Below are 144,179 nucleotides of genomic sequence, written 5' to 3' on the forward strand. Positions count from 1 at the left end.
AGATAGACCCCTGGGCAGCAAAAAGAGGGGTTAAATGCTTAAAATGTATTTTTATGAGCAAATATGTACTGTAAATGCTTCGATATAATCACTAGGGTAATTAGAGCATGATATAATAATGGTAATGAAAACAGGAAGTGCTCTCACTGGCTTCCACATTATCGAGGGCTGCAGCCACTCCATCGAGACCCATGAAGAAGTTGTAATCATACACTCCTTCACTGTCAGAGTCCAGACGGTTCTGGTGGGCAGTAATTTTCATCTGTGGGTTCATCTCTTGCACGGCTTTGGCTGCGACGTCCGATTTTGGTTTCTGTTAATGGAGAAGCGAGTAAATGTGTCTGGGAGATAATGTATGTGAGCAGTTTGGGTAAAACATTGCTGGTAATGGCAGATTAATGGATGAATAAAATGTTAAGTCATACAAACTTAATTTCCAGATTTGTTATTGGGTCTTCCCATGAAACTATTCCAAGAAATCAGAGTACTGTCAAGACACTATACTCTGAGTGTTTCACTGCTGTAATTTATATAACAGCGGAATCAGCACATTCCGAGGATTCTGAGCAGTCGAGGATTTTTTGTCAACATACCCTCTTAATTGCACTCAACTATGTGTTGCATAAGTTGTTTAGACCGGGGCAGTTGTTTACACAGACATGAGATATCAACCATCTGATAAACTCCGAAAGTACACTGCGAAGCAAAATATTCACAAATGATGGAACATGGCCGCTACATGTTATCTGATACAGGCTATCTCAGATTGTCACAATAACATTAAACCCCCCCCCCAACCCACCTGTCCCATTAGTAAAGCCCCTATGACCCTCTCACTTATCTAGGTCAAACAAAAACCAGTGAGGTATGATGGAACGTGGAGGTTATGCGTTTTCTCACCCCAATATCCTGCGACCTGAACAGAAACTGTCTGTTCAAATTGGATCTTTCTATGAAGTCCATGTCTGTTACGGTGATGTGGCCTTCCTCTCCAGCACCGAGCCCAATGAGGGCAAAGTTTTTAAGAAGCTCACAGCCAATAGCACCAGCTCCCACCTTGGAAAATGGCAGGAGAGACTGTGTCAGATGCATGTTAGCTCATGCAATGCAAGTGAATGTCATCAAGTTATATCTTACACATAAAAAAGGTCATTTGTCTTTTACAATGTTGCAGAAAATTATTGATCCGTTGTTGCACATGACTTGTTTCACCTCCTGACACCTTGCATGGAGTTCTTTTTTTTACAGTGGCAAAAGACACACAAGCATGCATTCTCTCCCACGAAAACAGACACGTACGGCCAGTAAACAACACCAAAAATAACACCTTTAAAGGAAACAGAGAAAGGGCTTGGCACTGCTCAACGGCCCCTGCGCACCAAGAGGTCAGCACTGGCAGGAAATGCCGCCTGGATCACAGCCGTTTCCTCCATGTGCCATCATTAACACCAGACAAGATCAAAGCAAAACACAGATGGAGCTCCTGCATTCCCGTGCAGTGTGTGCCCCCTGCTGGACAAACACCAATCCTGCCCTCACCAGGAAATACTTCTGCCTCTCAAGCTTCTCCTGGAACGCTGACCCGAACACGGCAATCTGGCCGACGTACCTTGTGTTGCTCTGTCAGAGAGGAAAACAAAAAACGGTGAATTTACATCCTGAGTCAAATTGAATGTTTCTGATTGGTATATGTGGCTTGTTTAAGGACCAGTGTGTGGGATTTAGGTGGATCTACTGAAGAAATTAAATATATCATCTTCAAATTTATGTCTTTATTAGTGTATAATCGTCTGAGACTAAAATCGTTGTGTTTTCGTTACCTCAGAATGAGCCCTTCATATATTTGTACCTTGGCCTTGGGAATTTTACATTACCTTAAGTTCACCGCAGATTGTCTAGACACTTAGGGATTGCAAACTACAAACTCAGTGCCAGATGCCACTAAATCCAACACACTGCTCCTTTAAATCTTTTAACGTACTGCTGAAAAGGAGCACTCTGCCAGCTGGTCCTCCTCTTCAGGGAGGCACTCCAGTGCATCGAAATATAGCCACTGCTGAAGAGGCGTAAATTTCCTACTACATGCCTGCAGGAATGTTATAAAGTGCACAGAGCAAAGTACAGTCAGCCATATACACCGCCAGCATCATGTAAGTGCTAAGTTATGTTTAATCTATATACACAATGTAACAATAGCGGTGTTATACTCTATGCAAAAACTGAGAGATGAAAGTTATGTTACAGGCATCGACCTTTGACCTCACCTTAATAACTTCTTGAGCTGCAACGCCTCCAATGAAGGCATTGATAGGAGCCAAGTCGCCCTGGGCTGTGTAGGACAGGTTCCTCACAGCAGCTTCATCCAGTTGTTCCAGCTGTGCGACTGTATTCAGCTCCTCCACTATGGCAAGCAGGGCGTCTGCATCTGACTGTATGGGGTTAATTATTTCAAGAAGTGAATATTAACTGCTTTAATGATCCTTCTACAACACCACACCCTGATTAACTTGTTTTACTCCTTTGATTTTTCACTCATCATGTAACTTGTTACGTAAAATTACTTGAATAGTGGCTGTGATGTCATGTAACCTTTACCGACCTGAGACCGAGGATGAGGTAGTCGCTGTTCTTTCTTCACAAAGCTGTGGAGCGCTTGGAAAGCCAAGTGCAGGGTCTCGTGCTGCTGTATTTTTCCATAATCATTCGTTTTCAGCAGCTTGCGATCCAACAGAGCCTCACTCAGTGGTTTCTGGAATTTATGTTGTAGTTATTTTATCAATAAAAGGTACTAGAATTACGGCCTTGTGCTTGTTTGCCTCTGCACACCAGTCAAGTTGTATTTACAGTTCACATCCTGTCTGTACAAACAAGGATGCTTCACACACATCTCCCCCCTGGCAGCAAAGATCTATACCAGTGGCTCCCAACTAGTGGGTCGTGGTCTAACAGTGGGTTGCGGGTCCATTCTAAATGGACTGCAAGGGACTCGTAAACTTGTCAAGTTTGTAAAAACACTCTTTATTTAAAGGTACAGTGAATTTCCAGCACAGAGCTTTTATTTTGAAGTGCCATTTCCTGCTGTAGAGTGAGTAAATAATGGACAGCTACTTTACAGAGACAGAAAACTAGCTCGACGACATGGCCAAAAACAAGTATGACGCTGAATGTATTAAACTGTCTGGACCTTGAACTAATCACTGAGGAGAAATCTGGACCTTGTGGCTGGACCAGTCGGGAACCACTGCTCTATACAAGCAGCACAGTTTCAAGGTGGACACCCAAGATTAGTGTCACCAATTCAGTATCTGACCAAATGTCTTCCCTTGTGTTCCCGAGATATGACGTTGAGTTATGGCCAGAAAAGTGCTTTTGCAGAGCATTTTGATGTCACAGTGAAGCTGACCTTTGACCTTTTGGATATAAAATGTCATCACTTCATCAGCTTATAGTATCAGACATATGTGTAAAAATGATGTCATAATAAGCTAAAGAATTTTTGAGTTACAACAAGTTTTTTGTGCGGTCACAGTGACCTTGACCTTTGGCCACCAAAATCTATTAAATTCATGGTTGAGTCCAAGCGGACATTTGTGCCAAATTTAAAGAAATTCCCTCAAGTGTTTGTGAGAGATTGCATTCACGAGAATGAGACAGAGGAGGTCACAGTAAACTTGTCTTTTGACCTGTGGCCACCAAAATCTAATTACTTACATCGTTGAGTCCAAGTGGACATTTGTGCCAAATCTGAAGTAATTCTCTCAAGGTGTTCTTGAGGTATTCATGAGAATGTGATGGACAGATGTACGTATGGATGGACAACCCAAACACATAAAGCCTCCGGCCACAGTTATTGTCATTGCAGAGGCATACAACTTAAGACATTAAAAACAAAATGTAGATACTCACAAAATTCAGAATGGAGGGCTGTTTAACCTCGGTCACTACTCCACCCCGTTCATACTTAGAAAAGGCTGAAGTGTCACAAATGCTGAAGGAGTACGGGCCTGGTGATAGAGGTGGCAGATGACACACAGATAGTAAAACAAAAAGGAATTCTCATCACAACTATTACGTTCTACTACGATGCTCCTGAAAGACTGAAAATGCTGAGTGCCATGCAGAGGGCTGAGTGTAGCTCATGAGTGCACTGTGAGATGACAGCTGAGCAGGGAAACTGTAAAGTCACACTGACCACTGACTTTGATCTCTACAGGGCCCATGGTGTTGAGCTCCATCATGCCCTGGACATCAGAGAAGATAACTTTGGAGCCATCTGAGAATTCATGCTTGCGGTCATCTGTGCAGAACACCACTCCAGGGTTTGCCTAAAATAAAGTCATGTTGACAACACTTTCCTCTCCCAGTCCAAAGACATGCAGGTTAGGTAAACTGGCAGCTCTAAGATACCCTCAGGTGTGAATGTTACCCAACACAACTCTTATCTGGATAATCAGGTTTTATTATGAATGGCTAAATGTGTAAGAGAGGCTTTTAATATTCCATTAACATAAAACAAATGGAGGATTTTACCTGAGAGACACTCTGTATCATCGCTGATGCCGGCATCTCTCCATCCCGGTCCAAGACCTCAAACTCCTTCCCAAAGTCACAGAACAACTGACTGCAAATGAACCATGACGTTTTCACTTCTTTCTTTCATGCATTATTAAGTATGTTCAGTCATTTTGTTTGTTTGTTTGTCTTACCCACAGAGGCCTTTGGTGTCTGCTACAATGAACTTGATTCCTTGCAAATGGCAGAGCTCATTAAAACGCTTCTGATCATCCAGTGAAGAGTCAGTGAGGACCACCACCTGGAAAATGACAAGGGACAAAGGGTAAAAAGTTTTACTAATAGATATCACCATGAAACTTACACTGAGAAGATTATTTTTTGTATGGCATGTTTTCTGAATTTTTCTTTGTTTAAATATACATTCAAATATGAGGCATTATGTGCTACTTTGCATTCAGTACAAATACATCCTTGATTCAGATCTAAGCTTCAAGTCCCACATTAACAAGACTTCCTGATACAGGTCTGACACGCTTTCACTCTTATGCTTTTACTTTCTGTTTACTCTTCAAGCTGCTGCAACTCTTTTAAAATCTGACTTGATTTTATGAATTATAGTTTTACAACTCTATGATTTTATGAATTTGTTCTGTTTTATGTTCATTGTATTTTCATGTAAAGCGCTCAGTGCTTATACTGCCGTTATTGTACTTTGTGCTGCATTTCTTGTATGAAAGGTGCTATATAATTAAAGTTTATTATTATTAATAGGGTAAAAAATCTAACTAATAAATAACACCATGTAACTTCCCCAGCTTTGCATAAATTTCCATGACAGAAATCTGAACTAAAATACTCAGTGTATATTTTTGACATTTTTTTATCACTAGTCTGAGGGGAGACATGTTTTGGAATTAAAGTTGCCAAAAATCGGAGGTTATTCACTGAGTGCTGATCTTTTATCTAGAGCACAAATTTCTTGTCTTTATCTGAACTGAATTCACTTATGCAGTGTTTTTCATCTTAAATTAGAGTTTGAGACGTTTAATTATGAGATGGATCTGGGGTGTCACAGCAAGTTTAGAAGCCAAATGTGGTCTAAAATGCAATTTAAACAAGTGTGACAACTTGAAACCTCCAGTGCACACATACACTGAGAGTAGCCGATACCTAGGCTAAAGTAGGATAAATCTTGTGTCCAGCAGCTAAACTTTGGAAATGAAAAGAACTTGCAGAGTCATAGATTTGGGGTTTTTCTATAAGGGAGAAGAAGTAGATGTATGTTTTAAGAATCTTAAATTAGGTAATCAGACTTTTTTGTGGGAAAATTTTTTTATGTACCTGGAATTGCAGAAGCAGGTCCTCGTCCAGAGGTCCAGTGTGGGCCGACACGCACACGTGTGGGTTTAAGGCAGACAGCTGTTGTAGGGAACATGTGGCTCGGTTCTGACCAAGATGGGACTCCTTCAGGAAAAACTAGTGGGAAAAGGAAATAAAAAGATTGTCAAAACAATCTCAGCTCAAGTTCCACAGTCTTCATCTGCAAACAGATGTCATTTATCAGCTGAGCACCTCTTGTATCTCATGTCAGCATCTGTTTTCAAGATCAAGAATGATCAGTAATCAGTGATCAAGAATTTTGTTTGATGGAGTCTCGTCTAAGCCTCAGCAGCTATGATCCTTAAATGGTAACACTGTACTGCATTGGGGTGGGAGGGGAATAAATTCACATAATAGTGAAAGTAAAAGTGACATGTTACAATTACCAACATACTCCATTCACAACTTTATGCTTTTATCAAATGTAAAACCTAAGATAATAACTTATGATAATAATAATTTATGATGGGCGATATGGTGCATTTAGACGATTATTTTATTACCTATGTAGAAGATAAAGGTAGGGTACCTGAGAGGACAGGTCGCTCCACACCGTCTCACCCTCATCCTGGACGGTGACAAACTTCACTCCGGACAGGATCACATTTTTGGCTATCTCTACCCCCAGACCACGCATGCCTGCAATCAGGACTCTGGCGGTGCCCATCCGGTGCATCGCGTCATGGCCCAGAACATACCTGTGCAGGTAAAAGAACAAGTGGATATTTGGACCATAACTGTGTAGAGTTAAAGGGGTCAAACATCAGTATGTGTCGGTGGTACTTACAGCTGTCTAGAGTAAAATCCTTCATCGATTTCCCCGATTTCTGACATGTTGCCCTCACAGCTCCTCAGGATGAGATGACAAGTTATAATGAAGGATCAGCTGGATCAGGTCCTGAAAGCAGCAACCGAGCAGGTCAAACTAGGAACTGAATGAAAAGAAATCATGAGCTCAAAGTTCAATGACAAGTATTTCACTTTCGTTTCTGGTTCTTTGAGTTTGCTGTTGCTGTTGTGCTGAGGTGTAAGTTTGTAGTCTGGCCACTAGAGGGCGGCGCAGGACTGTTTAAGGAGCTGTGAGGACTATATTGTACTATATTATACTATATTGTAAGGCGGGTTTCTCTCTCCTGTATTTTCTATAAACTTACTAGTTACTGAATTATCTATCAAAGGGCTGTGGGTCAAGTAAGAGCACGAGGACAGTGACTTCACTTCCACTACAGCTTCGGATTGGAATTTCTCGGTCCACCTTAAATGTCGCATAACACCTGTAGATGGCGGTATTGTGTCATTTTCAAGCTAACTCATGAACTGAAAAGTTGAACAAATATGGGGAAGATGAAGTGAGAATGATCAGTAGAGTGCAGTTGTCCTTATGACTGTTAACTAAATTCATTGAGATCATTAAGAAATGATCTCAATTAAGAAATGGTCCAGATCACAAACCACTATACTTAGACTAGTCAACTCTGGACTAGATTAACATGGAGAATCCAGACACTCCTTAAAACACAGTTTCTGACTTGTGAAACCTTTATTCTATTTGTGAAAATGTAAAAAAAAAAAAAAAAAAAAAAGGCGATTTCACTGTTTTTTTCCCATCCAGACCACATTAGACCAGGTCCCAGTACCGGAAGTCAACTGCAGCCTCGTGTAGGACAACTGAAAATCGACAACAAGCATGGCATCTCACATCTTACATATCACTCCGCCAAACTTCATCCCTATCTATCACCTGCACATAAATAGTTCCCAAATGTAATGTGAGGAGAAAAATAGAATATGTAAACAGTATATGATAGGCTATATGTAGTGAACATTAAATTATGTAGCCGCAAAATAACAAACAGATAAAAACAAGACAATCTACTTGATACATCCTCACAAAAATAAAGCTTCTCTTACATTATTAAACTGTAGGGTAAGACCGAGGAAGATGCATCCCTAAGAATAACGGCAATCTACTGTAAAATTAAAATGGATAAGATTTTAACGTGCATGGTGATGATGCATAAACCAACACACTGCTTGGCAAAATTTGTACAGAAACTAATGTTGCTACAGCACAAAATATGAAAATCTCATATGTGGCAAGAAGCCCCCGAACTCAAAACAAAACAAACTAAAATTCTTCTAACCCTGACCCATTAATTAATTAACTACAGGCCTTTTAGCCTTTCCTTCAGGCTAATTATTTTTATTTCAGTATGTCTTCCAACAGCAAGCAAACTAAAAATGTTTGCTAACTCTAGAGAGCTAGCAATGCTAATAATTACTAGCTAGCTAGCTAATAATGCTAGCAAGCTGTTGAAACTACAATACTTAACTACACTACATATGAACTATAAAGTCACATATGATTATACTAGATCATTTAACCCAGGAATCGGCAACCTTTACTAGCTGGAGACGCAAAACATATTTGAGCCTTATAATGAAGGTAACACAGCCTATTAAGTCCAAATTAGCATAACTGTTATCATTGCTAAGGTCCTAATGAGTGTTCATCAGTATGTTTTACCTCAGTTTGGCTACACTGCAGTGGGCTGTTTATAATTATTTGGAATTTTGACTTTGCAGAGTTGGTGGTGAAAGTAAATTAATCTGTCCATGCAGTTTTAAATTCTCTATTTTCATCCAAGACTTTTGCTTTTTTGGATTTAGAATCCATAGCCAGCCTAACAAGGGAGACTCAAGACCGGACATTGCTACAGAGCTTTGGCAAAAGTTGGAGGAAGCTGGGCTGGCTGTAGATCTATGATGCACATTTCAGTTATTTAAACATTTTTAAAATTTGGTGCATAGGTGCTTAAATTCCTTAGGCCTACAATGATAAATGAAAATGAAAATGTTAAAAAATTAACTGATATCCATTTTAGTATGATTTTTTCTTTCTCTGACAAAGCCACACTATCCACTAAAGGCAAGGCAAGTTTATTTGTACAGCACAATTCAACACAAGGTAATTCAAAGTGCTTTACAGAGACATTAAAAGCAACAAGACACAATTTAAAACAATAAAAACAGTCGATTAAAAAGGGAAATAGAAATTGAGAATGATATGATATTAATTATTAATATCAATGATATTGATAATAATAAAATACAGTAACATAAAATAAAAACAGGTACAATACATTGAACAGTCAGGATAAGAAAAGAAGTAGAATAATAAAAGGCATAAATCAGCAGTGTGTAGTTAAAAAGTACGGGCAGTAGAATACAGCAGGTAAGTATTTAATCTAAGAGTACGCTTCAGTAAACAATAGTGTTTTTAGCCCTGATTTAAAGGAGCTGACAGTTTGAGCAGACCTCAGATCTACAGGAAGTTTGTTCCACAGGTGAGGAGCATAATAACTGAATGCTGCCTCACCTTGCTTGGTTCTTGTTCTTGGAACACACAACAAACCTGTTCCAGATGACCTAAGGGGTCTGGATGCTTCGTAGGGAACCAGTAGATCAAGCATGTATTTTGGTCCGAGACCATTTAGGGCTTTGTAGACCAGCAGTAAGATTTTAAAATCTATTCTTTGACTCACAGGAAGCCAGTGTAGCGATTTAATGACCGGTGTAATATGGTCCAGTTTCCTGGTGTTTGTAAGGACTCTGGCGGCAGCGTTCTGAATCAGCTGCAGCTGTCTGATTGATTTTTTGTTAAGGCCTGTAAATAAGCCATTGCAATAATCCAACCTACTAAAAATGAATGCATGAATAAGTTTTTCCATGTCTTGTTTAGACAGAAACCTCTTAATTCTAGCTATATGTTTCAGGTGGTAATAGGCAGATTTAGTAATAAACTTTAAATGGCTGTTGAAGTTCAGGTCTGAGTCAATAATAACACCAAGATTTCTGGCTTGATTTGTAGCTGTCAATAACATAGAGCCAAGGTGGGCGCTGATCCTTGCCCTTTCATTTCTAGGGCCAAAAATTAATACCTCTGTCTTTTCTGGATTTAGCTGGAGAAAATTCTGGCACATCCAGTCATTGATTTGATGAATACAGTTACTCAATGAGAGTAAGGGACTGTAGTCGTGTGATGACACTGAGATATAGAGTTGTGTGTCGTCGGCATACGTAAAGAAGGGCTAAAGAGCTGCATATGGCTCCAGAGCCACAGGTTGCCTTGAGGCAGGTTTGTCACCTCCTTTCTAAGGGAGGCCTCTTGCCCATAAGGTCTAACTTAAAGGGAGGAAGTGGGGAGTAAAGGCAACAGTGGTGCCAGTAGTAATGGGAGCACTTGGGGCTTTGTCCCCCAAAGTGAGAGAGTGGTTCCAGCAGATTCCAGGTATAACATCTGAGGTCTCTGTCCAGAAGAGTACAGTCCTAGGAACAGCTAAGATACTGCACAGAAACTCCCAGGAAACCACTTTTTTTTTAGACATAAATAAGAATTGGTCTCATAAGCCTATAGTAGCTTCACTAGCATGTTTGACTGTACAGAATGACGAACAGAATTTCACACTGGACGCTGTTTTCACATTTACCTGCTAAAGAAGCTCCAGGGCCATAAGGCCGTATTCACCTATTTAACAGTGGGGGAAAGGACTATTTACAATCTACACCTTCTGTGACAGAATCCTTGAGGGAGATCTGGAGGGAATTTAGTTAAACAACTAAACATTTTAGAGCATTTTGAGGCAAAAATCTTAGCTCAGGGGTTGTCGAAGTGTTGATCACTGCGAGCCATTTTAGGGAGCTAGCTATGACTTTTTAATGACATACTATACTATGACTTTTGATGGCATTTTTTATGACATACTACATTGACAAAAACTATTGACTTTGATATAGCCTATGTAAAACTCATATTGCCTTCTAGTTTTACACTTTTCAATACATTCAAGAGTAATGAAATAGATACAGTACTCTGTTCGACATTGATTGTACCATCAAGAAATACCTTCTTTGGAGTACGGCACCACCATTTGCACAAACCACACACAGAACTTCAGTGCACTGTAATATTAATAGCATATTTTTGATTTTGATTACATTTGTTAATGATTATTTCAGAGGGTGAGGCATGATTGCCTGTCGTAGCATGGGATGGAGGGAGTCTCCCAGTCTTGTAATTACTGCCTAACTGTGCTCACCTTAGATCTGAGTTCAAGTCATGTATGCATGAGCAGGATTTGGACGTCACAACTTAGGAAGCCAAACATCGTCCAATATGCAACTTACACAAGAGTTATCTCTCATGCTACACTGAGGAGGGCATTTTTCAGTGAAGTAGGAGACACATTCTCTCCAGGAGCTGACCCTTTAAAACGAACACCATGTCTACATAGATTCTGGATTTTTCAATTAGGGAGATGGAGTAGATACAGTTTCCGGAAAATAATGTTGTTTTTGTTTTGTTTTGTTTTTGTGGAAAAACCATGTCAGATACAAATCATTACTCAAAGCAATGTTTTTATATGTCTCAAAACATGTCTGGAGGGAATATGTAACATCTCCATGGCGACAACAACAATAATACACCCTAGTATTGCTTAATGGCTTTGTCATCCATTTCAACAATCTCAGTCAGTGGAGAAAAAAGCGCTCCAGAAGAAAGTGCTGCGTGCTTAGGAGTGACGAAAAATGATTCATCATTATAGATCAAGTAGAGGCAGTGAGACGGCGGACCACTGCAAGCTCATTGTGGTTTCTGAATGAGGAACTTAAAGACAAATCAAATATCTAAAAAGGAACTTGCAGCCAGATTTAATATTCACATGGTGACTGAAATTACTATATGACATCATAAAACAGGCAGTTTCAAGATGAGCTGTTACGGTGCAAAGCTTGTGGGAAATAACCATTTTATGGCAGTTTATTTTAAACCCTCCTCTGGGAATGTGATCTCAGGCATTAATGTATCTCTGGAGAAACTCCTCTTTATAATAACACAAAATATTCCTAATATGGACTGAATCTAAATCTGAGCTTCATAGCTCACTGCAATGTATGTTTGTTTGGCCCCTGAGTCAGGCATTCAGTTACACAGGGACACATGCCAAGTCAAGGACTGGATGTGATGTTCTTAACGCTGTTGTTTTTGACAGTTTATTTGATTAGTCTGCATAAGAGAAAGAGTCCTTGTCGAGCTCAGATCAAAACAGCTTTCTCAGTGTCATGCAATTTTTTTTCCTCTGCAGTACCTGTCAAAGTTGTGATGCTGGATCTTTGTGGTTTGAGGGTTGGAGCCGTGACAGTGTGACGAGCGACGCTCTAAAGTGCACTTTTCCTTTGGAGGAATATGGCAACACAGACTCTTCAAACAGTCTGTGATTACTGAACTTTGGATTCAGTGGTAGATGTTTAACTTTTGGATCTATAATGTTTCATGATGCCAGTGAGAAGATTTCTATTCTGACATTGTATGATGTTGAATGGCCTTATGTTATATGTTACTGCCAGTATGACTCAATTTATTGCATTTCTCCTTTATGTCAATATTACTTTTTTATCTGTACACGTCGCATTGCTGAGCTCATATGAGTCTGTCTGCCTGGAGTGGAGAGACATTCCTCTCATAACTTCCTGGCTGGAGTGTTCTGTATTTGAAGAGTAACTTCATTCCATCATCTGGGAGCCATGCATTTTTTTTTAGAAGAAAACAAGACTATCTTTGGGACAGACTGTTTTCAAATGTTAAGAAAGTTTTTCCACAAATTTGACAACATGACGCATGCGTGAGTTACAGTCAGTGATGTGATATGACTCCTGGGAATGAAACCATGAGGATATTCTTGAGGTTGTCTGATTTCGCAACTCTTCATACTTCCTTGTTGCGGGTGCGGCTTCACAAGCCAGCTCCCAGTTGAGGAAAATCAGAGTCAAGTACGTCAGAATGACGTTTGCATTTCCGGTCTCCGACCTTCAAAATAAATCTCCTACTCCGGAACGTTTCCTGAGTGGGACTAACATCTAAAGAAGTAGATGTACAATTCGTGTAAAAGTAAAATAAATAGATAAATATAAAGAAAACAAACTTTTTGTTATGCAAATTAGGTCATACAATGACAGAGGACAGCAGTGGCGTAAGGCAGTTACAGCGGGCCCCAGTGCACGCTATTATGAGGGGCCCTATTATGCCCTAGTTACAAGTTATGAAGCACACACACATACACAGTTCTAGGTGTGTATATATTTTAGCAACAGTGTGTCTTACTGCCGCTTTTACGTTACATCCACTTGCAGATACTTGATATTGGACACATTAACATACATATTACACAGCAATCATCATTACATATCTGCATAAAACAAATCTACAAAATAAAATAGGAAATTATTAGTTTAACTTGATAGTTTTTTTATTGGTAAATTATAGTTTTTTAAATAGTTTATGTAGAATAAGTCTATAATTTGTTATAGACTGACACTGTTTTACAAAACCAGAAAACCATGATGGAGATGGGTTTGCCTTATTTAGGGCATGTATGGAACAGAGCGCCATTTTTGTTTTAATGTGAGTTCTTCTTTGAACACGGGCGTATTTCCAGGTGGCAGTCGGGCCCCTCCACCCCATGGGCCCCAGTGCAACCACACTGCCTGCACTGTCTATATTTACGCCCCTGGAGGACAGTCTGAAACCAGAAACCTATAATTCTCAGTTCTAGTCAAATTCAAGGATGTTTAAATTCAGCAACTTTTTTAAATGTTTTAATTTGACCCATATTTAACCAGGTAAGTCCCACTGAGATCAACAGTCTCTTTTACAAGGAAGACCTGGCAAAGACAGCAGCACACAAAAAGTTACAGCCAAACAACAACACATTAAAAAACATAAAAGATATACAGTAACACGTAGAAGTATGAGGACACCTACACAGACCGATTCATTCATCCTTGTACTTATGAGAGCTTTACAATCAGGCAGAGAGACCAGTTCACATAGTTTTAAATCTTTTTGGAGGTTATCTACAGTCAGATCTTTGTTCAATCAAACTACAATTGTACGAAGGGAGTGTACCTAGTATGGTTTAGTAAATGAACAAATACCAGTGACTGAGCCTACAAAAGGTCAAATATGGTCAACCAGCCCTGGAATAAAGCATAAAGCAGTGATCAGTGAGGGCTTTACAATTTGTGATCTGTGTTTTAAACTGTTACAGCATTAATATTACTGCTAATAGTCTTTGCAGTCTGCCTTTCTATGGTGTCTGCCTTTGCAAGGCAACACTGTTTGAATTGTTCTTACATTGTTTTGTTTTTTAATACTACTACACACCATGTGTGTATGTTATATCCAATGTGCAATTATCCTGTACAGCTGTCAATATATATATTGTCAGTATATTGTCAATATCATATAATATACATTTTATATATAATGTTTTTTCATATGTGCATAAGTGAAAAGTGTATAGTTGTGTCTTAATTTAGTACTTTATATTTTTCTAATTCTGATATATATCTTTTTGTATTTTATCTTTACTCAATGAGTATTCTATTGCCCTTCATGTTGCTTTTCTATCTTACCCCCACGTGGGATCAATAAAGTTTTGTCTTATCTTATCTTATCTTATCATAGTGCTATAACTTGCATAATTATCATATATCTATAATTTCATTGTAGAGGCTTGTAAAATCAGCTAATCATGTTTTATTTGTAATGCATATAATTTATAAAACGTTTGAATGTCCATCATTTCTTATTTTGTTTGATTTGTTACTTTAAATTCAATAAGTATAAATATATGAAAACATTTCCTCCCTCATTAGACTATTTTATGCGCTGCTGTTGTGTGAATTTAATCTCTGGGGATAAATGAAATGTTATGTTATCTTATTATTTTAATTGAATGAAATAAATCAGTAATAACCCATAACTTAAATAAGCGATGTCATAATAGACAACGCTTAAAATTCTTGCTGGAGGCAATAAAACCGAGTGATTAATCATCACAGTCCCTCTGTGGGGGATTCGACCTGGTGCGCTTTTATTTTGAAGGTGAGTGTCAGCTGCTGTGCTCCCTGCAGATTGTAATCCATCCTCACAGAGCGCTGATGTGGTTCAGTATCAGTGTGAAGTTTGTGCCAGTGGGACTCCGGTGCTGACAGGTGAGTTTACCGCTGCAAGTTAGTGAGTGGAGCTTCTTTATCACAGGAAGTTCATTCCGTTAAGGATTCACCTTTTGAGACTGTTGGACAAATCACAGCGACGTCCCCACCTTACAAAGCGAGGTAAGATGATTTTTTAAATGTATTGTTTTTATAGTGGATGTCCAGTGGAGCTATTAGTCCACGTTAATGAATGACTGTTCACATAATTCACATTTACCTGCACAGGAAATGTAGTTTTAGCAGTTATTATCAACACAAATAAACCTAATTATAGCCACTTTGACTTTAATGCTCAGTTTTGAAACTTTTAAAATAGTTTTAATTGTACAGTGTATTAAAATCATGCTGCAGGATAACTACTGAGTCATTTGCATGTATCTAATAATTCAGGTGTTTTTACTTTTTGACAAAATCAGGCTCAGTTATTAGTGTTTACTCTGTGTACAGCTCTGAGGGCCTGAACATTTCTATAGTTGCTTCACATGTTGCAGCAAGTCATGTCTCGCCCCCAGCAGATTTTATCTTGACTCTACCAACTTATTTTTCCACTTGCTTTATCAGCCTTCGATAAGTCTATCATCAAAGCTTGATAAGTCTCACAGCTGTGTCATATCTGTGCATGTCAAGTCTTATTTATCTCAAATGTTGGATGCTTCATTTCAAGAAAAAAGTATCTGCTTAATCACGGGGCTCTAAGAGCAGCTGATACTTTTTCCTCTTTCCTCAGTTCCTCATGCTGCATGTCGTAGTTTAAACAAGCTAAAGTGTTTACAGTATCCACCTCCACTACAAAAGCAGTGAATGTGGGAATCAAATGTTGCTGCTCTCTGTCTGTTAAATCTCAACATCTCTTTTGGTGTTTTCCCACACAGAGCTCCCGTCGGTTCTCCAGAATGTTCTCTTTGAGGAAAGTATTTTATAGGTAACACTCAATCACCGGGGACTGTGACGTGGAGATGGTCACTTGGGCCGCCTTGCTGACAGTATGCATATGGATACAAACACAGACAGCCTCGGGACAACACACGTGTGCTTCAAATCCACGCGGACTGGTGAATTTCAATGTAAAATACTCCCTCCCCCATTTCCAAACAGACAAACCTATACAGAACATAGCAGTGAACAGGGATGTGAACCCTCAAGAGGTGTATGTCGCAAGCCAGAATGTGATAGAGGCGGTGAACGATGCTATGGAAAAGATATGGGAGGTGAAAACTGGACCTGTTGGCAGTCCTGACTGTGAAACCTGTCAGGTGTGTGATGTAGAAATAGATCCGGAAGATCCGGTGGATACAGACAATGAGGTTCTGCTTTTGGATCCTGCTGGATTTCTCTTGCCTTACTTGTACATTTGTGGGAGTACGCAGCATGGGATCTGTCACTTCATAGATATTAGCACTCCACAGCCCCAGCCTCAGTGTTTATACAAAAAGCAACAAAACTCTCCAAGCAGCTGTCCAGACTGTCTGGCCAGCCCCCTTGGCACCAAAGTCACAATCGTCGAAGATGGAGTCACATCGTTCTTCTTTGTAGCAGCCTCTGTCAATGACAGAGTGACACAGAGGTATCCAAGGAGGTCGATATCAGTGGTGAGGCCGCTTTCAACCGAGGATGGCTTTCACATGGTCATGAACGCCCTGACAGTGCTCCCAAGTCTACGGGACTCTTACAAGATTGATTACATCTACAGTTTCTCCACCAAGGATTACGTCTACTTCCTGTCCCTGCAGCGAGAAAATCCATCCAAGAGTAATTCAGCTTTTCAGACTCGACTGGGACGACTGCCGATAATAATTCCAGAGGTGTGGATGTACAGGGAGTTGGTCCTGGAGTGCCGCTATGAGCCAAAGCGCAGGAGGAGAAGGAGAGATAGTTTCAGGGACATTGTATACAACGGGCTACAGGCGGCACACTTTGGGCGAGCGGGGAAAGACTTGGCATTGGAGCTGAGGGTGAGCGAGTCGGAGGACATTCTCTATGGGGTGTTTGCTGAGGTGAATGAGCAAGGTGAACCTCAAAAAAACTCTGCCCTGTGTGCCTTCCCTTTGACCCATGTGAACTATGAGATTGATAAAGGCGTGGACGCCTGCTGCAAGTCAGGTCCGGAGCAGCTGTCCAGAGGTCTTTGTCACTTCCAGCAATGTGAGAGCTGCCCACATGAAGTGAGTAACCTTTTTTTTTAATGCCCAACTGTTGTCACAGCCGAGGAACAGTGCAAAGGTCTCCCTGTGCCCAGACAGGAAGTGACCTATCCAGACAAACACTGTGTAATTAAGTCACCTCTAACCGGGAAAGTGTAGTTTATCATTAAACTTCCAGTTTCACACTGTCTTGAGCAATAAGGGATAGTGTAAAGTAAATTTTGACTACAGTATTCCGGTATATGCCTGTGGTAACTGATGAGGGTGTGTGAGAGAGCAGGGCCACATGAGAGCAGTGGGAGGGGTGGATGAGTCAGTAGTGTGACCTGCACATTACCACACCGTTTCTCTGCACTAAGTTTCAGTCTTTCTCTGTGAGAGGGTGGCAACTGTTAACAGTACAGAGCTTTGATATGAAAATGGTTTCATCAAGATAAAAGGCTCAGTGGTTAGCCTACACCACACTAAATCTTCCTGGCCAGAACCCTTATTTGATAAGTTACCAGAGGAGAAAAGTATTGGATTGTAAAGATGGCTTAGTGAGTTAAAGGAATACTTCACCCACAAAATTTTAATTTGTATATCAATTACTCACCCTGTGTTACGTTGAATTTTTGAAGAAAACATAGTTTTTCTCGCATGCCTCCACAGTGAACGAAGAATCCAAAAAATGCCAATATTCTTGATGTATTGAAGTCACTGGGGTCCACGTTTGACAACAGCAAAACTATATCATAACATTGGTTGCCAATTCTCACACAACTCGTGCATTATAATCCAAGTCTAATTTATCCAGTCGTATGCTCAGTACCTTCCCAAACACATGCATTTTGCTAAAACCTTACTATTTAAAACACTTCTACATACAAGTAGGCATGGGCAAATGTGTTCCTTTGATCTCTGCCTGTACATTACATTGAGTTGCCGAGGCTCACTACTTGTCTGTGCGCGAGACTGTTTACTCAGAAGTGTTTTAAATAGTTAGGTTTTAGCAAAAATGCCTGTGTTTGGGAAGTAGTGAGCATACAACTGGTTAAAAAACAAGACTTGCATTATACTACATGAGCTGTGTGAGAGTTTGTACATGGAAGTTTTGATATAGTTTTACTGTTGTTACAGGCAGACCCCTATCACTTTGATTCATTAAGAATGTTTGCAATATTTGGATTCTTTGTTAACTGTTGAGGCACACAAGAAAAACAAAGTTTTCCTCACAAATTCAAGTTAGCGGTCTTTGCAACCTAATTTTGTGTATGTGTTTTTTTTTTAATCCATCATCTAATAACAATCGTTACTTACCCTTCTGAGACCTGAACTTTTGTTTTTATATGCATTTTTAATTTTTCCTAGTTATTTGGGATTAGTAGGACCCAATAAATATAAAAAAACATTGTCAACCATAATTCAGTCCTAATGTCCTCAAACAAGACAGTAGCCTAAATCCCAATGTTATTGAACAAGATGACAATAAAGTCCCAATGTCTTCAAACGAGTACTTCCTAATATACAACATCTTAGCTTGTTACTGGTTGGTCAAATTTGTTGCCATATCAAACTACAAACATAATTAATCATAAATAAACAAGTTTCTATCATAAAATGTGATCAGGTTTGGACCTTGTCCATTTTTGTATCTGGATCGGCTGCAGACTGACTTGGCAGAGATGTCTGCCATCTTGTTTTTACACGGATTAGTGTATTGTGCTCTTACTACCACTAGATGACACAAAAAAGTGTCAACGAATGTGGACAAAGGGTCTAAGTTGAGTAGAATGAAGTATAAGGTCAAGTAAACCCAAAATGTGATGTCCTCATGTGAGGACACAGGGTCTCAGGAGGATATAGAAACCTTGCACACTTAATCTGATGCATTTTATCGTTAGTCTGTTTGTTGCAAGAATTCGCAATATGAGACAAAATGAAAAGACACGTCTGCTCCCTTGCTTCTCTCCACTGGAGTTACTGTCACACTCTCATCTTGCATTTTGCACCGCGGCTATCTGAAAGGGCTGACCTGTCCTCCCCCTCTGTCTCCACACTGTTGCTCTCTATTTCTCTGTCTGCATGAGGTCGTCTTCCTCTATTACATCCTCCTCTCCACCATAATCACCTCAGTTTTACTATCTAACCTGTTGAAAGAAGTTTATCTAAGTTATGAAATGATAATGTACACCCGTCTTCTCTCTTGTTGCGGATGTATGTGTTCTGCAGGTTATGGCACACTTTCCTCACTGCATCTTGGTCAAACAACTCTCTCTAGACTTTTTGAATATTTATTATTATTTGCATTTGTGTCTTATTCTGTATGTAAATGTGTCTGAAGTTTTTCTTTTTAACTGTATGCATCATTTGAGGATGACACATTTGCAATTCAGTCATGCTTGCCTAATAACAATAACGTTCTTAAACCTTGAATCTTTGACGGATGTGAAAAAACACAGAAAATCAAACCGGTCCCGAAAGCTTCAACGACAGATGACAGTTTCAGAGTCAGTGTGTAAACATTATGGACACATGAGCTCATATTAATTTTTAAACCTGCAACAATTTTGGACGAAAAACACGGACTTGACACGGGTTGAGTAACTGATACACAAATGTTCAATGTGTGGGTAAAGTATTCCTTTCAATCTAAACCTAGGATAACATGCAAGATTCCCCCTCCTTCACTGAAAAGAGATTTTGGCTGCGGCGCTCAACAAAATAATAAAGGTGTGGTCTTTTCCTTTTGTAGAGTTCAAACTGTGTCCTTTGAGCCCTCACAGCCATGTGTACACCTACAGCAATGCGTGCCAGCAAACACAAGTTATAAATCCTGCTGATAAAAAGGTGGAATTTCAAGGGGAGGGACAGTGTTAGACTGTGCCTGGCTTTTACGCATGTTATTTGAGTAGGAAATAGGTGGACTATTAAAGAGGTGAAGGGTAGGGAGGAAGGAATTACTCTTGTACTTAATCAGTAAACGACAGTTGAAACAAACATAACGCTGTTTTGAAGCTGATATGTCCAGTAAAATAATGTGGACATCATAAGTGTTCAAGCTTCAAATGCTGAAAAACAAAGCAACTGAAATGATGACGTGAATAAAGAGGATTCAAATATGGGAAGCAAACTGGGGCATGCTGGGGCAGGTCATCTAAATTGCCTTGCAGTGGAATGTTTACCATTAGTTAAACATATCCTCTCTTTTTGTTTTAAATCATCACTTTATTTAACCAAAGTAACTCATGCTCCGCCAACCATCCACACACATCTGTCATTGACTGTTTTATGTGTGTATGGAAAGTTCCAGTTTCAAGTAGTTGACAGTCTACAGTGAGAGACCGTCACAGAGTCAACATATGGAGCTGGAGTTACTGCTGTTTTATGACCTTGTTCCTCTCACAGCTTGTTACTCTGCCTGGAAGCGAAGCCAGAGTGCTTCCTTCCTTAAAGGATGAATTTAGATGGTCTCTCTTTGTATTTCTCTTCCTGCCACGCTCATGAGTACACATGTTATGCTATGTGCTTAGAGGAAGACCGATGCTGACAGAGGCAGAAACTTTTTCCACAAACGTGACTAAAACACCCTCGTTCTGTATGTTTGTCCTGCTTGTACAGAGCTCTGGAGGTAATGACACATGCACTGCCAAACCCACTCTGGTGTCAAAGCCATACTACAGATTAGACCTCTTCAACAGGCAGATGAGAGATGTCCTTTTCACCGCTGTCCTGGTCACCACCACTGGGAATCACACGCTGGGCCACTTTGGTACCTCAGACGGCCGGATACTGCAGGTAGAGATATCCTGAGGATAAGTCATCATGTAATGTGCCAGTCGGTGCCTCTGCAGTTTGAACATATTACACCAAATATATTCAAATGTCTAAACATTTAGATTTTTTTCTGCCTGTCAGTCAGAAGCAGATGTATATCAAGACTCCCAAAAATGATCATCCTTGTGACATTACCTCTCTGCGGGTTTAGGTGATTCTTACTCTGTACAGGCCTATTGTCTTCGCCAACTATTCTCTTGGAGAGACCGAAGTGTCCAGGACAGCAGCTGTGTACTCAGACGATTTACTTCTCTTCACAGTGGGAAATAAGGTACATTTTGTGATATTAACTGGAGGTATCATTTATCTTTTAGGGGGGAAAAAAGGGAACTGGAGCACATTGATTGAATTGCAGCCTTTATTAGTGCAAACAGAACGTTTCAACACCACTGTGTCTTCATCAGAGTCAAAATGGATGAAGTCATAAACACACACAGTATATAGTCATCTTAGAATGGATGTATATTTGTCATTGGATAATGGATCCAGTAGTGGGAGCTAACATAACCCATACACTCAAATCACACCCGTAACAAAAGAATGACATCCACGTCAAGATACATCTTAAAGTTAGGAAGGAAAAGTGCAGAAAATACAAGCACTGCATCAAGGCTTGGGGCATATCAAGACAGTGAGGTATACAGAAGTATTTAGATATCTTTAAGATATGATTTTTAGTACTGTCAAAAATACAGATGCTCCTTTTTCTAGTAAACTGATACGGAGATGCTGTATTGAGATGATGTAGTGCACAGCAGATGCCACCAGAGGTCAGTGTTTACTGGTGGAACAGGCAGCTGAGCTGAGAAAGATGGCAACTGCGAGTGGTAGGGATAACGTCACAGGAGTACTGAAAGGAAAACATGCCTCTGCTTCTGTTTTGGGAGAACGGACACATATAACTTGACCTTCAGATGACTTCAGTTTATTAGCTACATGATTTTATCCAGCTGGTATCTGCCACGTCACCATGAGTCATTGGGTCCATCGGAAAGAGGGGCGCTTATTTCCTGTCTATTCATTATTCTATGTGCAATATGTTTACCCTGGTTAAATGTCAGGAAGGTATGGAGATATGGAAAAATAGATACCACCCAAGCCTAACTGCATCCATCAAGTGTAATGAGGACACATGACGGATTCAGTTATTTTTAGGCCAAAAGGCTCAGCTGTGTTTTGGGTTGACCTGTAGCAGAGTGAGATATTTTTATACTGTTAGGCAATAGCATAATCCATGTTTTCCTGCTTATCTCTGTTACATCTGGCTCACCCCACCCTCTTCTGCCTCTATCCCTGATCAAGTTGTTCAAGGTGCCGTCTGCAGGACCAGGGTGTGCGCATTTTATGACATGCTCCATGTGTTTGATGGCTCCACACTTCATGAACTGCGGCTGGTGTTCAGGAATCTGTTCGAGGCAGAGCAAGTGTACCTCACAGTGGAACAAAGACTCGTGCGCACCTGTCATAACAGAGGTAGGTCTGCTGCATGAAGTTTAAACACCATCAGTCATAAGGTTACTCTAGTCACACTGATTGCTTTCGATGATAACACTTTTCTCTGCAGTTTTTCCCTAAAATGGTACCTGCTGGTGCTGAAACAGAGGTGACACTGTGCGGCTGGGATTTTCAGTCTCCTCTGCGACCTGCCATTATCAGTGGGAAAACCCACATCATCACAGTGGGCACTGGGACGTTGTGTACAGTCCTGCCTGGAAGGAGCAGTAGTGAAGTGTGAGTAGCACACGTGCACACCATACCAGACACACTTCATTCTCTAAACATTTACTGTCTGTGGGAAATACTGGGTGCTGCTAGTCACAAGCCAACAAGTGGAAGGGATACTTTACCAGTTGCAACCAGCTTTGTAACTCAAGATATTTTGTTACCAGCTGGCCGACATATTGTTTCCTGTGGCAAAACAGCCAAGCTCGCATTACGTCATTTACCAGTGGGAGTGTTTATCAGTCTGTCGTGGCACAGTGCATTCTGGTCATTGTAGGTTTTCTACCTCTTGAGTAAAATCAAATGCTGCAGTTTTTTTCCTATGTTTTCTCTGGTCATGTAGCACCAATTTCAAAAGTGTCTGAGCCTTTCTACTGCACAGACAGCCTAGTATTATGAAAAGAACAACTTTCCAGCAGTGAAATACTTATTTAATTTCGTAATTTGGGATATTTATTAGTTTAAATGTTGAAAATGGATTTAAAACAAGATGCATTGTAGATTTATTTTAATACTTCGTCTCGCAACGGTTGTAACGAGGTCCCAGAGCTGTCACATATTTCTTTAGTGATTAGATTTGGAGTGTTTTTCAAATTTGTCAAAATGTTTTCTAAGAGTGTAATGTGACTGGCTAGTCTTTGCATGACGTCTTTTTTTTTTTTTTTCAAATTGAACAAAATTGTTGAAGCATTTTTTTAAACTCTGTTGAAATATTTCTATCTCTTTGCTATTCATTTCTGTCTGACAAGCTGCTGGAATGTCTTCCTCTCCAGAATTAATAGGCAGGTTTTGTCCTTTAATACAGGCTAGTATGCAAGACACAGGAAAATACACCAAACCAGAACCTTACAATCACTCTGGAAGTTCACGAGGGAGAAGTGGAGGGCCGCTACTCAATTGATGGCACAGCTCAGATACCTGGCTTCTCTTTTGTGGTGAGAATGCACAAAAACTTCTATGCAGTTGAAACAGTTTTAAAATTAGTTCTGCATATGGTCTTTATTTGTGTAAATAATATGTGTAATGTATCATTGGTGAGTGATAAAATATTTCTCCTCTGTCTAGGAGCCTAGCATAACAGAAATCAGGCCTGACCATGGACCCTTGTTTGGAGGAACGATGGTTACACTGACAGGCAGATATCTTAATTCTGGGATACAGAGAGAGGTCTTCATCGCTGACAAAAAGTGCAACATTCAGAGGTGAGCAACACAGACGGACGACTTCTTCTTTTGGGAGCACCTGACTTTGGTCAACACATTTATTTGACTGTATTCAGATATTGAATTACATGTTTTAAGTGTTGTTCCCATTTAGTCAATGTAACCTCTTTTATTTTCAGTCCTCCTGAAGGAAGTGAGACCTCTTCAGTCGTCTGCTACACACCAGCTGCAGCAGGTGCTGGGAAGGTACCTGTGAAAATCATCATTGACAACTTTCAAGTGACAACCTCTAAGATGTTCTCCTACAAGAAAGACCCTGTTATAACCTCTGTGTATCCTCACTGCAGTTTCCAAAGGTATGACACTGACAGTCTGCTCTGGTATTAATAAAAGGTATCAAATGAAGTGATATTGCTCTAAAAATATTTTCCATTGTTGATTCATAAGATAAAGTGTTTGCACATAAAATAACTCACTGTTATTATTAACTTTCTCATTTATATTCTCCTATAGTGGCTCCAAGCTGGTGATAGTGGGTCAGAATCTTGACTCTGCTCACAAAACTGTGGTTCAGTACATTTCCAAAAATCGCAACCTGCCACCTCTAGAACGAGTAAGTAAACCTAATTATGCCAAACTGTTACAGCAGTTGTGAGTTCACGCAATAAACAATGTGCTTATTTCATTTCAGGTGTGCAGCGGCACAATGAATGCCACACATATGGAGTGCTGGGCTCCTGCTCTTCCAGAGGAAATGCCAGAAGAAAAGTCTGACACAGGAGGGATCTTTATTCACATGGATGGGAAGCGTAACCTCTATAAGAGACGTCTGGACTACCACCCCGATGCCACAATCATTCCCTTTGAAAATGATGACCATGAACTGCCTCTAAAGCCAGGAGAGACAGAAGTTTCACTGCATGTATGTTTACACACTTTTATACTAAAATGTTTTTCCTCCACAACTAATTTTGTTGTGTTGAAATCTCAATATCAACAGTACTTGCTCAGCAGTAACTATCATTAATACATGAGTATTGATCTCTTTTTTCCACATATGTAACAGCATAGCAATTTGAATACAGTGAGCACATGCATGAAGATCATAATGACAATCGGGGGTGTGAACTGCAATGCTCAGGTTCTGTTAAATGAGCTGACCTGCAGGATTCCTAAAGGCCTGGTTATTCCCAATGAGGGGCTGCCTGTCAAGGTGAGAGAGTCTGCTTTTCAGCCATCATTCTTAATCCGAATATCTCATGGGAAACTGATACTGAATTAAATGTTTTGTTCCACTGTAGGTGTCTGTGAATGGGGAAATTTACGATGTGGGCAGAGTCGTCAACGACGACAACAACAATAGCACCATGATTGCGGGCATTCTCCTGGGCATCATCGCTGCATTAGTGCTAGGTGCTGGCCTTGCATTAATGGTGATGATACATTTGAGGAAGAAAAAGAGAGGTGAGAGAATTCAGCTATTTCTTGAGTCTAGAATATGCATTGTCCAGTGATTTACAGTTATCATATTTTTCCTTTCAGCCAACATAGAGAATCGTTTATCAACAATGCTTTCACGGAGCCGCATGGTCAGCGGTGCTGATATATCCCCGACTGGTGACTACAGACGAGGTCAGAAGACCAAATTTGTTCATTTATTCATTCATTCATCAATCCATATTAATTGTTAATCAGTTCCTGTATTTATTTCCCTTCCTTTTCTACACTGTACATCATTTACACCTAACCCTTTAGTAGGTCCAGACAGTACAAACATTTACATACATATATATATATATATATATACATATATATATATATATGTATATATATATATATATATATTAATTAATAGATACAAAGACAGCTAAATAAATAAAAAGATAAATGTAAAAACACGATGGCACAAATTGGTTTAATTTCTGAAAGTCTGTCAACAAGTCAAGGGTAACAGAGTAAAGAACTATCTGACTAATAAAAGCTACAATATTCATAGTCATAATTTCAATGAAACTACAATAATTGTTTCCATCTCAGTATTAGATGGTCTTATGAGTTAGTGACGATTGCATGCATTTTACAGTCAACTTAAAGGGACAGTTCACCCCAAAATTAAACATACACATTTCCCTCTCACCTGTAGTGCTATTTATCAGTCTAGATGAGATGTCAGTCGTAGAGATGTTTGTCCTGTCTTGAATATAATGGAACTACAGATGGCAAAAAACATATGAAAATCTCTTTAGGACAAACTACACCCGCCAACGGTATCATTGCGCAGAAGGAGTAAAAGCTAACATTATAGCTCAGCGGAGGAGAACGCCATTCATGTTTTCTTCTTGCACTGTCACGAGCATGAGGCTCTTGTCCATGAGTAGATGCACGCTTCCTTCTGCGCAGTGATTCGATGGCAGTTGTAGTTTAGTAGTAAGAAAATACTCCCTACTTGAAATTGCTCACAACAAGGTCTGTGGATTATCTTGAGTAAACAGGTCATGCTGAGTTAAGAAAAAAATAAAAATAAAATAAAAAAAAGCACCACAAGGCGAGTGCCATCTAATTCCTTTATATCTAAGAAAAGGAAGACATCGTTATAGACAATATCTCCAACAATTCACAAAACAATCTAAATAAATAGCACTACAAGTAAGAGGGAAAATGTGTATTTGTGATGTGGGTGTGAACTGTACCTTTAAGTTAAATTAAAAAAAAAACACTTATCACATAGTCTATTGTAGTAATAAAAGTGTTTATGTTTCCCATTCTCTTGTGTGCTCCAGTGGATCTGTCCAATCAAACATCCGGTTCAGGAATGGCCTTCCAAGGTTTATTGTATGCTGCCAGCTACGATCATCTGGCCGTTCCTTTAATGCCACGGGACAATATCTCAATGGTCAGTCTGAGCTCTGATCTTCTTGAAGAGGTTAAAGATGTCCTGATCCCTGCTGAGATGCTGCGAATTGAGGATAGCCAGATTATCGGCAAAGGTAAGCCTCTTGTCTTTTATAATGTTTGTTTTGTTCTTTTCTTTGAATATTTTAGCACAAAATATTTAAATAACCACTTTCGTTTCTTATGCAGGCCACTTTGGGACAGTTTATCATGGTTTCTTGATAGACAGCAACAAGCAAGAGATCCACTGTGCTGTGAAGTCCCTGAACAGTATGTGTTTTATAGGTGACATCAGTTTTATATGAGCTCTTGGCTGTTGGATTAGTCTGTATAACAGCATGCGTTGTACTAACAGGGATCACAGATGTGGGAGAGGTGGATCAGTTCCTCAGAGAGGGCATCATCATGAAAGGTTTCCACCACCCCAACATCCTGTCTCTGCTGGGCATCATGCTGCCCAAAGAAGGGCTCCCTCTGGTGGTTCTACCGTACATGAAGCACGGGGATGTGCGTCATTTCATCCGCTCCGAGAAAAGGGTGAATTACGCAATGAAACTTTCTGGACCAGTAGGGTCATGAATATTTTCAATACTTCAGACCATGGGTGTTTGGGTTGGGTCAGCTCTTTTTAATACTGCTTTTTCCTCCACAGAACCCAACTGTGAAAGACCTGATAGGCTTTGGGCTTCAGGTTGCCAAGGGGATGCAGTATTTAGCCCAGAAGAAATTTGTCCACAGAGACCTGGCTGCACGTAACTGCATGTGAGTGTGAATCATATACTGATTACTGGCCTGTGACGTGTCAGTAGAGAAGCTTTGTCACACCTCAGGAGGTCATTTCACTGACTGTTGAGAAGAGGACGCGTCATCGAGGTGGTTTATCATAAAGGTTTATTTAAAGCTGTAGTTGGTCACTTTTATAGAAATAACTTTTTGTCATATTTGAAAGTGTCACTATATCCACACAGCAGTAAGAGAGAGATAATCTGTGAAAAAGTCACATACCTCTACCTCCTCTCAGTGCAAGAATGCACCGCACATGAGTGAAAACACCCAATCAGAGCTGAGGAGTCTCTAACGCAGCTGTCAATCATGTCAATCACTACTCCTTAACTGCGGTCAAACTAGGCAGCGCTGATATGAATCAAGATCCGGTTACTACATTGCCTATTTCTCTCCTCAAATATTTTCATAAACATATTTTAGTGTACTGTTTAGCTGTGAAATGAAAAAGGTTGTGACCCAGCTGGCATATTAAAAACAAGTCAAGCAAAAGCCAATTGCCTACAAGCTGGAGCACACTTTCTCAGCATACAGCTAAACAGTACACTAAAATATGTTTATGAAAGCTTTGAGACAAGCACTGCAGTAACAGAATCTTGATTCATATTTGATCAGCGCTGCCTAGTTTGACAGTTTGACCACAGTTCATGAGCAGTGATTGACATGATTGACAGCTGCGTCAGACTCCTCCGCTCTAGTTGGTTGTTTTCTGTCAGCTGCGGCTGGTTCTAGCAAATGCCATTAGAGGTACTGTGAGGAGGAGTAGTAGTAGTAGTTTTTTACATATCATCTGTCTCATGAACTTCTGTGTATATGTTGTCATTTTCATAATAGTCACCTACTGTAGGTTTGAATTATGCAATGTTGTTATTGATTTAATGTTAGCAACAATTACTGCAGTGTTGGCTGGTATGTTTTATGGTCAACTACCATAAAAGTAAGTTAGTAAATTAGTAACCCCCCAAAGGACAATATACTGATTACTGTTTAATCTTTTATTTTTCTTGAATATAATTTACCTTTTATTTTTCTAATATTGTCAGTTTTATTAGATAAAGACAAAACGCTTGCTCTATAGATCCCACCAAATAAAAAATATGGCAATATTTTTAAAGTTTAAGTTTTTTTAAAATGTGTAAAAGCCACATAGACGACCCTGTCCATCTTAAGGCCTCTTGGAATGACACATTTGAAACAGTGGTGGTGTAGTATTTCTGGTTTTTGAGATCTGTTTAGTCGCTAATACATATTAAAGGAACAATGCAACATTTTGGAAGACACACCTTTTTGCTTTCTTGGATAGAATTAGAAAATGTGATTGTTACCACTGTCGCTTTTTTCACTATTTCTGTATCCCACCTGTGCATGGCAAATCTCTAATGAGGCCATCACTGCTCATCAACACTGATTATTCCAACTGTTGTAAAATTAAAGTTCCCCTGGCTTCTCTTGAGCACACCTTGAGTCGAGAGATGTGTCATCTGAATGGGTACTAGCTAAGAGATGATGTTTTCTGAAGATGCCATCTCTTTTCAGGCTGGATGAAACCTTCACAGTAAAGGTGGCTGACTTCGGCATGGCAAGGGACATCTACGACAAGGAGTACTACAGCATTCAAGATCACAAACGGGTAAAGCTGCCAGTGAAGTGGATGGCCATCGAAAGCCTGCAAACGCAAAAGTTCACTACCAAGTCTGACGTGGTGAGCGCACTTTATCCAGTTTAATCAAATACACTTGTTACAACTATCGTATATCATCTACAACTTATTGCTTATCTCTTTCTCAGTGGTCATATGGGATTTTAATGTGGGAGCTGTTGACCAGAGGTGCTAGCCCATATCCAGATGTGGATCCATATGACATCACTCACTATTTGTTGAAGGGACGCCGGCTTCCTCAGCCACAGTTTTGCCCTGATGCTCTGTAAGAGTCACACACGCACCCCATAGATACCACATGTTGCGATGAGTTAACACAGTTGCTGCTGTATCTTATTTGAGTTTCATCAGGAGACGCAATTCTCTGTGACGATGTATCAGTTTTATCTAAGCTCACAATGGCATTCACTAGTTCACTTACCCAGTTACATATTTACTCAGACACTTACTCACTCACTTATTTACACATTTATTCATTCCACAGCTATTCCATCATGCTGACATGTTGGGACCCGGAGCCCGAGTGCAGACCTGACTTCAATAGCCTAGTTACAGAAGTACAACAAATCCTGTCCTTTCTGGAAGGAGAGCACTACATCAGTCTGAAGGTGAACTATGTCAACTTAGACCAGCCGAGGCCGTACCCGTCTCTGACTGGATCTGCAGATGAAGCTGAGGCCTCAGACCTGGACACAGACAGTCATGCTGCCAGCTGAGAGTGCGCAGTCCTGAAACTCTCTGATAGGAATGCAGGATCCGGGTTTCATTTGGACAGCATACAAGAAAAGGGAGAGGTTAGCCTGGATCCAGTCATGCGTCACATAAACTGCTGATCATGTCTGCAAACCTGAGCACATGGAAGGTTTGGCTACTGATTTAAAAGACACTGTAGGTACTATAAACTCTTAACGGAGCTGGGACAAATTTATGCTGGAAGTTCTCCATTCATGTTTTATTAGTTGCAAAATATGACAACGTGCATGGATTGATAACTGAATGGGCCTATGGGGCACAGGCCAAGGAGTCCCCCCCACTCACCCATGGGTTTTCGCCTGCAAACTGTCACTCATATTCACGCTGCAGACCAGGAAGAGACTCAGAATAACCACAAAGAAACAAAACGACTACAAAGAGACTCACAGCCGTTATAAAAAGATACAAAACATCCACAAAGAGACACAAAATGATTATAAAGAGACACAAAATGACCACAAAGAGAAACAAAATAAGTACGAGACACAAAGCAACTACAATCAGAAACAAAATGACAAAAAGAGGCTTAACAGCTATAAAGTCTGTGTGTCTTGCCCCTGTGTAGGAGAGGTGGCGGGGCCTTTTGCGTGTCTGTGCCCAGGGACTCATTATCTCATTATGTAGATGGAAGTTTTGAATATTTTGTTTCAAACATCTGAAGCACAAGTGTGACAAAATGAATGTAAAACGGGCTTTTGTTCTCAGACTAGAATAGGATGTGGGGCTACATGAGATCATGCGCTGTTATAGAAATGTGTGTCTTAAAGCTACTGTATTACACCGTAATACAGACAAAGGGTCCATAAATGCTGACATGTGCTCAAGGGTCAATGTTTTTAAGGTTTTGGACACAATTTTCTTGCTATATGGGGACATAACAAAGATTATATCCCTTTATATAGGATACAGAATGTAGACAATACAATGGGACGTGCACATGTGAAATCTGGATCTGCTCAGATTTAGAGCTATTGATACTCTGCCAAAAGCTCTGCACCTACTTAATTATACAGTGAGCTGTCAGCGCTGCTCTGGTATCAACTGAGGCTTTGAAACACATGGAGTACCTGTCATCATCACTAGAGGGCAACCGACGCCTCCTTCTGAAGCACACTTCAGTTGCTGCTGCAGTGACGTCTGCAACACAACAGCAGACAGCTCAACACAAGGATGTTACACAAACAGTGCAACTATATTCATCTGAAGCTCTGAACAAACTCAGCCTTTCAACTCGATCAGCAGATCGTAGCATTCTGTCCTTAAGGCACATTTTCTCCTGCATGTATTAAAATGATCATCACGGCAAATCAGACAATCCAAGGAATTTTATGCACTGATTGTTCAACTTTTACTGACAATGCAGTATTTGATTTAAAAAAGTTTATGTTGACCAGCAAGCTTTCTACTAGCTTTAATAGATTTGGTTCTGATGTACATGATTTTTGACATTGCTGCATTTTCTCTCCTTCCTACCAAGATTGAACTGGTGTTTCTTTTTCTCTAGGTTGCACTGTAAAGAGTGTTTTGTACAGACAAATGCTGGGTACTTGTTTGTAAAGCGTGTCAACAAATTAAATGTCTGCTTAGACTTGTTTTTCCCAGCCTCATCCTGAATCACCACGAAGAAAAAATCTCGACTGGCAAACAAGACAGTTCTACTTAAAAGAAACTCACTTGTATTTTATTGGTAATTGTTTTGGGTTTTTTTCTGGTAAAAGAAAAATGCAGATCAATACAGCAAGAGAAGGTACAGAAGTTCTCCCCGAAAGCGGATTATTAAAGCCAGTGACACAGGTCTGAGGCAACACAGCTCTTGTTCTCTGCCAGCTGGATGAGAGGAAAAACACACACCGTTAGAGGTCTGAATTATGTCCGCTCAACCAGAGTGAAAACTGCATGCTTCTGCCTAATCTGTGTATCTAGCATTTGTAATACTCTCTATGAATAATTTATGGATCTAAAAAAAGATTTTTATTTTATCCCTTGCCTCCAGGTACTGAAAAGGTGGCGGCAATAATGACAAGCTCTGGTTGTGTTCAGGTAGAGGTTCTGGGTTTGAAAATGAGAAAACGAGGTGATGTTTGCAGCAAGGGACCAAACAGAAAACCAAAATGATGGATTTTTTCCCCCCTTTTTAGCTGTGAACAACCATCGCCTCTGAGATTTGCTTTTTTTCAAGTAATGCAGAAGCAAACATGATGTAATTTGTTTTTGGTTATTGGTCAGTTACAAGGCTCCTAAGAAATATATAAAAAAATATGACTTCCGCCAACTTAATTAGCATTTATTGGCTGCATGTGATGAAGAAGAGGTGAGGAGAGAGAAAGTCAATACATAAACAGTATGAGCTATGTGTAAACCCACAGAGGGGAAAGGACACATTTTGTAGCTCAGCCTAGCAGGCAAACAAACCTGTTAAGGCTCCTCTGTCAGGTACTATAAAGGCTCCTAGATGCCATGAAATAAATTCTTTAAAGCAAGGCTCTGACTAGATTTCTGCACAGATTTGTCCTCTAACTCTTCGTAGTGATCTCTTAATTAACTTGCCAGTGAAGCCTTTGGGATGGTATGAAGCTGTTGGCATTTGAAATAAAAATTTGGCATGAAACAAGGACACTAAATGTAAAAAAGAAAGATTGGCATCAGCTTTGGGGAAAATGTAGTGAAGTGGCATCAAAACAATATTTTTGCTCAATTCAGACCATCTGTTTTTCTTAGGATTTAAATTATATTGATTAGTTTTGCTTTATTTCTTAGAGTGACAGTTTTTTTAAGTGTCAGTGTTTTCAGTTTCTATTCAGGATTTTATTTCAGTGCAGAAAATAAATGTTTTTCTGGGCAGCTACCAGGTTTGACCCTGTAAACAGACATACTGTAATACTGTCGATGTGTTTGTTATGGGGGAAAGTAGTCTCAGTCAACTATGGATAAACAAGTGTGGTGGTAGGTAGTAGAAAATCCTTAAGGTAGTTACTGGCCTCTTTAGGCTTTGCCCAACTTAAACGGTCCACAATTTATTTAGCATTGCACACATTGTCATCCACTCAGCTAGAATTGTGAGGGACAACTTAAAAAGGAATGGTCAAACCTGACGCAGCAAAAGCTGAAAATATCCTGACTTAATCTGCATCAAACTTAAAAAACACAGTATCATACACTTCCCATGATGCAACTTGAAAGAATCTCTCATTAGATCCTGCCCATGTATTTCCAACTCCACATCCCTGGTTTGTGACATTAAAAACTTGTAGTCCCTCATATCACATTAATGTTCAACACATTCTCACTCTCTTGTCACATATTAAAGTTTGGTCCTGGACTTTCCACGTCCACATATGATGTCCAAGGTACCCTGGGTGCATTGGTTGACGACGTTCTGGGACACCGTGTCAAGTTCTGCCTGTTACAGTACATTGTCTTCTTTCAAGATACACTTCCGTTTTCACAGGATAACAGGAATGTTATCATTTACAGACAGTCTCTTTCAAATGAATGCACTACATTGGTAAAACACCGCAAATTGATTTTTTTTCCCCCTTCATCAACAAAAACACGTGGTTAGGTTTAGGACAAAAATAGTCTGGCTATAGAATCTGACGGGACACAAACACCACTCTCGCGGGTGAAAGTCGGTGTTTGTTGGACCCATCCACCACCCCTCTCACCCACCCTAGTTGGACTTTGACCACCTTAACTTTCGTCCTTGTCCCACTGCATTTCCCCCTGACGCCACCGGGTGTCGTTAAACTATAAGGGCAACTGGCTGCGTATCATGCCTATGTCCAAGGATGCCTTTTCTCGTCGGTTTCTGACGCTGCAAGTCACTGCCCAAGCGCTGGATTTTGACGACTTCGGAGTGAGACCGGGCTCTAATGTTTTATTGCATGATGGCAAAGATTCCCAACTTCTGTATTTTTCAACCTGGACCCTATTGTCCCATATTTTTGTGTCTGTGTGACTAATGGAGACAAGTTTTTGAAATCTGTCCATTATTATAAGAGACTGTAACCAGCAAGGACGAAACAGGCTGCAATGTAAGCCCTGTGAGCAATTGAGCACTGTCAGTTTGCATCTTCTATAAATGCTTGTTTTTGTCACGGACAGGCTCAGATTATCATTCTGAGTGTCTGACAATGTGGGAAGGACCCTACAGAGGTCAGCCTTTTTGTTTTACCAGAAAAAGACCCGAAATCACCACCGCCAAAGCCACCAGACTTTAATTAAACAGTCATTTTGGGGTGTATAGAGCCAGCATATTTTCACATCTGACTGGGTGAATTAAAGGTTTATTTCAACCAAACCAGAGTGGGTGTGACGGCCGTTCCCACAGCCACACAAAAGGTTGAATGATGCCCATACTCACCAACACCATTACCACATGATCAGTTGCCTTAAATTTGCAGTCACTTAAAATACATACAACACTAGTTTGTTTAGTTTGAAATGTATCAGCACTTTGACAGCACACTGTTTTCTAGATGGAGCGTGCACATTTAGTTTCCATTGTTTTGTCTTTGAGTTACCTGAGGTCACTTCCTGGTTGGAGTTGGGCAAAAGATGGGGCTGTGGGCGGAGCCTGGTGTTATGCAGAAGGCCATCCCACGGACCAAACTAAGAGCAGTGACATCATGAGGCGCCTTAGGGGTTTATTTTTCGTTATTGTCTATGTAAGTTCGCTTCTATGTGTTTAATTTGGTCTGATCATCCAATATATGTTGCCCCAGTGTCTCATTCTGCTAAGTTGCTTTATTGAGTTAACGTCTGAACTATTTTAAGGGCCCTATCACTCCAGTTCTGTTATCTTAGTAATTTGCTTTGTAAAATGTATTTTTTGGGAAAATAAACCCATCTTTTTTTAACTTTAAACCTGTTTTTTTTGTGCTTTGACTGGTTGGGTCCACGACAGTTGGTGGTTGTTGAAACAGTAGAAAGACAAGTGTGTTTTACAATGTTAAAATTACTGTTTATTTAAACAGTAGGTTTGAGGAAATGATGGATGGTAGAGGATGATAGAAACTGTACGTACGGTAACTCCAAAATGACATGAATGTGATTGAAGTCCAAGTTGTTTCAACCCAGATGACATCAGCAAGGTTCCTTTCTCAGACTTCTCCAGAGTCACAGCAGACATTATGTAATTGTTCTCACAGGCTGAGTGAGTAGTAAGCTACAGTTGCACTCCCCATGAAGTGCAAATTGATCTCCATGGGTAAAATTCCTCGTTTAGGAAGTTTGTTGTTGCAGAGACAAATAATTCACTGAAGAATGACGAAACAAACAATCAATGAATCAATGAAAAGCCTGATTCTCACAGAAGAGTTCCCGCACACCAACACCATGTCTCAGCTGGTCTTTACTCAGAAGCACCAGATATGTTCCACCCCCACTTCTCACACACACACACACACACACACACAATCCAAACCCAGCAGAACAGTGAGGGGGAATAGCTGCACTGAAATGAGCTGAGAGCAGATCCCTTAAGTATCTGGTCTAAAATTCCTTTTGTTGTCTTCAAGTGTATATATTTATAAATATTTTACACTTTTATTTCACACTGCCCTGGTTTTGAAGCAGGGTTCGACTGAAATCTGCGAAGCTGCAAATATCATACAGCAGCTGTTGTGTGATCCATGACAAACTGGACAAGGAAAGAGAAACTGTGGATGGCTGTTTCCTGTCAAGACTTATGCAAATTTGTCCTTCACAGACCGAACGGGAGAACATGAGAAGAGGGTGATTAGGACAGCCAATTAGCACTCGCATTGAAGTTGCCAAAATTTAAATCTAACTAAATCATTGCTGCAGAGATGTTAGAAAAGTGGTCAGCTTCCATGCATACGCGTCACTTTTCTAGCCTGGAACTGCAGTGAGGAATAAGAGCCAATGTCATAAATGGACCACTGCTTTTAAAGTGCCAAACATGGCTGTTGCCAATTTGGGTTAGCTAATGATGAGCTGAGTGAGCTTTAACATTCTGGATGTGCATCATGAATCTCATTTAAAGCTAAAAATGTATGTGACAGCACCAGACATCAGATGCTCTGCACTGCACCAAGTGGTATAAAATGGCTTGAGGAAGGAGTAAGAAAAAAACAAAATAAACTTGCCTGATTCACTGTTGGTGAGCCTTTCCTCGCAGGTGTTTTTGAACTATGCATTCACAGTCTGGAGTTTTTCAACACTGCTTGAGGATCTCTCGGTTTTTTTCAAGATGCTGGTGAGAAAAAGTCTGCAGAGGAAGACAGGGAAAGAAAATGTGAGAATGCAACAAAAAATTGATTAGTCACAAATAAACATACACAGTGTAAAATCCTCAAGGTTTTATACTTTTCTCACTAATAAAGACAACGTGCATATGCAAAACATCTTCAAAATTTTAGCATTAAAATTGTTAATTACATTGTTTTGAAGAAAATCAAACCCAGAGCATAGGCTGTCATTTTGTGTTCTCACAAAAGAGTTTTAATCTCAGTTTTTCTTGAGAGATTCGCTGAATCTTTTCCATCTCAAAAGCCTCACTTCCTGTGCAAAATACCTCGCAAGTGGGTTTGTAGCCTCTCTCACACTTTTGTTCTCTGCATTCAATCTGCTATCCTTGAGCTTGTGTACCATCAGTAGATACCTGAATAGCGAGGCAATCTTCCTCCCTCTCCCTTGCTCTTCTCCATTGTTGCGCTGCATTCAGAGGGAGGATGAAGAGCTGGGAGGTCACAGATGGAGAGAAGTGTTATGTTTGTTCCTGTCCCTTCTCTCTGAGTGAACGTCTCCACAGATGGGATTATACTGAAAGGCAAACACAAATTTGCAGAGCAATGAAAGTGCTTTAGAGGCCCATGGCCACGTCGTGCACATAGCTAACTGTACTTGTTAAGAGGTTTTCACCATCCATCTTGTCGTCGGTATGTTAGGTTGTTTCATAGCTAAAAAATGGACACTTGGCTGCTGCAAAGATTCATGTTACACACACTTCATGGTGAATATGTTATTTAGATGACCACACAGATGCAAATGAAAGGTGATGCAGATGTCTTCAGACTATAGACTGAATATAAGCTGACCCTCTCATGCTGCATGTCATCACTGCGGTTTTTCATGTACTGACTTATCGAGTTACTTCTGCATTAATAATGAATCAGATTTCGTCAACACCCGTGCTTATTAATTTTTCACACTATGATGTGGTACCAGCTGCACATGTAACCACAAAAATGTGCATTCACAAAACTGTTAGAGACTGTGTGTTTATCATTTCCTGATGTGTAACACTGCTTAAACTGTCTACTGCTGCAGGACTCCAGACATATTCCTCATGTATGTAACCTGTTGACTCTAGCAGCAGAAGAGGAGGGATGAGGCGGGAGACACACCTTTAAAGGTGGGGTACCCCCAAAGGTGAACGTAGGGGTACAGAAACTGAGCATCAAACGTTCCACATATTGACTATTGAGGCCTTAGCGTGTCAGGTACTAACAACTCAAACAAATTTTGTGTCATCACAATACAATACTTTGCTACACATATTACTGCTGCATAATTGAAGCTGTTACATCTACATCATAAAAGACAAAGTAACCAGCCATGTTTTTATCCACACAGCGTTGTAGCGAAAACTACCTAAACTGAGAACAAGTCATGACCGAGACCAGAGTGTATCCAGACCGAGACCAGACCAAGACTTTGAGGGATTGTGACCAGACCAGTGCAAGTCCAACACTACATGACACACTTATGATAAAATGTGGAACATGCAGTACATAAGTGCTCCTCAAACTGATCCGAATGATCCACATTCCCATAAATTTACCCACAGAAAACAATAAGGATTCCCCTTCATTCACCTGTTTTATTGTCATATGATTGTGTGTGTATGTATAACTCGTCCAAGAGAAATGTGTTGGGCTATGTTCTACGTTGTTCTGTGTCTATGATCTATGTTTCTAAGTTCTGTCTTTGTTTTCTCTTGGCTTTTATTTGTAGAAATCTCATTTTGTGATTCATATTGCTTCCTTTAGAGCTGTTTTTATAACCAAAAACATTTTTTATTTTGCTATTTTGTCTGTCTGTAAGTTATGTTGCTGTCTGTCTTAGCCGGGACGCTCTTGAAAAAGAGATATTAAAACTCAATAGCTTTTTTCTGGTTAAATAAAGGCTTTAAAAAAATGAGCAAACAAGTACAGACAAACGCCACAGAGCTGAAATCAACTTCACTATCTTTATTCAACACATTTTTTTAGACAGGCAATTTAATCATACCCCCACAGTTGTGATCTTGACTGGTCTAGAAATAATAGCATTCTTTTTTGTCTGAGACTGAGACAAGGCTGAGTAAAAATGTGGTCAATTCCAAGACGAGGCCGAGACCTTCAAAAAGAGGTCTTAAGACTGATCATGAGCAACTCTGCCACACAGAGAAAAAACTAAAACTCTAATTTGGTTACAGAAAAACTGGCAAACTGCATGACCACTCCTTATTGTAATGTAATGTAATGCAAATTCATTGTTATATCTTGCTTTCATATTTGTAGTTAGAACACATTTTTTATGTATATATGTGATTCTTGAACCTAAAGGATGGAGATAAATGAGACTCAGTTTTCATACCTCTGTGTGAGGTACAACTGTGAGGCTGCAGATATTCTATGTTGGCAGAGACAAGAGCAGAAAATAAGCAATAGCTAAACTCTCTGTGCAGCAAATTAGTTTCATGCTCTGTATTGGAACTATATTAAAGTGCATCATCCCTATCAAGTAAAAAATTTAAATTCAAATTAAGTTGTACCACTTCAAAGTACTGTAGTTTACAGCACTTGAAAATACAGTTATTTCAGCAATTTCAGTTCTATTACACACAGAAAAGATAACACTAATGGAAAATTATGTCATCTCGACTCGTGTTTAGGCATAATCACTTTTGGATTACACAGTGGTTGGTTTGTAACTGTACCCATGAATGATTTTTTTCTGTGCATGATCCACCATGTGTTGGCTGTACAGGCTATTCTTTCTCCTCACCCATTCAGTTTGGTTGTTTATGGACACTGCTTCAGCCCATGGTATTTTTGGGTGACAGAATAAAACCCAGGTGACTCATACTCATGGCACACTGATGGCTTTTCCTTCCTATCAAGTCCCAGAAAGTCAAGTTGGTTATGTTAAATAAGGCAGCATTTGGTATTCACTGTCTGTGAGAGAGCCAATCAGACTGCCCTTAACAACCAGATGCAACTTATTACCTGAAGTTAGGAGGACGACAGCAGCGGCATGCATTCAATCACTGCTGTTGCTCATCAAATGTATGCAAATACACACTTGGCTGCCATTTGACAAATCAGCAGCTGTTAATACAGAAGTTCCCAAAATCCTGTAACTTCCTAGTTTTGTTTACTGTCATAAGTCTCTTCTTACTTCCTACATTGCAAGGTGTTGTTATCTCTAGATTTATTTATGTCCTCCTTGGTTAAGCCACCCAAGACTGCATATACAAGTGATGCATTAAAATAGCCAGTCAGCCAGTGTGTCAAATTCTTTTTAAAAAAAAATCTAATTTGGAGAGGAACTCTCTATATAAGTTAAAAAATAGTGTATCATCATGCATTTACATAGCATGTGTCCAGGGATGTGTAATTTGATTGGTCATATTAAAAGTTAGTTCAGGCAGGACACTATGTCAAGCTCAGCTCACATCCCACAGCTACATCAGCTGATCTCAAACAACCCAGTTAACTGATGGAGCAGCTGACTGATGAAAGGGAGTCAGCTGATAGATCACATGATTCCTTTCTATGCAACCAATTGGCAAATCTCATTCAGGGTGCCCTATTTAAACTGCTCTGGCCTGTCGACTGTTGCTGCTTCCTCTGCAAGCTGCTTTGCAACCTGCCTCCACCCCAACTCCTCCTTTTCATGCTGTGTCTGACTTATCAGTGTAATTTCTGTTTGTCATTGATGCTGCTCTGTTCTGTTCCCATGGGGTCTTTGCTGCTGCTCTCCCTGCTTTCTGTAGGAGCATGGAAGGGCAGGGAGGTTTGCTCCCTCTGCCTCATGCTTTCCTCGTTTGCGTGTGGAAGGGCAGAGAGATGTGCTCTCTCTACTTTAGGCTCTCTATGTACATGTGTGGAAGGGTAGAGAGTTGTGCTCTCTCTACCTTAGACTTTCTATGTATATGTGTGGAAGGGCAGAGGTGGGCTCTCTCTACCTTAGGCTTTCTGCGTTTGGCCTAGGAAAGGCAGAGAGGCCCCAGAACAGAGCCATACTGCTAAATATAATACTGCAAATGGAAATAAAGTTTTCTTTGACCAAAGTGGTCCTGACTGAAATGCTGTTGGGAATAAATTCAGCTAGTTATTCCATGAAAAAATTGAAAAGTAAAGGTGAAAGTGGGCAGTGTTGTGTGGTACCTCTAAATATGCCATTTAGTATGGACATAACTCTATACATACCACAACTAAACATCCCATCATATACACAGTACAAGTATGTGGTTTGTGCTGACCTACTGTTTAACCCACAGTATGGACTATATCTATGTCTATATTTTCTTCTTTACTTTAGCATGAACCTGCCCAATGATTAATTATTTACACACACCTTTAAATAGCCTGAGGTTAAATGAGCTGGCAAGACAAAACAGATTTCTTCAGCGAAGGACTGCATCGCCCCTCCTGCTGGAAACATGTAGTCTCTGAGGGGTTTCTTGTAATCATGCAGTGGAAATTAAAGCCTATCCTAGTCAGACCTTATAATGAAGTTTAATGAACAACTGTTATTAATGCATGGAGAAAAAGCCACACCCTTACTTTAATAGTATTAGGTGTTAGACTCACATTTATCTCAGGCCTGAATAAATGCAGTTATGATGAATTAACTTTTAATGACCACAAGTTTAACCAGCCAGAAGAAGAAAATGTTGGCTTTGTACGTTTCTGCAAGCCATGGCTATGTGTTTCATATGTATTATATCAACATTTCTATAATGACATAGTATATAAGCTGACTTTATCATCTGGAGGTGGGGGGTATGGTGAATGTTTTAATTTCCAACCTCTTGATATAGCCAAAGATTTCTTTTTCTTTTTTGTAGCTTTTGATTACTGGCCCCAAAAACAGACTTTTAACTGGTTTATCTGGACACTAGTACATTGATGAACAGTCTATACCAACTTGATATGCTTGAGGTGTTTCTTGGATGAGTTTTATATAGTTTTCTCTGGAAATTATCCCACGATTTTGAGAAGTTTTCATGAAAAAAAAACTGCTCTTGTTTTTTTGAATTCTCATAATTCTGAGATAATAATTTTGTTAATTCAGAAAAACTGAGTAGATTTTTTTTCTCACGTGAATACATAACACTTCCACAGGAAGGCAGTTTTGACACTGAGTGGATTATCCTGGTGAAATTAACTAAATTAATTTATAAATAATAATTAGCCCACTTTAGAGAGGAAAATGAAATGTGTAAAATGAACCGATGTGACAATGAATGGTAATCCACTCAGTGCTGAGAGAGAGGTTAATCTGGTGCGGGTGTACCTCATCGACCAGCTCACGCCTTCACTGCTTCTGACAAGTGCTCGAGTAATTACTCCTTTAGCAGCTTCCTCCTCAGTAACAATGATTTTGGCTCCGTCAGATTGTAAAAATCACACATACACATTTGCTGAAACTGTGTCAAGTTTTTAGTTTCACACTAGGTCCAAGCTTTGGAAGTGGCTCAACAGTGTGATGGCTTTAAGTACCTGGTGTACTGTACTGGACTGACAGAACATTCAGACACTTCCTGTCAGGGACATATCATGTAGCTTCAGGCTTCAGGCTGTTCTGCAACTGCTGTTTGATCCATCGCAGTTTAATTATGAACTTATTGATAGGGTTAAAGGAATTAGGGCTTTAAGTTGTCACTTGATATTCAGTTCTTTACATGCACATGCATATTTACAAATATTTTTAAGTTAAATGAGGCTTAATGATTCATTTTTATTCATTTAATAAGAGCTTAGGAAACTGTAGTGTACCTAGACATACACTATTTTGTATAATATAATATTATATTATATGGCAACACTGTTTTTATCTATTAAACCGGTGTAGAGAGGGTGTTTGACAAAATCATTGCTACACACCAGACATGTATGATGATTATGTGAGAGCCATTTCCAACAAAATTTGAACATACATTTTCAAACTTGAGGTGACTAAATGGTCATGATCTTTAAATATTAGTGGACTGCAGTATGTGTTCAATATGAGCAATACCTTCAATGAAAGTAGTTAAAGGGAGAGTTCACCACAATATCAAAAATAGATATATTTACTTTTTCCTGTGGTGCTATTAATGAATCTAGAACTACACCTGTCACCATATCAAAAAGCAGAGGGAAGCATGCATCAGTGGCAAGGTGAGGCAAAGCAGCTGTATTTTTATTGTACATTTCATACACAAGGGAAATTCAGAGTGCTTTACAGAGCAATAACACATAATAAAGGATACAGAAAAGACTAAAGAGAAAAAGATATAAAAGGTCAAATTATTCACTAAATTATTTACAATTTAAATAAGGTTGCAATCATTACAGGGTGGAGTAGGCTGTGTAAAAAAAGGTTTAGCTTTGACTTAAATGCGGTCAGAGTCGGGGCTTGTCTCACATCATCTGGGAGGTTATTCCAGGTTTGTGCTGCATGATAACAAAACACTGCTTCACCATGTTTTGTTCTAAGTCTTGGGTCGGTCAATAGGCTGGCCCCAGGAGTCCTGGAAGGTTCACACATCACAAGCATGTCAGAGATACATTTGGGCGCTGAGCCACAGAGTGTTTTCACTGGAATGAGCCTCTCGTCCATGAGTAGGTTCACGCTTCCTTCTGCATGGTGGTGTAGTTGGCGGGTGTATTTCGGTACAAAAAACATAGTTCCTGCATGAAACTGCTCAAAACAAGGGCTGTGGATTATCCTGAGTAACAGCGTCATGATTTCTGGGAAGAGACATTGCTGTTGAGTTTTTCAAATGGTTTGTTTTTTTGTGGGGGTTTTTGAGTGTCATCTAGTTCCATTATATATAGAGAGAAGGCAGACATCTCTACAGCTGTTATCTCCAACACTCAACAACTCACACCAAAACAATTTAGATCAATATATAGCACTACAGGTAAGAGGACACATTTGTATTTTTGATTTTGAGATGAACTGTCTCTTTAACATCAGACAAACTTGGGCTAAACATGGATGTTTGGGACAACGTGGCGGTGCTAGATGGAAAGTTGTATCAGAATGTTAAAACTAGACAACAGCATTTAACGTTTACTATATGACGTCATGTTCCTCAGCGTACATTTATTTTAGTTCAATATCCATTCGCCCTTCAGCTCTTGTGGTTCACCACCAACTCCTGAGAGAAATAATCTTTGTGTGTCTTTTGTAAGACACCTAAACTCATTCCTCTAACCTGCAGGCCTTTGAACTGTGGGACACCGGAGCACCCAGAGGACACCTATCAAGACACAAAGAGAGAGCATGCCAACTCCACACACAAAGGCCCCAGCTCTCCAGATTGGGTTTGAGTACAAGCCCGTCTTCAGGGGTTGCAAACCACGATCCACCACCACCATCCCTAATATGACACATAAAGCTATACTATTACTGTATATTTTTCCGTAACAACAAATCATTAAGTTGCCAGCGTTAACAGTCGCGTTGTTTTGTCTTGTAAATGAGAAAAGCAAAAATCCGTCACGTAAGCTTTGGTTAGTGGGGTTTAGACAGGTTTGTAGACAGAAAAGGTGGATAAGAGAGATTTTCTGTTATGCTGATCTGTATTTGTCTTCCAAAAGCCCTGTTGTGGCTTGTGAGCCTGTTGCTATGACAACCACCATTTGATACCAGTGGTGTGTAGGAAGGCATAGAGATATGGTTGAAAAATTAGCAAACTGCTTTATGCATGTTTTATAATCTATTCATAATTTTCACGTATGTGTGTTTGTGTCAGGGTAATGAATAAAATGAGTTTGGAAGAGCAACACACACATGCACACACACACACACACACACACACACGCATACACACACACTCCAGAAAATAACATCCATTCATGTATTGAGTAACACTGGGTCATATTCCTTCCCATTATTAATTCAAGGATTATTATACTGTATATGCCTCAAAGTGAATACTTTACTGTGAGTACACTGAATGCATATTCTCCTTTCACTAACTCACTGATTGCAGATTTTGCTCGTCCTCCTTATGGCGATTAGGTGGTGACCCACATCTCTCATGGGAGTCAGTGCCACTCCCTGCAGGTCACATATGTAATCAAATGATATGTTATTTTGTATGGGCATGTAAAAATACATAGATATAGAAATACTTTATTGATTAAAGATGATTTTTTGTTTAGCAAAGTGGTGGATAGTGACCATTAAACCATGTCACAATAGTCAAAAGTAAAATCATCACAGTTCATATGTAGGTCTTATTGTAAAACATGGTTATCAACAAAAATAAATGAACAGACGAGCAGAAATAACACTGAATGTTGCATATGTAAACTGATGTAACACCTTTGTCACTTAAAGGATAACTAAGTCGTCATGTTTCAGGAAAAAATAAATCCATCACCATTCCTGCATAAATCTAATCAGCTAAAACTACTTCAAATAACTGTGGATGTAACATGAAACATAATAGTTCTGCATCAGCGGTAACCTGCAGCAATTAGGAAAAAGAGTCCCACTGTTTATGAAAGTGGTTAAGTGCTGGTGCAGACCCAAAGGCAGCCCTCATAAACTCCGAATTAGCACAAGAGAACTTAGAGATAAATTGCTTTCCACATGAGCAGAGAGACCACAGTAATTACAGGGATACAAAACCTTTAAAGAACCTTAATTTATTTATTGCTGCTGCATGTCCCAAAAGTATGAACCAAGAAGAAATGTACCAAACTTGTTTGTTACCACTGAATATTTTCATTGTGTGAGGACTTTTAAATTAAAAGTTGGGGACTCGGGTTTTTACACGAGATATTTTACAGCTTCGCTCATTCCTCCTCACTATGAAATGGATTGTCATGGACACGGTCGCTTTGACACAGAAATCATAGATGCACCACCAGTTATGAGCTGATCAACATTATGGACATCCGGTCTTGCTGTGTTGTGGTAGCTATGGTAACCTCAAAGAGCACCAAATGTTCTACTTGAAGTGTGAGGGTATCATCTGTGACACTGTGCCTCCCTCCCTGTATGGAAGCAAACACAGTCAAAATCCACATGACTTCTCCAACTGTCGAGATGATTTACTCGTAAAGGGCCGATCCACCCAAATCCCCTCCCCCCCAAAAAACCTTTTCTTGCACTTGCCTTTAGTTTTTATTTTATTTGCTTGCTGAGATTGCTGCCACAGTTTAAGTGATGTGGGTGATTAAAAGCCTTAGAAACAGTGTCACTGTTATTAGTCTGGATAACACACAGAACACACTGTCAGCTGCGTTAACAGGGAATATCTCTTATGTCATTGAAAAGTGTCCGCATGAAGGATTTGAGTTATACAGGAAGTGAGAATAGCCAGAATAGAGAATAGCTTGCAATTATTATTTTAAAGCCATTATCTCGACATCATGAGGTAATTATTTCATTATCTTGAGGAAATGAGTTTTTGTTAAAACAAAAGGTCGTTTCCTTTTATTACTTATAATGCTTATCAGAGATCAGGAGCGCCATGCCAGCATGGGTAGATGGCATCTTGGCAGCTGTAGCAACTGATTTAAGCTGAAATGTCAGCTCAAGGAGCACACGTTACTGGTTACACATGAGACTGTGTGTCAATCAAGGTCTCACACAGGCAGAGAATGCTTTGTGTCTTTTCTTTGGAGGTGACATTAAGGTCAGTTCCAAGGAGAAGACTAGTCCAGATGCTCCTTCACTGTTATGAATCCTTTCCAACAGCTTCAACAGTGATCTTGAGCGCTGATATCAGGTGTGATCAAATGAAGCAGGCATTCATTTTCGAGTCCTTCATTATTATACAGTGATCTCAAGGAAACAAAAGTTTTCTTGTGATAAATTATCTCATTAGCTTAAGAAACCAGCCTTTTGTTTCACACAAGAATCGACATAAATGATCCTGTTGTCATGAGAAAACCACCTCTGTTATCTCAAGATTACGAATTTATTAACTATAACTAACTAATCTATAGATAACAAACTGAAAAAATTAAGTATACGGCTGTATGCACTAGTCAAGTTTCTCTTACACTTTACATCCACGTCTGTGAAGACACGGACGCTTCACACACATCACACAAAGATTAGAGTCACCATTTCAGTATCTGGCCAAATGTCTCCCCTTCAGCTCGTGAAATTTGATGCTGAATAATGGCCATTAAAGTGCTTTATACACAACATTATGATGTCACAGTTTAGTCGACTTTTGACCTTTTGGATATAAAATGTCATCAATTAATCCTGTTAGACATTTGTGTGAAGTTTTATCATAATTCTTTGAATGTTTTGTCAGGTCACACTGACGTCGACCTTTGACCTTGGACCACCAACCTCTAATCAGTTTATTTTTCAGTTCAAATGGACATTTGTGTCAAATTTGAAGAAATTCCTTTAGGTAGAGATATTGCATTCATGAAAATGAGACAGACACAAGGTCACAGTGACCTTGACCTTTGACCACAAAAACTGAATCAGTTCATGGCTGGGTCCAAGGGGATGATGTAAGTTCCCTCAAGGTGTTCTTGTGATATCCAACCCGGTCTCACTCTGAAGTCATCGAAATTGGCACTTGGGCAGTGACTTGCATCAGACACTGACGAATAAAGCTGTCCTTTAAAGGGATAGTGCACCCAAAAATGAAAATGCAGCCATTATCTACTCACCCATATGCCGATGGAGGCTCAGGTGAAGTTTCAGAGTCCTCACAACACTTGTGGAGATCCCAGGGGAGAGGGGGTAGCAACACAACTCCACCTAATGGAGGCTCACGGCGCCCCAGATTAAAACGTCCAAAAACGCATAATTGAAACCACAAAATATCTCCATACTGCTCGTCTGTAGTGATCCAAGTGTGTTTGGAAAAACGTCATTTGAACTCTGTTTTTAGCCTCATTGTACCCTGTAGCTCTAACTGCCTCTCTGTACACCGCGTTCACGTGTGCGCGCTTGCACAAGCGTTCAAATGACGTTTTTCCAAACAACTTTTTATGTCGGGGCTTCAGGACACTTGGATCACTATGGCAAACAACTTTTTATGTCGGGGCTTCAGGACACTTGGATCACTATGGACGAGCAGTATGGAAATATTTTGTGGTTTCAATTATGTGTTTTTGGACGTTTGAATCTGGGGCGCCGTAAGCCTCCATTGAGTGGAGTTGTGTTGCCACCCCCTCTCCCCTTGGATCTCCGCAAGTGTTGTGAGGACTCTAAAATAGATAATAGTATAGTGGATAATGGGTGAATTTTCATTTTTGGGTGCACTATCCCTTTAATGTCCACATGTTCTTTTTTTCCTAAACCTAACCACGAGCATTTGATGTCGAAGGAAAAAAACCATCAATTTAAGGTGTTGTACAGACATAGTGCTTTAATTTTGAAAGAAACGGTAAACAGTACATTTCCTGTGAAAACAGAAGTGTATTTTGAGGTTGGAGTGAGAATGTGTTGAGATATCGCATTCATGAGAAAGGGACAGACGGATGAATGGATGTAGGACAGCTGGGCAACCTGAAAACAACACCCAGCTACAGCTGTCACTGACGTGGAGGCATAAAAATCTAAATTTTAAATTTTCAGTGCTTTGAGCAGCACTATTGTAGATGTTAGGGATATACAGGTAAAATTATCTGCATGGTGTATGAGTCAAAACATTTCTTTTTTAAATCTGAGTAAACTGACCCTTTAACTGGAATTGCAACGGCAAAAACACAGACACAAATGCTCCAAAATAACACAACACTTGCAGGACTTACATAGGAAGAATCTCAGAATTAGGTGCGTCAGACAGCTTTCTGTCTCTGCATAAATATGCCCAAACTATAAGACTGGTTTTGTCAATATTCAAAACATAGATGCAAAATACTTAATACAATCCACAGGGATCTACTGATAGCAAAATCTTTTTTCGATTCTAAATATTATCTTACGTATCACCTTTCTGTTGCTTAAAACTAAAAGCTGAAACAGCAACAACAATGCTGTCTGTATTCACTGACATTCAGGGTGTCATTTTTTTCAGCATTATTTACGTGCTACATTGTATAATTGGAAGTGTTTTCTCAGGAAACCTTTTGAATGTCCTCAGAAGCTGCTTTAATAGCTGTCAAGGTCTCCACTGACGCTTGTGAGAAGCATGCCTTCAGCCCTTCAAAGGTTTCCATCACAGACCCCATGACTATTGGTTTTGGTTTCTATGACAACTAAGTTGAACTATAAGTTGACTCATCTTTTACAAGCTGGAGTACAGGATTGTGGAGGAAAAATATTTTGGTCAGAATATGATTTCAGGGCCAAACCTGCACTGCAAACAAAAAGAAAAAAAAATCCTCTTTTATTGAAACAGTGAAAAATGAATAAAAGAATGGAGATGAAATGACATTATTTTACTTTATTACTTTATTTATTTATTTTACTTGTCTTTTTTTTTTGTTTTGTTTTGAAGATACAATCACACATGTCTAGAATATTTCTTAAACAGGAGAACCTGCACCCAGATCAATTCTTGTCAGGTCTGAATCTGAGGTGGTGTGAGTAGAGAGGGATATTTTTGCAGTGTGTTTCGACACATTTTGCTGCAGCTACCCTGTGTTTATCCTCTGTTGCTCAGGTGGGCAGTTTGTTTTTGTTTTAAAATACATTAAATAGGCCTTATTTACACCATCACATGCTCGCAGCATCTGCCTGCCAAGAGAGAATTAATGAGGAAACAGGATATACACCTATACAGCTTGTGAGGTGATGATATTGATATTTTGGTCAGTTTCTCACTCGGCTTTCCTCTCACAATATAAATCCCTGTGAAACAGCAAAGAAATCTGATGTGATATAAACGTAGCTCACATTCTCTATTTAAAATCCCTCCATGAGGAGAGTGTGAGGGATTTCAGATAGAGACGAGAAGACAGACATGTTGAAACAGTGAAGCAGGGGAGGCACTCGAGTCCATTCATAGACTTACAAATGCTGGATTAACTAGATGCAGCCATGGTAACATAGGGATGAGCAGAGCATTGAGTAGTTTCAGAGAAGCACAGTGAGGTAGTGCCTGTGAGCTCGGTGACGCAGATTCCACTTTTGCGTATGCTTCTACTGTATGGCAGACTAAAAAGGCTGCTTGTGGATAATTACAGCTGATATAAATCACATTAGAGGAATATAATGCACGGGCTATATGTGGCACTGTTATTGTCGGGAGGCAAAGAGAAAGATATTTTGATCTCCACTGAAATACATATGGTAAAAAATAACCTGGGCGATGGCTAATAAGTGATGACATGTAGGAATCGTGCACGTTGCCTGAGCAGCTATTCATTTATCAGACAGCTATGACTGCTGAAGGACAAATCTCCATGTGAATCTACTTTCAACTGAGTGGCAATGCGACAATTTAAAGTGGTCTCATGGCACAGCTTTGAATATCGAGATAAACAGATTCACTAAATTAGAGCTGTGCCTAAATAAATGGCCCCTAAAGCAATAATAAAGGCATTGTGTACTCTGAGTCAAAGGTCAGAGAAACACCTGGGGATACAAAGTTAGTCAAGAATCATTAAATCCTCTTATATGATTACACAGACTCTCCAGCCGCCAAGCTTTACATTTCAAGCATTTTAATTTAAATTCGATCATAATCATCATCTCACAAATCCCCCTGGGGTCTCTGAGATTTGGAAATGATCCTCAAAGTTGTTTTAGGAATCCTCGCTGTGAGATTTGTTAGTACAAAATGACTTTTATTACAGCTTCTTTTTTCAAATGGCACCAAACACTGCAATATATATGTCCCTGAAGAGGCTGTTACTATGGTGACAGCGCACCAAAAGCGAAGACGTCAATGCCAATTTAGCTGTTGTGTCAAGAGCATGGACATGCAATTATTAGAACATAAATACGTGAGTATGGATTTAAGCCATATTTGCAGAACAATCCTTTAATATACATGTGCACTGATGAGGCGGCCTGCAGTTCAGATAAGACTCTGGGGAGTGAAGTGAACGCTGTCATGTTATGTCGATCATTTATGACTTGTGCTCGACGTATTTGTGCCTGTGGCACTCTGAGCTGTCTCCGAAAATGGAGATGCTTCACCTTTTTATCTAAAGAATATCCAAATCTAGGGTGCACCTGCTCTATTTTGATACAAACTCCCCACCTCCTAACTGCTTTTGCTGAATAAATGCCTTTGTTCTCTTTTGCAACTGAGTCACTGGGGTTATATTTCTATTTCCAAGTGTACTTTTACCTTTAAACAATTTCAAATTTGTTTTTCCCCCCATTAAAATTCAGGTTTTCCATCTCAGGCTGATGTCTCAAAGACACTTTTAGTCTTAAACTTAGACAGCTATGATTGACTCCCTCCTGCAGCGGAGGATTGGAGGAGGATTATAAACCTCCCGCTCTAAAATAATGACAGAGATACGAGGGATTCCAGGACTCAGATTTGTGATACAGCACAACTTGTATTGCTAAGACAACCAGAGTTGTGGAGAGCCATGTGATACCGGGAGTCAGAAAAGAGAGAGTAGGTGGTTTTGTGGGTAGGTGGGGAGCAGGTTAAAGATGCTCCACAACTCTCTTTCCTGTTATCCCAATGGCCTTTTAACGGCATTACTCATTTTAGGAAAGAGACACTCATGTTACATAAGCCAATGCTACAGAGTCTGCCTACCAGCTAAAATCCCCGCAGATCCTCCGTATACCTGTACATAATTGCAACGTGCTACCGATGATCAGATCACTTCTCTGTTTTCAAGCCGCTCGGCTGCCGCAGGCACAGAGGTCTCTGTAAAAATTAATGATTTCTGTAGAAGGATACCTTACATAAACATCATATAATCTATGTTTCCTACTTCCAAAAAAAGTAGCAGTCGCTTAAAACATGGCACATGGAGATGGTGGTCTCATCCGTAACACATGAGAACACACAGTATATGATTAAAACACAATCACACATCAGTCAGTCAGTGAAGAGGTTGAAGGATGTGTTCGACAATTAGGGTGTTAATGTTGTTTCTACTTCACTTCATCTCCTCTCCAGGGACTTGAGCTCTATCCTGATCTCACCCAAAGTTAATAGATGTGTGTCATGCATGGTGTTACTTATATTACTGTCAATCATCTCCTCAAATTGCTTTGGAAATGCGTTTTCACACCCTCCAAGCAGCCCCAGTTTCAGTTCATTTTAGTGCAGTTTGACGATTCACTTGCCAAGACTTGAACTTGCTTGAATTCACCACAGACAGTATGTTAAAACACACATCAGAAACCAGCTTTTAGACAGGAGCTCATGCTCTCCAGGATCAATCCAAGCCCATCAAGAAGATCTCCTTTGTCTCTAAACATAGCATTGTTGCTGGCACTGACCCAGTGAAGCGGGTGTGTGATTCTGAGATCTCTTGGTTCACTCCAGCTTTGTCTCAGTCGTACGCTGTGGGATTTTTGCCTCTCCATGGGTTGGCGTTTCATACTTTATAAAGGCCTGCATCGGTTGAGAGCAGAGCTGGGTCTTACAATACTGTGCCAACCCAATCGCCAGAATAAATGCTGGCATTGTGTGTTTCTGCAAAACAGGGATATGTTGCATTTGTTTCAAATGTTACATTGGTAAGTTTTATATGTGACAGATATGTTAATGTAATTTTATGTTGTGTGAAAGCTGTGGTTAAGGTGTGGATAGGTTTAGGAACAAAAAACACTTGGAAAGGATTAGTAAAAATGAAAATGCATGCTTTGGTCCCAGCGAACAAAGCTGGAATCGACGCGTTAAAAGTACCCGCTTTTACTTTTTGACGGTCTGAAACGGTGGTCTGTGGCTGTCTGCTGCTTGTATAGACTGTATAAAATAATGCACATGCTACCGTGACATCACCCAGTGGTTTGTTGACTGCAGTTTTGAAGCCTTGAGTTCATCATTTTGGCCATCGCTATCTTGGTCTTTCGGAGTGACCACATTTGGATGAAAGGGTGGAGCTGTAGGGGAGCGAGGGGTGGATCTGACTCATAGACTGTGGTGACACCTAACAGACAGCTTGTCACTCAAAATGGCCACACCCCTTCAACATATGGAACTTTAAGCCTTAAAAATTTTTAAAAGAGTCAGTTATAAGAAAATTCACTCCCTGTTTGTTTAGTTTCGAGTTTTGCAACACAGTCTCACTCTGAAGTCGAAATCTGGCGCATGGGCGGTGACTTGCGGCGTCAGACACTGATGAGAAAAGCCATCCTGGTTGTCGTTGTAGTTTAATGGCGCTCAGCGGCGTCAGGGGAAAAAGCGGTGGGACAAGAATGAAAGTTAAGGCAGCGAGAGTCCAAGCAGAGAGGTTAGGAGGGGTGTTGAATGGGTCAAACAAACACTTACTTTAACGCAGGAGAGCAGTGTTCGTGCCGTAAGATTATAAAGGCAACCCCAGTTCTTTTTTCCTAAACTCAACCAATTTGCATTGTTGTACTGACGTAGTGCGTTCATTTTGAAAGAGAGAAAAACGGAAGTGAATTTTTAAGAGGACAATGCAGGCATAACTTGACACGGTGTCCCAGGGCATCAACACCCAAAGCACCCAGGGTACCTTTCACATCATATCTGGATGTGGAAAGTCCATGACGAGGTCGGAGTGAGAATGTGTTGTTTTTTTTGTACCAGACTGTAAACGTGTTTATTTCTGCTGTAATGTTGGGCACTTTAACATGGGCATCTATGGGAAGTGATTGCTTTTGGAGCCAGCCTCAAGTGGCCATTCAAGGAACTGCAGTTTTTTTTTTTTTTTTTTTTTTGGTTAAGATTATTTTTTTGGGCTTTTTGCCTTTAATGTACAGGACAGAGTGAAATGGGATGAGAGAGAGAGCGGGGGGTGACATGCAGCAAATGGTTGCAAGCCGGAGTCGAACCTGCAACCGCTGCGGAACTGCAGTTTTTGGCACCTCCACGTTGGCTTCATTTTTCATCCTTGGAGGTTGCCAATTGGCTGCTTAGCTCATATTCATGTACTCTGAACTATGTCACTTTAGGAATGTTGATATGATACATATGAAATATACAAATGTAACATATGTGGTTTGCAGACACAACATTTTACTCTGACAGCTGGACTGACTCAGTAGTGTGCTGCTTACTTATTCATGTGATGGGTGGGTTGTGACCAATAGTGTTTCATGAATCTAAGTATGTTGGTTGTCTCTCTTGAATATTGCATCTTATGGACCAACTGTTGGCAGATAGATCATTATTATTAGGCTTACTTACTACATTATGTAAGGTCAATCAGGGTGTGCCAGGGCAGTGTTTGCTACCTTTCTGTTCCCATGGAGTCCTGTAACCAGCTACTATATCTGTTCATTAATTTTCATGATAAGATATGCAACAATTTGTCTTGTGTGTAACCACAATCTGTATTGTAAGTTCATGGAAAAACAAGGTGTGTGCCTCTCTTGCTCTCTCCAAATAAATGCAATTTACACAACAAAAATCTGTAGCTTAATATGAAATGAAGTCACAAACACACCCATGGACACATAGCTGTCCTCCCTATAGAAGGAGGGATGGAGACTGTGAGCGTGAACTAAGTTTTTTGGGGGTAAAGATGGGAGCAGCTGCTCCTATTCTGGGATCAGATCTCGTTAAATGACAGGCACCAACTTCCGGGGGGACTTTGACCCCGCTCCATCACTGTTAAATGCCCTAAAAATGACGATACTGTTGTCAAAACCTTTGCTGCACTGTTGCACGCACACTCACACACACACACACACACACACACACACACACACACACACACACTTCCCCTCCTTCCTGCATCATAGCCCGCTGTTACCATCACACGTTCACGTAATACTCCCGTGAACAAGCTGACTTGTTGGAAATGCTCGAGGATCTTAAATCTCTGTGCGAGCACGCGTGCTGTAAAATCAGTGGAAGGAAAAAGTGAAGCCGCAACAGGAACATACTCCAAATATCAGACCGAGGGTTGGATTATTGATTTTCACCAGTTTACTTCATTGAAGGTGAGTGGATGCAGTTTGCGTAATTTTTTGGTTTTACCGTCATAAGATTGCAAAACACTGCTGTCAGAAAGGCGAGAAGTGACGAATGTCGAAGAATGTTCTCCAAGCTTTATTCGTTCACTCACTGAGTCCTGATCTCGTCTCGTGCCAAACGCATGATTGGTTTTGAAAACTTTTGCGATGATAAAACATTTTAGGTTGAAATATCAGAGGAGTTTTAAGAAACCTGCAGGAGAGTTTTTTTTTCCTGCAACATCAGTCTAACCCGGGTGATGCGCAAATACTGTATATTTAAACTGTCAAGCTGGAGCAGTGAGGCTGTCAGTGCATTTCCAGGCGAAACCTGTTTGCTGTGAAAACCAACTTTACGCATAAATCTTTAGACGCATTACGCTCAACAAGTCCCCTCACAATATGGGCTTTATAGTTCATAAAGACTTGCTCCAACTGCGCTTCAGATTTACATAAGGCATGCTGTTCATGCACTCAGACTGCAGCACCTCTTGAGTTCACATTTCACAGTCTCAGTCTCGCGGTGTCCCTGCCTCCTTGTCGTTATTTGTCATCATTTCACACCCAAAGTGCTTGTGATTGCATTAGTTTGCCAGTGCTAAGCCGCCACTTTATACACCCCAGAGGAAGAACAAGTGTTGCTGACAGGCCAGGGCAGAGAAGCTGCCTGTCCTCTACTGAATAAAGCAGAAAGGAGAGGACGCACAGGTGTGTGTGGTCATCCAAAAGGGCTCCAGTGTTGTGTAGCATTGGAAAAATGCACTTGGATCAGCCATAGGACATCACAACAGTGGGGTGGCATACATGTAAATTGTGCAAAAAAAAAAAAAAAAAAAAAAAAAAAGTTTGGGAACCCCTGCTGCTGTACTGCCAGGTGGTTTGACGCAGGAAACAGTAGGCTTGCTATGAGAAGGGATCTTGTGTTGGAATGCACTTTGCAGAGGTTTTATTGACACATGATGATGCTATTGAGCATATTGTGGTTTATTTATGAATGGCTGACATTTCAAGATTAAACACAAGGTTTATGAAGGAGAATGGTTAAAAACCTATAGAGATACAACCCCTGATGTATCACTGCCTGTCAGAAATGCTGGCACACACCGTTGTTTTTTCACAGGTAGCTGTTTTTGTTCCTTTCCTCAGCCTTGATGGTGCATTCTGGGAAACAGTGAAAGATTCATCATTGAATAGAATGTTCAAAAAGGCTCATTTGAATAGAGTTTGGGCCTTTTGTTTATGTAACAGGCTTCACACTGAATTTAATATGCTACCTGGGTCGTGGTGTGTGTCACTGGGCATTCAGCTAAGTTAAAGTGGCTGTCAGAACACTGGGGCACACAGTGTTTTCAGGCTGACACGTTAAAATAGATGGAAACGCAGTAATTATTTGTTATTGTTAGTTTGGAAAATATTCAGGATGTTTGTTGTGCAAACTGTGTCTGAGTCCAGATCAGTAAATGGGGTTCAGGCCACACGCAGTGGCAGTTGTCTTTGGGTAGTGATGTCGATGAGTACGCAGAGAGCTATTCTGCACAGACAGTACCGTGGTGCATACTGTAGCACTCTGTGACCATGGCAACAAAACAACATCAGAAGAAACTGGTCAGATGAGCCGGTGATGAAGTGATGAATGGTGGAGTCAATGCATAGCAGAGTGGAGCACAAAGGAGGGCTGTTCGTCAAAATGTTCTGCTCTCTCTCCGGAGTTTGAGAAAGACAAACACATTTCTCCTGCTTCTGTTCAAGTCTGATATAACGTCCTTGAAAATTAGAAGTGTGAATATGTTCTTTGTGTTCGCAGCCAGCAAGAGCGACATTTACTCCATAAATGAGGCATTACAGGCTTTAAAATTTGGCTCGAACATCACCACCACCATCTGCCCCCTGTCACCGAGCTGTTCCCTTTGAAGAGGCTCGGCTGTGGCCAAATCCACGGCTCTCTCTGGCCTACTGCCACCGTCCGACATGACTTTGACCAACGAACCTGAGTTCTGAAACAGCCACATAATGATTATTTAATCAAAAAAAGGCACCACACCAATTGTATGTTGTTATGTAGCGAATAAAAAAGGTGAAAAATGTCTACTCTTTAGTCAACATCTTCAGTCGGTGATCGAGCAGAACATTTTGATTGAGTTAGATGTTGTGACTCTGTATTCTCAGTGCACCCAAACTGCATTCAGAAGATGCTCGAGAAATTTCGGTTGATACTTCATAAATATCCTCCTACATACACACATGCACACAAACAGAGTTACATGCTTCCCCTTGGACACTGACAAAGTGTGCCAGTAGGACCTACAACAAACTGTAACAAGGCAACAGTAAACAATATCCATAAAAATGAACAGCTTTCGGGAGAATCAGTATGCATCATCCACGTTTCATTTCAGTAGCTCAGCACGACTCAGCAAGCACATCAGTCGGAGTGTTTAAAAGTTAGAAATCACTCTGGCTCGATCACAGTGAGAAGCCTCATGTTAATTTGACATTGAATTGATAGTCATGGAAAATGGAAACTCTAAAATTAAATATTTTATCCCTTTTCATGTCCCTGCACTTCAGTATGTCGAACATGGATTTAATTATTTAACACATGGAATAAAATATGGCAGCAGTTTCATGTTACCCAGCTCTAAGTTGGGATTTTTAAACTGTGAAATTTAGATTTAGCACCTCAGTCAGGCCAATTGGTATGTTATTGAATGCCAGAACAGAGAGCCAAAATGTATCGTCTCCTTCAGCGAAGTTGGAGTACGAGTGTCTGAGATGTTTCAAACATAGTTTACCTTGAGTTATAGCATTCCCCTTTGGCCAAACAGTGTAAATCTGCAACAGCTGGAACGCTGTTTAGTTGCAAATTTGTGCCTCTAATTATAACACCCTCATTACGTTGTTTAGTGTAATTTCAGTGTTAAATGGTGTAACCAGTTGCAGATGTAGTGGATCGGAATTGGGGTTTTGAACCTCATCAGACCAATTACTGTCATTTTTACCTGCCAGAGCATTGTCCCAAAATGCATAATTTCCCCCAGTTTTGTCAAAATCAGGCGGTCATGCGTGGAACATAGTGCAGAGATGTCTTCTTATCCCTCTTGTGGAAAGCAGAACCAACAGTGTCTGGGAGGTGTTGGAGGAAAACATGTTTTATTTAAAATTATAGCATTTCCCCTCAGGCTAGTTGAGTGTCGTGCAGCAACAGCTGGAACATAGTGTGAAGATGTATCATCCATCCTGTGTTTTTATTCTTCAAAATTAGACCTGTGGTGGGTGTCTTAATGTCACCTGAGATAAGACTGACATCATCACCCAGTCGTGTAGAGTAATATTTATGTACATAATCTAAAGGTCTTTTAGGCCATCATAATGCTCTTGCAACTCACGGTATATAATATAATGTAATGGGATGTAATGTGGCAGCATGGTGGGGCACTAGTTAGTACTGTCGCACTGTGTAGTAAGCACGGTGGTGGGTATGAACCCCTCCTCTGTGTGGTGTTTGCATGTTCTCCCCCGTCTCAGCGAGGGTACTCCAGCTTCCTCCCACAATCCAAAGACATGCAGGTTAGGTTAGTTGGTGACTTTAAATTGGCTGTAGGTGTGAATGTGAGCATCAGTGGTTGTCTGTCTCTATGTGTCAGACATGTGACAGTCTGGCGACCTGTCCAGGGTGGACCCCGCCTCTCACCTAATGCCAGCTGGGATAGGCTCCAGCCCCCCTGCGACACTGAAAGGGATGAGCGGTTAAGGAAGATGAATGAAATGTCACGTAATGTAACATATAATATAACTGTTGTGACTTACACTCTCTTTTTGTGGTTAATCAGAGTCCATTTGTTAGTGTGATGCAGATGTGTATGATTTCTTTATCTATGAGGTGACAGCTTTTGAACTCAGCATGTCCCTTTATCATTAGAAAAATCAAGTTACTCATTTCTATAGTCCCAAATAATTACACATTATTTCAATTGATGGCATTACTTACTGGGTTAACATAACATTATGCAACCGTTTTCCATTAATATTATCATTAATATTTCCTCAAAAGCTATTCCTTTGTTCTCTTTAAAAACAGCATGAACAGTGAAAACAAAACTAATCAGAAAGGCAGCGCTACATCTGAATCGCTCCTTTGTTTCTTGTAATATTATGTAAGAGTGGTTTGTGGCTTACAGATGGATGTCATACATTTCCCCCGCTCTCCATTCTGTTTCACTTTTTTTTTTTTCAGTCAATCATTTATTTGTCACATGGAATCCTACGACTCCAGTGAAATGCGATCCTGTCAGCTCCTTCAACTTGTGCATTGTAATTTAGTCCCTTTTTCTGCCTCTTCTTAGATTGTAGGCTGCTGCTTTATAATTGTCCATGTTTGCAGATGGTTCTACTAATCTATGTCTTCCAATGTGGAATGATTTAGTTTTGGGTACAGTTGCTTCTGTTACTTCCGCCAAGGAGGTTATGTTTTCGCCAACGTTGGTCTGTTTGTCTGCAAAATAACTCGAAAAGTTCTGAACGGATTTTGATGAAATTTTCAGGGAAAGTTGATAATGGGACAAGGAACAGATGCTAAAATTTTGGTGGTGATCGGTTGAAGCAAAATCCACCACAGACTCAGTGAATTGATTGATGTCGTCGGAGACATTGGTGGTGGTATCCTGGAATGTGCTCCAGACCCTGATTGGCTCCGTCTCTTGCATTAATGAAGATGTGATTTGACCTTTTATCAAATTTGAGCTCCTGTTGGGCTCAACAATTTTTCAGCTATTTTTTTCCCCCTCCTATGCACAGTAATTGTTGCCATTTTTAGTGGGAACCATTGGTCCTGTCACTGCCAGCCCCTCTGTTGGGCTGGGGGCAGTAATAATTTTGCTCAAACTAATCACACACAAGTTGGTTTTATTCCAACACTCACACATATCCCGAATTGTCTGGAAAAGTTGATTTGATCTCTGAAGCCCTGTTTCGATCTGTGGCCATGATGGATATTATTTCATTGATTCAATTTTCATTAAACAATGCAGAAAGCTATTATTTACAACTATTGGTAAAACACTGTTTATAGAGTGCTGCAGGAATAAGTCCTAAAACACATTTGCAGTCCTGGTTCCCTCGTCTTAAAGTCAAGGGGTTTTAAAGTGTTTTTGGTTCGAGGGTTGAAATAAGGTCTGTGGTTAAGGCAAACTGGGAGAGATTCACAAGATGATTGAATTTTGAAACTTTTACGTGTCATAAAAAGGCAATTGTTAACAAATGGCTAAATGAGGCGACAGGTTGTTGGGGACATTGACAATCATTATGCCGAACATGAACTCTTATAACTCTTATAGTTTAAAGCTTAACGTTAGCTTTTTATTTCTGGTGCCTGCATTTAAGCTTAACAAATCATGAATGTGGTGTTTATTTGTGAAAATATTTTCTGCAATAATCCAAAATCTAATGGAAAAAGTCGATTGGCTTTTTGTCAAGGGAACCAGGGCGATACTAACTTCTGGGTTAGCCTACGAGTCCCTGCACCACTCTATTACAGACATCAAGAAGAAATCATGTAGGCCTGAGTTGCTTATTTTTGGCAATGTGATGCTTGTAGTTTGTAAATTATGTCTGTTATTACTTTTGAAAACAAAAGAATCTCACTTGAAGTGGTTACTGGAAAATTAATTGGACACAGATATGAAATCTGTTTATCAAATAGCTCTGCCTTTGTCATTATCCCCCAAGGGTGTCCACAGTTAAGTTCTCTCAATGCCGAGCTCTGCGACAGTCTGGATTTGAAACAGCATTTACATTCCCATTAATGAAGAACACTTCATTCAGATCTTTCAAAAAGGCAAAGATAAAAGAGCCCTGATTCAGCAATAGTCAAGTGCCTTCCATCCTTTTCTTCTTCTGGTGAAGGAGAACAGCCTTTTATCTCTAAGACTGCATTGAACGGGGGGATGGGGGGGTTCGGAGTGCGCAGAAAATTCTGTCTGACTTATCATAGTTACTGTTTAGTGTTTGGTGCACTGTGAGTCAAGCTTCCAGGAACAGGTGAGGGGATCTATGATTCATTGTGAGGTGTAATGATCACATTAAACAGTCTCACATCAGCCAGGCGCCTCAACTTTGCTTTAAATGCACCGTATTGTTTGTCTCTGTGAGATGGCTATTCGGCGGTGTTGTTATTTTGAGAAACAGAAGCCACCAAGGTTTACTAAAGTGGCCTATTCAAGATGAGATAAAATATCCCTCAGACATGGCATGATACGTTTGGTTTGAGCCATTTCAAAAGTGACCATGAATCTGATGACGTCTATGGAAGAGTGAGGCATGACAAAAAGGAAATTAGGAGAAGTATTCGTCCCTGAGTGCATTGTCTGTACGCTGCTATTGGTCTGAGTGAGCATCATAGTACAGGAAGATTGAGGCACGTATTATGAAAACACTCTGATACCCAGGCAGCACAGTTGTGTGAATTTAGGTGAGAGCCAGAAAACACTAATTGTGAGTGTGGGTATTGTTCTCGCAGGATTCATGCAGAGAATATGATTTAACCAAAGCATATAAAGCTCATCATTCTCCAGACTAATGGCGAACTGACAGCCCTCCTCTTTAGGACAGAGGGGCATGCTATTGTATGCTGCACTTTGATCAGGCGACTGCTGTACTGAAATACATTGTGTTTGTTTGCCAAAATAAGAATTGGGATTTAGTAGTTTGTAACATTTTCCAACCATCTTTACTCACCTCTGGGTGCTCTGTACTTGTGCATACTTCTTTAGGAAATACAGCACTGAATCAAAATCATTGTGTGGGATGAACTTAAACAATAAAGATAATGGCTGAACAGAAGAGACGTTATCCCTTTGGATGCTACTGCACCAATTAATCATTCATTTCTTACACTGCACTGTAGGCTAGGGTGGTATCTATTTTTTGATACCTTCATACCCTCCTAATATTTCACTGGGGTACATACAGTATATGATGGTATATTTTTTGGGCGGGGGGTATGTGTTATCTGATGTTATTTATAGTCTACTGTATTGCACTGGGGAGGGGGTATGTGTTATTTGTTGTTATGTTTACTGTACTGTTTGTCTGTGCATTTATTGTATACAGCGCATATGAGTCCAAGACAAATTTCCCTATGGGAAAAGTATATCGTATTGTATCGTATCGTATCGTGTCATATGGTATCGTATCGTATCATATTTGTGTAAAAAAACAAAAACAAACAAACAAACAAAAGCTACTGGAGAAAGAAGTCACTGTAGCATGTATGTCATTGTCTAGCCTACAATGCTGTAGAGGTGGGGGAAAAAAATCAATACAGCAAAGAGTCACGATATTTTTGTGCAGCAATATCGTATCATATCAATTTTTTTTTAACACATAAATAATTAATATTACAAATACAAATTAAACTTAAGGTAGCCTACTAGAATAATATAGTCGATTGCTTTTTCATTCCACTACATGCGTTTTGCTGCTTCAAAAAAATAGCTGAAGTGAGATGGACAAACTTTATCTTATTAGATAAAACAGATGGTAAAGTTTCCTTTGGGGACATAATTTACAGTTGAAAAAAGGTAATAAATCGCAATATATCACAATATATTTTATCCCATATATATTATATCACAATACTCACAATAATATTGAATCGTGACTTGAGTATCATGATAATATCGTATCATGGATCCCCTTGTGATTCCCACCACTTCTAATATGGAATTAGCCTACTTTGACAAGTTTTGCTGGGCTTGAATACTTATGGCCCATAGAATAATGAATACATAGGAATTAAGCACCCTCTTTGCTGGAGGACCCGATGATACTTGGTGCAGCGGCAGATGCGACACATCAGTGGGCTGAACGGAAATGATGTGTTAAATAAAATAATGTTGCTGGAAAAACTGCTTTAGTAGTCTGAAGAAGTCATCTCAAGATAAAGTTCATATATGGAAATTCTCCCAAACAGAGGCAGAGGCCTTTTTCCTTTTCGGTAGTCCTGTATTGTTATCCCAACTACTGACAGTCGCCATGTTTCTAAGCTCAGCTGACAGTTCCACCAGTAGAGACTGACCTCTGGTGGTACATATTGTGCACTACAATACATCGCCTAAATACAGCTTCTACATTTTAATAGAAAGAAGAGCATCATGAAAAACATACCTTCAAGACTTCTTAATACTCCTCAGTGCCTTAATACAGCCGGAGCTTACTGCACTGTAACTTTTATTCTTGTATTTTATATCTGTCTTAATCTGTTTTAGGTTGTTTTTATTCCTATTCTCTTGCTCTTTAATGACTGTTAATAATTTTATTTTAACACCTTTTATAATATGTTTTTTTGCACTTTATCTTGATGTTTTTGAGGTTTTGTGTGGAGCACTTTGAGCCTTGTTGCTGAAATGTGCTGAGTAAATAAACTCGCCTTTCCTCCCATCTTGACCTCCAAATGCACTTTCACAAAATCAAAGCATCAAAGCAAGTCTGGCTTATTGTGAGAGTTGCACACAGTTTACTTTTTACTTAATAATAAAAATGACTTGCAGTGTGTGCTTGCAGTGACATGACAGTACGGTTAATAAATCATTGTCATGAAAATACTAACACAATGTTTGCTCAGCTCGTGTTTAAAAAATTTAAACTACACATCCATTTTGACCGTGGGATGTGAGCTTTATGATCAATAGACATTAAAGATGAAAAGGTGAGGCAAAGTTTCAGCTCAGACAAGTCGACCTCATCCTGGACTACTTCTGGTTAATCCTTACTATTCTATTATATTTTTCATCAAAGGACCCAAGTTAATAAAAGATAAATATTACCTTAGGGTCTTCATTATGAGTTTGTGACTATAGTGATTCTGCAGCCTAAATTGAAAAAAGAAATCAATAGTATTTTGTATTAAACAGTATTTTACCCCTGTAAAAATACTGCATCCCCTGAATATTGACAGAGCATCTCTTTTGGTATTCTGTGCTGTGTGTAGCGGACAACTTCCAGCTAAAATGACTTTGGCTGTCACTGCTTAAAACTCTTTCCCTGGCATGAACCCAAATGGTATTACCGGTAGCTGCAGTGAGGATCATAGCCTACATATGGGGCCTCGCTGAGAAGATTAGGTAACATCAGGGGCAGGTAAGAGCTCTTGTTATAGCTGGGATGAGCACTTCTTATGAAGGGAAGTATTACCATAAATATACCAAAAACTGTATACGTCTTGTTTCGCTTATGTAAATCATCAAGTGGAAGATGATTTAACCCACTGTGTTTGTCAGTGTCAGTGTCAATGCGTGATATGCCTGTCCTTAACCAAGCTGTTGCATAAACAGACAGCTGAGGACACAGTTGTTGTCATTTTGCTCTAACACTTCATACTAATAGATTGAGTGTTTGGGATATCTGTCAATGATTAACCAGTGCCACTGAAAATGTTTGAAAAACAAGTATGTCATACCATTTTTGACTGACAGGCATAAAGACTTGACTAGATATAACAGTGACATGTTGACTGATTCTGTGAGAAGAAATGATCATGTAATCTGTCTGTGGGGGAGGAGATGATCTCTACCTGCATAGGTGTGCAGAACGTGTAGGCAAGATTTTTGTATTGGAAGCATTCTGGTATCTGTTTGTAGACCGTTTGTAGTCCAAGCAGTATGGACCAATCAGGTTTGAGCTGCAGAGAAACATTTCATGCAAAGAGATGTAAACTCTGAACCCATCCGCCAACATCTGATAAGGATTTAGCTTCATATTAGCTTCTTAAAAGTGTAGCCTATTTGCAGTCTTGTGCAAATATCTGTTCATAGAGACCAGATGAAATGACTGGTGCACAAAACAGAAGTCTTGGCTGGATTGAGACACGTATAGCTGCAGCCATTAGTACGTTTGGAGCATACATGGCTCGCCCCTACAAATGGCGGCCACCAATAGTACAAGACAGTTATTTGAACCCTGCTACAACGTCACGCTGTTGTGAATAAATATAAGGCCAAACGCAGCGGTTATCCACTTTCATATTCATTTTACATGATGATGTGATTCACCTTATAAGTAGCATGATGTAACCTTTGTCCTTACCTTAACCCTACCCTTAGCCACCTCTCTTTTAAGCTAATACTTCATAGCAAGGTAAATGCTAATTTAGCATTTTCTTCAGGGCTTCTGCTTCCGGATCAAGGGGTGAAGGGGGCTGATCGTGGACTGAACTGTAGGGATAGTGGGTGGTGGCAGGTCACTTAGCTGTTCCATCTGCAGCACCTATTCGAAAACATGGCCATTGCCACCAGAAGCTTTATCGTCGTCAGACTCAGAGCTTATGTTTTCCGAGACTGGGAAAGGAAGAGACCCAAAGCACTGGAGCACAGCTACCTCAACACCCTGTTTATGTATAGGACTGTATCCAAATGAATCATTCACATAATGAATTAATTCTTCTCCCTGCAGTGTATGGATTAAAGACAGATAAGTTCCATTAATATTAATAAAGAGGCCAAAATGAGGAACACTGGTGGAAGCAGACTCTCCTAGTTATAATAACCAATTTACATAAGGTAACACATTTTATATCAGATACACAGCAGAGATCTGAGGAGGCTGAATCACAGAGTAATGAGTCCCCTTGTGGACAGTAGCACACTGTATACACAGCCTACTGTCTTCAGCTAAAGGGCTCTCTCCTGATTCACAAAACAGAAGATCTTCGGCATTAGACCTTCTGCTTCGTTGCTTGCAAGTAATAAACAGTAATACATCACATTGATAGACCAGGTCTGTAACGTGTAGTCTTCGAACTCCTTTTTTTTATATGTATTTATAAGACCACTCTTTGTTGTACTACAGATACTACTGGATGCTAAAGTTGGGAGAAATCTCTGCCTCTGATAGGGTCTTGACTGAGGCTCCAGACAGCACCTCAGTCAGAATTTCTCTACTCCCACTCTCCCTCGCTGGCTGCCATTTCTACTGTAAGGCCTGCCAAAAAACTGGGTCTCTTTTCCATACAAGCATCCTATTGTACCAGTAATATTTAGCTCGTAGTGGTGGACCTGTATATTCTGCAGCTGCAGCAATTCAAACCCCCCTCATTTAAAATTGCATATATTCATATATGTAAGTGTGTTGCTGCACTTCTGCAGTTGATTGCAACAAAAGAGTCCGTTAGTAACTCGCATCTTTTACTAAAAACATGTCAGAAAGTTACCAATTCAAAACACTACAGGCCTTATTGCTCAGGCCACATCAGAAAAAGATGTTATAACAAATACGGCAGTGTTGCATCACCCCACGTCCTCGGTAATTCTCCAGTTTTCATGTTGGGAAAAAAAGCAGCAGAGTTATGTTATTTAATGCTAAGTTATTTATTTATTGAGGCTGTGAAATTGGCATAAAAACGTGTTGAAGGACTTCATGTGGGTGAACTTCAGTTATTGGGCTTTTTGTGTTCTGCAGTTAGAGATGTTATATACAGAGTTTTATCCTGCAGCTCTTTATGTTGTGTTACCAGATGAACAGTCAGCAGCTGTGTTACCTTGGTCAGCAGAGTGAGTTTGACTTAGAGTGTATTTTTTTATTTATGCTACAATTAAGTATGGTTGCACGATATGACAACACACACTAGGAGATTATATAAATTTGTCTTCCGTTATAGATTTTTCCACACCATTAACATTATGGTATCCATCATTTTAAAGTATATCTCTGGTTGTATGAGTCCATTGTGGGCAGTGCTGCAAATCAATGAGCAGCTCTGCTTTATGGCAGACTGGACTTTAATTTGATTCTTACATCAATAAGATCATGAGATTAATAGGACATTTTTACCGTATTTAAACTAAATGATATCTTACATTTCATACACTGTGATACATGATTTTATTCATATCACTCATCCCTACTGTTAAGGTAGATGACTCTAAATTGTAGTTCTTGTTTTACTTGTATTACAGCAAGACTGTGTAACTTGATTGTACTGTATATTAAAGCTACACTTGGTAACATTTATGAAAATATCCTTTTGTCACTTTTGCTGAAATTGTTTCTACATACAGACAGTAATATATGAGACAGTCCCTCCTCCTCCTCCTATTGCCTCTAATGTTATTTGCCAGAAATCAGTCAGAGTAGAAGAGACTGTAACGCAGATGTCAGTCATGTCAACTATGAAACTAGGCAGCACTGATCAAATGTGAATCAAAATTCTGCCTGTTTCTCTCCTCAAACATATTTTAGTGTACTTTTTAGATGGAAAATGGGAATGTTTGTGACCTGGCTGCCATGTTGGAGACAGTCAAGCGAAGCGCCAAGCACCACCCACTGGCTGGACCAACTTTCTTGTTTGACAGCTAAACAGCAGGGATGCACGATAATATTGGCACGTCATCGGTATCAGCTGATATTGGTTTAAAAGGAACTGAGAACTGAAAAGGATCAGAATCGGCCAACATCCATACATCCATTTTCATCCGCTTATCTCTGGCTGGGTCGTGGGGGCAGCAGGCCAAGCAAAGCACCCCAGATGTCCCTCTCCCCAGCAACACTTTCCTGCACCTCCTGAGGGACCCCGAGACGTTCCCAGGCCAGACAAGATACGCAATCCCTCCAATGTGTTCTGGGTCTGCCCCGGGGCCTCCTACCAGTGGGACATGCCCAGGAAGCATCCTGATCAGATGCTTGAACCACCTCAACTGACCCCTTTCGACACGAAGGAGCAGCGGCTCTACTCCGAGCTGTCCGAGCTCCTCACCCTATCTCTAAGGCTGAGCCCAGCAACCCTGCAGAAGAAACTCATTTTGGCCCCTTGTATCCATGATCTCATTCTTTCAGCCAACGTACTTTTTTAAATTTTGCACAATAAATGAATATTAAATATATTGAAAAGTATTCAATTTAATGTCACCATCTGCTGGTGGGCCATCACGATAAGAGTATGCATGCATAATATGATCTTAATTCCACTACAGAACAGACTTGATGATCACTTAAATTAGGTGGGGAAAAAGTGAATATATCAATATTGGTATCGGTTATCAGCCAAATAAGTTGTTATAAATATCGGCAAAAAAAATCCAATATCATGCATCCCTACTAAACAGTTCATTAAAATGTGTCTCTGAAAACATTTGAGCTGAAAAATAGGCAATGCAGTTTTTTAGTTTGTGACAGTGACATGATTGACAGCTGCATTAGAGACTCCTGTGCCCTGATTGGTTGCTTTCATTCACATACAGTAAGGCCATTAGAGGCAAATGAGAGTGCTGAGGAATAGAATTTGTTTCACAGATTATCTGTCTTGTCCTGTTGTGTGAATATAGTGACTGTTTCATCAAATATAACAAGAAGTACATTTTACAAAAGTTACCAAGTATAGCTTTGATCGCAGCAAATGTTGTTTGCAAATATATGATCATTCGTATAGTTATTTTGACTGTGTTTTCAAACATTTTGCTATTGGCTGACGCACCTCAGGGAATGTGAAAACTGTGGGCCAGTCTGAAGTACAGTGTGCATGTCAACTGTGAGTAGTTACAACTGGCTTGCTAACAGAAATGAAAACACAAAACTCTTCCGCGCTTGTTCCTCCAGAGCTGCGGCGTTAATAGCATTCTCAACTTTCAAGAGACTTTCGAAGTCTAAAAAGAGGAGACAAAAAGTTACAGCAACAGCACAGGGTCAAGTCCATCTGAATATTCTCTTCTGTAGAAAGCAGACAGATGAATAATGCTACAGCTGATGGTGCTGCTGCAGTACAGAGCTGACTCACTGCAGAGTGGAGAGAAACAAGCGTGGCAGTCTGACAGAGTTCACCGAGGATGATTATGTTATCCGAAAATTTCGTTTTTATGTTGTTTTGCTCTTGTGGTAATTTGAAATAATTTGCTCCCACCAGCTCAATTACACTTAGCTACCCTCAGATGTATGACCAAAAAGGTTTCCAAGAGGGAAATAATCATGTGCTCAGACTGCTCTATATAAATGTGTGCATTGATTTACGGCATTCATTTTGTGTGGAGTGCCATCGCTGAGCAACCGTTTCCTCCATTACTGTTATCGTCATTAATGAAACCGTTTATTTCTCTGTAAAGCAATTTGGGCTGCAATCTTTACAACACTACATTTACACTAATATTGTTTTATGTTATTCACTAATTAGCTAACCAGTGTTCACATCCTTCTTCGGACACTGTGGATGTGCACGCTGCTCTGGTAGATCTAACATGTTGCATATTGTCAACAGGTTGTGTTGTGGCAGGTCACTCCCTGGCTGTAGGGCACGAGCTGCCATGCCATTTGGTTGTCTGACACTCGGGGAGAAGAAGGATTACAACAGTCCCTCAGAGGTGGCCGACAAATATGACCTCGGGCAAATTGTTAAATCGTGAGTACAGCTATTTTTTAATGTTGATAAGTGCATAAAGACTTTTAGGAAATATAACCAAAACATGATGTATGTCTCTTCTTTCCTGTTTTTAACAGAGAGGAGTTTTGTGAGATATTCCGGGCGAAGGATAGGAACACCTTGAAAATGTACACCTGTAAAAAGTTTAACAAAAAGGATGGAAGGAAAGTGAGGAAAGCTGCCAAGAATGAGATTATGATCTTAAAGATGTAAGTGAAGCTTTAAGCTCCTCGATGTAGAGCCTACATGTCTGAGGCACTGACCTGGCACAAATGAGTAGCAAAACTATTTCTTCAGGTTGACACACAAATGTAGCAGAGTGTGGTGCGAAAGCTCAAAAACCAGCATCCTGAAATTTTGCCTTTGTGCATTCTTAGAGTAACATACAAGGATAAGACGTGATATTCTAGATTTTCCTTACTTTTCACAAATCCAGTAAAACAACCAAGACCAACGATGAATCGATCCTATTAAGAAATGTTGGCTGTGTTGCCAAATCTTGATATATCATATTTCTCTGTGCCACTGGAGCGGAAGATGGACACTGTAATTTATATTCAGTCAATCCCACATTCACTTTCCTGCTGCATTGGTGCGCCAAATCCGCAGCTGAAAATAGTCCCCAACAAACACACTATTTACTCCTCTTTGAGTAATGTTTGCTAAAAAAAATTACAGTGCTTTACAGCTTTTTGAGGAAATGACTGAGCCATTTTTAATTAAAGTAGCCTGTTCGCTGTGCTTTAGACTTAAAACAAATGGATTTTTGGCTGAGTGCCACATACAGCGTAGAGAAGTAGGAAAGTGTTATGTGGTGAATTATGACATTGTTGGTTTTGGTCTTTTTATTGGATATTTGTTGACGGTAACAGAAATGATAGAATAAATTAAATGAAATATAAAATGCATAAAAATAAAGAATGTCACCAAAGTACCCTATAAAACTTTTGTAAAATAGACTGACGGGCCATAATAGCATAGTATTAAGTATCGTCCTGAGGTTGTGAGCACAGTGGAGCGGTGAGAATTAATGCTTCTCGCTTCCTCATGAAGCTTTTTGTTCCCTCCGCTCCCTCTGCTCAAAGCCACTGTAGGCTGAGCCACTCAATATCGCTTCACGTTTAAATTAGATTTCACCCCGCTCCTAGCCTGGAAATCCAGACCCAAATCTAGAAAGATTTAGGGTCTGGCTATGAGTAATGCAAATGGCCCAACTCGAGGGGCGGCACCAAGCATGCATTTGAAAATATCGCTGCACGCAATTGGATAACACTACGACCAATCAGAACAATACACGGGGTCGTATCCAGAGCGCTACCAGTGGAGCTAACTGGTAGATTAGACTCTTGCCGTATCTGGTCGGCAAAACAGCAAAAACGTCCTTCTTGCAAAGGAAAGATTCGAGCGCCGTCTTCTGTTTCTCTTTTAGAGAAAAAGCCAAGTCTAACTCGTTCATTGTAGCGGCCAAAGCCGTTTCAAACAACTAGTGTTCATCCGTAGCCATCTTGCAATGTTTACTGACTGATTCCGGACTTCATCGTCACAGCACTGTCGTCATCTGTTTAGCTCGCCTCTGGCCCACCTATATCAGATACACCGATGTGACTGGTGCAGCTCGGCTCCAATGGCATGGGTAATGAGCATCATTACTGTTTGCCAGAGTGACTCGCTGAGCAAATTCAAATTGTGCTCTTGCGAGAGCTCTGGATTTCCAGGCTACCCTGCTCCATTCAAATTGTTCAGTGCTCACTCCAAAAAAAAGGAAACAGCTGCATTGGTATTTTAATTTAAGCTTAAACACAAGCTGTCATCTGTTAGTGTTACAGGAATAGTACACCTGTTTTATAGTACTTTTAAACTCCGTGGTCGAGCTCGCAGCAGCCACTTTTTTTTTTATTCCAAGTGCCAAAAACTGCAGTTCCTCAAATGGCCACTTGGGACTGACTCCAAAAGGGAGTCAATCCCCATAGACAAGCATGTTAAAATGCCCAACTTTATAGCAGAGAAGTGACAGCTGACAACTGTACGGGGGGTTAATTTTTTTTTTTTTAACTTAACTGTTTAAATTTGACTAAGGCTTAAAGTTTTGCATAATTAAGGGGTGGCTGCTTTGAATGACAGGCTGTCTGCAAGGCATTACCACAGTCTATGAGACAGATCCACCCCTTGATCCTCCACACTCCCACCCTCTCGTCCAAATGTGGTTACTTCCGGCTCCAAAAAAAACAAGATAGTGATAGCCAAAATGCTGAACATGAGGCTTCAAAACAGGAGTCCACAAACCAATGGGTGATGTCACAACGGCTGCTTCAGTTATTTTATATAATCTATGCTGTGCGCAGTACAGAAGTGCATCCTGGGTCAGGCATGCTTCAAACTTGTGGAGTGAGCAGGAGATAAGGTGATGATCCAACTTTTTAAAGATCTCCTCTGCGCTCCATCCAAAATCCCTCTGCTCACGCTCCCACTGCACTCGCTCTGCTCACATGTTCTGGTGTCGTCATGTCTTGGGAATTAATTGTTGCTGTACTTTGCACCAAGAACAATAAATAATAACAGATTCACCATCAAAGGAAAGTATATTATAGCAGCAATCAACATGTAAGGCCCAAAATTAAATAACTCTGGCAGGTTTTAAATGTTGTGCAGAAATATCTGATGTATTTCCAGTGTCGATGGGTTATTAATTTTCCCTTGCCTGTCCTGAATGTCTGACATGAGACTGTATAGCTCTATAGCTTGTGCTACTCGTTGACTCTATTATTGCTCATTTTAATCCCACTTACATCCCTCCATTCTCCTCCCCCCTCATTACTCCCTCCCCCCTTTTCCACGCTTTTCAAAGGGTAAAACATCATAACATCCTCCAGCTGGTTGACGCTTTTGAAACTAAGAAAGAGTACTTCATTTTTCTGGAGCTGTGAGTATTATTGGAGGCACTTGAGAGAAATGTTGGCACAGACGGGTGTGCAGGGTTGCCAGGTCTGTGTGACAAAACCAGCCCGACGGCCAATTAAAACCAGCCCGACACCAGAAGTCAAAATATGCCCTTGCCAGACTATAGACGCTACTTTTAAAGTCCAACAGCATTGCTATCATCGCCAAATGTATTGTAATAGCTACAAAGTAACACTGAAAACGTTTAGCGTGCCAGCATTAAAAGCGGTTTCCTCAGTTCTTTCACCAAGGTCCTAAAATTGTCTTCTTTAATTAGATGCAGTATATTGTCATAAATAAAATATAGCTCTGTGTGCGTGAAGAGCAATACACTGACGCACAGACTAACCTGTTGCTTTCTCTGTTCATGTTCTCTTCCCTTGTCTCTCCTCCTCTCTGCCTGGACAGCATGAATTACTGTTTTTACTTCCTATGCATTTACAGTAGTTAATGCAATACCTGATTTCACGCTGTACTGGTGGGCGGAGAGCCATAAGCACGATTTTGTGTGTGTGTGTGTGTGTGTGTGTGTGTGTGTGTTAGCATACATGCTGATCCGAAGTCAGTGGGGCAGAATTTAGGTATAAAAAAATTATTTCATTTAAAATATGGGTTTTTACTATCAACATTATTCATGTAATTTGCATGCAAAGTAGGTCTACCCAACCAGCGAACAAAAAATTCCACGTGGCAACCCTTCAAAAGTAGCCCGACCTGGCAACCCTGCTGTTGTGCCCTGTATACTTCCCTCCTCATCTCAAATAAACCTGATGTTTTATTCAACATGTGTTTTTATTCAAGTGACATACATTCAATGTGGATGTCCCGTCTCTTCAGGGCTACGGGCAGAGAGGTGTTCGACTGGATCTTAGATCAAGGATACTACTCTGAGAGGGACACCAGCAATGTCATGAGGCAGGTGTTGGAGGCTGTAGCTTACCTGCACTCTCTGAAAATCGTCCACAGAAATCTTAAGGTATATTACACTGCTGACACCTAGTGAGAAGTTGCAGCATTTCACCACAGGCCAAACACTATTTAGTGTATGAATAACCAGAATGTTTGATGAACGTCATGTGTTTGCTCACACAGCTGGAGAACTTGGTGTACTTTAACCGTTTGAAGCACTCCAAAATTGTTATCAGTGACTTCCAGTTGGCAAAACTGGAAAATGGACTCATTAAGGACCCATGTGGGACTCCAGAATATCTTGGTGAGTGGCATAAACCAGACTGTCATGGGTTTTTTGAGATAATGGGCATGCAGAGGCCTCACCACTTCTTCTCCATAGTAACAAGACACACAGACTGTGTGGTGGGTTTACCTCCTTTTTGTTGTAGTTTTGCGTCTCTTTGTAGTCGTTATGCATCGTTTGGGGGTTTTGTGTCTCTGTGGTAATTTTGTTTCTTTTTTTGTGTCTCGGTGCAGTTCCTTTGCATCTGTTTGTGGTCTTTTGTGTTCGTTTTGAGTCTCTCCCCGGTTGGTTTGTGTTCATTTAAATGACATTTTGAAGGTATTGGTAATCTATCCATGCAGACTGTGGATCAATAAAATTAAGTTTTAGCTAAGTTGATCTGATAGGTTTGTGGTCATAAAGCTACAGCGTAAAGAATGCTTAAAGCCTGTTCTGGCTTGCAGCTCCTGAAGTGGTTGGGAGGCAGAGATATGGACGACCTGTGGACTGTTGGGCCATCGGTGTCACCATGTATATACTGTAAGCGTTCATAAATATACTATAGTAATTTACTGAAGTATATTTAAGTGACTTTATCAGAATGTGTGTATGATGCCCTTATTCTGTCAACCCAACAGTTTGTCTGGAAACCCTCCTTTCTATGATGATTCTGATGAAGATGATGATCGTGATAAGAATCTCTTCCTAAAGATCTTGTCAGGGGACTATGAGTTCGATTCACCATACTGGGATGACATTTCAGATTCTGGTGAGACATAATCACTTTATCAAAATGCACATGAACGTAATTGTATTTTGCGTGTCACTGATGATGTGTTCAAGTTCTAATTTTTGGAGAAGCAATTCACTGTTTTCGTTTTTGTTTGTTTGTTTGTATTGCAGCCAAAAACCTAGTGGCGTCTTTGATGGAAGTGGACCAGGATCAGCGGCTGACTGCACAGGAAGCCATTGCCCATGAATGGTAATAAATAAACCAACAAAACTTATTTTCCAGCATGTTGTTGCATTTGTGTTCATAAGGTGGTTCTCTTGTTCCTTTTCTCAGGATTTCTGGAAATGCAGCCTCAGACAAGAACATCAAGGATGGCGTTTGTGCACAAATAGAAAAGAACTTTGCCAAAGCAAAGTGGAAGGTATTACTTTTTATATAACTTATACTGTATATCAATACATGTTTGCTCATATATTGTCAATTATTATATATGTTACACAAACTTGTTATGTTTATTACCCATGTCTCCAAGTAGGAGGACTCTCCTTTAGTGTCTGTTATAAGTATTTTAGATTTGCTGTACTTAAAATATATATATATATGTATATATATATATGTAATATTACCACCATTTTAAACTGCATAGATATGAATGTACATGCTATATTCACTGCTTCCAACAACTGTAGCAACTATAATCAGGTGCTGTATCCAATTTGTACATTAATCCATATATTAACTTATGGCTCACCCTCTTATTTCCCATTAAAGGGCAACACCAACTAATATGTTATTTCTTTGACCTTGGAAAGTTCAATCAATATCTGAGAATGTGAACTACTCTCTCTCAAAGTCTCAAACTTGTGATGTCATTGGGTATAAAGTCTGGAGCTGCTCCATAGACAATGAATGGGAGACTGATTTTGTGGACCCACAGAATGTTTGTTTTCTTTTGCATATCCAAATAAGCTTTATTCTATTGTAGTGTTTTCAGTTCTGAAACAGAAAATGTACCCATATACTCAGAACATTCTCCTGTGTGCTCTCAGTGTCATCTCTATCATCTGTCTGTCTGGAGCAGCTCCAGTCTTTATACCCTATGACAGGGGAAGGTAACTTGTGGCTCTGGAGCCACACCCGACACTTTCGTCCCTCTCCAGTGGCTCCCTTGGGCTTTGGCAAAAAAATTATATTGAAATTATTAACGGCTGTTTTTTTTAAATCATTTTTATTTTCATTTTTCATTGTTGTGGGCCTTGAGTGATTCTCACATTCTCAGTTTAAAAAATATGTAGCCCATACACAGAATGAAACAGTGTTTTTAAATTTCATCAAATAAATGCGCATCGTACAGCCTGTCACCTCTTTCTTTAAATTTTGTCGAACTTCAGTAGTGCTGGATTGTCTTGGATCTCCCTCGCTAAGCTAGCTATGGATTCCCTTTAAAAACAAGTCTTGGAGGACAATAGAGAATTCAACAGTGTGTGGACATATTTGTTTTCTTTTACCACCAACCCTGCAAAGATGAAGCACCAAACAATCATAAATAGCCGACTGCAGAGTAGTCACCTTGTGGTAAAACATGTTAATAAATGCTCATTTAGACCTGTTAGCAATGGTGATGGGTGAATTTAGACTTACTGTTAGCTTCAGTATGAGGCTCAAATATGTTTTGCAGCTCCAGACAGATTAATTGAGAGCTTTTATGGCCTTTGATAGTAAAGGCTGCTGACCCCTGCCCTATGACATCACAGATTTGAGTTTAAGCACTTCAGCTTTTGATTTGGAGGAGAGTTTTTCATGTTTACTAATATTTTTTTACACTGTCTTAGACCATAGAAATGACATGTATACATTTTTAAAGTTGGCGTAGCTCCTCTTTAACATACAAATTCTCATGTCTGAAATGTAAAACATGTTTATATCCCTACAGTTTGTCCGATTTAACTGAGCTGCAGTCTGAAACACCTTGACAAGTTTATTGTGCATGTTTGATTTATGCTATCTCTTAATTTGAGCCCTCCATCTCTTTTAATCGCTCACAGAAAGCTGTCAGAGTGACCACCCTCATGAAGAGACTCAGAGCGTCTGAGCAGGGGGATAGTGGGGCCGCTGGGGCTGCAGCTGACCCCAACACACCCGGCGGCGCTCCTGCTCCTCCAGCTGGCAGCGGCGACGGCCTCGCTGCCAGCTTAAAGGCTGTTCTTAGTGAAAAGGCTCCTGACACACAGACTGCCGCCATCTCTGCACCCTCCCAGCCCAGTGCAGCCAGGCAGGAGGAGCAGCCACAGGCACGGTGCAACGGCGAGGTTCCCCAAATGTTGCCACAGAGAAAGGGAGACTAGGCGTCAGATGAATATGAGAAGAGGACCCTTGCCAACCAACAAGCACATGTGCAGTAGAGCCAATACATTTGGCATGATGATACCATGTCTAAGCTGTTCGACTATCCCCCAGTTTGCAGAGTTATTTCACGACGCCATGCATTTCATCATTTTTGCCTTCTGTATTAATCGGTCTATTGAATAGTGTTCTCCACTCTCCCGCGTTATTTTGTGTAACAGTCCCTTTAAAGCTAGTTGCAAAGTAGCTCTTCTGTTGTTTCCTTTCCCCTGAAAACTGTAAAAACTCATAGTGTAATTTAGTGAAATCAGCTCACCTTTACTCATCAGCTCATTGTATATAGGTGTATTTGTCTGTTTCGACAAGTTGCTAGTTTTCAGCTTCAGAACTTAAACTCCTGAGTTTGTGTCTTGTGACTTAAAATTATGAGTTGAAAGATTTGGTAAACTGATCATGTCAAGATTTGAAAATCCATTAATTTATTAAAGTAGTTTTCTGCATGCGTCTCTGAGTTAACGCTTCAGAAACCATGCTTCTAACTGCAATACATTCACAGTTACATATATTTTATGACATTTTAAAAGATATAATATATATTAAATAGTTATGACTGTCTTTTAAATATTCCTACAACTTCTTACGTAACAATTGGATAAAAAAAAATCAATTAGTGGACTCAGCTTAACACCCAAACCAGATATCTGCTGGTTTATCTTCAGTACAACTTTTGTCAACTTACAATTTTAAGGCATCAAGAAAGCATATTTTTAAGTTGAAGTGCCTTAATATTTGTTGCAGTAATGTACTGAAATATTTCAAAAGAAACAACTTGATTATAATTACTTACCGATTTCTTTGAAATGTTTTAGCTGTTCCTTTGCCCTTCTGTTTGGTTTTTACGCTGCTGTATTGATACTTGTGTTCCGTCCTCTTTCACAATTAAAAACACAGGAAACTAAACTTAGAGCGTTGTATGTGAAGTGGTGTTTTAGCCGTTGTTGTTGTTGTGTTGTCACTTGTAATAAGTAAATTGCAGAGTTTCTAGCTGAGTCCATATACTGTACCACTATGTATTTTTGCATTGTATACATGTGTATTTTTTTATTTTTGTGTGTATTTAGCAACATTTAGCTGAGCTAATGGTTTGCTATAATGCTTGTGAATCAATAAAATGAGCAATACTGATATTGCTGAAACTGTGATCATTTTCTCAAGTTGTCACTCTACGCTCTGACAATACAGGCCACTCCATCGACCATCATTTCACTTTTATCCAACTTTTGATTGACACAAAAAGCAAACAGCACAACAAGACCTCTTGCCCAGTGTCAGCTGGGATAGGCTCCAGTCCCAAATCTCAGTCAACTTAAGAATAGTGTTAGAAAATACATTTTTCTATACTTTCTTGAGTATTTTAAGGAGAAAACAGTTTTTAGAACTAATATTGGTCCGTACATATGCTTCAATAATTCATATTTTGCCCGTATCAAAGCAAAATTAACAGACTGCCATTTTTTAGAAGACATAAAAACAAGATTTTCCACAGTTAATGCCAGATAATGTAAAGAATTAATAATGCATGTGACATGTACAGACATATTTTCCACTAAGCCTAGTACAAACCACAGCAAAGGTAAATCTATGGCTTCAAGGACCTGATTCAATTAATTATAATCTATCAGCCAATTTACACAGTGGTAAATTAGAAAGCAGAGGAAATGTTTTTTTTTCCCAACAAAAATGGATCTGGACCGGATTTCAATCCAAAACCCTGCAATAATACAGCATTTCAGCCTTTCAAGCTTTTGCACTTATTTGGTTATTAATATTTGTTTATTTAAAACTGATAAATGGCCTCAAGGGGCTGTGGTTGACTGAATGTCACAGCAAGTCCCTGCACTGGGTTTCCACTAAGATCTGTTTATCTAAAACAGAAATATGTGAGGAATACTACTTTTAATGGCTCCTAGCATGAGAAAACACGATACCCTGCTTTGTTTTCGTCCAAGACAGTTGTTACAAGCAATAACCGCTGGGTGGCAGCAGCTCACCTTACTGCGTCTACTTACATGTATGTCGAGGATACATCGAAGAAGAAGAGGAGGAACCGTCTCCGCTGCAGCAGCAACTGAAGAGGAAGACGAAGAAGAAGAAGAAGAAGAAGGACGTTCGCCTCCATTTGTCATCAGTTCGTCGGTTGAACGCATCGACGAACTGTGCGACAAACCTCTGTGATATTAACTGAGCTCGAAGAACAAGCAAGGTAGGTGTAGAGAAACAGTATAACAATAAAGGAAATGATAATGAAATAAACGTTAGCGGTACAGTCAGTGAAGTGTTGTGTGTTTCAAGGATGCTGCTCAGCTGCAGGCTAATCATGCTAGCCAAGCTAGCTCCAGCAGCGTCACTCTGTGAATGGTCTTCTGCGGTTGGTTAACGTTTATCAGTCTTTTGCTTGCTAATTTTCTCACGCTGACATTATCATGACAATGCAGTCGTTTCCATGTACTTACGTGTTTATTGGAGTAACTCGCAGTCATTTTCACCTGCGCCATTTGTTTATGTTGTGGCGTACATTTGGGAGGCCTAGTGAAAGCTACAAGTAGCGAGCTACTCCTCTGTGGGCCAACATTAGCAGTCACACCACCCAGTTTCTCTAGCCCCAGGTTTGACGTATGCAGCCATCTTTTAAATGTCTTCACTGTAGCACCGACATGAAACTCTCACCAGCATTAAAACAATCACTTTCTTAATATGTGTTTTCAATACAGCCGTAGTTTTGTGATCCTGATTGTCTGTGTTGTGATTTTACGTTGTTGTATTCTGTCACGTCACACACGACAGCATTGGGTGTGTGTTCGGCCTGGGAGATTGATCCCTATTTTGTTGCTCTTCCTGAGGTTTCTTCCATTTCCCCCTGCTGTGTTTTTTAATTGATGGTGGAGCTTATTATTATTTGGTTGTTGGGTGTCCTATGCTGAACAGAAAAGACCCAGTTTGGTGTTTGTGATATTTTGCTACATCATTATAAGAAAATTGGGTTGAGTCTTACGTGGCCATGCGCTCAGATATTTCTTATCACTCTAATTTCAGGTTGTGCAGTCATAGTCTATCTCTTATCACTTTTATTATGGTGGATATACCTGCCACGGCAAAGTCAATAGCATTGCATTCGTCTGCCTCCATGAAATGATGCAAACATTTAACTGTGTTTTCAGATAAGATACTGACTACAATCATGTGGGATGGACCAGGGCCAGGGCAAGGACCACGGGGAGGACCCTTTCGGTAAACAAGCATCATTCAGTCATAGGCAGTCATTTAAAACAAAATTCAATTTGGCAGTAAGGAAGAAACATACATTCTCTAGTAACTGCAGTTTTGTGTTTGCTTGGACTCCTGTTTGCTAGCGTGGTGCAATATGGTTAAAATCTGGCATCACAGTATATATAATTCCACAATATGATGTGATAATATTGTACTCCTGGTGCTAATTGTTTCAAACCATTGAAACACATATGTGCACACATTAAGAGTGTATGTAAGAGTATTATAACATTTTCTCACAAGTCTGCATTTGACGGCTCCTCCTCTTTTCCCACTGACGTTCCCCACTGAAGATTAATAGTGGTGTTTCTTCTCTTTCTCTGCTTATGACCTTATCTCTGATGACAAACAAATTTCTTTAGTCTCACAGTATCTATTACCCGATTGTCCACCCCTCCTGTGTCATTATGGTGACTGGTTGGGCAATTTTAAAAATGAACTTAATGTTTTTTCCCTCTGTGTTATTTTGTTGTAATGTTTTGTGCATTTTAAATAAATCAGCAGCCTAATGTGTTGATGTATATATTTCAGTGGTGATCATCGTGGAGAAATGTTTGGCGGCAGAGATCGTCCAATGCATGAATATAGAGGTGGCAGAGATGGGATGAACATGGGTCCAATGGGTCATATGGGCCCAAGACCTCTAGATATGCCACCTATGGACATGAGAAGGATGGATGGGCCACCCATGAGGGGGCGTGACATGGACCCACGTGATATGCGAGGTAGAGAGCCGAGAGATTTTTGCCGGCCTGGAGAAGAGCAAGACTTCGGTCTTAGAAGGCACTATGAAATTTCCATCAGAGACAAACTGATGAATGCCTCTGGTTTCCCGGGACCAGGCAGGAACTCAGCTGACATGGGGGGGAGGGGTATGCCACCTCGGGAACCAAACAGCAGGTTTATGGACATGAGAGACAGAGAGTCATTTCATCATGACATGCCACCATACAACAATCCCAATTTTGATGGAAGAAGAGAGTTTCCCATGGACAGAATGGAGCGAAATGATGGATTCAGGGACATGCGTGACAGGCCCCCGATGGGCATGGATGACCATGATGGCTATGATATGGACTTACCTCCACGTGACAGGAGAATGATGGACACTGACAGAAGAGGAGGGCCACCTTTCAATCCAAGAGGTGGATTTGATTCTGACATGGATTTCAGAAATCGTCTTGGTCCATCAGCTGAATTTAGAGGTAGGGATCGATCTCCCTTAAGATTTGGAAACAGTGATGTTCCACCGATGGACAGGGCAAGATCAGATATGCCTCCAGATGTTGCTGGCCCTCAAAGATCAGAATTTATGGGTCCAGCAGACACACTCAGAGAGAGAGAATACCCAGATTCAAGTGGCAGCCCCCTTATGGATTATCGAAGTGGTGAAGAGATGACTCTTGCAGAGGAATGGAAGAACCGTCGAAAGGACAAGACCCCATACTTAGAAATGGGTAAAGGCATGGGAGGTGTAGCCAAACCTAACTTCCCTGTGGAATTTGGCAGAGATGTGAATGTTAGAGATCCACCACCATTTCAGGAAAGGGACAGGCCACCTGTTGAATTCCCAGGGAAAGATGTTGGCTTTCCTCATGGTGACCACTTTCCTGCTATGAATCTACCACCAATTGCCAGCAAAGCTCAACAAGACCATCCACACTCGGATATAACTCCCCTCACTGGCCCTCTAGGGAGAGAAAATGAGAGTAAACATTGGCTTGGAGAAAGGAATCCAAAGCATAGTCAAAATAAATCAAATCGTGATGAAAGGCCCCCTTACCATCAAGAGAAGAATCAGCCCTCACATGAGATTCAGGAGCCAAATGATAGTTTTAAGGGGTTGAAAGATATTGCACACAATCAAGGGCCTAGCAGGGCTAAGATGGGGCCAGAACGCGATTTCCAAAGCAGCAGCACTGTGCAGGCGAGAGACCAAGACTACAGGGACATCGATTACAGAACAGGATCTGGGAGGCCTTTTGATTACAAGCGGGATGAACTTCAACCACCAGAGAAACTCATCAGAGAGTCTAAACCAATCACACCTTCAAAGTTTAGTGAGTCTGGTTCTCAGGTAGGTGTATTTCTTATTTAGTAGCTAGTATGTGTTTATGAATTATATCTGCATTTATTACAATATTTTGATGTTTCATAACCAATATTTTAATCAAATTACTGTCAAAGGATCAAGATTACAGGAATGCATCAGTGGAGGACAAAGTTTCCAACACAATATCCATAATTGGTATTCCAAAGACCGCTACAATGGAGCAGGTAATAATCAAACAAAAAGCACCTTTATGTGCTTATTGTTATCACCATGGTTACTAGACTGTGTCTGTATTAGTTTGCGTAGTTGACTCATTTGTTTTTAACACTGTTTTGCAGATTCTTGGTGCCTTTGCAGTCCGTGATGGCGTGCCAATGCAGGGGATGAAAATCAAAAATGTTGTGCCAGGTAAGAATTCAGTTTCTTTGTGGAGCTGTTTGGGGCAGTCGATCGCTAATGTGTCCCTCGACATTTCGCTTTTACGACATTCGAAACTCTCGACATTCTTTCTTTTTCACGTTGTTGGTTGCTTTTGTTGTTGGTGGTCTGTGTGAACTCGCTCAGTAAAGAAGGAAAAGGGGTGGGGGGAGGGCGTTCTGTTATGCCATCCTTTTTCATGTCTGAGGATGTCGGGTCATTGTCACAATTAAGAGGACTTACTAGAGATTCAACTTTAGGAGCTTTGGACAGTGTCAGTCACAAAAGATCTGTGATCGATGACTCTCTGAATGTGTCACTGTGGCTCGTTATTGAAGTACTGACAAAAGAATGTCAACAAACCTGAAATGGAGACTGGCTTGTTAGTGCTTTGTACATCCCGCTGATCCAAACATCTGCTTTAGAGTCTTTTCCACAGTGGATCGCTGTAGACACGGTTATTGATGATGCCAAGCCTTTTTGTGAAGAATATTTTGTCTCAAAGACTGTTAATTTTGCATAAACCATTGAAATGTACACCAAAGAGAGATATTGGGTGCCTTTTTTAAATTTTATATAAACATGACTGGTCTCCATGGCGCACACCACGCAGTCGTTCACTGCCACTGGTTTGGAATATCTGCCAGGAAAGGCTTTGATAAAGCCAAGCCTAAACAGGCAAAGTCTGATCTGACATCAATCATCAGAAGACTGAATAGAGAAAAAAAAGCATAAACAAAACGTGTGTTATCCTGAAAAGGTATGTGTGTCAGTAAAAGTGTAAAACTTCGCTCACACTGATCTCGATGTATTCACGAACTGCTGTCTTTTATGTTTTAGTGGGTGACTGTCATTACTGGCATTGACTAACAAAAACCCATCTGTATTTCAAATGCTGTCCCCAGGTTACAGCTACGATACGGCCTATGTGGAGTTTTTAAACCTCGAGGATGCAGTCCGCTTCATGGAGTCCAACAAGGTGGCCCATCCTCGTCACTCTACGAAGGCCGTCTCTCCCATCAGGATTATGAGGGGTTGAGAGGGCATTTAGTAGATGGGGGAGGGAGACACCCTGGGAAGGGGTTGCTTTTACTTTTTAGTCAGCTTACTCTGGTTAAGGAGATGAGTATGTCAGCTGTTGACATTCTTAGATATTAAAATTTTAAACCTGAACAGTTGGTCCTATTTTACAAAAATTAAATCTGAAGTACTTATCCATAATAGCCATAATAGCCCCTCAGGTTAGACTACTTGAGTAGCACTAAACAGATTTAGAAAATATATGTAATAATTTTCAAATGAGCATGTGCATATACATACATACAGTAGGTTTCTCCCCCAGTGTTAAGTTGCCCTACGAATCATAAATCTTCAAATGTCAACCCCAACTGCCTAACCCGAGAATGGTTTTACCCGGAAATTACAGATGTTTGGGGGAAAAAAATCTGTCCTTCCATGGGCTCGAGAGATTATATAATATTAGTTTTATAATAATTTTAGGAAGACTTGATAATATCAACAATGAAGGTACTGTACGAAGCCACCATGTCCCTGTGTTGTGATTTAACTTTTATAACAAGAAGGGTAAAAGGAACTTGTTTTCGGCATACAAAACATGGAAGTCTTTCTGTGTTAGAAAATACTGGTTTCCTCTTTGCTTTGCACAACCTTCGAAGAGGTTACTGTCGTCAAGGAAGCAACTGCACATTTGAACACTTTCCTTACCGACGCCTTAGTGGACGTTCAGATGGAAAACAGTCCTGCATTAGAACTATGCAAGGGGTTAGTTGTTGTTGTGGGGGGGGCAAGTATTTTATCTTTACCAGTGAGGAGAGCAATGTAAACAGTAGAAATAGTGTGTTGCGTTCTAAATCTGACACAAATGTGTATGTAACGGAATTGCCACCGCAGCACCTTGCCAGAGGATGTCGCATTGTGGTCCAACAGAAGTTGAGCCAGGTTAAACTTTTTTGCCTGACACCCCCTGCATTTTTTTTTCTGGGTTAGAGCAGGACGGGCGTTGCGTTGGCTACCCTGCTGTGTTGCTGGACTGGCCACATTTAATAATTGAGAAGGTTTGATTTTTTCACAGGGCGAAAGTCTTTCTGGACACGACCTCATTAGTGAGAACCGTGCAGCTACAGTTTAACTGTTTACACATGGTACACATTTTGCTAACTTACTTGCAGGCAAGTAAGATTAAAAGTAACCTTTTCAGAATATTTTTTCCAATAGGAATTTTTGGACAGGTAAATCATTGTAGTGATTATATTTTTGTTCTAATTTTCTCAGCCATGTATGGGTCTGCATTGCTTCAGGTCTTTTTTTTTTTTTTTTTGCTATGCTAGCTAGCATGGCTCTGTGGATGACATTATCCAGTCTGATCGATTATTCGATTGGTCTATTAGTCAGCTGATCAACCACTTAGGTGCAGACTGAAACATCTCAACAGCATTGCAGTGAAATTTTGTACAGATAATTGTGGTCCCCAGAGGATGAACCCTACTGATTTTGGTGATCCCCTGACCTTTCTTCTGGTGCTCTTGTGAGGTTGACATTTTTGACTTCCGGAGGACTAAGCTTTACAACTTTTGGTTATCCCTTTGACTTATCCAGTGAAATATCTACATCTACGAGATGGATTGGCACAAATTCTCATACCCATGCTTCCCAGAGGATGAATCCTACAAACCTTGGTGATCCCTGACACTTCCTCTAGCACCACCACAAGGTTGAATTTGTGGGTCAGAGAGAAATTTCTCAACAGTTGAATGGATAATCCTTCATTTTGACGCAGACATATGTTGTCATTGTGCACTTTGGTGATATCCTGACTTTGCATCAAGGACCACAACCAAGTCGGAATTTTACTTTGTCAAATTCTTTGTTTTTTTGTGTAACAGTTCATCTATTTAACGGTTTTCTTCACAATGAGCATAACAGCCTTACCCCCTAATTGTTGGTGCGCCTGCAGACTCTTAGTCTCCTTGTCTTCTGGTCTCTGCGGCAGTCACTCTGTGGCAAAAATCTTTCACCAGTTTAAGGCCTTTTCAGTCTTCTGTGACTTTCCTGAAGAGTCCATGCCCTTTGTGGTAACCTCTTGAACTCATCGACAGTGAACTTTGGGCACCAGGGTTTCTACTTTCTGTGCATTGCTTTGAGCAATTTCTGAATGAGGTTCAGGACTTGACACAATGAATGGCGTATTCATCACTGGGCAGGGGTGATGTGCTTTGATTATGTGGGTAAAACTATGGAGTAGCCCATCAGCTGGGGGTAGTGCTATTGCTACTGTTGGAAGGTTTGGTTGCTTTCGGCCAATGCTCTGCAGCTTGCTATATCTCAGGATCAATACTAAATGATGCAGGTAGTTATGTGGTCAGTAATTTTGATATCAAAGATTCAAATCACTGCTTAGAAGCTATTGGTGCGATTCCCTGGTTGGCATGGATCGGCCCTGATTGGATTTTAATTTCCGGATACAAGGCGCAGTGGCACTGAGTCCTGGCTGATACAGAGAGTAAAACAGAATGTTGAGTTCATGTCTTCAGGATGGTCCTACCAGGCTACTACAGTATGACCTAATGTGTGGTTTTAATGGTTACTTCTATGGTCTCGAATTAAGCACTGTGGATTTATATGCAGCTTTAAGATACACAACCTACATCAGAATAATGGGCGTTTAACACAGTGCTACCATTTTGCAGAGTACATTTATACATGCCACAAGCTTGCCTTTGAAACAGCTTATTTCTTGTTCTAATGGAGTCTGGTCTTGGAAATGTGGTATTTGTGGTGGCATACAGGTAGTTTGGTTTGCAGACTTTACCTTCTGAGAGCATGGTTTTTGTTTGCCTCTACGAGTTTTCTCTTTGATTATGCTGTGGACAAGTATCAACTCCTTCAAGCAAAAGTGCCAAACCTGGTTCCTGCTTTTAAGTTGTGCGGATTCGCTGCTTTTGTTTGGGTTTTGTGGTCATGAACTGCATATCTTTGCAATTTGAAGATGTTACTCTGGGTCTTCGGAAACTGTTATGGCCACTTTAACCATTTTTTTTTCTGGACCAAATGATAACTTGATTAACTGTTAGAATAATCGACAGATTACTCGATACTGAAAATATTTAAGTCGCAACCCTAGTTTGTACTTTCAAACTTAAAACTATTTAGCATAGTATCTGGGCAAGCTGCCCGTGTGAAGCATGATCCTCGATCTGGGCTTTGCTCACCACCATAAGTGTTCGACCGTTTTATCCTCGGCAGTGAAGAGGAGGGCTAAACCTGCCACAGTGCATGTTGGGTGTCATTGGTTTTATTTAAAGATATAAGTCACCTATGTCGTGTGATGCTGATTGGTCATTTCTGTTCTTCTTTCAGGGATCCCTAAAGGTTGGCACTAGAACCACATCCATGAAGTACATTCAGCCAGACGAGCGTGAAAGTGAAAGTGTTCATGTGAGTGTGGTGACAGGAAATTATTTTGTTGGTGTTTTTTTTATAGTTTGTCAGAAATACAAAAAGTCAGTATTTGATTAACGGTTGGGTCACAACAGAATTACCTGTATTTTAGCATTTCTCATGGTAAATGTGGCATCATTTCCACAGTGTTATTCCACTATAACTAAATAGGCATACCATAATAACATTCTGTTGCTCTGAGTTTTTCCCTTCAACAGAAATAGAAGTATGTGTCATTGATTCTTTGTAGGCATTTTTGGATTGTTTCCAAGAGTAATTGTTGTGTTTGTTTTACAGTAAACAGCGGTTTATGATACACAGTAGCACTTCATCATATTGTTTTACTGTACCACAGTTGAACAGTATTCAAATGTCCATTCTTCCTGTTTCCAGGAATCAGATCACAAAGTACCTCAACTCCAGGAGCCCCAGTTGCCCAGACAAGATGAGCCCTTAGAGGAGTTGAAGACCAACCTGAATGGGTCCAAAGCAAAAGGCCCTTTGGAGCCATTGTCACAAAACCAGTGGCAGCGTAGCTCTGACCTGACTCCCGAGGCCTGGCAGCAGCAAGTGGACCAACAGCTCCAACAGCAAGAAACAGAGCAGCAGGCAGAGTCTTGGGGCAACCGCAACCATCTCCCATCCCGGCTCTGGGTTCCCGGCTACTCCGTCTTTAAAGACAGCAAAAGTATGTTGACTCAAGCTCCTGGGTCTTCTCTTAAGCTTGTAGCCATACAACGGAGCAATCCACTGACGCATTTGTTATGTGCAGTTGTAATTCATAACCAAGTTGAGTAAACAACACTTTTCCCTCGTGTCACTGTACAGCCATGATCATAAAAAATGTGAAGCCCACCACCACAGTAGAAACTATCCTGAAAGCCTTGGATCCCTTTGCATATCTGGATGAAAGAAATGTTCGTCTGGTCAAGGCTAAGCCACCAGGAGTCAGGTGCTTCTGCTTTGTTGATATGGACTCCCATGAGGTACCTAAAATATGAACGCACTCAGAGTTTGTGATTGCAGCTTGGTCCAGTGTTTCCCCAGCACTTACCACTGTGTCTTCTTTTGTAGCAAGTGACACGCCTGGTTGAACTCCTTACTAAACCCAGACGCCTTTATATTGATGGTGTCACAGTTTATGCTGAGGTCGCAAGACCTTTGAAGAACCAAAAGTAAGTCACTATTTTTTCACGATTTTCTGATCAGCTATGTCTAGTCTCATCTCATTTGTTCATGATGAGTTTCTGTCTGTTTCAGTTTCAAAAAAGACGGTGATAAACCAAACACTTCCATACTTGGATTTCCACCTGAGCCCAGCATGATCGGGGTAAGTTGTGGTCTTAATTGTGTTCTCTTTGTTTTTACAAAATTATTAAAAACAAGAGAATGACTTGTGATTTTTTTCCCTCCTGGCACTTCACCAGCAGCAGCAGTTCCCACAACCTCCACAGTTCTTGCAGCCTCTGCAGCCACCCGCTGGTGCCCCCGCTATAATGCAAGGTGGGACTACAGCACACATTCTGGTGTCTTGATCCCTAGGCAATGTTTATTATTACCAAATGTGAACATAAAACTTTCCTAAATAGTCTCACATTTTGTCACCAGGTGATTTGACGACAGGCAGCTCTAATCCCGCTCTGTCATCAGACCACAGCATCGCACAGGTAAATTACAAAGCAAAGAGAAAAGCTTTTTAGACTGGTACCTTGTCTAAGAGCTGGAGAGTAAACTGTACACCTCCTTTAACACCTTGTAGGGAGTTGGCTATGGTGAGACTCCAGTTTTGGATCCGTCGTACCAGGCTGGTGGACCCCACATGCCAGCAGAATCAGCTGGGATAACAGTCGCCGCAGATGGATCACAGCCCTACGTCTATGGTAACCATCAAATCAAGCATTCAAATTCATGAGTGTATTAATTACGGATGCACAGATTTTGAAATTCTGGGTCAATACCAATGTTTAAAATATAATTTGGGCCGATACTGATGTTTGTTTATTGTTGTGTTGTTTTTTTTGTTATTTATTTCTGCTTTTGTGTCAGGGAAACAAAGAAATCTACATTATAAAAAATAACCGAGCTGTTTTAAAGTACTTATGCCCTTCATTACTTTCCCTTTACATGAGGACAAATTCAACCATACACATTTATGAAACCTTTAATATAATCTTTCAACTGAAAAACATCTTTTCATAAAGTAACTGCTTCAAACGCCTTTTTACTCCAGAGCCCATTTGCAGTCATTGTGTGCTATCTCTACCTGCTCATTAATTTAAGTTTGGGGCCATTAATCTCAATCCCAGCTTTTTATCCTGCGCAAAATTGATGTGGCACAACAGCAAAATATCAGCCAATAAATCGGTGCATCCCTACTATTAATCATCTTCTGTCTGTATTGTTACAACATCGTAGTAAACTACTTCAGTGCAGCTGTGATGCAATTTTACCAATAATAAATTGTGACAAACCTTTACTTACAACTGACACTTAAGCAAAGTAAGAACTCCAGAGTAAAGGTCTTCAGTGTGTAAGACATGAGGAATGTGGAACTGCATGTTGAGGCACTTTTCTTCAAAGACTCTTTGATCTACCCTGGCTTCAATTGTTCCTCATTTGTGCATTGCTTTGGACAAAAGTGTGTGCGGAATGCCAAAATGTTATGTAATTATCTATTTGTCCTAATTCCTCCAGGCTCTGAGATTCCAGACATCAGTAACTACTTGTACGATTCCACGTCAGGCTTCTACTACGATCCTGAGACGACCCTGTACTACGACCCCAACTCCAGGGTGAGCATACAAGACAACACAGTGATCAGTGGCTCACAGTCTGAAGGACTAAAATGTTCACCTTATCACATATCCTAATCAAGGAGCCACTATTTTATGACAATAGTCTGAACTTTGAGTTATTCCTGTTACAAGAGGACACTGACTGCAGTTTCAGCTACATATGCACTCATTATTCAGCCTGTAGCCACCATAAATGTTTCTTAAATGGTTGTCATTAAGTTGTCATGTAATTTCTCCCTTTTCCCCTCAATGTCTTGTGTGTAGTATTTCTACAACGCTCAGACACAAGAGTACCTGTACTGGGATGCTACATCAAAGACCTACATCCCAGTTCCAGGAGGGAACCCTGCAGTGACCCAACCTATGACCATGACTGCTGAAGACCAGGCCATTCTTTCCAACCCAGCAGCAGATGCTCCTCTGGAAATGAAGAAGGCGTCAGTGCCTCCCAGCACCACAGCAGCTCCGGCAGCAGACGCCACTTCTGATGCCGGCACTGCTGCGGAACCTGTCACAACTTCTTCAGCAGCTCCTGAGAGGAAAGACGACGACGACTCTGCTAAAAGGGACAAAGAGAAGGATAACAAAGATGAGAAGCCAAGAAGTCTTGCTGCTGTCAAGGTAGCATTTCAGTTACAATAATGGTGCACAAAAAGTGAAACAGAGTTGTGTCAAGGGAAGAGTGTTTAGACATTTGTTGCTGTTTTGTAGATCATGAAAGACATGGAGCGCTGGGCAAAGATCCAGAATCGTCAGAAGGAGAGTGTCCGCTCTGCATCACCACTACTGAAGACTGGAGGGGACGATGATAGGAGGCAATCCAAGTCAGCTGATGCTGGTTTCGCTATCTTTGAGAGGAAGGTTAGAGCCTCACCTTCAACAACATCTGTTCTGTTTAAATGAATGTAGATATAAGAAGTATTCTTTTATTACATCGTGTAATTATTTTTGGCCCTGTCCTTTGTCCACATCCATAGATATCAGGTGCAGATGACCTTTTTAAGAAGCCCCTTGCTCCTCCTAAGAAAGATGAAAAGTCAAAGGTAAGATTCCTCATGTTCAGCCTATTTTGTGACCTCATCATGCGCCTCATACTTGACCCACTTTGTGAAATTCCTTCAAAGGGCTGGGTTTCAGAAATGCAAAAAGTGCATAGACCAGTTTTGTTTGTTTTGTTTTTTACATGATTGAGAAATTGCTAGGGTTGTTTTTAACATGTTTTGCTTCCCCCAGCGTCCGATGGGCTCCCTGGGTCTGCTGGCGTCGGACTATGCAGCTGGAAGTGATGAAGAGGTGGAAGAAGATAAGGAAGAGGCGGCTAAAAGCAGTCAGGGCAGCCAGTCGGAAGACAAAGACAACAAGCTGACAGACTGGAAAAAGATGGCCTGCCTGCTGTGTAGGAGACAGTTCCCCAACAAGGACGCTCTGATCCGCCACCAGCAGCTGTCTGACCTGCACAAGGTACTACCTGTTAACCTCTGTATGAACTAAAGTTGACAGTGACCTCATAAATATAGCCTCTAATACTTCATGTAATATATATCAACAGCAAAATATGGAGATCCACCTTAAGATCAAGAGGTCAAAGAAGGAGCTAGAGGCACTAGAGAACCAGGAAAAAGAAGTAAGTGACAATAAATAAATAGGGTGGGGGGAATCCGTGTCAGGTGGTCAGATGATTACTTAAGGTGGAATGTGTCATTCGCAGCTAAGTGCCAGAGAACCTTCCAGGTCACCTGAACAGAAAAGAAGAAAACACCACCAACAGCCGCAGCATCATAATACATGGGCTGGAAGCTCTAGGTAGGTGTGCTTTAAAGGGTAACCTCTGTATTTTCAACGTCGGCCCTGTTTTTCTCTGTGTTTGTGTCTAAGTGACTAATGGAGACAGCAGTTTTTGAAATGGTCCAGTGTTGAGTGAGAGCTACGAAACAAGCTGCACTGCCAATATGTGTACACTAAAAGTGCTTGGTTTTTTCAACCACTGACAGGCTCTGATTATTGTTCTAAGGGTATGACAGCATTGTGGAAAGCAGCCCTACAGAGACAGACGTTTTTGTTCGTAGCCCCGAAATCGCCATTGTCAATCCCACCAGACTCCATTTAGATAAACAGTTATTTTATGATCTTGAAACCCACCTCATTCAAAGTCGACAGACACCAAACAAAACTCACAAAAGCTGTCTTGGTTCGCCTTTCCTCTCCTCCAACTATCACCCACTCTGTTGCAGTTAAAATAAACCCTTAATTCACCCAGTTAGAGGTGGAAATATGCTGACTCCATACAGGCTAAAATCACTGTTTATTTAAATGGAGTCTGGTGGGTTTGGCGATGGCAATTTCAGGGCTGTTTTTTGGTCAACAAAAACAATCTTACTCTTTAACGAAAAGGTCTGTGTCTGCAGGGATTCATAACAATATATTGACAGACACTTAGAATAGCAATCTGAACCTGTCAGTGGCAAAAACAAGCGCTATAATTGGATGTAAATTGACAGCGCGGTGCTGCCCTCTAGCTCAATACTGGACTAATCTCAAAATTTTTTCCCATAAGTCACTCAGACACCAAATCATGAAATTATCCTTTAACAGACTTTGTCATTGAACTGGAAAACAAAGCATTTAAGTGATTTTTTTACAGACTTCTTTGCCTAAACTGTTTTTCCTCTATGCTTAGGGAGATGAATAAAGTCAGTGATAGACCTGGTTTAGGAGCTGAACCTGCCCCGGTAGGTGTGAAGCTTTACGTCATTGCTAAAATTCATGTGCTGTTTGTTGCTGGTTTATTGAACCTTTCTTTGCACTTTTCTCTGTAGCCGAGGAAAAAGAGAGAGCCTGTCGTTTGGGACCACGCCACCTACAAACAAGCAGTACGCAAGGCCATGTTTGCACGGTTCAAGGAACTCGAGTGATCTCATCTGAACACATCCTCACTTTGATATGTGAATTGTTAATATGACATGCTTGCCCACTTTAGCATGAGGAATCCCTTTGACTGTATTTACTCTGCCTTGGACGTTATTACACTATAGAACCACAGTTTTTCTACGCTGAAATGAAAAATCATGTGGTGTATGAACACACATTGTAAGGCTGCAGTCAGAAAACCAAGAATTACTTGACTTCCCAAACAGTGGATGTTGTATAGAAAGTGTTTATAATTCATGCCATTGATTTAAAGTACTTTTGTTCATGTTTTATGTCTGGCTTGTGTGTAGAATTGTGAAATGTGTCCAGGTAGTCTTTTTTAAATGATACTGTCACACTGGCCACGGTTACATTTTGTTTTAAAACTAAGCATTTTTACATTTTCATTTTCATGGATCAGAGTTGCTATTGTATGTACACATTTTACAGTAAAAAGAAAAACTCAGTGACAAAGCTTCGTGTCTATAAAATGTTTGTTTTACTTGTGTTTGAATTGTCAGATCTGCTGAGTGTGAGCTGTCCCCTGTTGTGTGTGCATCTAATGTCCACTAGGTGGCAGCAAGAGACCATGTCCTGCTTTGTGTTGAGTGGAAGTGTCTGAGGAAAAATGCTGGATCAAAATTATTAGTATTTAGTATCAGTATTTTACCAAGTTAAGAAAAAATGGATGACTAAGTGGATGTTAACGCAGTCAGGATTTTGTCCAGTGGACTCCACTAAAGACAGGCCTTACTTAGTTTAAGCATTTGCTGCCTTTGACGTGATTGCAGGTCTTAGTGGATGCAGGTTTAATGTTCCCCAGTTGTGCACTGAAAGACTTAGAACATGAAGCCTCCCCTCTGACCTTTACTGATATGAAGGAACCAGCCCTCGCCCTCCCCGTGGCAGTGGTTCAATGAATGTAGAGGATTGCGTGGGTTTAGTGTGCTGACATACTAGCTCCTCTGAGAGCAGTAACAAGAACACTGGGGAGCCCGAGGAGCTGCAGTCAATGACAAACAGCAAAAACACTCGAACACTGTGGAGAACAGGGAGCCAACACCTTTTCATCTGTGCAGGAGCAACTGTGCCTCCTATTGTGTGTTTGCTTTTGGACAGCAACCTAATGAGGAAATTGAAGCCTGATAGGTCAGCCAACAGGTAGCTGGCATTTTACTGTCATACCCCCCCCCCTACAGCCTGGTCTCTCTCCAACCAGTCGTTGGTAATATAGCAGAGATGAACATTGTTCTTTCAGTGTGACTGAGAGTATATGGAGCCTCTCTGTCTGAGATACAGAGAAACATCGTAACAAAGCTTCACAAGTTAGTGTAAACCATGTTTTGTGGCTTGGCAACAAAACCACAGTGATTATCTGCAGGTTCAGATGTTTTTACAGTGAAACCCTGACATGACTTGGCATTGCGTTTGCTTTGCAGTTGTAAAATCGACTTCAGGAACCCACGTTTGTGTTAAAGTTGTAGTGTTTTAATCTCAACTCTGTTTAGTGGGGAACAGAAACAACTCTATAGTTTTAAGTAGAAAGTCAGAAGGGCAACTAGAGGCAGAATAAGGTGCACAGTAAAGATGCAGGTGAATTAGCATCATGTTTGAACTCTGTGCCAATGTGGTTGAGCTGCATGTGTGTTCCAGAGGTGGCATGATAAGGCTTTACGGCTGAATGTTTGCTTGTGTTGTGCGCTTGTTGCACTGCATCAAGACTACGAAGGTTCAGAGGTCCTTTTATGGAATTTTGCCTAGTCATCAGTGCCTGTGCATCTAGACCACAGTGGCCTGCTCCAGGTTGACACCTGCAGCCTGTTGGATGGAAGATTAAACATCCAGCCAGCTGTTGTCAAGGTGGTCAGGATTCAAAGAGACCACCTCTCTTTATAATAAAACCTTTATCTGAATGACATTTTTTAAATTAGTCGGCAAGCTTTCAAACTCTGCATCACTCTTCGCTCAGGAGGGGAGACATGATGATGTTTTGGGTTTAAACTTAATCTGTTCATGTGAAGTTCACATGTCTTTGCTTCTTACAAAGCCAACTGTTTTTATATGTTTTTAATGTATCTTGTTTCCTAATATTATACTAGACCACCAGTCTGAAGATAGTCATTAACATGTCCCACAACCGTTACGACATTTTAACTTAATAATAATTTTTGCTCAGTTACAAGCTTCAGACCACACAGGTTATATCAAATGAGCCACAGTTTTAATGTTTTAAAGATCCAGCGTTTAGGATTTCATGGCACCCAGCAGTGAGGTTGCAGATCTGAAACTTCTCCTGTGTGCCAAGGGTGTAGTAGAATTACAGTGGCTGACATTAAATAAGAATGGCCCTATCTAGAGCCAGCGTTTAGTTTGTCTTTTCTGGGCTACCTTCGAAACAACCTGGTGTACTTCATGGAAGAAGTACCATGTCATATGTGGATATAAAGGGCTCACTCTTAAGACCCGTTTCCACCAAACAATTTCAGTATGGTACCTTTGGAGCCAAAACCCTCCAAACATGGTACCTAGACCACTAGTTCTGCTTAGTGTTTCTACCGCAAACAGTACTCTTAAATGTGGGCGGGGTTGTTGTCACACACTGCTCCGTCCAGCACTCCCTGTATTTCCTTATTATTAGAGGCACAGATGAAAGCCTGCAACTTGTTTATTGTCCACAGAATGTTGGACACTGGACAAAATATAAAAGGCTGCAGTGAGAGTCTCTCTCCATGGGGTTTTTAAAAATAGCAGGTTTGTGCATTTAGTCCTTCTAAGGCAAGCTCAGGGGTTTAGTGTTGCCGTAGCCCACAGGAACGACGCTCTGCAATGCTTTTTTGTCTCAGATTGAGGACTGGAATATATGCAGTTCACATAACCCGCCGAAATTAATTTCTATAAACACTTTGAAGATCCACTCATTACTAAAAGTGTTGGACCATTACTTTAGTTTTTATATGACAAAGTTGTCACAGTGAAATTTAAGGTGTGCTGATGGATTCACGTCGTCAGCTCACGCATTGAGTAACATTCAAGTTAACATTCCCCCTTAAAAGTCGCCAGCAGTCGGCCCAGTGAATGAAGTTATTTTTTCTCAGACTCCAGCTGCTGTGAGAGGCAGCAAAACATCCTTTCATTTTATAGTTACAGTTTACTAATAAAACTCTCCACAGTATGAACAGTGGTTACATGAGCCTCAAAACCAGCCACAACTCAGCCCTGAGCAGAGTGACCGTCCTCTATTGACCAATCAACAGACTGCAGTGTTCACAGCTCCACCTTTTAGTACCAGATCTGTGTGCTAGGTACCCCAACAGAGGGGGGACCAAAAATGGGGACGGTACGGAACGGTTCCATTGGTACCATCCACAACTTTTCACAATGGAAACTGAACTGTACCATACTGTACTGCTCGGTGGAAACGAGGCTTACCAAACCCAACAATTCTTTTTTTTTTTAATTCTTTCATAATTTAACATAAAAAAATTGCCTTCTCTGTTTGCATGAAAAAACGCAATTGAGCAGATTGTGCAATATTACAATGAATAGAGGGTCCACATGTGCGTCCATAAAGCAATACCATTACCTATTTCTCTTTGTAAACCTGGGTGGTCGGTCACTGTATTTCCATGTGTCCTTGAAATAATGGACTGCTTGAAATCCAAGGTTTGATCACATCTTTAGATGTTGCGAGGCCTTTAAATTGCTTCCATATTTGCAGTATTTTTTTCCCTCACTGTCTATCTTGCTGGTGGGTTGAAACGATCACATATTGTAGGTCAGTATATCCTGTGACATCAATCAAATGAATACATTTTCAGTGCAACAGATTTAGGCACACTATCTGTGTATTTGCATATAAATAGAATATTTATTACCGAGATTCACATGGACTTATGGTTTCATGTACTTTATTGACATTGCTGTTCATGACCTCGACTATCAGTAGAATAAACTGTTTGATCATACAGAAGGATGAAATACACATTTCAGATTACAGCACAAACTGGCATTAAGTATTTGCTGATAAGGTTACAGATCCTATAGAATACAAGTGTGCAGCACAGTGTCAAAAATATTAGTAGGTCTTTGCATTTTGATTTATGCAGACATCTCAAATAAAGCCACCAGGTGAGGGACTAGCTGGCATTTCCTTTTTCTCCCTAAATGGCAGACAGGGGGCATTTGGAGGAGGAATCTGCCTATTTTCTGTTATTTTATGTGTGGACTAATTTCCATTCCTCTTTTCTCCATTCTGTTACAAGACCCCAAAGCCCCCACCCCCCCACCCCCCATCTCCCAGTGACAGATGTCGTCATTACCCAATCCTAACAGTCTATGCGATGAAAATTAATGTGCAGTTAGTCTGTGAGGATGAGAGGCCAAACACAGAGGTAGGGCACGGAGAGCTGCCGCGTTAGTATCCCCTGCATGTGTGAAGGAGAGCTTTCAGGCAGCGTGAATGTCAGAAAAAGGTGGACAGGGGGGCCAATTATCCCAGCTGGACAGCTCTTAGCAGCGGGCGGGTGGAGCTGGAGCAGCAGTCTGGGGACGAGACAGAAGATGAACACAGTCAGCAGGACTCTCAGATGTCGAGATGTGCTGTCAGACCACAGAGGCGAGAAGAGGAGGGAGAAACATTTGATTGCTTTTAATGGAGGTCTGACACCAAGCTGCTGCAGATGGACAAAGATGCACTATGAAAACACATAAAAAAATCTTATTAGACTTGTATATCTTTTGGAGCATCCATCCACATCAACACCGACGGACAGGCAGCTCACCAGACACCATCTAGTTTTTCCATTTTTTTTCCCTTTCCCCTTAAAGAAGCTGATTCCTGTATGAAATTAAATCCATGTAGTATTACAGATGAAGTGGATTAGTTTACAAAATGCCTACATGTTGGATGACTGTGTGGTTATCTCAAATCTCTTCTTTGTCCCTTGCGACAAATGATCAAAAAACACATCCCATGTAGAACGACTCCCTTAAGGAGTAGCATGTGTTTGTGGTCACCCCATGCAAACAAAAGAGACTATATACCATCACTGGCTCGTAGGAAAAAATCATGCTTGTCTGAGCAATTTTCGCCATCTGGCTTATCCTTTCAAGTGCAAGTTGAAAAATGTTGTCTGTTATTGATTGCTAATCTATAACATCATCTTGAAAATGTTCTTGTGATTGTCAGCCGTGGGACATACTTCAGAGCGCAGCTTATGTTGAGTTTGGACCGTTGCTTGTAGCAGAACCAATTCCACTGGCAGACTGTCACTGAGAACATTATATACATTCACAACATTTGGAAATGATGTCATGGTTCTGCACTCCAGCACTGACGGAGAAATGACAGCAGCGATAGCGATATATTAATACAGAAAACAGACAGCTGGAATGTTAGCTTCCACCCTCTGCCTTTTCTGATGCTGGAAAAAAAAAAAAAGCTTTGTTGCGTTCTATAATTTACAGTCCTCTCGTTTAATTATCACTCGGATGACTCAGATTGGTGTAATTACGATTCACAGCTAAGCAGTTCTCATGCACAGTGCTACAACTATGCATTGCTTTTGTAAACACTCCCTCTGAGAGCTGTCAAAGATCTGTGAAGCACATCTGAACTGCTCAGAACTGTTATAATTGCACTGTAACCCTGCTGCCATTAAGTTGAAAGTTCTGCTCTGCATCATTTTTATGTCAGCCATCATGAAGCTTGGCAGCTGTTTTTAAAGCATTAATAATAAAGCATTATTATCTTCTGACAAATAATAGACGTATTTGGAAAAGTTTAGATCCCCCTTTTTTATTTGAAGGGCCGTCACCTGGCAGTCTCGTCTCACTTGGTGCAGTAGTTGTCACTGTCTTCATAGTGAAAAACTTAAAGTTAAAAGTGAGTTTTAAATGCTAGTTTTGCTTTGTACAGATGGATAGTTAAGCTAATGTTAGGCTAACCTGTTACTACAGTAAAGCACATACAGTATTTGTTCTCCTGCGGTGTCATGACCTTCTTGGCTTCATCTTCTTCCACATGCTATACTCACTTTTAGAATTAAAGGTGCTTACTAGAACCATATAGGGTCCGTCATCTTGTTCCAATAACACCCTTTTTGGGCACTGGTAGAACCTTTTATAAAACCATCTGTGAGAGGTTCCACCCAAACCCCCCTATGGGAGGCTCCACAGAGAACCCTTCTATTGAGTAATGGTCTCCCTCTCCCCTGTGATGGGGGCCCTATTCATAACCTCTTCATCTTCTAAGGGTTGATAACAAGAACCCGACCCAAGAACCCTTTTATATTTAAAGGGTTTCATCTAGAACTCATCCAAGGGGTTCTACCAAGAAAAGGTTTCATATAGAACCCACGCAGAGGGCCTCTAGAAATAATACTTGACCATATTACCTATAGATCTCTCTCTCACTAATCATGGTTTAAGTTTGATGGGTTAGCCCAAGGCCAAAGGAACCACGTCTGGCAGCCTCAGGCTTCACGAGGCTCCTAAAGGGCCGGGGCTGATGTAGTCCAGCACAACCCACAACACTCATAGTTCAGTCTCGATTTCAGTGTGTGGAGACTTTGTGAAATCACTACCACTACAGCCTTTACTATTTCAATAGTCTCTATATACAGACTCTACATTCAGTGACTGTAGAGTCTGTAGGCAAAACCCGGAGATCTTGCCTCCGGAAGAAGAGCAGAAGAGCCCTGGTTTCCGGTTGTAGGCTGTTTGTAGTCCGCGTGATATTGACCAATTACGTTTGAGCCGGCTGCAGTTGTTGCCAGGTTAAACGGTCCGTGCGATAAACTAACGAGGCGGAACATAACTGGCGTCACTGCAAACTCTGAATCCATTGCAATGGTTCAGCATATTTACTTATATATAAACGGAAGTCGGAAATGGAAATTCGCCTCCTCCGCCCAAATTGAACCGGAATGCCAAAAAATCGGGGGTCTGCCCCCACAGGCTGTATCGCCATCTGCCGGAAGTCAGACGCCGAATACAGCTGATGGGTTCCGAGAATGCTATTTCAATGGTGCAGAAGGGTTGGTGACTGAAACTCAGTTCTAGTAGGTACCCCTAAAAAAAGAATTTCTGCAGACTGTGTGATATTATATGGGATGAAATAATGGTACAGATATTAACTAAGTCAGAACACCAATTAAATGAATTGATTAAGGGAATTCCAGAGAAGTCTACTTTTAAACATACCATTTAAAACATGGGTAAACATTTGAATATTTGAGGGTGGATCTTTTAAAATTCATACTCTCAACAATCCTTGAGGAATTATTTCTTCCAAAAAGGGTTATTTGGATGAAAGGAGGAAGCAGAGAAGGAAGGAGGAAATTGTTCTGGGTTGATCCTCAGCCCTTCAGGAAGAACCCTTCAAGAACCCTTACTTCTCAGAGTGTAGCTAATTAAAATGAATAAATAAAACTTACAGGTGAGTCTAGCTACAGTGATGTATTAGACTGAAAAGATAATGGTAGATGGATTGCACTTGTACAGTGCCTTTCTAGTCTTCCGACCACTCAAAGTGCTTTTACACTACATGTTACATTCACCCATTCACACACACATTCACACACTAAGACAAAATGATGTATATATATTGTTTAGGCCTATACCATATACTTAACTTCCCCCGGGATTGATAAAGTATCTGTCTATCTATCTATCTATCTATCTATCTATCTATCTATCTATCTATCTATTCAGACATAAGCATATTTTAGATACATAAGTATTTGGGCTAATTGTATTGGGCTTGGGGACCAGGTGGACTCTTTCACTAAATCTATATTATATTAAGGAAGCATAGCATTTGCCCGAAGGCGGCAGCATGATCCCGCAACAAAAGCAATTAAAAGTAACTATCCAAGTAAGTAATTCTTTGTTCAGTCTTTGCTCAGGCTGCTTTCTTTTTACTGAATTGAGCAACTTTTTCTTAGAATCAGGTTATATCCTCTTAATATTATTTCTCATGACCATGAAGTTCAACCACTCAGATATTTAGATTTTCATCCTTCTATATTATTAATGGCCTGTTTAATTTTTAATGCAGTATAGGGTTGAGTGAGCAAAGGGCCGAGGATTCATATGGTTGGGTGAAGAAACAATGGCATACTGGGTCAATATTAGCAGGAGGGAATGTTCCATTTGCACGAAATGGTATTCTGGCTTTTTATTTGTATGGTTTTTTCATTTGGTGTGGAAATACCTGGCAGTGATGTTGTTAACACTTTGCAGTGGTAATGATAACCCATGGGAATATATCTGATGAATTTAACATAGCAGCCATATGGATGAAACATCATTTCAGGTCATTTCCCTGCCTCAGTTTATTATTGCAAGGCACATGAAGTGGAAATAACCGTCTCTGCAATCAGCCGTTACTGCTATATTGTGCACTACAGTGTTTCCACTAATAGTCCATTTTGATACCATATTAGCTGCTTTCGATCCATCATCTCCTTCTCACGCCTGCATTGTTTTTCCTCTTTACCCAGCTTGGTCCTCGGTTTCATAGGCGCAGATTTTGAGGGGGACATGCAGGGGTAAAAAAAAAAAAGTAGGAGAGAACTTTTATTTTGACAAAATAAAAGATTTTTGCATCATAAGTTGATGCAGAATAGAGGAAATAAAGTACTTGATGCTCAAAATTCTCAGGTGGAGGATCGTGTCGCCCAAACAAAATCTACGCCCTTGTACAGCTGCATCGATGTACATCACTCCAGCCTGAATCCTGGCAGCTGATACCTTTGTAGCATGAGTACACTTGTAGCTAAACTTTGTTTATGGCTGTTGTAAAAAATAAAAACCATGCTGCCTTTAGTGCTGTTTGAGAAAAGACTTGAAAATCTCGCTCACCTTCTTGGCTCTCATGTACGGGCCATTTTTCATTTTGAGGTACCGTTCTGTAAGAGGAAATATTCGTCTTATTGTGTGTTATTGCCAGACAGGTCACATTCTCTAATGTCATAAACCTGAACTGATATATTGTGATGTCTTGCCACATGGAAGTTAACTTGGAGCTCTTTGCGTTCAACATCTGGTAGGTCAGGAGTGTAAAATGTAGCGCCTTTCCCATCTTTTGCTTACTAAAAATTATGGTGGGAACACCTTGGGGGTTGAAGGTAAGACAGCAGCCATAGTCCTCCTCTGGTGCCTTGAGTCTCAACTACTTTTCTTCCTTGTCATGAAATTCACAAACACAGCCTCCCCAAAACACAAGTGAGAATGATCATCTCCTGCTGCTGTGGTACCTGTCTTTTTCAGGATATTATATACATTTTACATGGCAAGTATGCATTGTCACAGCTGGAACACAGATCTCGCTTACATGGCAAGTATGCATTGTCACAGCTGGAACACAGATCTCGCTTATCAATTCAATCAATCATCAATCAATCAATTTTATTTATAAAGCCCAATATCACAAATCACAATTTGCCTCACAGGGCTTTACAGCATACGACATCCCTCTGTCCTTATGACCCTCGCAGCGGATAAGGAAAAACTCCCCAAAAAAACCCCTTTAACGGGGAAAAAAAACGGTAGAAACCTCAGGAAGAGCAACTGAGGAGGGATCCCTCTTCCAGGACGGACAGACGTGCAATAGACCCCTGACGACAGAAACATTGCCTTGCTTTTCAAAGTTCTTACAGGGCAGTACCTGTGTAGTGGGGCCCTGTAAATGTGCGCTGAATCAGGGTGCTGAAAGGTGCTCGCAACACCAGCTCTTTACCCCAGAACAAAAGCTCTCCTCAGCTCCGTCTCCCCTCTGTGGAAGGAACCGGAGAACACATGGCTAGTTTCATCAGCAGTAGGTTTACATTAGTTTTCTTCAGCTGATAAACCTATCAGCACAGTGTTGGGAAACAGATGAAGACGTAGTGTTGCTGCATTTTCTCATTCACCCGACATTACAACTTGATCCGCTCGAAGCTGGCTTCAGGATATTTTCATTCCTGCTCTTGGCTTTTACAACATTGGGTGCATTTTTTATACAACAGCATTGTTGTAACACAATCACCTGCGTGGAAGCCAATTCCTGGAGTGAAAATGACTGTACAAATTATTCATTGTCCTGGAGGCACAAACCGGTACAGTGACAACATTAACAGCCATATCACGATTGTCAGCTTTGAGGGATTATAGCAATCTGTAATGTCGCCTGCACTCTAACACAAATGAGAACGGATAGGGCTGGTAGGGAACATGCAAATGTTATTGTCTCCTCTTGATTTTCACTATGATAGGTAAGTCCCCATTTGTGCTTATCTAGTGTATGTAATGGGGTTTGCAAACCAAATCAGTTTAACGTTTATGTAGAAAAAAATCAGGACTGCCATTTGCTGCCTGTCACTGTCTGTAATTTTAGCATAATATTAGTGGAATAAAAGAGAAATTCAATGTAAAGAAACACCATTTCTATTACAAAGTCAGCCTGTACATTAGGAAGGAACAGAAATCTCTGTGTCTTGTTAATGTCATTTGTCTTCAGATGAAGTACTTGAGGCCCCCTTGGGTGACAAAGGAGGCCATAAATCATTGTGTCTCTTTGAGAAACGCAGACCTCAAACTGCATTAAATGTGCACCAGCACCAGATCATGCCAGATAAAATGCCCCCCACATGTAAGTATGTTTAAATTACATCTAAATAGCTTCATGTTTAAAATGATTTCATCCACCCACCAGCCTTTAATTTCCTCTCTTTCTGTTTCAAGTGTCTCACACACACATATAGCTGAGAAAGCCTCTCTCAACCTGAGACACTTTCACCTCCCAGGAGAGAGTACTGACGACAACACAGCCATTTGGGGCAGCCGGTCCCTGAATGCAGCGTGGGTGTGAGAGCAAAGAGAGAAGTGCTGTAATGTGTGTGTCTTAATGGGAGCCTGTTAAACCTCAAGTGTGGCGGTGCATCTGCATGTATGTTTCTCTAGTTTCTAGAGATTTCTTAGGTTCAAGAGAGAAATGATTCTGGCAATTGAGCTTTCACGAAATGTATCTACCTTGGGATTGCAATGAAGCAGCAATTTCCTGTTGGTTAAAATTGATGTCTCACTTGTGCCTTTAACTGAAAACTATGCATTTAAAACCAGACCATCCTCCTCCTAAAAGACAACCCATATATTGTTTGTATAAGCAACTTATATATTAATAATAAAACATATTAATATTAATTGTGGCTGTAGTAATTGTGATTGGGCAAAGGAGGAAGTCAGGTGAAGTAGTATATGAGCAACAAAGTCCTTGGGTCAGTGTGGATGGATGGATCAAACAAACAGAGCATTTTGAGCCAGAAGACTCTGGTCGCAGTAGAAGTTGACTTATTTTAACTTACACAGGCAAGTTAACTGACCTAACACACTTAACTTATGTCATGTACATAACTTACTCAGCTTGCGCAGCAATGTGCATATTTCATCCCATATCACGTTCCTTTCCTTAACCCAACCAAGTAGTATTGGTGCCAAACTTCGACCGTTTCACAACGTGAGTCTGTCCAGCCCGTTCTCATTCTGAGGTCGTTGAATACCACTGCTTTGTCAGTGATTTCAGCCTTAGACACCTAACGCCAAAAGCCATTGTCCGTGGCAGTATGATATGCTGCCGGATGGCTTCAGTGTGTAGCGCGGCCAGATGTAGCCATTGACAGTGATATGGTACGCTGCTGGTCGGCCGGAAGGCACTTGTCACGGCAGTATGATCACCGGATAACGCGGCTGGACGGCATCTGTCGTGGCATTATGCGCTGCTGGATGGTGTCAGGTTGAAATGCTGGTAACGCCATGATATAAGGACCTGGAAAGTCCCAGTAGCATGGATGGGAGGGGTAGCGGACTGGTGCAACAAACCTTGGACTTTCACCCAGGAGGCTGGTGTTCGCTAACCGTGTGAATGTAGAGCCAAACTATTACGTTTTATTCTAAATTTAACCACGTGCTTTTGATGCTTTTTGATGTCCCGGCGTTCATAGCAGTGTCCAGGAACAGATGCAAGAGGATAATAGCGATATGTGAAGACTTGTTGGGCTGTCACTGGCACTCTTCTATGGTCTGTAACTCTAGTAGTCATTGGCAAACAACTTATTCTGTCATTTAGGTATGACGACATGTTGTTTAAAACTGTATTACAGTCAAAATTCCTTAAGTTTTGATTACTGATTCCCAGTGAGAGCAGTGTTGGTCAAGTGAACAGTTTATTCTTCTGTCACTGTAACTAAAATCTCAGCTAAACTTTCCCACAATTTCTAGTTGCTTAAATGTGCAATAAATAATATAACTACTGTCTAACCTTGATTCTGGGTTCCCTGGCTGAACCATTGTAAATATTAATTCCTGCAGGTTAATGTAGGATGTTGGTCACTTTAGGTTGTACAGTAGGTTGCCACTGTCAGAAGATGTGTATGTGTATGTGCAACTTGTTACTGCTATGTGTTGTTGTTGTGTTAGGGTTAGGGTTTACTGTGTAGCATCAAGTAGCATGTACTATATGATTTTATCTTGTGCTGACCTGCAGCATGGAGTCCAGAACAAATTTCCTTGCAGGGACATTACCTTATCTTATTTTATCAACATAGCAAAGATAAAAAAAAAATGAACTCTGATATTGTTACATAATCTGACAGCAGCATATTTTTACACTCTGACTGACTTTCTTGATCCTTGTTTAAAACTATTTCTTGGCTTGTGTATTTTGGTTGGGCTCTTAAATCAGGAAATAAAGAAGTCATCATAATTCAAACTGTGTATTATGATCAGCAGTAGTCAAAATACCGATGCCCACTTAAACATCTATTTAAGCCCTTCTTGACACTTCCGTTCAGCAGTTCCCCTCCGCCTTTGAATATCAGTGCTCAGAACGTCTGCATGCAGACCTTTAAGTGTGCTGAAGGAGTCTTTCAAGCAGTTTCTGTCCCGTTGCATCTGATCTCAGATCCTTACCTTTGAAATCCCAGACTTTTTCTGAGTGTTTTTGCAGTTCTAAGTTCTTTACTCCCTAATTAGTGTCAACACCATGACTCTTGCCTCTTATCCCTCGACATGTTCTTTTAAGCTCTCTTCAGCTCGTCACATCGGTGAGTGTTTTCACTTTGAAAAGCAGAAATGAAAGACTGTAGAGCTGGTGCACTGAAGAACCAAGTCTACTGACTTTAATCCAAACAGGATGAGCCACATGTCGCCATGACGCAGCCCACCTTCAATCACAGATCAGATTGGGTGGTCCTATTAGTGCAGACATCCCCCTCTACATGTCCAAAGAGACTCAACAGTGAACTATAGCTGTTAGCAGGGCCTGATTGATGGCTTCACAGTGCAGAAGCAAGGTAAACAGGTCTGGAGGGGTAATAAGGACAGTCATTTCCCCTTGTCTCCTGCTCTGGTCTCTGTAAGCATAACCATGGTACAGTGATCAGTGATGTAATTTTTCATGTAAAATCTCTGTAGGGAGAACAGATCTGTGCAATGTCCAGGCAAGCATCTCAGGCCTTTTGCATCAAGTGTGCTTTAATTAATAATTATCGGTTGTAAAATGGTGGTGCATCATACAGATCACTACAGTACATCTCGGTCTGATCCCATGTAGCTGCGTTTATGTCGATTTCATGCACACGAAGAAAACAAATTCCAGTAAACTGTAAAACCAAAGCTGCATCCACTATATCATGCATGAGAATCAGTTATGAGTGTACAAATCTGGACTGCCATGATTGCAGTATGATTGGATTTAGATGAGGGATTACTCTTCATCTGTGCGCATGTTAGGACATTGAAAGATTTATAGGATTGCACTTATTTAACAGGATGCCTGCATCACATAGAAACCTTAAAATGGCACATCTGGTGTGGCCTTGCACTGAAACTGTAATGGAAATGTTGGTCCAGACTGAAATAGCTCAACTCTGCTATTGGATGGATTGCAATAAAATTTTGTGCAGATATCCACGGTGCCCAGGGGACAAACCCTAATGCCTTTGGTAATCCTCTGACTTTTCCTTTAGCGCCAGCATGAGGTTTACATTTGTGGTTTTGAGTAAAACACAAGCTGCAACCTCCAGGGCTGAAAAATTAAGCCAACAAGGAAGTGCCCAAAATGCAGTTCTTTAAATGGCCACTTGAAGCTGACTCCAGAGAATCAATCCCCATAGACCACCATGTTGAAATGCCCAACTTTACAGCAGAAATAAACATGTTTACAGCCTGGTACAAAGAACGGATTTGGTCTCTATAGCTAGATTTCCCCCTTCTTGACAACAGGGGTTGAATTTTTACATAAGTCACCCATTCACTTTTTATCAAAGCTTAAAGTTCCATATAATTAAGGGCAGGTTGTTTTCAGTGCTGTCTGCTGATAGAGTCTTCACCCTCTCAGTCAGATTCACCCCTCATTCTTCCACAGCTTCATCATTTCACCCAAATATGGTTGCTTCTGTCTCCAAAATACCCAAGATGGCGATGGCTGAAACTAATAGGTAACCACGTCCATTATTCTTACAGTCTTTGGCAAAACACCTTAACATTTATCGGATGGGCTGCAGTAAAACTAAAGATGGTGGGCATGGTCCACATTGGCATTATACATCAACATGTTATCATTGTCATTGTGACCATGTTAGCATGCTGAAGTTAGCTTTTCTTTCAAAGCAGTGCTGTGTTATTATGAAAGTATGGAAAGAAGACTAAAAAGTTTACTCAATTTAAGGTTCTTTTTTTTATAACATTGTATTTGACATTTCTCCTCTGATACTGATGTAATGCTAATTGCTGTGAGACATCCCGTTCACACTCCCGGTGATCAATGATGTCAATGATCTCTGTGTGAGATACCGATGCAGAGAGGCACCTTTCGTGGCGATATGAAACTCACCGGACAGCTGCAATTTCCGATTCCAAAAGCAACAACTGAACTTGTCAAATACCACAGCTTTATCGGTGGATGTCGCAGTCAGACAAACAGAGACACTTATCGTGGCAGTATGATATGCACCGAGTGGTTCTGACACCGCTGGCAACTACCGTAGTATAAGGAGCGAGAAAGTCTGTCAAGGGAGGGTGGGCGGATGGGTGGATGATTAATTTCCCCAGTGAAACCAAATGTCAATGGAGTTTTATTAATAACAATGTAGTGTGCTAGTACGTGTAGCATCCTACACTAGTGACGTATGTCCCATGATGTATAATGTATTTTGAAAAGACACAATGCATGTAACAAGCATTTATTGACACAGCGTCATATAGTGTGTCATATTTTTATGTTTAAGTCCACTGAAATAGACAAGCTGGCATGAGAATGGGTTGGGTGAGACTAAACCAGTGGTATTCAGATGTGCTGATACATGCCGTATAAATCTGTAACATATTAGTGCATTCAAAGACTTCCTCTCTCACGTGACCTTTACACGTGTCTAAAATTGTCTTGAGATTGACATCAGGGTCACATCACATGTGCTCTGTCTTCATTTTCATGGATTTGTTTGATTCTGCTCAGCTATGCCATTCTGCCTCTCTGACCATTGATCAAAACGTTATGATAGTCATGGTGAGCTGTTTGCTAATGGGGCCCATGATCCAGGAACACAGAGATCATCAGTTGTCTGTACTACGCTTGGATCACCTCCAACAAGCTAAGACTCCTCAGAGTGCCTGGCATGTCTTCCCTCTGACGTGAACCTAATCACCTTCATAGATCATCAAACTGTATGTGGAGAGGCAGAGGGACAGAGGAGATTATGTTACAGATGCACCTTTATGTTGCGGCCTGGCTGGTGTGCGTGCCACCTCTGCAGCTGTTCGGGCATAAATCAAATAAGGAAACTTGATGAGGCCCTTTAAGGAGAAAGCGTGCGGGCATATTTGACTAATCAGTGACCATGAATGCCCTCAGGCTGGATTGTGTTGAATCCACCAACTGTCGGCTGTTAACAATGCAGGCAAGGGTGCAACACCTTAAAAATCTTAATAAAGGTTGTTTCTCTATTCATGTCTTACAATAGTTTCACCCCAGATACTACAATGTGAACTGTGGAGTATAATGATGTGGGCCTTTTCAAAGAGCTTGTTTTGTGTTACACTGCGCTCTCCTGAAATCCTAGAAGGTGTTTGATCTGCTGTTCTGCATGTGGCCCAGACCATTATATGTCCTTGGCATATCAAATGGTTCAACAATGGCATCTTATCCCTCTGGCCTCGACTTCCATTCGAATATCATCTGTCAGGCAGTACAAGAGGGGACCTGCTCCAACAGAAAACGCCCATAGCATCTGAAATTACACAGCAATTTATATGTCATCTGTAATCGTTCTGCATCCACTCCGTATCCTGTGACAGCCATTAATTACCAGTACTTTTTGTCTCTTTTCCTCCTCTGCTTTAGAAACCTACCTGGAGTCTCTGGGTGTTCAATCACAACCCGAGCTTTGATACTGGAGACAGTGCTGATAAAAGTGGACTACATTATACTGTAGGTGCTGATGTGATTTCAGAGGCTCTTACTGTGTAGCCAAAAAGACAGTTATCTGACCCGCTTTGAGGTGTTGGGTAATAAGGTATGTGATGGATAGCTGTAAAGGTAAATGAATTATTCCTTTAAACCAAGCTGCTGAAAGCTGTTACTACAATGGCTCATACAATTTCACCCCATTTTTTTAGCCCTGAAGGAAACAGGTAATTTTCTTTTTCTCAGGTCAAATAAAAAGCAACACAGGATTAAGTTTCTGTGGCTCTGTGCATCGGGTGCCAAACACAACAGTGTACAGCCAAAGAAGTGTCACCGCACGCATGCACCTAGTACAGGGACTATATGGAAACATGCAAAGCCCTGCCTTAGTGTATAAATCAAAGAACAGACTCATTTAACATTTTATAAACTGTGCAGCGCTCCATACAGCAGAAAACATATGACCACATGGCGTCGTCATATGCTCCAGCTCAGCTGCCAAAAGAAAGTGTTGGCATTGTTTCTGCAAACTATGGATACGTTATATTTGCATGTTTCATACTATCATATCAACATTTCTAAAATGATTAAGTATATCAGCGGGAGGTGTACAGGATAGTGGGTTGTGAGAGCTGCAGACCAATGCTCAACACCAACAAACAACCAAACCAGTTGTTTTTCAGCAAGTCATCACAGCATTTTCAGCAGCTTTTTAGCCACCAAACATGGGTGTTTTTTAGCACCATGTCGCTGTGTTTCCAGCAGGGATGGTGCCACAAAAAGGAACTATATTTTACCAAGACATCTTTATGTTTCCTGTAGGGATAGTGCCACAAAAGGTTGCTGTGTTTTACAGACACATCGCTGCGTTTTCGGCCGGGATTGTGCCACCAAAAGCAGTTGTTTCAAAGACTGAGCATAGCGTTAGTTCAGGCAGGACACAGTGTCAAGCTCAGCTCACATCTCAGCTACATCAGCTGATCTCAAACAGCCCAATCAACTGATGGAGCAGCTGATTGATGGAAGGGAGTCAGCTGATAGATCACATGATTCCTTTCTGTGCAACCAATTTGTGAATCTCATTCAAGGCATCCTATTTAAACTGCTCTGGCCTGCCCACTGTTGCTGCTTCCTCTGCAAACTGCTTTGCAACCCGCCTCCACCCCAGCTCCTCCTTTTCATGCTGTGTCTGACTTACCAATGTCATTTCTGTTTTTCACTGATGCTGCTCTGTTCTGTTCCCGGGGGGTCTTTGATGCTGCTGCCTCTGCCTCAGACGATCCATGTAGGCGCATGGAAGGGCAGGGAGGTTTGTCTATACAGAACTCTGTGTCAGTATTTAGCAGTGTTTTTTAAAACTTATTTCATTTTTAAAAATTAAAAAAAATAAAAAATTAAAGGTCAATTTGTTCTATCCTTATTATGATAGTAAAAAAATGTAGTTTTAGTCTTGTTCCAGGAAAATCTCCAGCTGATGTTTTGTAGTTTTTTTTTTGTCACAGTTGTTAGGACCACATTTCCACAAGTTTTTGTTTATCTATACATTATACTTTATTTGTACTTTAATAACAGAGTTATAGGCTTACTAAGAGTTTTTTTCCTTCAATAAGGAGGAAAGGAATAGAAGCTTTGTACAGCATTTATAATGTTACTGTAAAGGCAAAATACATGATCATGTTCCCTACAATTCAGTGTGAACCTCAATGCATATAAATTCATGTGGCCTTCTGAATGCTGATATAAGAAGTTCAGCACTGTATAAATATTTGCCTCACTGCTTTCATTCTAAACATAAATGGAAGAAGCTAATGCCTGAAACTTAAATGTCCCAAAGTCTTATTCATAGAAGACCCCTCTTACCCAGTGCAAGGTGACTGTCCATCACTGGAATACACACAAAAATGCATTTCTCAAAATAGACCACTACTGTATCTTCTACTTGTATGCTCCCATTCTAAGTCTCTGTCCCTCTTAGTCCCATATTTCGACTGTGCCTACTCAAAACTTATTTTCATGTCAAGCACAAGGCAGAAAGTGTCATGACAAATGTTGTTGGCACTACAAACCTGGAAACAAACTCATGCTATCACCTTGGCCAAAAAGCTATTTTTGAATGTGTGTTTGTGGGCCAGTGAGGCAGCTCACTCCACCAGGGTTCACTGGCCACAATCCCACTTCAGCATTAATGCACTATAGTGACTAGAAGTGACAGACAGTACTCTGTTTACAGTAATACAGGCTTATGAGATATATATACTTTGCTTTTTTTAAGATGATCTACCCTGCGATTGCCTGGCGACAGGGTGTACCCAGCCTCTCACACAGTGTCAGCTGGCACAGGCTCCAGCCCTCCCCCCGTGACCCTGAACCAGGACAAGCAGTTTTGGATGATGAATGAATGAACAAGATGATGTTTGCACATTAACATGTTAACAGTTCAAAAGTACAAATTATTTTTGTTATAATGGAAGGGTACCGTTAAAAACGCAACCACAGGAGAGACATCATAATGAACAGTTTTCACTGGGACTTTTTCTTCAGTAGAAAGTAGATCCAATGAAAACTGCTTCACAGTGTGGTCTGTGGTTTATACTGAGTAACAAGGGCATTGTTTCTGGAAAGACGTGCTGCTGTTAATGTTTTTTGATGGTTTAAACACTATAAATGAAATTCCATTCGGCTCTATTGGGGTGTCAGCAGAAATCTCAGATGCAAATATTTCAAAACCTGGATAAATTAAAGACATCTGTAGAGCTAAATGTCACTAGAGGTAAGTGAGAGAATATTGAGGTTCAAATGACTTGACTCTTTTTACATTTGCCTGTAAAAAGCTGCTACAGTTTCTTTGTCCCGCTGCTTTAACCTGAGGCTTACGAGAAATGTATCAACAAAGAAAAGATAATTGGATAAATCAGGCTGCACTGCTCTCCCTGCAGCATTGGATAATCCTCAGGTCCGTAAAATGACTTTTTGTCATGGGGTCCATTTGGCTGACGTAATAGCTTGAGACGCATATAATCAGCCCAAGGAACTGTGGGCAATTAGGCATATTTCTGTGTCTCTAATCCTGTTCAATAGACCGTCCATGGAGTTTCCCAAGGATGCTGAGGCCTGAGCCTGTGAGAATTCACATGGTCTGGAAGTGAACTCTAATCATGTCCGACACACATCAACCTCTGATCTGTGGTGAAACAAAAGAAACAAAAAAGACCCCTTGATTATTTCCTGTACAGTTTTACAGACTGATAAGAAGCATAAAAAATGTCCCAGGTTGTTAATGAGGCAAATAAAAACCTTTGCCAAACACATCAAGTAACTGAATTCCATACTAATAAATCATGTATTGTCTGAAACTGTGAACAGAGCTTCCACTTCTGTATTGTCTCCAAATCTGTTTCTCTTTTTCAATTTGCTTTTTCATGTCCTTTATCTTTCTATCCAGCTACAAAAAAAAAGATAAGCGCCTAAATTATATCGCCGTCCCGCCACACACTTGCTTAACATTTCTGATTTCTCTGTAGACTGCAGGCTTAATCTCCTGCATACTTCAAATCACCACATCTGTCCAATCTCTGCTCAACATCTGACATCATGCAGCTGTTGCCGTGGGGAGCTCTCCCTGCTTGGAATGAGCTTTGCCTGCACTGGACTGTAGTCACAGTTACACATGCTAACATTGTAACCAGTCCTCCTACATACAGTATAAACATGCACACACACGCACACACACTCAGGAACACTTTATCACTATCATGGCAGTATCAGTGGAAACAGGAACCCTGATACTGTCAGCCACTAAGAGTAACTACACTTTTATTTGATCTGTCACATGAATTAAAAGGCAAAACATCATTATTGGGTTTATGGATCTTTAGTGTTGAATGTGTCTGATGGGGTTAAAGCTAATGTAACAGGGTCAGGGTCCAGTCAAGGCACCGATGTTTTGAAGGGACAGTTTGGATTTTTTTGCTGTGTGAGGAACTTATCTATAGTTAGTGCATTATATACAGTAGTAGGTGGTCAGCACGCTCCCAGTTTGGAGAAACAGATGGGAGTCGCATCATGGATTCTCAGCAATGCATTGGTGTGGATGGCGGTTTGCAGCAAAAAGTGTTTAGCCAATGGGAAAAGGCTTATCTGAAAAATTAGTTTAAGTGGACACAATATCAAAACAATTTTCACCACTTTGCTTTGCTGTCAGACAGCCCTTTCCTTTGGTGCTACATTTCCTCAACCGGAGAACCTCCATATTCCTGTGTGGCTCACTGGCATTGAAAGTTGACAGTGGGATGAGGAAGCAAGATCCCTGTGGTGCCGCTGACCTTTGGCCTCTCTCTCCAACCTTGCTAAGTGTCTTCCCTTCTTTTCTATGGTTGGGAAACCACTACGAGCTCAGACATGTTTCCTTTTTTATTTCAACATATTTATAAGATAATAAATTGAGCTTTTAAACCTTTCATGCGCTGTGGTCTTTTGCCCCTTGCTGAGACTGGTTAGTCAAATCTAGGACCAGTGGGTGTGTTGAACTAACATTAATAGCTATAAGCACACAGCTAGGTAGACATATTGAGTGCCCGAGGAATGAGTCCAAAAACCTGGAAATGAGTTAGCATTTTACCACTGATGGTTCCCTCATCTGGGCGGCACGGTGGTATGGTGGTTAGCACTGTCGCCTCACAGCAAGAGGGTTCCTGGTTCGATCCCGGATGTGGGAGCCCTTCTGTGCGGAGTTTGCATGTTCTCCCCATGTCAGCGTGGGTTCTCTCCGGATACTCCGGCTTCCTCCCACAGTCCAAAGACATGCAGATTGGGGACAGGTTAATTGGTGATTATTGGTGGTAATTGGCAGTTGTCTAAATGGTTGTCTCTATGTGTCAGCCCTGCGATAGTCTGGTGACCTGTCCAGGGTGTACCTCGCCTCTCACGCAGTGTCAGCTGGGATAGGCTCCTGCCCCCTCGCAACCCTCAACAGGATAAGCGGTTAGAAAATGGATGGTTCCCTCATCTCGAAGCCAAGACTCTTTGAATGGGTCTTTGCCTGAAAAAAGGTCTGTGGTTAGCACAAGTTTAAGAGACTTTCATGTTTGTTCTACAACATAAAATACGCCAATAAATACCCTACCCATGACAACACTCAGTGTCTTAAAAAGGCGGTTGCTAACAAGTTGCTAAATGATACTACAGGACGTCATCACGCCGAGCCACGCTGAACACGGCTTTCCAGCCTTGTTACGGTGATGACGTTAGGTCACGCAACTGTGGTGTAGTTCATTTATAGCCTAACGTTAGTGTTTTACCTCTACTGATTGTATTTAGGCTTCAGTGATCATAAAAGTGGTGTTAATTTGTGATGATTATCTTGCTGAACAAAACCTGTAAGTATCAGACACGTTTGTTTGCTACAGAGCTTTTTTTCGGCAGTAATCCAAAATCCAATGGAAAAGTCCTGTAGGCTTTTTGACGAGGGAACCAGTGTGATGCTAACTTCTGCCTTGGCTTAAAGAAAACATCATCCCTGCACTTTCATAAAATTAAAACTGTCCAATCGATAAGTCCTAAAAAGCACCAATAGTAATGAAGTATTATGAAAAATGAATGAACAAACTGTACATGCTTTACAGAAGATATTAAATCCATCACGCCATGGCCGGCAAACTTTTGAAAAACTGTATGTCATTTAAATAACTGTAGTGGTTTATTTCTGTACTGCAGCTACAAACTGAAGCATTCATCATCACCTAGCAGACGCCGGCCGAGCACGTGGAGAAAAAGTAAAGATATACTGTCCAGAGTGCGTGATCTGAGAGAGCATTTACATGACCAATAAAGGCAGTTATAAAAGGTTTAAAATTGCACATATAAGGCTTGTATGACCCTTTTAAAACAGAATAGAGTAGGTAAATTATACAATAGTATATCATGCTTGTTGCACAACCAAATAAACCCTTTTTTAAATACATAAAAGCACTGACTCTATGTTAGAACATGCACCTCTCTGTCAGAAATCAATCTGAGCAGAACCTTTGGCAGTTTGATGAGCCCCCGGAGTGTACAGCTCCTCTCAGGTCCGTGCATCAGACACGGGGCCTCATCTGGACCACATCTGGACCTCATCAGGCCTCCAGCCAGCAGAGGGGGAGGCGTGAAACAGCCTCACACAGAGCACAAGGTTTCTCTGCAGAGGAAATTAAGGAAACAAAGGTGTGACACCTGGGTGAGCCAGCCTCACCTTATAGGTCTCACTTCATTTTCTATTTAAGTTCATCCAGATGAGTTCAGACTCATCTCAAAATCAAAGACATAGCTTTGAAATAAAAGCAGTGTGGACATGAATAAAAGAGCAATTGAGAGAGTTACAGCATGAAGTGACGAAATTCACTTTTATTCAGCCCTGGTCTTTCTTGTATTTAATGAATTAAGACTCCAAAAAACTGATTCAGACCAGCTCCTATCATTTGACATCAACACATATCCATCTTGACAAATTCCACAGCTTCTTTGAGTTAGTTTCAGGTCATATAATACTTCCCGTATTTCAGAGTAAGAGTCTGGTCTCCAGGGGAAGGTAAACCAGTGCAAGATGGAGGAAGGGCATCATGATTACTGAGTATACTCAATACATATAGGACAGCTATTTTCCTCTTTCATGTAGTGATATCATCCATGCCACATTGCAAATGGTCTTTGGATCCAGTGACCGCTAATCCAAAAATTGCATCGTGAAACCATGATCAGAGACTGCTGGTGCATAACCTTACAGAGATGTCCCATAAATACTACCATTCACTCGGTAGTGAGGTTAGGCTTCAGCCACAGTTAAGTTCTCCCGCTGGTGAGTTTGGTCCTCGTTCAGTATGTTCCCTGATAATTTGTTAACAAATAAAAGTTTAAGCTCGAGACTAAAAAATTTTTCCTGTAGACAGGAGGTAGGGTTATGTCAAAGGCAGGGACATGACTTCCTGTGGTATTTAGCAAACTTCTCTCTGCCCAGCGGGACCCTCGGCTGCCACTTGGCTGTGTCCAAGCTGTTCCTGTTTAGCGCGTTGACAGTATATTTGACACAAGTCTTGCTCCAACTTCCTCTCAGCCATAACAGACCCGAGGGCAGAGCAGGAGGCAGCGGCACATTTTGAAGGTTAACTCCGCTAATGAAGCCAGGCTGGCCAGCAGGACCCCTTGAGTTTTTGTGGCAATGTCATCCACATGCCACTCTGCTGGAGAGCTGGACTGAGAGGGTCCTCGTGCTTGTTACCAAGCTCCTGCAGGCAGCACCAAGGACGGCCTCAGAGCAAAACCTCTGTTAATGAGAAATGAGCCCAATCAGCTCCTTGAGACTGATGCTGATCAAAATACAACAGGGGTGGTTTCCACTAAGTCATATTTATGCCAAAGGAAAATTTACTGCGGAAGCGCTCAGGCTTACAGACTCATGGTAAACCCTACAGTATCCTCTTTGTTTCCACTTAAAATATCATTTTCCACACTGTCTGACAGGATCTTAAATATTGTAATTAAGTTGGTGAAGCTCCTCATTAAACCTATATGATGTTTTACACTGATTAAAATATCCAAACCCAAGATTTTGTGCTTTTATGGCTGCATTGTGTCATTAGTTGCACACAGTTTCCTCAAAATTTAGCCTGACATATTTAATATGTCTGAAAACTTGAATCTCAACTAAAATTTAATGGAATTATGCTGCTAATTTAACAAACAAGAGATTTAAAGTGGAAATAATTACGTTTTTTGCTTTAATTTATCACTGAAGTCAATGTTAGTTGCATTATGTAATGGCTATCTAATAATGTTACAGCTCACCCTTTTTCCCCTTTAAGAGCAGTGGCCTTGTGGGTAACCTGTGAGTGTTTGACATGTGCTTTGTTGTATGTGGAGGGAAGCAGCTCTCTCTGGGGTGTGCATGTCGAAGATCGCATGTGTCAAATAGTGATGATATCCAGCAGGAAACAGTGTCTAGCCCTTTCATACACAGTGGTCACTGCAGTGGACAGCTATTTAAAAGACATTTTCTTGTATATGCATGTGTTTGATGCTGTAGTTGCATTTGAGTCACCACAGTGGACCCTAGTGCATCATGCCATACACTGCCACCAACTGGCCAGGTGTTGTCAGTGCAGCACAAATCTTCCAAAACCAAGATGGCCGACGGAAAGCAAGAAATGTTTTGCAGCTCAAGAATATTTTGCCAATCCTTCTGCAATAGGAGACCCTGGCAGGTAAATAAGATCTGGTAACATTAAGCAACATCTAAGGAGCAAGACAGTTGTTAAATTTTATGTTATGTTGTGAACAAATTACAATTAATCACCTGTCCACTACACTGGACATCATGCATCGCTGGCTATATTTCAGCTACAATTAATACTATTGCTGCAACTTTGTTGTTCTTGAACATATTGAAAATCTACAGTGCCTTTCTTGGATGTAAATCAATTGATTCCTGTTATTAGAATGTAATCTAACAGATACAATATTTTGACAAGATTTTTGTTATTTTTTTGCAGAAAATGTTCATTGAAAAAATTATATAGTTCAACAGGAGGCGGTGTGTGGGGGGTGGGGAGTGAAGAGGAAGGAGCTGAATGAGGAAAAGGGGGGTGGTAGGTACAGGAGGGAGGAGCAGAAAGAGAAGGGAGAAGCCAAAGAGAAGGTTCAAAGCTTTTGCACAGGCATTGAACAATATAAGAATATGTTAAAATATGTGAACACACTAGTTGAACAGCATTAAAATACATTTTTTCTATAATTTCACATGATATATATCAATCTTTAAATCTGTTTATATTTCCTCAGTTGAAAACTTTAACACTAGTGGACATGCGAAAACATTTTCAATGTTTGAAAACTGATTAAGGTCATAATAATGCATACATGAAAGGGCTAGATGAGCTCAAGGCTACTGTTTAACCCCATAAGAAGGCCATGGTTATTGTTTTGTGGTGAAGACTGCAATCAAGCCATTGTTGATGAATGGTGCCCTGACGCCTCGCCATCCTTTCTTCAGCAGAGTGGTCCAGACTGCCAGAGGGTAGTTACCAGCTAATAACGAGCCAAGCTAAATTTATGCTAATAAGCCAGCATGCTCCTAAATACAGTTCGAAGCTGGTAAGCTGTCACTGAAGTAAAAACACCAAAGGCGTTTAGATTGGTTCCTTATATGCCTCTCTTTCACTGTGATTCCGTCTTCCCCGGGTATGATGATATTAAAGCTTGATTTACAGCACAAAGAAAGTGCGCCAACCATTGCTCAGCCAAAACAGGAAGAGGATGGTGCTGTTATTTCCCTGGTAGCTATCAGTAGCTATCCCCAGTTACCAAAGAGTATCAGTGTAAGTTCTTTGCAGTAACTATCCTCAGTACAGGAAAGGCTGGACAGTGGAACAACTGAAGAAAATGTGGAAACTGTGGAAGGTGATCCAGTTGTCTTCAAAACAGCGGCGCCAGCAAAAATACCACTTGGAAACGCTAGGAGAAGAGAAGTTGTCTGTTTCCACTTTAAATGCGATCAAATGTGTTTTAGGGAGAAATAAAAGCAGAATTTTTTATTACGGTCTTAAACTTGTTATCAAGGATGTAGATAATCCCATCTGATGTGGGAAACACATGCCTCAAGTATCTCAGAGTTCAGTGTTTTATGTCACTTTCTGGTTTGTTAGCATGCACTGCATAAAAAGTGAGCGAATGTGAGGGATGCATGGACTGGTGTCAAAGGGTCAGAGCACAAGTGGTTTTACTCCCAAAACTGGCCTCATTGAGGTTCAGCTAATGTTGTGTGACTGGAAGTTTATTATGATGAGGTGCTACAGGACAAGAGTTGATACTGATTCAGTCACAGGACAAAGGGCTAATTGATAACAGAGTATGATTAAAAGAAGTTGATGTGAGATTACTTGCAACACTATGAGGTTACAATGATCGTACCCAGTGCTCTCGTGTATTTCAACACACGTAAATGCTTTGAAATGTCTTGGCCTTTTCGGTATCGCAGACATGTCATTGCCGCTAGCATGCGGTCAGATGACTGGTTGAGTGTACCGATTCTCTGTCACGTACAGATGATTCGAGGACAGACGGTAATGAGGTGTCTGTCTAGAGTTTGAGATGTGCTGGAACTTTCCCTCGGCTGGGATAACGTGCCCACTTTGGTCCTTTCCTGTTATGATTTCCCCTGATACAAACACCCATTTTGTTCTGTGCATGCGTGAGGAGATGGAGAGTGAGGCTGCTCTGAGTGACTGATTTGTGTTCACATCTGGAAGTACACTCGCTGATGAGGAGCTCATGGCTTATACATGTACAGCTGTCTACTTAAAACACTTCCCATACGGGAAATGTTCTGTGCGCTTAAAGTCTGTCTGCACATTAAGGCAGGTGTGTGCTTGTGTGCGTGTGCATGTTCTCTAATGTTTGCAAAGTCCGTGCATCTCTGGGCATGTGCATAAACATGCTTGTTTATCTGTGTATATACTGTGTGAGACACAGAAAGTGCACTGATGAGAGAGAGGAGAGGAATGTACTGCAGTGTACGTTGGTGGTCTAATGAGTATTCTTTCCACTTTACATGCAGGCAGTGAAGGTTTAGTATGACAGGGCTCCTATGCAGAATGGAAAAGTATGACATTTGATTTTAATAATTTCCAGCTCTGGATAGATATGGCAAAAAGAAAAGGCAGTATGGAAAAAGATTTGTGTTGCTAGATTCTGTCTCAACTGTTCTGTTTTCTAACATATAATATTCAGAATATGTGAAGATAAACTGATTGATACAAGCAGAGTGTTTTTCATGCAGGCAGCAGCCAAAATGTTTATCACACTTTGATGTGAGAGTGTTGGCCAGAGAGAGCTTGATGTCATCAAAAGAAGTTGCAGCTCTGCTCCAACCAAGTGCCTTACAACTGAACCAAATCTGGACATCTGCAACCAAATTAGTTTGAAAGAAAATGCAGCAATATCTCAAAATTACATTTATACATAGCACCCCAAATGACCAAATATTAAGCTTGTGTGAACATTTGAGTTATGCAGTGATGTAGCTATCAGAAAAGCAAGAAGACTATCTTTTCTGCATAAGGAAATCTTTATATAAGTCTGCACAGATGTCGTGAAAATGAAATTATTTAACAGCTCATTTTTGGTTTGTATTTATGAATTAAACTATTGAAATACAGGGGAGACAATAACAAAGTTATTGATTCCATACCAAGTTCACTTTTATATAATTACAGGTGAACTTCAATAACAAATCCAACAGTCAGTGTGGGTCGAAATGCCACAACAGGCTTTTATTAAATGCAGGGTCCCAAACAGCAATATTATAAAAGCAATTAAATGTTAGAGCATCTTGCTGCAGGGGGTGTGATGCACCAATCTATAGGCCAGTGCACAGGAAGTATACTATACGTGGATACTAAAACTACACACAAAATCCAATTTTTCGTACAGAAACAGAGCCAAACTATAACCAGTGTTGCATCAACAGGTGAACTCCCAATGCATCAGCTGCTTCTGTTAGCGGAGGCCAACACCAACTGCAGCATTAAAAGATAAAAACAGATGTTAATATGTTCAATTTACTGAAATTCAAGTAAAATAATTTACAATGAATAATGTAAAATATGATGTAAAATAAACGGCAATCAGCACTTTGCCCATGCATTGAACACAACACGTTATTTAGAAAACCAATATCTCAGGGTGTGTTTGCACTACTACACTACCTTAACAATAAAATTCAGTTTAAAACACAAAGTTTGTTTAGCTCACCAGGCGAGCATGCGCACAGGAGTGATCACATATTAAGAATGAGGCTCTTACACCTGTGCTCCATGAGCCCGCTTACCAGCTCAGGTGCTCTCACCTTGGCTGGCCAAATTTTCCTGGGTCCTAGTGTCCCCCTTCTGCAACCATATTGGTCAGCACCAGTCAGTTCACCTCCTCTTTGGGTAGAAATGTTTGACAGTGGGACGTCTTCCAACTTTCTAGTAGAGTGGACTGAACGGCCACATAAAGTAAATGCAAGTTTTCTGATGGCTGGCTTGACAACCCCAAAATAACGCCTGGTTGGTTGAGGATTCCAAATGGGAAAAGAAAGCTAGATGAAACCTGTGTAAAGTCGTTTGACATCTATAACATGGTGGAGGTTTCAATTGTAAGCCAAATGCAAGGACAAAAGCAGTGTTGTTTTGTCACAGCATCCTCTGCACCCAGAGTCAAAAAATAAAAGCTTGGTGTTAATTGATTTGTATGAGCTACAGCTCTTGCTACAATATTCTGGCAATTATTTAGTAACATAATAGCATGCGTAGTCAGAATGTAACATACATGTGAACAGGTGGATTTTAGAACAATTTCTTTACGTAATTGTTATCCAGCTATTTGTACTTAGATGTCAAATGTGGTCTGAGAGATCTAGCAAGAAGTCTGGAAGAGTCTGAATTTTTAAAATAGAAATGTGTAGGAACCCTGGCATGAGATTGCATCATACATTAACAATCCTATTTTTTTAATCCATTTTAAACAATTGGATTAGAGTCTGTTTTTGGCCTTACACAACATAATTTATGCCCCAAACGCAAACTTCTGTCACATTGCTTTAAACCCATGACAAAAGATGAAAAAGACTTTCTGAGGATTTAACTTTAACTGATGTCTCCGATATAGGAGGTGGGGGTTGGGCTGGGGTCTGAAATGGAAACTAATCCAGTGTGAAATGGGCCTTGAGGCCAATCCATTGGACCTGTCCAAAAGGAAAACATATCACACACAGAGAAGTCTGATGTCATCAGGATCTGGGGGAGAGAAACCTGACATGTTGTTCACTCAAGTGGCTGTTGACAGCACTTGAATTTATTGTCCCCTCATTATTTTTGTTCCATGATGAGGTATCAACGATCTCAATAAGGGAGTCAGAATAGCAGCACTCATAAATAATGCAACTGCTCGACTGGATACGGGCTGAATGGAGACTCCACGGGCTGCAAACCCAAAGTGAGCTCCCAGAGAGACCTCACAGAATGAGCTTAGGGAGGTTAAAAGGCCCGTCAACAATATAAACAACATCCTGAGTGAAGAAAGAGGGGCCCTCTGGTGTTTTAATCTCTTTTTTTCCCCTCTCGCTCTGCTTGTTGCAGCTTTTGCAGAAATATGTGGTCGTTTTCTGTTTTCTCGCTCGCTGAAACAAAAAGAGCTGTCTCCTGTTGCTGAATTCTTCCTCCACACCCGGTCTTAATCCTCATCTGAAGTGACTCTCCAAAGAGCTTAAGGCATCTTGGAGGTCACAGGCAGCCGATACCAGTGTGGTCTTAGACTAACGTTGCTCATGCACAATTGGAAGAAAACCACTTGAACTGTTATGTCACATCAGACGAGTTCATTTACAGCCTGTGTCCTCTAAAACCATTAATTATCACTGCTTTTTTAAATTCCTAAACTACAATATAATTATTCTTTTAAGCAGAAAAATTACCTCAACACATGTATTTTCTCAGGACTTCTTTGTATGTAGAGACAGACGTTGCTGGTATGTTGCACATCTGGATTTATTCCAGGATGGAGCCATTTACTGCCCCTCTATTCCCACTTCATACTCTGGTCCATCTCTCCAAGCTAACAACGCTCAGTCAACCATGTGCATTAGCTTGATCTTCAAAGACGTATGCAGTATCGATCGCCTGATTTCTGTGTTATGGTAAATTAATGTCAGACTGGACATCTCTGAGAGGCTGCCAGCTCACCTCGTCTCTGATGAAAGAGAGAGAACTCTTATCCTGCTCAATAAAGTTGAATAATTGATGTTTGAAGCACTCATTACTCCATCCAGGGCTCGTGGAACTGCCAGCCTTGAGTTGTTTATTGATGTTAATGGCGGTCAAGGTTTTTAATGGCTCTGGTTAATTCAGCTGCTTGTTTGCACTGGTGACACATTTACTGTACATTTACAAGATGGTAGAGATAACCTCCATCATTCACTGTTTTCACAGATAACAATGGTCTGTTATTAAAGTGACATGCTTATCAGCTGTAATATCAGTTCAAACACTAAGTGATCAGATAACATGAGTGCAACTCTACTGAAATTTTCCCTAATGCAGTGAATGAATATGATATGAATATATGGATGTAATAGGCATTTTATAATAAACATTACCACTAATATAGATTGTGTCAAGCGAACATCTTAAAGGTTCAGCGCATAGGATTTAGTGGTATCTAGCAGAGATGTTGATTACAGCCAACTGAAACTTGTGCCAAGCATGTAGGAGAACTACAAATTTAGAGCCATTGTTTGGTTTGTCCTTTCAGGGCCACTGTAGAAAGAACATGGCAGACTCTGTGGAAGATGACCAGCTCCCTATGTAGATTTCAACGGCTCATTCTAAGGTAATGAAAACACAATGAATCTTATTTTCAGGTGATTATAAACTAATAAAAAACAGTTATTAATATTATATGCAATTTCTGCTGATATAGCCCCCTAAATCCTACACACTGGACCTTTAAAGGGGGACTCTAATGATTTAGTATTAGAATTCAATAAGTTGAGGGATCTGCGAAACACAGATGCAGCAGATGCAGAGACATCCTGACTTAGTTCTCTGAATGGGTCAAGCTCCAAAAACTCTAGATTTTCCATGATGTACTGGAATTAAATATAGGAATGCAATGCAGAGGAAATCTTCCCACAAATTAATAAACTCAAAACAACAGTTAAATTAAGTAATTGTTACAAATTACACTGGCCATTTTAGGAAAAAAGAAATTCCTCAGTGACACTCTACAATATGCTTACTTTATCTTTAACTTTAGATCAAAGAAAAAAAAAGAACAAGAACAGTTTCCTGCAAACATTTATTTTTCTTTTGGGCTGCAGCTCAGGCTCAGCAGCGGCCCCTCCTCCTCGTCATTTTCCCTTTACCTCATGGGGTGCACTCTTTGCCAGAGATCTGGGTTGTAGTCACCCCGATAATGCAGGTCCATGAATGTTGCCTCGCTCATAAGGTCCCAGCTTCTGCCAGAGCTCAGTGCTGCAACTCTGCTGCTGCTGGTGTATGGAGCAGACACTTTCAGGTTATAATTTAAGCATCCATCGTCCAACTAAGTATCCATGACAGCTTAGTAAATGATGGTGGAGACGATGGACAAGTAATATAACTGGTGTATGCCTGAACATCATGTAACACCGTCTTCAGAAGCAAGCCTAAATTGATAGCATCTTTCATTCCACTTTCCTTACCTGGGAAATGTCTTTCAAAATTTACACCCTGAGTTTTAAGTCTTCAAGCTCAAGGCGAGGTAACCCAGGCCATTCTCGTCCTGAACTTGTCAAATGACACCACTTAGTCAGTGAATTTGGCATCAGACACCAACGCAAAAAAGCACCTTCCGGGGCAGTATAATACACCGCTAGGAGGTATTAGTTTATAATGCCACCTGGTGGCGTATAATACCTCTGCAAAAGGTGCGTTAGTTTAAAAATGCTACAGGACGCTGTCAGTTTGAAATGCTGCTGGTAACAACATAATATAAGGAGCTGGAAAGGATGGACATGACGGGTGATGGATGGGTCCAACAAACCCTGGACTTTCACCTGGGAGGCTGCTTTTCACTTCCCATGTGAATTCTGAGGCAAATCAGGATTTTTCTAACCCTAACCATGTGCTTTTGTTGCACAAGGAAATAAGCGTAAATATGAGATGTTACTGATCTAAGTTTATTTTGAAAAAGACTGTATACATCTTTCCTGTAAAAACAGAAGTGTATTTTGAAAAAAACACAAGCCTAAATTGACACAGCGTCCTGGAACACAGGAGGATATCTAGCATGTCAAATGTAGATGTGAAAGTCCACTGACCAAGCATCAACATTTGACAAGTGGGGAAAAGAATGTGTTGCATAACCCTAATGACATCATCAGAGTTTCAATTTTTCAGTCTTTGAAACTCTCCCTTCAGTGCCTCAAAAAAATATAAAAGAAACTCTTGTCACAAGTTGAGTAGTAGTGGCCCTTTAAATCTCTATTTTAGAGCCACATTCAACTGTTGTGATTGTGTGTGGGCCTGTCAAACATGATATCATGTCTCGGTTCACATTTGGAGTTTTTTGGCAGCCAGATGGACAGCTGTCACACACCGGGGACCCATTAAAGTCAAGGAGGGAGGTTCCCCTCAGTAGCTAAAGGGAGCTCCCTGGTCCCACAGTGTCCCTTTAGTTGTGGCAGACCGTCCCTTGAGACCCTCATTAGCAGAGCAGTGATGACTGAGACTGAGTGCGAGCTGTGTGGTGGAGCTCCACTGGGGGCCCCAGTGAGGGTTGACCATGCCAGTGGGTTGGCGTGGGCAAGAGAAGGGGGGGGGGCAGTGGACTTGAAAGAGCAGGGGACACGGTGGGTGCAGAGAAGCTCTCCAGCGGCCCTTTTAGTCCAGATCAGGTGTCAGCACCGCATGCCAGAGTTTATATAGCATCGGGCAACAAGTTGTGAGGAAATTTGATCCTCTTAAAGGCGGCGGGTTGGCTTTCCTCACACTCAGGCAGCCCTGTGGCAAGCCACCAAGCCACGGTTTCCCTACTACTTGAGGTGTGCATTACCTCTTCAACAGTACTAACCCATCCCTCCATCACCTCTTGCCCCCCCAGTGAGAAGCCTGTCCAGCAGCTCTCAGGTTTCACAGACACCGCTGGTAAAGCCCTCTGACGACAGCCCCGCGGCGGTGTATGAAGCAGAAAGAGGATCGTCTGACGTGAGCCGCTCCCTGGACCTGGTGTTTGTGGAATGCCCCGGAGAAAGAGAGGAGGACATCGCCACTTCTAAGGGGACATCTTTGCATGTAACACAATCTCTCCTCATGTACTACAGCGGTGTAGTAAGTCACTCAGATTGAACTTGTACCTCCTCCCTCTACCTCCTCCATCCTACTCCATCCTATCGATGTCTCTCAGGTTAGAGCAGGCTTGGTTTATCTCTCCAGATGAATGAGGATGATAAAACATATCTGCATTTGTGGTTGGATGAAAATGGCAGGCGAATATAATAGAAAATACTTGATCCTATTGACAATCCCTGAATGATACTTTTACTCTAACTCATTATCAACCTCTAACCCGCACTGAGGGAGAGATAAGAGGCGCCATCTGGCACTGGCACAAGAGGTGTCCTGAAGAGTCGTGTCTATGGGCAATTTGGTATTAAACAAACAGAAGCACTCTGTTTACAGTGGCTTCATTAAAACAAGAAAAACGCTATATGAAACAGAGAGATTGCTCATGTCAGGGCACATCAATCATATGGAAAATAAAGGAGGTAGGATTTAAAATCTCAAAAGCAATTTATGTGAATCCTCATCATGGGAATAAATCAGCTTTACTGGCAATGTATGTGTTGAGTGTGATGACTTCTCCATGAAGCTCATTTGTGGCCCAAAGAGGGAAAAGCTCAGTCTGGCAAGACTTTCTGCCCGATCCACACTCTCTGAGCCTGGTTTCGTTTTGAAGTATTCCCATAATGCTTCACAGTATATGAGCTCATTCTGGATCGCTATAGGAGCTATTTAGGTTTTGCTCTTCAGCGAGGCATGTCCTGATAGCAGCAGATGGATGAGCTCTGTGTTAAGTGTGAGGATAAGTCTTCTCCACTTTGAGAAATACCCCTCATCTTCTTGTTGGGGAAAGTTCGATATCGGCATACCTTGCACTCGACTTGATAAAGTGTAGCCTGACATTACTTATTTTCTTTGGGGTGCATTATGTTATCAGGAGTACCAGGCACCTAAAGGCACACTTTAACAAGAGAATACAGCAGATGTAAATATGTGGTCTATTAATAGTTTTATCTGAAGACAAATGCCTTCACGGATGCCGTATATAGCTCTGAAGAGCCCTCTCTGTTCTTGTAAACAATCTTCTCATGTATGACAGCATCTCTGACAGGAAGCCTGGTAAACACTCTTTAAAGTCATCCAAAATAAATGATCCTCATTTGGAGATATCATTTGGATGTTGTAAATATTGCTTTAAAAAGGTTTACACATGGAGGTGAGAGTTATTGGTTTATGCGATGTGAGGCCTGTGAATGCAGCAGATACTAAAACCTCACAGCCACTCTGCAGGTGATGTATTATCCTACCAAAATATTTGTTTCCGCCTCCTGTGGCGACCTTCTCATTATGTTTACTTTCCGTTCACATTGGCTTATGTTAGACTGTGCCACCTGAGTGACTTATACGAGTTGGGATAACTTTGTTAAAAACCTTTCTGTGATTTACCGGAGGTCTCACAAACACAGAGGAACAGATTGCTTTTAATTCATCTGCCTCCATGGACTAAAAAAACGTTCTTGCAGAGAGTTAGATAAAAATATCAGTGCCGTTCTTATATTGACCAGTTAGCTTAGCATAAAGACTGGACACAGGGGGACAGCTAACCTCGTTCTTTTCAAAGCTAACAAAATCTGCCTGCCAACACTGAAGCTTAACTTTCTGGAGTCTCTGCACCCAGCCATGAAACAGCCTGGCACATAACCCCCCTGTAAAACTAAAACATGTCATTTTAAAACTTTGGTTTTTGCACAGCTTAAACAAACAAGATTTGATTGTGATAATAAAGTGCCATGAGGCTGAATTTGTTTATCTCTAGAAAGCCCCAGGTTAAGTGTTTCCAGTTTTCAAGTGATCTCACGGTCGCAGACGAATTTCCAACGTTGGGAAAAAATACTGACAGTTTTGCTAGATCTCGCTTGTTTGGTGTAAGGTGATCATTAAAGGTTTTAGTCTGAGCTCATGCAAATAGTGAAGTTCAATGACATGAAACAACCAATAGCTGTGCTTTCTCCAGCACCAAACAGAAAAGAGCCAAGCAAGCAGACCGTCAATATGGAGGGGTCACTGGGGAGAAAGAAGGAGATTGGTGGAGTTGTGGAGTGAAGAGTTGATTTTTAATTCAGCTTCTATCTGATCCACGAACCAGCATGTAATTTGGTGGGAATTCTTTGGAAATTTTGCCTTTCAAACCCACAGTCTCCTCCCACTAAAACAGTGCAGCTAACCAACAGAGGCTGGTAGTGAGATACATTCAGTCATTCATTCATTCATCAGCCTATCCCAGCTGACACTGAGCGAGAGGCAGGGTACACCCCGGACAGGTCGCCAGACTATCACAGGGCTGACACATAGAGACAGACAACAATTCACACTCACATTCACACCTACAGCCAATTTGGGTTTAAGATAACCTGCATGTCTTGGGACTGTGGGGGGAAGCAGGAGTACCCTAGACATGGGGAAACCATGCAAACTCTGCACAGAAGGGCTCCCCCACTGCGGGTTCAAACCAGGAACCCACTTGCTGTGAGGAGACAAAGCTAACCACTGCACAGTTTACCTTTACAGATTGATGAGAATACTGTCCACATGACACCTTTTATCTTGTGTCTCTAGAGTTATGTGTTTTTGCAGACAAGTAAGGAATTGTTAATATGTCATATTTCTTAAAGGGAGTTTGGTGTAATATTTTCCACCAGGAGCAGGATGGGAAATCTCAAAAGGAGTCTAGTTGTAGTCCTGCAAAAAGTGACCCTGCAAGAACATGTGACCAGTGGCGGCCCCTAGCACATTTGGTGCCCTAGGCGAATTGAGTGGGCACCAGACTGCTTTTGTAGTTTTGATAAGATAACGATACAGCATGTTTCAGGGTTCATGTGACATCAGATAACTCGCCTATCTCCCCCGGAGAGCAGGTGAAGTGTAATGAGATGGGGAGGGGGGGCAGGAGCCCAGACCAAAAGGCCACTCTTTTATTAAGTAGGCTTTGCTATGTAGTTATGTTTTGTGGCCTCGTGTAATATATCAGAATAATTGTACTAATAGTATTAGTAAAAGAAAAAGTTAAGAAAAAGATAAACATTTTGATTTTTTTGTTCATTCCCCTGTTTGTGGCACCCCCTATGGATGGCGGAGCTCTTAGCATTTGCCTATACTGTCTATGCCACAGGCCGGCACTATGTGTAACTAAAAACTTGTCTTCACATGTGAGAGGGTGTCAGACTTTAGTCTTTTAAATGTCATTTCAAAGTCTTGTCATGAATTGTTGGTATAACCTAGTTTAGTGCTGTCTTCAGGTTTAAATTTACTGTACAAACATGCGGACAATATGGGTCTTCTCATGTTAAATTTTAGCAAAACAGTGAAAAAGCATATTATCTAAACTGTGGAACTACTCCTTTAAATGGTTTGGCTGAGTACTACAGCATGTGCTGCTGAGGAGTCAAGAGGAAACAGAAAGGCCATTTCAACCAAAACAATCAACAGTAAACAAAGTGGCAAAACAGACCAAAATGCTGCCTTAGCGTGCAAACAGTTTGTAGAGGTTACCATGACAACAGAGGCAAGTGTTGGTGCCAGGGTGGGTCGCGCGTGTCTGAGCAGAGATGATAACCCGTAACCATAGCGTGTCGTCTGGATTCCACCCAACTCATTCAGTGATAAGAAGTCTGAGGAGATCAAAACAAAAACCCAGATCAGATCTCCCCACGATAAGGCCAGTCCATCATGCCATAAAAAGCAACAACATCACTGAGCTGTCTGTCTGCAGGAGTCTGCTTTCCCAGTGCCTCTCCCAGTAAAGAGTCTCAGCACACAGATGGGAGAGCAGACAGCTTGGGAGCCTGAGAAAGAGAAAACATGAACTTCATTCACACATTTATTTTGTCATCACATTGCAAGCTTTCCTTATACTTTAGAGTTTGAGGTTTCCCTCTCAAACTTTCCCAAAAATAATAATAACCACATCAGCATCCCAGTATGAGCAGCTCTGTCAGCATGAAAGAGCCTTGCGTGAAATGAAATCTGGGTGCTTCGAATGTTATCCAGGAGATCTAACTCAAATACCCCCATCCCCTCCATGCAACAACAAAGGGATGCTCTGCTGATAATCTGTATTCCGTGCATTGACAGTGAAAGGGAGGGGGGTAAGCTAAGTGAGTTGAAAGCAGCAGGAGCATCTTTAGCGGCTGTTAGACAATGTTTTTTAGGGGGGTGACTTTTGTTTGAAGTGGGAGATAACAAAGTCAGATCAGAAAGAAAACGGATGAGAGTCCAGCAATACCAACGAAGCAAATAGCGTGCAAAGCAATGCCAAAACAGCAATGGCATGGTCATCACACTACATGGAGGTTGTATCCAGACATTAAATGAGACAAAGTCATGATCACAATCTAAATACAGTCAGAGCAGCTGGAATGGTGCACCAAAAACAAATACAAGGCTTTGTTTACCACAACTGTGAAGGAACTTGGGCCATTGACAACTGTCTAATTTGAAGACTTTCAAATGCAATCAACATAGGGTACTTTTTATATAGCATTTGTATTTGGGGCTGTACGGAGAGCTGGAAGGTTGCAGGTCTAAATTGTCACTCAAAATAAGGGTTGTTAATTTGTGATTAGTGTTTTGGGACTTACCACCACTGTTTGCAGTGGTGGTAAGTCAACAATTGTAACAATGTCAACAATGTATTGCAACAAACAAGGGGGCTTTCAAACTAAACAGACGCCACAATCAAACAAATAGTTGAACATTTTGGGAAAGACACTAATTTGCTTTCTTGTTGAGAGTGAGATGAGAAGATCAACACCACCCTAATGTCTGCACGGTAAATATGAAACTGGAGCCAACAGCTGATTAGCTTAGCTTAGCACGGAGATTGGAAAAGGGTGAGGTTAAAACAAAAAAACAAAGGAAAATCCTTCAGCACCTCAAAAGCACTCTTATCAACACATTATGTCTCATTTGTTTGATTTGTACTCTGTAAAAATGGTTGCCAGGCAACCAGCAGAGACTCCAGAAAGTCACTGCTCCAGGCCAAGAAATAGTCCAGCACATAACCCCCCCATAAATTGTGAACTTGTTACACTCCGTTTCCATCTTCAGCTTGACACTGCCTTTATTCAGAACAATTTCTGTGGGGGAAGGGGATTGGGGGTTTTTTCCTAACCAATTCAGCCTGAATCTGATGGTGTTTTAAGTCCACCCTGATGTGTAGCCATGCCAACGTACTTTTGCAAGGGTTTTAAGAGTGGAGCAAAACAAAGTGAAAACAAACTACAATGTTGGGCAATATTGAGAGGACATGTCAATTTGAAACAGCCTCAATATAGCACTCACCTCTCTTGTTGTTACTCTTGTTTGGTTCCAGACGAAGACTGTATATTAAGATGCATGCTGCATCTCCACTTCCTCCCACTGTACAAAAATGACACAAAAATATCCCCAATATTGAAGATGCCATCTTGTGCTGGTGATGTCCTTGGAGCCAGAGTCTGCACAATAGTGATCAGGAAGTAGTATTGAGTTGCTGTCCATACACCTGCCCAACTTAGTCGAGAGCAGCACCATTTATGGCGAGCACACCGACTGACACGCAGCTGTCAGTCATGATGACACCCTGTTGTTATAGCATCAAATAACTTATTTAAACCAAACTTACCAGAAAAATTAAACAAAGCTTGAAAAAGCTTGACAACAGCTTGAAAACAGTGTTAGTTACACCTGTGGCACTGATTGGCTGCACTCATTAAATCAGCGGCTTGTCAACCAAGAAACTGCTGTTTCATGTCACGATGCAAGATACATCAGTCAACTCAGTGGAGCGTGCGGATATAAACCCCATAAAACCACAAAGTGAGCATAGCATTAGCTCAGGCAGGACACGATGTCAAGCTCAGCTCACATCCCACAGCTACATCAGCTGATGTCAAGCAGTCCAATCAACTGATAGAGCAGCCGATTGATGGAAGGGAGTCAGCTGATAGATCACATGATTCCTTTTTATGCAACCAATTTGCGAATTTCATTCAGGGCGCCCTGTTTAAACTGCTCTGCCCTGCCTACTGTTGCTGCCTCCTCTGCAAGCTGCTCTGCAACCCACCTCCACCCCTGCTCCTCCTTTTCATGTTGTGTCTGACTTATCAATGTCATTTTCATTGCCACTGATGCTGCTTTGTTCTGTTCCGTTTTTTTTTGGTGCTGCTCTTCCTCCCTTAAGCTCTCTATGTAGGCACATGGAAGGGCAGGAAGGTTTGTTTTCTCTGCCTCAGGCTTTCCTCATTTGCGTATGGAAGGGCAGAGAAGTCTGCTCTCTCTGCCTTAAAGCTCTCCACATAGGCGTGTGGAAGAATGGAAAGATGTGCCCTCTCCACCTTAGACCTTCTGCATGGGCCTAGGAAAGACAGAGAGAGGCCTTTCATTTTATTTTTTGTATGAGCTGAACAAACAAGACACAACATGTTGCTTACTGAGCTTTTGAGATGCTGGTTAGCAGATTTTGTTACGTTTGTCCCCAGCCAGACAAGCTGTTACCCCTCATTTCCAGTCTTTATGCTAAGCTAGCTGGCTGCTCCATCGTCATATTTACCATTCAGATTTAAGAGCAGTATCACTTTTCTCATCTAACATTTGAATGCATAGAACATATTTACACGTGATTAGAGTAGCCGTTCCCATCACTGCTTTCCAAAGATGCATGCATCACTAGTCCATCACTTGTGTTCGTTCTCACCACAGTGGCTGACTGCTATATTCCTGTTTATGCTTCAAAGGTTGTATAAATTCTTCCTGTGCAGTTCTTTGAATGTTACAACTTTTTGCATGTAATCTCTTGAGCCAAGTGGATGTGCTCCAAGTGACATTATAGTTTTCCACAATGTTAGCCAGTTCACAAGATCCCCATTAAAGCTGAGCAACTGCTGCCAGAGACAAGAAAGAGCTAACGCCAAGCTGAAAAAAAAAAGTTACTTTCTTCATGCTCTAAAATGGAAGGAGGACCTCAGAGAGGAGAAAGAGGAAGAGAGTCGGCTATTTGAAGGATGGATGCAGGGTCGTGGGAAGTTTCTGTCATCAGAGCGGATTCTTTAGAACTTGAGAGTTGTCATGAAAAATTGTAGCTTTTACATTGTGCAGATGCAGAAACAGAAATGTTCAAGGGCTTGCAGAGAAATATTTTCAGACTTGAGTGTTATTCCTCTGTGAAACTGTCCCTATTTCCCTGTTTTGATGAGAGACACTGACTTCATTTGACAGAACTTTTGACATATGGAATCCATATTATTTTCATCATGGCAGGGGGCATAACTCAGACTCTTTTTTCAGTATGTTTCCAACATGCAAGACATTTGTGAAGCTCTTTATTTTATGCTGCCACTATATGGTTTTGGTAGAACAGTAAGAACCAGCTCAGTATTCCAGGAATTACATTCATATTTGATGATCCAGCACCTCATAATTTACAATGTAAGTTAAAATGCCAATGCAGCAAGAAGTGTGCCCATTATATAGAGGAGTTAGAATTAAGGGTTTAAAGGTGGGGGTGGTTAATGGCAGCTGACTTTTATGCAGTAGATCAGGGTTTGTGTCCCACCACAGACCTAAATATGTGTGTGAAATATGTGTTTTTATTAACCGTAACCACAATCTTTTGCTATACCAGGTGTTTTAGTTGGCTAATTGTAACCATACCATATAGTTTATTTGTCATAACCATGATCTTTCTGTAAGGTTAACCAAACTGTGGTTGCCATACACAGAGGATTTTCAAAACATCGGCACTAGATGTAGAAAAACATTGATTTTATCTGGGTTTTACAGCATGGTCCAATATCAACGTTTTTGTCTGGCGATAGGTTAGTCCAGCCCTAAAATCACATCAAGAATATCACATTTTATCATGATGACATGTAGCCATCCATTTTCTTACACTTCTCTGCAGCTGGGTCACAGGGGCAGCAGGCTGAGCAAGGAACTGCTTCTCACCAATGTTTTCCAGCTCCTCCTGGGGCATCCTGAGGCATTCCCAGGCCATATGAAATGTATAATCCCTCCAGCGTGTCCTGGGTCTGCCCCGAGGCTTCCTACCAGTTAGACCTCTAACGAGAGGTGCCCAGTAGGAATCTTCATTAGATACCCAAACCACATCAACTTGTCCCCTCCAGTGTGAAGGAGCAGCAGTTCTATCCCAAGCTCTCTCCGGATGTTTCTGCTCCTCACCCTATCTCTAAAGCTGAGCCAAGCCACCCTGTGAAGGAAACTCATTTCAGCTGCTTGTAAACGCAATCTCATTCAGAGGTGCTGACTCTCATCCCTACCACCTCACAGGGATACTATATTGTCCCCCATTCAGTATAGCAAGGGTTAAGAAGTTTCAACACGTTTCTAGTCGTCACATATCGCCACTTTGTCAGTGGCCTTTCACATCTACGTATTATGCACTAGGTATCTTTCTGCATCTGCTGTTGATGTTCCAGGACGCCACACCAACGCAAGGACATCAACAAAAGCACATGGTTAGGTTTAGAAAAAAGAACATCATGGTTTGGCTCTACATTCATACAGGAAGCAAACACCAGGCTCCTGGGTGAAAGTCTTGGGTTTGTTGGACCCATCTACCACCCTTTCACACGCCATTCTGGGACTTTCCAGCTCTTTATATTTCGTCGTTACCGCAAGCATTTCAACCTGATGCCATCCACCAGCATATCATACCGCCATGACAGGTGCTGTTCGGCTGACCCGCAGTGTATCACAACACCATGAAAGGTTATGTCTGGCCACGTTACACACTGACACCACCCAGCCTCATATCATACAGCTGTTAAAAGTGGCTTTTTTAAAAGTGGTCAGACACCTGACGCCAAAATCACTCACAAAGTGGAAGTATTCAACAGTGGTTTCACCATCACATAGCCAGCCAAAGATCAAAGATGGAAAAAGAGGGCAAGATTTAGATATTTTATAGCCCTAAACATTATAGACTCTCTAAAATAATGCATGTAATTACCATGACATTGGCCATTGGTTTGCGGACTCCCGTTTTGAAGCCCAAAGTTCAGCATTGCGGCCACCCCCACCTTGGCTGCTTGAAGCCAGAAGCGACAATATTTTGGAGGAGGGTGGAGCTGAGGTGGAGTGAGGGGTGGATCTGACTTACAGACTATAGCGATGCCTCGCAGACAGCCTTTCACTCAAAGCGGCCAGGCTCTTTATCACATGTAACTTTATGCCTTAATAAAATTTAAATTATTCTAAAAGGTCATACAAAAATTCAACCCCCGTACAGTTGTCATGAATGTTGAAATTAGCTGTAGAGACCAAAACCATTTGTTGTACCAGACGGTTAGCACGTTTGTTGTAGCTGCAAAGTTGGGGATTTTAACATTTGGGTCTGTGGGGAGTGATTAGCTTCTGGAGCCAGCCTCAAGTGGCCAATTTAAGAACTGCAGTTTTCATCCCTGGACATCAGTTCTAAAACATTTGATACTATTAACAAATACTTATCAAGGCAGGTGGACTCCATATTGCAACAAATCTCAACTGGAAATGGGCAGTTGAAAATTTTAAAGAATTGTTTTTAATCCATTGTAATCCATCAAGATTTCGTTCCGTTCTTAGATGAAAATGTGAACACTTAGAATGCAGGACACTGTGCATGATGGCACTAACAGCAGTGATCCCCTTTCAAGGTTTGTAAAAAAAATATGGAGATGAGGAAATAGCTTGTCAGCATTTAGAGAGAAATGACCCACCAGCATAAGAAGTAATGAAAGAGGATGTCCACAATTCCAAAATAGGCTCCACAGTTCTTGGAGGCTGACAAACATACCCTGATTTATAAAAATCCATGTTGAACGTCTCTGGATGGAAAATTCAATTAGAGGCAGACTGTTTGCCCCTGAATAATTATTACATGTAGACCTAATTTCTGTGCTGAGGCCTCAGCTCTCTTACTCTGACTGACAGGCACCCCTGCAGACAGAGAACTGGTACAGCCAATACAACACACACACACACACACACACACGCACTCAGAGGATACAAAGAGGATATTGTAATGGAAGCATCACTCTTTATAAACAGTAAATCAGTGCGGTTGCCTTTAAAAACAGGTCACGGAGCGAAATTTTGGGTCATTTTGAATATACGAGTTGTTTTATCTCTCCCTCTATGCATTTAAATAAACAAAAGTGCACAAAGTAACTTTTTAGATAGACACAATGTTTTCTCTGAGGTCATTGTGCTGGTGCTGTTTTGTGCTGTGGGCTCTCATTCAGTTTAACAAATGGGGCCTAAGACAATTGTGGCACTCGGTCAGACTTGGCCTGGTTTTGCAGTCGCACAGGCTGTATATAATACCACATGATGTGATGTCAAAACACCCAGCCATAAAATGGTCGACCACCACTTTAGTCAGTATTTGTTGGACGTATAAATTCTGGGCTCCATATAAAAGCTTGGTTAAACATATAAAAACAAGAAAGACCGAGGCTGACAAGATGCTGGAGCCGAATTTACAGCCAAATTTTAATTAAATTGTTAAATCGGAGTTGTTTTCTTTCACAGGGAAAATTTTCATCTTTCACTGTGAAATGGCATTTGTTCATACTGGCGCACACAAAAACAACAATATGAGCCATGCATGTGTGTGTGCGTTTGTGTGTGTGTGTGTGCATTGTGTGGATGATTCTCTCGTTCTGTGTCTTTGCATTGCATGCCTGGCACTCAAACTATCTGTCTGCTTTGGCTGTGGCCCGGCTGTTGTTTCTCTCCAGGCTCACGCTCTGGAGATAAGGACAGAAGAGGAATCGAGATAACACAGAGGCCCAGACATACCCCCCTTAATCCCCGGAGAGCCAACACTGTGATAGCCTCATTCCAACCCTGATTTAGTGACTCTGACACTACATAATTACCCCGTAAGCACAGATAATCACAATCTGTATCAATGAGCAATTAGTGTAGACATGGGCTGAGGGCTCCCCCGGGGATGCCATGTCGGAAGCTTGCAGGGGAGCTCGGAGGGATGGCAAGGGAGAACCAGCGCTCTGAGCTCTGAAAGATCTTATGCAAAAATGTTGAGCCACAACTGAGCAACTTGGTTTCTTCTAGCCTTGATGCTGCCTTAGAAACTTAGCTTCATCTTTCATTTCAGACAGACTGATTTACAATAAATATTTGGCCCTCACATTAGCTGCAGCATCACCTTAGTCTGTCTCTGAATATCTAGAAGCGAAACGTGATCCAATCCATGTTTTGATGATCAAATTAGTCCAGCTGTATACTCCAAACAAAGTGAATTTGGCAGGTTCTCCAAGGGTAATGAACTGCTGTTGAATGTGCTTCTGCAAACAAATGCCTCTCTGCTCGTCGTGGCGCGGGTTCTGTTTGTTTAAAGGCAGCCACGTCAGCTAGAGGAGCATGCGAGTTCAATGGGGAGCAGACCCCACTCACAAGCCCCTCAAAAAAAGAAGTAAATACTCATAGCCACACTTACGCAGAATGTCAAACAATTACATGACATTGCTGATTGATTGGAAAAAAAGCTGGCTGGACGCTGAAGTGGTCAAAGCGGTGTTTCTGTTTGGTTGAAAACTGGGAATTTGCAAGTTTTTTTAGGAGTATCCTTCTGTTTAATCCTGCCTCTGCATGTCTAAAATAAGGTCTTTCTAGAGTTGACTTCAGTTGAGGGATCAGTGAGTTTATAAACTTCAGACAGCTGCATTTTTCTTCAATCCAGCCTTAGTCAAAACTCCCCTCTCTACTGCTGTTAGTACCTCCTACTGTCCAGTCCCCTAATTCCTGACTCCTTGCCGTCTCGTCAGTGGCGTCAATAGACTCCAAGACCCCTTTACATGTTTGAGGAGCAGACATAACCCAATAAGTCTGTTTACTGCTGAGGTCAGAGGTCAGACATTTTAACAGACAAGTACTCACACATGATCGGCTTCAGTTCTGGAAACTGGAGAAAACTGTGAATTTGTGTAAGTGAGCACAACACCAAGGTCACTGTTGAGCAATGGTATCAGACCTTTAACTTATGTAAAAGTAGCAATACTACGATGTAAAAATACTCTGTTACAAGTAAAGTATCGCATTTAAAATGTTATTGTAGTAAAAGTACGAAAGTATCAGCATCAAAATACACTTTAAGTACCGAAAGTAAAAGTATTCATTGTATTATTATTGTTCTCCCCGTGTCAGTGTGGGTTTTCTTTGGGTACTCCAGCTTCCTCCCACAGTCCCAAGACATGCAGGTTAACTTGTGACTCTAAGTTGCCTGTAGGTGCAATTTGAGCATGATACTTGTCTGTCTCTGTGTGTCAGCCCTGTGATAGTCTGGTGACCTGTCCAGGGTGTACCCCATCTCTCGCCCAATGTCAGCTAGGATAGGCTCCAGCCCCCCCACGACCCCCCAACAGGATAAGCTGTTACAGAGAATGAATGAATGAAAATGAAAATGAATATATAATATCACTGATTTGTCCATTCTAGGCTACTATAGAAACAATGGTGGTCTCCACGGAAGAGGACCCGCTCTGTATGTAGATATAAATGGCTCATTCTAAGGTAGCAAAAACACAAGTATTATATTATGATGAAAACGTAGTTATGTAAAATAGATTTCTGCCAACGAATGCCCCTAAATCCTAAACACTGGACCTTTAAGTACAGTTCTTGAGTAAATGTACTTAGTTACTTTCCACCACTGACGGTGAGGTAGTGATGACCATGTGATTTTCTTGCAGGAATTAAAAACAATGTTTTCTTGAATCACAGCAACCATGGAGCCTTAGTTGTTAGTTACAAGTCTCTCTAAAGATTTTAAAGTCGAAAAAGCAATCACTTCTATTTTGTAGACCAAAGTTTCCATTACAAATATAGTTTCTTTAAAGGACATGGAGGAGTTGTGCCATCTTACATCAATTATCACCATAAAAATCTTAATGTGTTAGTATCTCATTAACTCATGAGTTAGGGTGTTGATTCCCAAAATAATAAAGAATCATTTTGTTATTTCTTTTTATGGTGAAATTACTTTATGAAAGCTGAATTCCTAGTACGAGCTCCTCTGACCTCACCTCTGTTTCAGCTTGCTAAAATTGTTTGAACATGTATCTAATTGGGGGAACACCCAGTCGTTTCTATGAAGCTGACATTTCATGTGGATTGGCCCAAGGCAGGGTTTGATCCCCGCAGCCTCTTGAGACAGCATAATTGAATGGCTGCACAATGATAAGCATTGACTTTATTGTTCTAATCTAATTGCCCTAATTTTATTTTCCAAGGAGCCATACGTCAGGGTTCTACCAGGCATTTTCCTTTGACTTGCTTTCTGCAAGCCACTATAGTTTTACAAAAAACATCTAATGTCATAAAGCTCCTTCAGATTACAACTCGTGACCCAGAGATGGCTGCAGTATATTATCATGAGCACTCTTGTTTTGGTGTCATGCCTTTACAGACCTATAAGTGCAATGGTTAAAAGGGAGCAGCAAAAGTGGTTTTCTCCTGAGGGTTAACATTCCCTCACTTCATCACCTCCTCCCCAGCATGTGTGTCTGAGCACAAAGTTGTTGTTGCTGTTAAAATCAAGAGCCTTATGTAATCATACTCCAACAGGGGCAAAACAATCACAGCACAGCACGGCGGAGGGTCAAAGTTCAAGAGAGACATGTTATTCATTTTGAGAGAATACTCAAGGGTCTTCAGAGCAACTTTGTTGGATAGGCTTTCTGTCAGGAATGCATGACCCGGCATCACCGATGATCTGATCAGTCAGAGCGGCCGTGTTTTTCCTCCTGACTCCCCCGGAGAGAGGTTACCACTACACCCAACCAATCACACATACCTGACTACTTTGAATAGTTTTGTGATGACATAGTCTCCAAAATTATTCACTGTACTTATTTACTGTCCTATAAAAGATGAGTTTTTTGTCTACAAATCAGTTAAATCGATCCTAACAAGTGTTAACTGTGTGGCCAAAGCCTAGCTTAATCCTCTGTGCCATGCATCTCAATCTTTATCCAAAAACTGTTAAAATCACATCAGTGAGCCACTCTGTTGCACTGGGTGGGGAGTTCCTACATTACAATGAACATAGGCACTAACGCACCAAAACTGCATCTGAAAATAATCCCCAATAAATACGCTAATTACTTTCATTTCAGTAAGGTTTGCTAACAACTTCAATATCCAGCTGCTTTAGGAAATTATTTAGCCATTAACGAATGGGCCAAAAGTCCTGAGAGATGGACTAATGCATTGTTGGTTTGGGTCTTTTCATGGGAGTTGCTGACATTAACAAAGCATATTGGTTAATAGTAAAAACCTTATCATTTAATCAATATTCTGCAGATAGGTAGATAGTAAATCATCATGTTTAAAAGTACAGCTCGTAGTTGGCATGTAAATTCATCCCATAGGTGTTGGATGGGGTTGAGCTCAGACCTCTGCAAGCCAGTGATGTTCCTTCATACTTCAAGCTTTAGTTGGTAACTTTTATCTGAAGTAACAGTTTGTCATATTTGCTGAAACTGTCACTATATTCTCAAAGCACTAAATGAGACAGATATTCTATGAAAAAAAAAAACATTCCTCTGCCTTACTGCATGTGAACTCAAAGAACCAATCAGAGCCGAGGAGTCCATAATGCAGCTGTCAATCATGTTAACCATTGCTCGTGAACTGGGGTCAAACTGTCAAACTAGGCAGCGCTGATCAAATATGAATCAAAACTTTATTACTGCACTGGTTGTTTCTCCCCTCAGTTGTTTTCAGAGACATATTTTAGTGTACTGTTTAGCTGTAAAATGAGAAAGTTTGAGACCAGGCCACCATTTTGAAGACAGCTTAGCTGAAAACTCAGCACTGCCCAATGGCCAGGTCTCAAACTTTCTCATTCTACAACTAAACAATACACTAACAGTTTCTGAAAACAACTGAGGGGAGAAATAGGCAATTCAGCAACAGAATCTAGATTCTTATTTAACCAGTGCTGTCTAGACTGACAGTTGACAGACTGCCATTCACGTCAATCAATGACATGATTGACAGCTGCATTAGAGACTCCTCTGCTCTGACTGGTTGCTCACAGTGCACCACGGTATAATCTGGCAAATGAGAAAGGACGGGAGAGTAGATACCCGCACACAAATGCAACTGGGCTGGACAGCCACAAAAAAAGTTTCACAGGCTGAGATCAATGCCAAAAAAGTCGATTTATTTAGGACATCCATGTCCAAAAACAAAGGTGCTCAAAGTGCAAAAATAATTCAAAAAAGTGAATAAAAACAGCAACAAATATTCAGAACTGAAATGTTTGCTGCTGTTTTTATTCACTTTTTTTTTAAATACTTTTTTGCACTTTGAGCACCTTTGTTTTTGTGCATGGATGTCCTAAATAAACTTTTTTTTTTTTTTTGCATTGATCTCAGCCTGTGAACCTTTTTTTGGCTTTTTTTTTTTGTCGCTGTATCTGCCGTCCTTTCTTGGTTGTCCATTGTACTGACGCACCCAAGATAAACTTTTTTGTTGCTCTGAGTCGGCACAGTTTCACAGCAGCCCTAAGATTTTGGCAAATGTCATAAGATGCAGTAGGAAGACGAGGACATATATGATTTTTTTTCACAGATTATCAGTTTGTTCTGTAGCATACACATTGCCCTTAACTGGAGCTAACTAGCTCAAACTATAACAAGCCCAGTCTAAATTACCATGATGTCTGAAAGCAGATACTTTTGACCATTTACTGTATCGTGTAATGCTCTTTTTTTAATGAAGTATTGCTTAGTGATGTTATTTTCCTTTGTATAATGTGGATGTGAATGTCTGGCATGTCCACGTAAACATGAACTCAGCAGTATTTGACCTTTGACCTCAGGCTGCTGGATGAGCCTCTGATGACACCGGAACAGCTGTGGCTGCTATTCTTTCAGCTCATAGACACTGTGTGAATGGAGCATCATGTTTGAAGCGTGAGGGGTAAGCACGGACAGTATGCGAAGGACTCTGTAATTAGAGACCCTCAGTGCGCAGGGAGAGAAGTCAGTAAAGCTGTAAACACTTCCGAAGAATATCCCTCTCCTTTAGACTCCTGCCAGTGCGTTAAAAGTGCTACAGTAAACATTGCTGCCCCTCTGGTGGAGCTGCGTCCAATAAACTTTCAAATTTAAAATGCACACAAGCTGTGTGTTGCTGTCTTGGCAGTTTTCTCATTTTGAATTCCTGTTTCTTATATTACACAGAAACGGGCCCAATCTACAAGGAGCTCCATCAACACTGAGTGAAAAGGTATTTGTTTGGATTTCATGCATGTGCAGATTTATGTGTGTGGGTGCCTGGGTCTGTGTCACTAAGGTTGATTCATTCTGACAAAGGTTGACAGTTCTCTTGCTGCAGTGATATATTTCACCCCACATGTGCAGGGGATTGGAGAGCATTTAAACTGGTCACCTTTCCCCTGTGAAAGTATCCTTTTAGCTTGATAGCTGTGAAGCAGGTCTGTCTCTTCTAATCTGTCAGAACGGCGCTGAAACAGCTTGTGTGGTTGTAGTCAGGAGCTGGGATAATAATAACAGTCTAAACTGAGAGAGCCAGGTGGTTTTCCACTATCAAAACAATCTTTGTTATCTCAGCGAAGGTAAATTTAAAACTAACTTACCTGGATGGACACAAATTTCCACAAAATTGTAAGCGGCGTCAAAAGAGTTCATCGCCAGCGCCTACCCTTCAGTAGCCCTATTACTCTGTCAGCACTGTTGCCTATTTGCTTGTGACGTCCAAGGCTAGATTTGTGTGCATATATTGCAAGTTTCCCCAAAGCGAAAAATAATTAATGTATCAGCCCTGTTATTTGAATCTGCTCCAAAATGTAATGGGTATTCCCTTGGCCCATCTTACACCCTTCCACCAAGTTTCATGAAAATCTGGCCAGTAGTTCCTCCGTAATCCTGCTGACAAACAAACAGACAAATGACAATGTTTAATGAGTGAGTTGAGGACAATAAGACGCCCTTCTGATCTGTTTTTAATTATTTTTTTGGCTACTATTGACTCAGGTCAAGGATAGCCTTCAAACATCAGAATAGGGATCTGTGTCCGGCAATGTTTGCAACTTTTCAAAAAGCACAATTTGTCAATTGTGCCCACTTTACGCAGCGCTTGGTTAGTAAGACACACAAAAGACATAGAGGTCAGGAAGAGAGATGAGGGAGGCAGTGTTATGCAGCCAGGAGGCGGCTATGACTGTCGGCTTTTCGCCCTACTTTAAGCAGGGCCATATTTTACACATTGTGTGACCCAGTTTGTTTCAAGCATATTGAACCATTTACATTTGGGAAATGTTGATTTCTCTGTTGGACAGGTCATGATTATGAGAGAACACCTAGATAATGATTTTTTTCATTAATTAATTAATTTACTTTTCACATATATTTTGACAGGGATTATATATAGGCAATATCACATTTAATACAATGCAATTGATGCAATGTGTGTATAGGACTAAGTTAACATTTTCATTACTGCTGGCTGGTTATCCCAAATCTGTGGACCTTAAAAAGAGACATGAATGAATCTTGTTTTCCATTTTGCTAGTTTGCAGTCTCCACTGACTCTTCCCCTCACAGTGGCTCCTTTGCTGTTATATTTCAAAATCATTCAACTGTTCTGACGGTTTTGGGTCAAGGCCATTCACACAATCAATTTTATAAATCAGAGTTTTATACAATGCTCAAAGCTCAATAAATCATACTTTTTAAAATTCTACAAAGGTGTCATTTTATTGGCTCCTGATTTAATATTTTCAAAGCTTGTTGACATTGTGTGTTTCATAGATGACTGGGTTGCCTGGCCACAAATGATTAAACAATAAGAAAGATGTGATAGAATCCTGGCGTGCATATATTGGGTGGCCTTTAAGAAACAAGATCTTATAAGTAAAAGAGAGTTGTTAATTGTCTTGGATATTTTCCTGATATGTGCTTCAGATTTTAACTAAAAATCCTTTTGAACTCATTCACTTTCTCTGTTTCCTCCTGGTCAGTAGTTTTTGTAAAGCCATCACATATGTTTCGTCTAACTGTGGTACAGTCTGGGTAGTCTTTGTTCATTTTAGAGTATTCAATGAGTAACAGTGCAAAAGTTTTGATATGATCAATTCAGTTATGACACTGTGGAATAATGCAGCACGAGCGCAATGTATATATGCGTGCAGTGTCATTATATGAATAATATGGGAACAAGATCCAGGTTTACTGGACAGGAAACAACACCTAGAGTCTGTGCATTAGCCACCTAAATATGTTTAACTATAAATAGCTATTATTCTCTAACAGAGAAGGGCTGTATTTCAATTAAATGCATTTAAAATACATGTTTCATAATTTCTGAGTATTTTGTAATTTGTATTCTGCTGGATCGTAAAAAATAAGATGTAATTTGTCACAAAACATTTTAGAGTTTGTATATGAAATACTTAAAATACGTTATTAAATATGTGAATTTATTCTCAGATGACCCATTTTACCTCTGGGCTCTAACTGTAGAAGAACACTGTACAACAGTTAGCTTCATTACAGTCTTTGGCTAAATGCAAGTGAATCACGTGACATGTCTTAGTTAATTCATGTCATAAAAATGCTTAGTATTATTGTCATCTGAAAGAACTGGTGCATCACCACGGCCTAAGTGATCAGTTTGCCAGCTGCATTTGAATCCGCTGTTCGCTCACTCAGTCACTGGTCGATTTGACTGACAGAAACCACCCAGCATGGACTGATTAATTTGCAGCCTCCCATCTCCAATATAGCCTAACTGAGCACTTCAAATCTATAACATGGGAAGTAGCAGATTTCATTTTGTCAGTGAAAATGAGGCTACAAAAATATTATTTTTTGATACGTTTGTTGACTACATATGTAATTTGTAATTTGTAACATGATACGTTTGATGTATTTGTTCCCATCTCTGTTCTCTAATAGTATTTATAAACTACACTACAGGTCATACAGTGCTATAGGCAGAAGTTAAAACTGCTCTGCATTGTAGGGGTGATTCAAACGGCTACCAGACGTCAACAGCTAGCCGATTACAAGATCCAAACCTCCAGGTGGAGTTGGTGTGGACAGGCCATTTTGTTCTCAAAGGCACACAGGGAGACAGACCCCGGGTAATCCCATTAATCTTTTGTTCTGTGACACCCAGACCAAAGAGAGTAAATAGTGGAACAATGCCATTGGTGATCTCCTTAAA

The 144,179-nt window shown here is 40.8% G+C and overlaps 4 protein-coding genes across 7 annotated transcripts in view; 3 read left to right on the forward strand and 1 right to left on the reverse strand.

Annotated features, from left to right (window-relative positions):
- The window catches only part of uba7 (ubiquitin-like modifier activating enzyme 7), a 57,591-nt gene extending 45,002 nt beyond the window's left edge, over positions 1–12,589 (reverse strand). Inside the window, exons 1-15 of one of the 2 annotated variants that reach the window (XM_050038923.1) lie at positions 12,045–12,589; positions 6,683–6,827; positions 6,425–6,593; positions 5,857–5,991; positions 4,707–4,813; positions 4,531–4,621; positions 4,193–4,325; positions 3,907–4,004; positions 2,600–2,749; positions 2,265–2,429; positions 1,982–2,086; positions 1,540–1,620; positions 901–1,056; positions 148–313; positions 1–10 (exon numbers count right to left, since the gene is read on the reverse strand). The exon at positions 1–10 is cut by the window's left edge and continues 187 nt beyond it. In XM_050038923.1, coding sequence (XP_049894880.1) covers positions 1–10; positions 148–313; positions 901–1,056; positions 1,540–1,620; positions 1,982–2,086; positions 2,265–2,429; positions 2,600–2,749; positions 3,907–4,004; positions 4,193–4,325; positions 4,531–4,621; positions 4,707–4,813; positions 5,857–5,991; positions 6,425–6,593; positions 6,683–6,729 — 1,613 coding nt within the window. In that variant the 5' untranslated portion in view covers positions 6,730–6,827; positions 12,045–12,589. Of the gene's footprint in view, positions 11–147; positions 314–900; positions 1,057–1,539; positions 1,621–1,981; positions 2,087–2,264; positions 2,430–2,599; positions 2,750–3,906; positions 4,005–4,192; positions 4,326–4,530; positions 4,622–4,706; positions 4,814–5,856; positions 5,992–6,424; positions 6,594–6,682; positions 6,907–12,044 lie in introns of those variants that run through there. The other variant, XM_050038922.1, reaches the window with a different exon arrangement.
- Positions 12,590–14,923: 2,334 nt separating this feature from the next.
- Positions 14,924–31,461, forward strand: LOC126386049 (macrophage-stimulating protein receptor-like). The gene is made up of 21 exons (XM_050038145.1): positions 14,924–15,075; positions 15,828–17,117; positions 20,697–20,873; positions 21,064–21,183; positions 22,215–22,385; positions 22,477–22,643; positions 23,440–23,569; positions 23,700–23,836; positions 23,977–24,153; positions 24,311–24,410; positions 24,489–24,719; positions 24,864–25,010; positions 25,099–25,261; positions 25,340–25,429; positions 26,578–26,784; positions 26,879–26,959; positions 27,045–27,226; positions 27,342–27,451; positions 29,009–29,174; positions 29,261–29,397; positions 29,617–31,461. Exons 2-21 carry the CDS (start codon positions 15,912–15,914, stop codon positions 29,846–29,848), a joined length of 4,131 nt encoding a protein of 1,376 aa, XP_049894102.1. The 5' UTR covers positions 14,924–15,075; positions 15,828–15,911; the 3' UTR covers positions 29,849–31,461.
- Positions 31,462–53,928: 22,467 nt separating this feature from the next.
- LOC126386018 (caM kinase-like vesicle-associated protein) lies at positions 53,929–76,884 on the forward strand. Of its 2 annotated transcripts, XM_050038099.1 has the most exons (11): positions 53,929–54,098; positions 68,347–68,487; positions 68,586–68,717; positions 71,354–71,428; positions 72,283–72,421; positions 72,538–72,658; positions 73,084–73,159; positions 73,258–73,388; positions 73,523–73,601; positions 73,686–73,773; positions 75,398–76,884. In XM_050038099.1, exons 2-11 carry the CDS (start codon positions 68,393–68,395, stop codon positions 75,695–75,697), a joined length of 1,236 nt encoding a protein of 411 aa, XP_049894056.1. In that variant the 5' UTR covers positions 53,929–54,098; positions 68,347–68,392; the 3' UTR covers positions 75,698–76,884. The 2 variants fall into 2 exon arrangements, with proteins under 2 accessions (XP_049894056.1, XP_049894057.1); XM_050038100.1 differs by lacking the exons at positions 68,586–68,717; positions 71,354–71,428.
- A 925-nt stretch (positions 76,885–77,809) lies between these two features.
- Positions 77,810–92,126, forward strand: LOC126385728 (RNA-binding protein 6). Of its 2 annotated transcripts, none has more exons than XM_050037632.1 (23): positions 77,810–77,958; positions 78,914–78,983; positions 79,554–81,099; positions 81,210–81,299; positions 81,414–81,483; positions 82,398–82,471; positions 85,870–85,947; positions 86,344–86,638; positions 86,779–86,936; positions 87,025–87,125; positions 87,211–87,280; positions 87,378–87,453; positions 87,559–87,617; positions 87,710–87,830; positions 88,645–88,742; positions 89,010–89,366; positions 89,457–89,606; positions 89,723–89,788; positions 89,979–90,206; positions 90,295–90,369; positions 90,454–90,548; positions 91,423–91,474; positions 91,562–92,126. In XM_050037632.1, the coding sequence occupies exons 2-23, from the start codon at positions 78,934–78,936 to the stop codon at positions 91,655–91,657; spliced, it is 4,005 nt and encodes a 1,334-aa protein (XP_049893589.1). In that variant the 5' UTR covers positions 77,810–77,958; positions 78,914–78,933; the 3' UTR covers positions 91,658–92,126. The 2 variants fall into 2 exon arrangements, with proteins under 2 accessions (XP_049893589.1, XP_049893590.1); XM_050037633.1 differs by having other exon boundaries at positions 87,381–87,453.
- Positions 92,127–144,179: the final 52,053 nt, after the last annotated feature.

Source organism: Epinephelus moara, chromosome 24 (genome assembly GCF_006386435.1).
Source record: "Epinephelus moara isolate mb chromosome 24, YSFRI_EMoa_1.0, whole genome shotgun sequence".
Taxonomy (NCBI): domain Eukaryota; kingdom Metazoa; phylum Chordata; class Actinopteri; order Perciformes; family Serranidae; genus Epinephelus; species Epinephelus moara.

What these genes read in the sequence shown, in the direction of transcription:
- LOC126386049 (XM_050038145.1), top strand. Translation starts at nt 15,912, where the DNA reads ATGGTCACTTGGGCCGCCTTGCTGACAGTATGCATATGGATACAAACA. An exon ending in AAAAAGTGCAACATTCAGAG is followed by an intron (nt 23,837 to 23,976) that starts GTGAGCAACACA and finishes TTTTATTTTCAG; the next exon opens with TCCTCCTGAAGGAAGTGAGA. An exon ending in TTTGAGGAAGAAAAAGAGAG is followed by an intron (nt 25,262 to 25,339) that starts GTGAGAGAATTC and finishes TTTTCCTTTCAG; the next exon opens with CCAACATAGAGAATCGTTTA.
- LOC126385728 (XM_050037632.1), top strand. Translation starts at nt 78,934, where the DNA reads ATGTGGGATGGACCAGGGCCAGGGCAAGGACCACGGGGAGGACCCTTT. An exon ending in TTAGTGAGTCTGGTTCTCAG is followed by an intron (nt 81,100 to 81,209) that starts GTAGGTGTATTT and finishes TTACTGTCAAAG; the next exon opens with GATCAAGATTACAGGAATGC. An exon ending in CGTCTTTAAAGACAGCAAAA is followed by an intron (nt 86,639 to 86,778) that starts GTATGTTGACTC and finishes GTCACTGTACAG; the next exon opens with CCATGATCATAAAAAATGTG.
- LOC126386018 (XM_050038099.1), top strand. Translation starts at nt 68,393, where the DNA reads ATGCCATTTGGTTGTCTGACACTCGGGGAGAAGAAGGATTACAACAGT. An exon ending in CTCGGGCAAATTGTTAAATC is followed by an intron (nt 68,488 to 68,585) that starts GTGAGTACAGCT and finishes TGTTTTTAACAG; the next exon opens with AGAGGAGTTTTGTGAGATAT. An exon ending in TTGCCAAAGCAAAGTGGAAG is followed by an intron (nt 73,774 to 75,397) that starts GTATTACTTTTT and finishes AATCGCTCACAG; the next exon opens with AAAGCTGTCAGAGTGACCAC.